The sequence below is a fragment of the Magnolia sinica genome, chromosome 1, assembly GCF_029962835.1.
Source record: "Magnolia sinica isolate HGM2019 chromosome 1, MsV1, whole genome shotgun sequence".
Classification (NCBI taxonomy): domain Eukaryota; kingdom Viridiplantae; phylum Streptophyta; class Magnoliopsida; order Magnoliales; family Magnoliaceae; genus Magnolia; species Magnolia sinica.
In genome coordinates, this window is record NC_080573.1 from 11,871,374 (window position 1) to 12,010,900 (window position 139,527).

Here is a 139,527-nt window from a genome sequence, read left to right on the forward strand (position 1 = left end):
GCTCCCCACTTGCCACACCCCGGTTAGAAGGCAGAGGCAATGTGACTGATGAGATGAAGAAAGGAGTAGAGGAGACTCACCTTTCAGTTGCCCGTCGTCTGGACAGACACTGGAAAATGGAGAGAGACGAGAGGAAGGAGAGTAGTTGTCGGTCGAGTGCTGGAGAACGGTGAGAAAGAGAGGAGATGAGAGATGTAACACCCTGGTTCTCATAACCCGAGGATGGCCGCTCCTCATGGAGAACGCGAGTATTACGTTATAAAATGGACCATCATACAACTAATAAATGGTAATTCTCATGACACAGAGTGAGGTAACTGCTATGTAGGCTAAGGATATTATGAGAAACAACAAGGGAGTTCAATACAAGTAAAGGAAAATGGAATTATTATTACAATTTAAGCAAAATATAAAATTTGAAGTGCAAAAGCAAGTAAATCCTAGAGCTCCAGCGGCTCAACTACATTTATATAGAGTTCTTCCTCATCAAACTTCACCTTAATCGTCCCTGGGATCCCGTCACAGGGGTCTCCACTTGTCATCAAACCTGCGTCTATTTGGTGCAATCGTACGATTGGATGAGTGAAAACTCAGTGGGAACTTCCCTCAAAGATTCAAGTATATCAAATCATTCAAATGTAGATTAAACCAACATTTTCATTTTATAAGACAGTAATATCATAACGAAGGCAGAGTCATATGAATATATGCATGAATGTATGTTCAAGTCACAGATCTGGGGATGCACATCCAGCTGTCAAAAGAAAAGACTGCCTGCGGTAGATTAACTACTTGGAAAAGGTCATGTCAAAAGAAAAGACCGCCCGCGGTAGATTAACTACCTGGAAAAGGCCGCCTAAGTGAGTGCGCCCAAGGATGTCTGATCTCTTGCAAAAATATTCAGGATACGCCCGAAGAGGTTCTAAAATCCTGAAAAAGCCTCATATAAAGAAGAGCCCCCAAAGTGACACAAATGCATATGTGTTGTGGGTTTAACTAAAGTGATAAAACTTTCCGTAAAACGAATAGAGTGTGGCTTACATTGAGCACTCGAAAAAGCTCATATGTCATGCGTGGATGTCATGCACCATGATATTCAGGTACTTTCTTTAAATTTAGCAAAGTAGTTCTTTAAATCACATACATAATCAAATCATGTGGTTCTTGGTAAACTATTAAACATCATACAGGAGTTTAATATGAATCTTTATAATTACTTTAAGCTCAAATGGAGGCCCATAAATATGGCATATCCATCTCAAGTACAGTTAAACAATTTGGAATATTTAAGGTTTACTCTACATCTCTTACAACAAAAGACATTCAACATGTATTCCACATTATATGGTTTATAAGACAAAATAAAATGTAATTTAAAGGCTCCTGTCATAACCACTAAAAATATACTTATATTTAAGCAATCGCATATGTGTCATAGAGGGTGCAAGGCTAAATTCTATACGCATGGATAATGTATATAGAATAGGAATTAAAACACTCATATACATCAATACTAAATAGGAATGACAGGAACAAATTCATATTCACCACATTTAAAAATTTTATAGACATTAAGTTTTAACTAAGGTAGAAACTACTGGTTGTAAGAGTCAATAAGGGTAATTCTTCACTATATGATTTATAATCAGATTAATATGAAAATATCTATTTCTCGTCATGATTAGTAGAAGCATATTCAACCAATTGTAAATGGAAATCTCAGGACAACATTCTATAACCATGATTAACAAATATGAAATTAGAGTAATAGAGATTAAGAGTTCATAACTATCAACCCAAACTAAGAGTAAGAAGGATGAAATTAACATTTATGATTCTACACTAGAGGATTAAGCTAACATGGAAATGAATGAATGAATGAAGCTATGGGGGATATTCCTCGCCTAATAAATTTGAACCCGCATGGATTCAAGCCTTGCTTGACCAAGGAACTAAATGTGGAACATCTGGGAAAGGTCCAACCGAGTCAACTCGATTTAACTAGGCAACCCACAACTCTCTCATCCTCTCTTTCTTCTTCTTTCCTTCCCTTTTTTCTACTTCCTTCCCTCCCTTTCTTGAGTTCTCTGTCTCTCCCTGTCGAAACGTCCAACAGTCAGTCGGACTCAGCCAAACTCAACCTGACTCACCTGACAACTCGGTGAGTCGACTCAGTCCAACTGCCCCTCCCCCTGCCATTTCCTTTCTCTCCCTTCTCCTTCTTCTTCTCCTCTCCCTTTCTTCTCTCTTTCCCTTTCTTCCTCTCCACCTCTTGCTTCCCTACTGTGAATGTTCAACAACTGGACTCGACTCGATTCTCCCTAAACTTGGCAGATTCGAGTCGAGTCTTGGTGCGACATGGCAACAACAAATCATATCCCATGCCCCTACTCCTTTTTCTCTTTCCTTTCTTCTTCTCTTGCTTCTCCTCTCCTTCCTTTATTCTTCTGCTCATCCTCTTGCATCCAGTCGGAGCCTAGCTCTGCTACGACTCGGCCAAGACTCGAACGGGTGGGTGCGGCACAACTCAGAGCCGCTCCATGCTCTCTCTCTCTCTCTCTCTCTCTCTCTCTCATTCTTAGGGCCGGCTACCCAAAATATAAAGAGGGCTTTTATAACTCTCAAAAGCTTTTCTAAAACTTTCAGATGTAACTAATCCGGGATTAGCTATTGAGTTAGGACGTTGGTTTGACTTGATTTAATCGAATCCTGTTTGTCTGCTAGTAACGTAATACAATGAATATGTTTTTGATGGCCTGGCCTACCAATTGAAGGTCTCGGATCGTGAAATAAGGCCCATTGTACAATGGTGGGTCTTTACGGTCAGGCGGAGGAGATGAGGTGGCCGACCATGGCAGATTCTCCTCCACGGCCTTATCCTATGATCCAATGCTTCTGAACGGACTGGATGTGTCCGCTGATCGTTATGGGGTCCACATTTTGGGTGGTCATTAACTTCCTTAATGGTTCAAGTGCAATTAGCGGCGGCGGTGAAGTCTCTTGCAAAAAGAACGAGATGAGCACCCTAAAATGAAGGGTTTGGATTTTCTTGTTATGCAGTTAGGATGAGAGGATTTCCTACACATGGATCGCCAACTCATTGGTAGCGAAATGAGATTTATGTTTTCAGAAATCTCGTGCATACAAAGCCCTGTTTGCGGTTGGAGTTGTTCACAAGTGTGCTCAAAACTCGTGTGGAAACGCTTATAGTCCTGGTAGGATTGGTCCGTTGATCATGATGGACGGTCCTGATCATTGATTGGGACTCAATCAGTGGGCCCATTTTCAAACTCTCTGTTGGCGGGAAGACGAAGGAGAGAAATTCCTCCTATTTCTTGTTTCTAACGGGTCAACATGGTCAAACCATGCTGACAGTTATGGTGTGCAGCGTGAGCACACCACTGGTGTGTGCACTCGGCTTAGACGTGGGGTCCACGTGATGACCGGAGTTGATTTGCATCGTCCATTCGTTTGTGGGAGGTCCACTAATCACTTTTGATTAGTATTTTCCATGTTCAAAAGGTTAGGTGGGCCAAACTTTGTGAAATTCGTTATTAGTGTCAATTCTAGGAAATTCGGCAGTCGAATGGCTTCTAATCCTGATCTTAGTGGTTCTATAGGTTTCCAAAGTCAGTGAAATTACACTTCAACAATTGGTTTGATAGCCAGCTCATCCCGATCTCCAAATGGCTATAAATCCAGATTCTTGATTATTTAGTTGTGTTCTTGCCATTCTGATGGCCAAATTGTATTCAAGTTAATCATTAGCAGTTAATAGAGTTTTAAAGTCTGCCTAGACGGGATTTAACGGTCGACTTTGGAGTTTGGTGGTCTATGTGTGATGATTAAGTGACGGGCCTTTAAGTTGGACTCAGATGCAAGGTGGGTTTGATTCCGACTTGAAAGATGAATGGTTTAATCTGCTCTGCATAGGATGATCTATGATGTTTGTTGTCGGTTCTAGGCAATCTTTCGGTTAGATCAATTTATGTTTGACTCATGTGGGTTCTTAAGTTTTTAAGGATTGCTAAATTTGCACCTTAACTATTAATTTTAATGATCTAGTGATGGATTGGAAAATCGGTCATTAAGGACTCGATCCAGAAATGTAGGTTAATCTTAACAGTTAGATTCGGGCTAAAATGTGGGTTTTGTGATGGTGTAGTGGTTTATCTTTAAAGTCAAGGGTTGAATAGCTTGATCTTTAGACGAAGATCATTCCTACGATTAGATTTTGACTAGAGTGTATGTGAATGATTTAATAAACTACGATGTCATGATAATATCCGAGTACGCGAAAGTACGGGGTGTTACAGGAGGAGAGTGGTCTTTGGTCGTTGTTCGGGCGTTGAGGACAAGAGTGGGCATTGGGGTTAAGTTTTTTTTTTTTTGGTTAATTTGTTTTGTTTTAACCTATTTTGGGCGACCGGGTAGATATTATACATACTCAGTCAAAAAATCGATCCGAGCCGAAACAAATCGAGATCGAGCTCAAGATCGAGTCTAGTCGAGTTGAGCTAAGTCTAGCTCGGACTCGACTCGAAATGTTTCGGGTTAAATAAAATTGGCTCGAATGCAGTTTTGATCCGAGTTGAGTCGAGCTTTTTCGAGTCGATTCGAACAAGGTAAGGAGCTAACTCAACTCGTGTACACCTCTACGTAGAGAGCTTTAAACATATAACTTGAAAGATCCTTTTGTTGGTTTATAGTTGTCCAATTAAAATAAATGAATTAAATCAACTAAATGTTAAGCTGACTTTCAGTTTTGGGTGTGACCTACATCCCTTTGAAAATGAAATTTCACATTTGAAACTCGAGAGCACATTGTACCAGGTGCAACTGTGACATACGTGACATAGGGGCAGTTTTATCATCCAAAGAGAATAAAAAATAAATTAACGGCTAGAATTATTTATTATTGGCACATACTGGCTGCTGTAACAACCACTTCACCTAAGGGGAGGGGGGGGGGGGGGGGGGCGGGCGCCTGAACAAATAACCCCTTCAGAATAACGCCTATTCGGCGTGCGTGGGGTTTGTGAAGTTCCTGCCTCATTTTATTTATCCACACGTAGAGTACGTGTGCAAGTTATCAAAACCGTTCATTTAATACATCAAACAGTGAATGGATGGATGGTCCAAAAATTAGACTGTTGGGACAATCTTAGCCGTTCGAACTGTAGTGTACAAACAAACAATACAAAACACAAAAGTCAGCTATGGTTCGCATTTATTGTAAACTGTCCATTTAGTGGATGGTTATGATTTTGAAATTAAAGTAAATATCGATTAAAGATCATTGAATGGTGGATACCATAGGATGAATGGTAGGGATCGTCAAACCACATGCCACGCGTACGCTGCAGCAGCTGAGGGCTGGACACTCCATGCCTCCGTTGGCAGTGGACCAGCTTCCATAGTTATCCATTGGTACGAGAAAATGCTGATACTCTCGTAGAGTGCGTTGGATGATGCGCAGGCACATGGAAATTACTTAGAATTTGCATACGTATCATAACACCAATTCAAATTAAATTATACTAATTATGGGTTCCAGTTTAGATGCATCGTGAAACACTAATTAGGTCCATCTGATCATTTCACCGTCAGATTGGTGGACATCTATTGGACGGTTAAAAATGAAAATATATCCAGTGGTCCTACTTGGACAAACCAGCGTGTACGAATCAGAGGTTATGATTACTCCACCGAGCTCATTTTGGAACTGTAACGTAATATATGCCGGGTCTAGAAAATTTTTAAGTGCCTGTGTATCAAGCATGGTACACTTCCAGAGCATCAAATAATTCCCTCGATCAAACTGGGAGCGGATTCGGTGAGACCCAACTCACCCAAGACGGTGCGGCCCTTACATTTGGGCCCAATTTTATGTATGTATTCTGTATCCACTCCGTCCATCCGTTTTTTCAGATCATTCTATGGTATTATCCAAAATATAAAGCAGATCCAATTATCAGGTGGACCATACTGAAGGAAACAGTGGTGATTGAGAATTAATGAGCCACGTAAGTTTTGGACCAATCTGATATTTGTTTTTTCCCTTAATATAGTCTTACTTGACATTATCGACATATTGGATGACAAATAAAACTATAGAAACATTAGAATTCTCCCTACGAAGTTTTTAATGGTACAAAATTCAATCACTACTGTTTCCTATAGTATGGTCCAGCCGACAATTGGATCTGATTATTTTTTATTATAATTCCCTTAAATGATCTGAAAAATACTATGGACGGCGTGGATATAGAATACATACATCAATGTGGGCCCCGCAGTAAGGGCCACACCGTCATTGGTGAGGCCGGGGTCTCACCCAATCCGCTTCCGATTAAACTAGGCAGAGCTTCATCGATGGTAAGTTATACCGCAGCACCCACAGAACCCGCACATAGTACAACTCTCTCTCTCCAAAGTAAACATAGAAGGTATAAAATAAATCAGGACTATCCATTCAGTTGGTCCTACCATATAAATCCTATGGTTCAAATTACAGACTAATCTAACAATCCTAACGCCTCATTTGGATCATGGCCATTGATCAAGGGTAGAAAATACCAACGCTTACTGATTGACATTCTGTGTACGAAAGAAGAAAATCAATGGCTAAGATAGTTCAATAGGAAATATATTTTAAAAATAGACCATACATGACAGGTCCCACTAAACGTACGGCCCCATTTGATACTATAAAGAGAGAGTGTCTACCATATTCCAATACTACCGAATCTACCATACTATTCCTCTCCAAACTAATTTACGCCAGGTGTAGCAGAACACCATTATTCTCATTCACCCACTGTCCTCGCTATTAACGAAGCTCCTTTTATTTTTATTTTTTAAAAAGAGAAAAAAATCCGAAAAAAGGGAAAAATAGACATTCTCACATCCCACATTCAAATCCGCTGCGAGAGAGAGAGGAATAGATCGACAGAGTTACTGATAAAAGACCAAAATACCCTTAACTTACGTGGAAATGGCTTCTCTCATACCCTTCTAAGCCAAAACCCTTCTGGAAGAATACAGCCAAAGGTCAGTCAACACCGTATTCCAAAACCCTAACCAAATCTCCCTTCTTTTCTTCGTTCCTGCTTTTTTGGTTTTTCACTTTATGATGAAAATGGTGTGTGTATGTAAAAAAGGAGGTGTGTAAATATCAGCAATCCCCTTTGGAAGGAAAAGGGTATTATCGTAATTTTTTTTATTGTGTGTTTATTGTAAAATAGGGATTTTGATGAGAAAAGCTTTTTGATCCTCGACCAGAGAATATGGTTATTATGGAGGCTTGATCTGATTGATCTTGTCGTGGAGATTTACGGAGAATACGGGGAAGATGAAGAAGAAGATAGGAAAAGGGAGTCGATCTCTTCGCGGGGATCAGTCATTCAAGTCTGTTAGTAGATTTTTGTCGGGATCGATAATTTAGTATGGGAAAAGCAGACAAGAATAGGAAAAATCGATAGAAATAGTAATGAATCTGTGACGGGCTCTGGCTTGCGCGCTTTCGGATCGAGCTGAGCTGTAGTCCCCATTTATTATGAAAATAATAAAAAGGAAAAATAGAGAAAGATCTTAACATTCACTTCCTCTTAATTTCACCCTTGTTGTTAAGGTTGACTATTAATGGACTCTGGAAATTTCTCTTGAAGAGACGAAAAAGATTCCCAAGTAGCACATCCTTAACGGGCATTTCTCCAACTAGACGAGGACCTCAGTTACTGCCCGATTATGTTGCTTGACAAATCGTCGATCCAGGATGGCATGCGGCTAATTTTAATTTCACCATTTGAAGAAGTGTCGGGCAATGGTTTCGAGTGATAACATGATCACCCAGTTTCTTTTTGTGGCGCGAAAAATGGAAGAGTGGGTGTATCTTGGATCTAGTTGGAAGATCAAGCTGATAAGCGACAGGTCCTATTCGCTCAATCACCCCATAAAATGTGGAAAGAGTTTCATTGAAGCGCAGGCATTAATGGGCACTTGCCTATGGGGCTGTATGTGCAAGAATACCCAATCACCCACCTGATATCTACGCTCAATCCAGCGTTTATCTGCTTGTTGCTTCATCTTCGCCCGAGCACTGTGTAGATGATTCTTAGGAAGTGCAAAACATGAGCACCCAGTTTCCTTTTAAGGCATGAAACATGGAAGAGTGGGTGTATCTTTGATCCAGTTGGAAGATCAAGCCGATAAGCAACAGGTCTTATTCGCTCAATCACTTTATAAGGCCCATAAAAACGTGGAGAGAGTATCATTGAAGCGCAGACATTAATGAATACTTGCCTACAGTGCTGTAGGTGCAAGAATACCCAGTCACCCACTTGATATTTCCACTCAATCTGGCGTTTATCTGCTTGTTGTTTCATCTTGGCCTGAGCGCCTTGTAGATGATTCTTAAGAAGTGCAAAACATGGTCTTTGTTGAGTAAATCTCAATCAACTTGATGCACCTTTGAAGATCCATGAAAGTAGGAGGCGATGAGAGGAGGTGGGTCCACAAACTCAAATGGTGTTTGTTTAGCAGCTGAATGATAAGTGGTGTTGTATTACCAATCTGCCCATGGAAGCCAACGGACCCACTCTTCTGGCTGATCACTTGTGAAGCAAGTACGCAAATAATTTTCTAAGCATTGATTAACCACCTCTGTTTGACGGTCAGTCCGAGGGTGGTATGCTATGATCATGTTCAGTTGGGTCCCCTGCAGCCAAAAAAGGTCCTTCCAAAATGGCTAGTGAATAAGGGTTCTCTATCATGGACATTGGTATTCCATGCAACTTGAAAATGTTATCAATGAAGAGTTGAGCAATGGTAGATGCTGTATATGCATGGAATAGGGAGCGTACTTTGTGAGGCGATCCACTGGCTGAAGGAGACCTGGGCTTGCCATTGCCTCGCCCTTGTTTCTCTGACAAGCTTCACATTGTACTACAAACTGCTTGATTTCCTTCCTCATTCCCTTCCAATATAAGGCATGCACGATATGCTTATATGTGCAAAGGAATCTTGAATGACCTGCTGAGGGAGATGCATGAAGCTTGTGAAGTGTCCGTAGCCTTTGAATAGAGTTAGCCACCAGGACAACTCTTCTTTTATACCTGAGGTCTAATTTGTCCCAGGTATAATGCAAAACAACATTTGGATCTTGCTGCAACCTGTGAATAAGGCCTTGTGTCACTGGATCATTGGCCTGTTTGTTGCGGATGTCATCGAGTCTGTTGTACAAAGGCTTAGATATGGCTATAGGCGCTGTATTTATGACATTTATGATAGTGCATGAGCCACCACATTCTCGGTCCCCTTCTTATAAGCGATATCGCAATCATATCCCAGAAGCTTAGAGACCCATTTATTATTATTATTATTTTTCTAAAGGTATTAACACTTTTTATTAGAAGACCCGCCAATGAGAACAATGGTGGCAAATAATATAGCATGACAGAAAAACAACTATACCCTAAGAAGATAAGACAATTTTCAAACTCCAATGGCCTTTAAACAAGTGGGCCCAATCCACCATATCCTACTTGATCTTCCTAACTGCCTTTTGTACTGAACCACACGAATTTCAGAAGCATCGATTGTTCCTTTCTCCCCAGATAGCCCATAGGGTTGCCATTAAGACTAGTTCCCATATTGCTATCCTTTCTTTCCTGACCCATCTTCTGTTCCAAGCCAAGAGGAGGTCTTCTATGGAGCCCAACATCACCCATGGAGATTGGAGAATATCAAGCATGTTGGCCCATACCTTTTGAGCAAAAGGGCAATGAAGGAAAAGGTGGTTAATTGAGGACCCGCATCCTACCTGCTAGTCACACAAAAGTCTCGAGTTGCAACCTTGGGCACCGTAAAACCAAGTAAAGGAGGTCTTGTACCTAACTTATTCTGATAGGGATCCCCAAACGATATTGATGGGGACATCGGAGGACCTTCTTGGATGTACTACAGACGGAGACGACTATCCACATCAGCGCAACTTTCTTTGTGGATGGGAGACGAGTTCCAGATGGGGCCCATCAGGCCATTTTGAAGACCCCACATGCATTGGACGTGCATCAGGAAGACCCCACCTTGGGATGATGCATGTGGGTTGCCTAGGAGATCATTTTAGTCATAGGATATTTATTTCGTGTCGATCTGACCGTTGGATCTTGTCGATCAGGCCATCGGGCCACCAGATCTCTTAGTTCATGGCCTCTTGGACTCTGATCTTGCTTTCTTTATGTTCTTTGTTATTTTTAGGAATTATTTGATGGTTGATATTGATAATATATGTTTTAGTTTTCTTATTTTGGATGATGGATCACTTTACTTAAGTGAGTGGCATAGTTGTAATTATGCTGAATTTTAATTTCGAATTTTTAATTATAAAAGCACAGGGTGGGTGGAGTTCCAACCCTAGTGGTGTTATCGAGAAGACAAAAAGAAGAAGAGTGAAGCTCTCTTGCGTGAATGAATTTTCTTCTTTATTTTCTAGGGTTTTTTATTAAAAAAATCCTCCCTTCCAATTAAATTGTGGAAGGGTAGAAGCTTGTTTGGTGGTGGATTCCAAGGCTTCTTCTAAAGGTATTCTCTTCATCTAATATCTTCCTTGTTTCCCTTCCATTACAACCTTCTAAAGATCTTCAATTTCTTATTTTTTCAAATTAAAAAAACCCTATTCCAAAATCCCCAATTCCCATGAACCCTAATTTTCCTAATTTCATATTTTTCCCTTTCCTAACCCTAATTATAAAACCTACAAATCTTTCCATTGGGTGTGGAACGTGCCTATGCTATATTTGGAAGTTCTATCCTATGTGATTTCTTAGCATGCAGACATATGATTTAGGTTAAATCAGATTTTATTTTCTATTGTTTACTCTTAATTACATTGGTAGGTTAGCACTTCTTGTTATTTGAATCACTTTATGGAATCTTTCATAATCTCCACATTACATGTTAGCATTAAATCATGTGTCTTGCATCACATATTATAAAAAGAGTGAACCGAGAAATGACTGGTCTTGGCTTTATTCCACCTGAGCACATCCTTTTCACCAAAGGAAGGGTGACAACCGTTCAGATGCATCAAAAGCCTGATGAAATCGTCTGCTTCTTCATCCAAAAGATTCCTTCGACAGGGAGGTGAGCAAACAACTGCGTCTCCATAATATATTTCAGGCTATTGTGGTTAGTATTTATTTGAAAATGCCGACCAATAAGATAAGGCCTCCATTTTGTAACTGCATGGACACTTGCCAACATCTCTTTGTCATATATTGACATATCTTGGTGTTTTTGTGAGTGTCTTGCTTGTAAAGGCCAACGGTCAGCCTTCTTGCATTCAATGTTCGAAATATCGGTATCATGCGATGTATCGCAACCTTAGGATAAATATACGTATTGGTTATCGCACGGGATATATTGTTTGTATCGCGTAATTTATAACACTTTTCGGAAAACATGGGGAAACATTGGAAAAATGGTTGATTTTTTCTGTGAAACTTCATGGATTATTAAAAAAGACCTTAATACACACTTTTAAATCATAAAATCTCAAAAAAGAAGTGTAAATAATAAATTTCCTTTTTATAGGGTCTTAAGTTATGTGCTATTTGATTGAACTAAGGTAACTATATTCAAATATGATGCATAAAATTTATAAATGTATAAAGATATGTATGAAAACATAACCAATGCATTCAAAAGCAAAAGATATAGTAGAAATTAGAAAAACATACCTATCAATGATGTGTGTATTCAGTATCCACCCTGTCCATCTGTTTTTCCATATCATTTTAGGACATTATCTAAAAAATTAAGTAGATCCAATAATTAAGGGGACCATACCATAGGAAACAATGGTGATTGACTATTAGTGGGGCCACAAAAGTTTTGGATCAAACTGATAATTATTTTTTCCTTTCATTCAAACTTATGTGGACCACACAAGTGAAAACAGTTGGAATTGATGCTATCGTCGAAAACTTCTTGGAGCCGTAAAAGGCTCTGATCAATCGATGCTACCATCGAAAACAATAGTGCTGACCTCGATGCATGCACGGTATATCCGCATCATCCATCTGTTTTGCAACCTAATTTTAGGGGTTGGCCTAAAAAATGAGGCAAATACAAATTTCAGGTAGATGTGGACCACTCCATATGAAATAGTGGTTATTGACCATAAAAAATTGTGGGCCACAAAATTTTTTTGGATCAAGCTGATATTTGTTTTTTTCCTTTCATCCAAGTCTGTGTGAACTTATCAACAGGTTGGATGGTCACAGTGGACCCTAGGAAGTTTTCAATGGTGGGGGATCAATGACCACTATTTCTTGTAGTGTGGTCCGCTTGAAACTTGTATCTGTTTCATTTATGGGACCATGTCGTAAAATAAGTAGTCCAAACCGATGGACGGTGTGGATATGAAGTACATACATCGAGGTGGGCCCTAAAAGTTTACTCACGCACGCAATTTGTTTGGTCAAATCCAAGCAACCAACGACTTGGATGGGACCCTGACCATGGGGCTACCTCGACATAAGATGGTGTATCAACACCGTCAATTCATTTTAATAGGTCATTTCAAGGCATGGGCTGAAAAATAAGGCGGATCCAAATTTGAGCTGGACCACATCACACAAAATAGTGGTCATTGAACGACCACCATTAAACTTTTTTGGGTGCTACAAGATTTTTGTATCAAGCTAATATTTATGTGTTCCCATCCATGTTTGTCAAACCTAATGAACGGATTGAATGGCAAATAAACATCACAGTGGGCCCTAAGAAGCTTCAACGGTGGATCGTGGACATCATTGCCACCACGGTTTCTATGGTGTGGTACACTCGAGCCTTACATCTGCCTCCTTTTTGGGCTCATGCCCTAAAATTACCTATCAAAATGGATGGGCGGTGTGGATTGGCTGGTGTAACACACCAATGACTTAGATGGTGTGGGTGCGTGTCGTGTGAAGCTGAGCGACGATGCTCCTCGAGCTCGAGTTGTACAAACAATTCAAAGGAGATCAAAGTTACATGGGCCCTACAATAATGTATTTATTATATCCACACCGTTCATCCATTTGCAGAGATCATTTTAGATCATGAGCCCAAAAATGAGTCAGATCCAAAGCTCCAGTGGACCACACCACAAATAGCATTGGGGACAGTGAATCTCACTGTTAAAACATTTGTAGGGCCCACCATAACGTTTATTTTCCATCCAATCTATTCATGAGGTCACATAGACCTAGATGAAGAGGAAAAACAAATATCGTATTGATCCAAAACTTTTGTGACCCCTAGAGGGTTTCAATGGTAGACGTTCAATCTCCCACTGCTTTTTGCAATGTGGTCCGCTTGATCTTTGGATCTAACTTATTTTTCAGCTCACGCCTTATGACGAGCTCACCAAATGGATGAACAGTTGGATATAGCACATACCTCATGATGGGACCCACAGAACTTGGTGACGTCAACACACCATCCAGGTCGGTGGTGTGCGGTACACTAGCCCATCCGCTTCCCATAAAAAGGGCCTGGGGACCTTTTTTTTTTTTTTCCCCGAAGCAGAGAGGGTTTCGGAACCTTAAAATCTCGCCCAAGTCTATCATTTGGCTGATGATTTCTTTGATTTCGCTGAGGATTTCTCTGGATTTTGCCCAAATATTTGGATTCTCTGAATTTCGATGGATTTCACTCAAATCTCTCCCAAATTGGAGATTTTGTTTGCACTAACCTATGAACGACGCTTCAATTTGAATGGCCTACCAAATGCAGCTTTTGATCATGGTGATCTCCTCTACAGGTACCGAAATCCACCTGTTGAAAGTTTCTCTCTTTTCTTTTATTTTATTTTTTCCAAACAATGATGCTATCCCAACATCCCGGCCGACGAATTTGGTTGTTGGCTATAGTAGCCCCGTGAATGGGTAGGTGTCGTACAACCAAATTTCTTGAAAAAACAAATAAAATCCCAATAGAAGTGATAATATTGTTGATATCGCACGATATTTAGCGACACCGAACGATATTTAGCGGTTTTGAATGATATTTGGCGATATTATGCGATATTTATCGATATATCGATCGATATAAAGTATACTGTAAAATTTTCTAATTTTTTAGCCTCTTTCGAAGGGTTTCGTATTGCTGGACCATGATACCAATTTCGAACACTGCTTGCATTAACACTCCAATACTAACATCGGATGCATCACATTCTCTCATGAATAACTTACGGAAGTTCGGCAAGGCAAGAATTGGCATGGGACATTGCTGTCTTGAGATTCGTGAACATTATGTCGACATCTGGGATCCATTTGATGGCGTCCTTTTGCAGTAGCGTCGTCAAGGGGGCGCTAATTTTGCTATAGTCCTAGTAGTAGATTGTTAGCCGAAGAAAACCTTGGAGTGCCTTAATTATTTTCAATGTAGGCAATTCAACCAGAGTCTTAATTTTTTATGAATCGGCCACAACTCCATCCTTAGAAATGATATGGCCAAGGTACCTCTACTTTATTTCGCCCAAAATTGCATTCGAATTTTTTTGACAAACAAGCAATGCTCCCAAAGTTGCATATGTAGTCGCACAATCCTCCCAAATAGTTTTCTTGAAAAATAAAAAATACTAGAACTAGGGAAAAAATGGAAAAAATATAAAAAAAAAACTACAAAAAAACATGTAGTAAGTTAAAAGTACTACAAGTGTAGGAATGAATTTTTTAAAACCTATTTTATTAATGGGCTATTTGATTTTTGATTTACCTTGGTAAATACATGTAAGTAGTTAATAATGACTTCCTCCATCTATTTGCAAGAGATGGAAATTAGTGAGGATTTTCACCTTGAAAACTGATTCGGAAAGGATGTTGTTAGCAATGTTGTCAAAATAGTTATTGTATCACAAATCATAGAAGGGGTTGAATTGTATCAAATCGTAAATCATAAGATTTTTTCTGATTTTAAAATTATACATATAAAAAACAAATGAAAAAAATATAAGTAAACAAGAAAAGATTAAAAACTCATTAATCACCCATTTCCCATTAACATGTACCAAAAAAGTAATACATAACATGATATTATCAATTGAAAAAATGTATATAGCACACATATCATGATATTAAAGGATTCTTGTCTTTTTCCTTTGTTTTCTTTTCATGTCTTTCGAAAAATTTACGTTAAAAAACATACAAGAGTCCTTTAATATTTTTGTTTTTTGTTCTTTTGTACCTTTCTTAAGTGTAGAATCATGTTAGAAAAAATGCAATTTGAATCCATTGTTAATAGTATCTTGATTTCTTTGTTTTGGGATTTTGAATATCAAAATCCTAAATCTCCCCTTCGGGTCTCTACTCTTGGCTCAGTGGTGGACAGTGTGTGTCTCAACTCTGAGGTCATGGGTTTGAGAATCCGTGCGTGCATGGGGTGTAAGTATGTGTTTCTCACCTTTTAGAAAAACAAAAAAAAATCCTAAATCTCCTCTTGCCTCTCTCTCTCTCTCTCTCTTAAAAGAAAAAAAGAGAGGATATATTTAATAGGGGAGGCCTTTTTCATGATTTATGAGCAAGAGGGTACAAAGAAAGAAGAAAAAACTGAATAATTTTTATTTTTTTTGATTTTTAAGTAAAATTTTGGCCCATTTATGTAATCCATGATTATCGTACAATTCACACGATTCGATACGATTTGTACGATTATTTGAGATTTACGATTTGGGTGTACGATTCAAATTGTACATCCATATGATACGATATGAATCGTACGATTCTGATAACATTGGTTGTTAGTACTAACTTAAATTTGTAGAACACACCACATGATCCACAAATGATTTGCCTACTTAGGTGTGGTCCACTTGAGCTTTGGATTTGCCTCATTTTCTGATTCATGCCCTAAAATGAGCTGGCGGAAGGGATGGGCTGTGTGGATAAGACATACATCATGGTGAGCCCTACAGTTTTTTACGTTTTCCTCCTCGGGTTATGTGACTAAATGCTATCAAAGAGGGTTCTTGTCAACGTCACTTTGGGAAGGCAACCAAATTACTAAAGTAAATGATTATTACTGATGTAGGACAATTAACCACTTGCTTTAAAAGCTCTGTTAGAGTATGGCGAATTAATCCCCTTTTCTCATAACCCGGGTCCCACATCTCATGGGTTAAGACCTTGGCCGAACCCCCCTCGTGGGCCCCAAATCACATAGGTACCGCCTCACACGGGCCGCCCACCCCGAGTGTGTCCTCGCGTCCCACAGGTTACCTCACTTGAGCTCGGTGTGAAATGTGCTTTAATCACCCCCGGTGAAGAGTCTCAAACGCGAGACCTCCCCTGTGGGCCTAGTCCACCCCGAGTGTGCCCCTGTATCCCAGGGCGACCCCACTCGAGCCCGGTGTGAAAATGCCCCTGCATTAATCACCCCTAGTGAGGAGTCTCGAACACGAGACCTCCCGCTCTAATACCAATTTGATGCATGACAATTAACCACTTGCTCTAAAAGCTTGAATTGTTAGAGCGTAGCGAATTAATCCCTTTATCTCATAGCCCAGGCCCCACATCTCATGAGTTATGACCTAGGCCGGACCCCCCTCATGGGCCCCAAATCACATGGGTACTGCTTCACACGGGCCGTCCACCCCGAGTGTGTCCCTGCATCCCACAGGCTACCCCACTTGAGCCCGGTGTGAAATGTGCATTAATCACCCCCGGTGAGGAGTCTCGAACACGAGACCTCCCCCATGGGCCCCGCCCACCTCGAGTGTGCCCTTGCATACCATAGGCGACCCCAGTCGAGCCCGGTGTGAAAATGCCCCTGCATTAATTACTTAATTATGGTGAATTATAGTTGGAATTAGAAAATCAAATAGCCGCTAATATTTTTGTTATATTTATTAATCTATTAGACTATTAGGGACTATAAGAAGTGAACGAAAAAGTACTCAAATGAATACATGTACTAAAAAAATGTGAAAAAACAACATTGGAATTTTATTATCGACACCCAGAAAGTGAAGGAAAGAAGACAGTGAATTAATTAACTCATGGTAAAAAAGATAATTCTCTGAAGTCCTCAAGATCCAACAATAACGTAAAAGAATCTGTCAAAAAACAGGTCTATAAAGAGTATTTAAAGCACGGAGACTAACCTAAACCCCTATTAGATCATAGCCTTTTGTTGACTTTACTATCAGCTTTATACTTTCTGACTAAAAAAAAAAACCTTTCATAGCATGACTCCTTTTGTGAAAATAGGTGATTGGGTGGAGGCCAACCATGAGCTGCATCAAATGCCCATTTTCCAGTAAATGATATTTATTCTCTGCTCCTCCCCCTTTCTTATGCACTCTCTTTCATTGCCTAAGTTGATTTCAATGTGATAGAGTTGCTAGCCACCTTAACATGTATTGGGTTAATGTAAGTTCTTATGTCTACTATATATACCATGAGTAGCATTTGGCCAATTTTACCACTGCAGTTAGTCCCAGGGAGGGATGTAAACTTCTGATTTTAAAAAGGAAAATGGATGTGGTTGGCCCTTCAACGGAGGGCATTTTTGTCATTTAATTTCTTTCATGCAAGTAGCCTGCTCTTAGTCTCCTCCCCTTTGTGTGTGGGCTGTGGCCTGTATTGACGACATAGATTAGCAAGCCTGTACACTAAAGGCTCTGTGGGGCCCACCATGATGACTGTCACATCTGTTGCATTGGTTCATGTTATAACGTTATCCCAAAAACAAGGCAGATCTAAATCTCAAGTGGGCCACAAGACTGGAAAAAGTGGGGAGGAGTTGCCCTCTGTTGATTGCTCCTCTCTCTCTCTCTCTCTCTCTCTCTCTCTCTCTCCCATGTAGCCGCACCTCTCTCTCTCTCTCTCTCTCTCTCTACCTCTCTCTCTACTTGTGTGATTTCTCTGAATTTATCTTGTGGAGAACTTAAAAGCTAATCATGAAATTGTCGTCTAGGTGTCCGGGTTAATGATTTTCAAGTTTAGCTTGGGAATGTTTGCTTGATAATTCCAACGCCTTCAAAGCTGTGGTGAGGTCAGTGCTACTTGAGAAATCTTGGTCTAGATGAAGTTTAAACTAGTGAATATTATGGTTGCTTAATATTTTACTACATTGTATTGATTTTCTACACTTGCCATTTCACGATAATATTGGTAAAGAGCTCACAGAGCGAATTGCTGGACTTGTAACTTCATAGAGGAAACACTTCTGCTTCACAAAGACAGTGTATCCACAGCTTAATTTGAAAAGTAAAACTAGAAATACATTTGGCTTAGATTTTTCTGATGCAGTTTCGGCTTCCGAAAATCATAGCACCAGATTCTCACTAGCTTTTATATTAGGTTTCAATGCAGCAGCTGGCACAGAAAACAGTTCAAGGTTAATTTAGTGTCGTACCTACACAAATTCCCAAATTGTAGCATTTTTTTTACACAACACGGTGCAGTCAATTTATGACAAATAAGATTGTTCCCCGTGTTGCTGCAATGTACCGTATAAAAAGATCAGGCTTAGGTTTCCTAATTTTGTTTAGTTTCCATCTCTTTCAGTCTCCTCATTGCAATCTAATTGTAATTAGGGTGAAATTAAGTTTATATATAAAAGGTTAAGGAAAGGGGACACCGGTAACACCCTTCTCTCTTCTTCCTCTCTTTCTTTTCTCCCTTAATTGATCTAAAGCTTTCATGGTATGTAGAGCTTCTTTGATCCTTTTTTTTTTAACTTCCAAAATCATTTTTCTTCTTTCTTCTTCCTATTCTCTGCAACTAGTCTCTGTATTTGGTTTCAAATATTTCTTATCATTTATTCATGACTTCTTACGATATACATGGATTATCTCCTAAAAAGTCGTGACGAAGTCCCATTTATCACGATATTTCATCAAATGATTTGTACCCAATACGATATTGAAATTAAAACCTTTCGATTTGACAATGCTTGCGAATATTTACATCATGATTTACAAAAGTATTTTGTAGATCATGGCATAGAATTTTAAACCTCGTGCCCTTATACAGTGCGAGCGCTCGTTTTGCCCAATATATGCCTCATGTGTATGGTTGATGAGGAGTCCATTGACCATATTTTTATCCATTGTCCTTTTGCCTCTACAATTTGGAATTTCTTCCTCTCTTTCTTCAACACGGATTGGCTTATGCCTAAGACAGCAGAAGAGCTTATTTGGGCTTGGCAAGGTGGGGCTGGAGGGAAGGGGCGGAAGCACATATGGCGGCTACTTGTCATGTCATTTCTTCGGGTTATTTGGGGGTCCAAGAATGGGCAATGTTTTTGCAATGTAATTGAAGGGGAGAATGAGGTTATTCTTAGGGTTAAACGGCTAGTGGCCGAATGGGTGGTGTTTGTGAAGGTGACTTCGGCTGCCATCCCTTTTTTATTGTCTTTGAGGTTAGGAATATATTCTTTTTTGCTTTTGCGTTTATTAATAAATTATATTTACTTCTCAAACAAGAAAAAAAAAGAGGAATGGCTGAACTTAAAAACTGATACTTACTAGAGGCCATTATTGATGGGCATTTCAGCATCAAACTCGTAATGGGATGAAGCCATTCTTCTTGCATCATACATAATCATTCATACTCCGACTAATGTGCTCAAGGTTCATTGCCCATTACAGGTTCTGCAACGTCGTGCATTTCTATTCACCTTGCCACCAAAAGTGTCTGGGTGCAGTTGCTTTATCCTTATTCTTGGACTCTCTCGCACAAAGCTAGGCCCACAATCAATAAAATGTGTGTTCTTAGGATATTTAAACTCTTAAAAAGGATACAAATGTTATTGACTTGTTATGTCAATGAAAAAGGTACGTTTCTAAGGATGTTACATTATTTGAAAATGTGCCTTATTTCAATTCATGTGATGGTGCACATCTGGCACCCTTTCCTCGTCCTATCATAGACTAGTTTCAAATTGAAGAAGAACGAATTGAACGAAGCCCCACCCAAACGAAAGAACTCTAGTATACATTTCATGTGAGAAGACCCCTACTTTTCCCGAGCATGACCACTCTTGAACAAATGAACTAGAACTGGTGGATCTTCCAATTGCTCTTTGCAAAGGAACCCGGTTATGCATACATCATCCAATTGGTAACTATGCATCTTACAAAAATATCTCCCCCTCTTATTAACATACCTTTCCTCCATACCATTTGTTTTTATACCAATCAAAGTTGTAGATGCCCTAACCGACCGTAAACGGAGAGCATCCATGGAAGGAGAGATGGTTGTCCTTGGGAAAATACTTGTGAATTAGTCCCTCTTCAACTAGACAAACATACCGTTGGATGCAAACGGGTGTTCAGTGTTAAATACAAGGCCAATGGTTCAATAGACAGATACAAAGCATGACTAGTGGCTTCACTCAAAAGTATGGTGAAGATTATGATGAAACCTTTTGATGCGGACACAGGTGCATTCAAGGTGTACCAACGAAGAAAGCGCCAACCACAAGTGCCGTCCTTGTGGATAGGCGAATACTGAGGAGCTGAAGACCTTTCACATGTAATTGGACATATAGAAGACCCCACTTAGGGAAGACACATGTGAAGGAAGATTGGAGAAAGAAGACCGAGCGCACAAAATTTCTCATACTTATGTTATTTGTGCATTTTTTGACTTAGTTACGGTCATTTTAGTAATCTTGATCTTTATATGAAACTTTAGGTATTTTAGTAATTTTATAACCTTTATTTGCATATTTAAGTGGGGTAAAGCCATATACACGAATTTCAACTATTGATGAATGAAAAGCAAACCCTTTGGATGCCTCCTTCCTCTCTTCTCTCTAATGCTTCTCTCCCCTTGATCTTCTTCTTGTAATTTCTTCTTGTGCCCCTCAACTTCCAGAAGGGAATAATTTTCATTCATGTAAATTATTGTTTTGGCTAATCATCGGGATTTAAATCTTGAGAACCGATCTAAACCCTAAATCCCCAAATTCTCAAATCCCTAATACGAGAAACTTGGTTCTTCGGACTAATGATCTTCGTTGATCGATTGGGTGTGACCATGTAAGATCGGGAGGTCTCATCCTCGCCGGATCCAACCTAAGTAGGAATTGAATTCCATTATCCATGGTTGTAGTGATGGCCCATCCATTGAATGTTTCCTTTATGATTTTCTTAATTATGATGATTATTGTTAGAATTTTAGATCACTTATTCATTTTTATTTCAGCTGTTTAATTATTTCCATGAGCATGCATCATAATTGGGGGCCTCAAATTTGGTATCAAAGCCTAGGCTTGCATGGGTTTTGTCTAGATCGTGTTATCAAATTAGGGTTTTGATTTTTAGGTTTAACTTAGGAAAGTTCCAGGTTTGAAAGTTTTCAATTTTAGAAACTTTCAATTTTAGAAAGTTACTAATTCAAGGAAAATTATGGGGTTGAGTTGTTCCTTTAACTTAATTGCGTATAATTCACAGTAGTATTTGCATCCAACGCATTCATTTTGAAAGTCATAACACCTAGTAGTCTAGTTAAGTAGAATTTGGTTCAAGTCTTCATTGTATGCCCACGAGAAGAGGTAGAGGTTTCAGACTTCAACCTACCATGAATAACGGGCAGTTATCTGAGCAACTTGCTCAATTGATACAAAAGATAACCGCCCTAGAAGCGGGTCAAAGGCGTGAGTTTACCCGCCTTGAGAACCAAATTACCACTACCATGACTAAGGTGGAGCAACTAGAGGCGTCCCAAAAGGAAAACTCCGCTGTAGGGGAAGATACACACTCCCAAGTGGAAGGAATCATTGAAGAACGTGCTGCCACACGTGGTGGTAGTGAGGATAGAGATCGTGGTAACGTCGTGGTGTGGTGCGAGAGGCACGAGCCACATGTGGTCATCAAGACCGTTATGATCCAGATGAGCGTGCGATGAAGAGTGTGAGAGTTGAGGCCCCGAGTTTTGATCGACGCTTGGATCCCAAGGCGTTCCTTGACTGGGTTGCTAACATGGACCACTACTTTGAGTGGTATGGCATGTCAGAAAACCGTCAAATGCGGTTTGCTAAGATGAAGCTTGTGGGTCAAGCCAAGCTCTTCTGGACTAACACCGAGCGTAGGATAGAGAGAGTTGGTAGAGCCCCTATCACACATTGGTATGAGATGAAAGAGAAGTTAAAGGAGAAGTACTTTCCTCTCTCATACCGTCAGAAGCTCCTTGACCAATGGCAATCCTTACGCCAAGGGTCAATGCTTGCCGCTGACTACATCGCTAAATTTGAAGAGTATGTGATGCGATGTAATATCCGAGAAGACCCTCTAGTAACGCTCTCACGTTTTAAGACGGGCCTTTGTGTGAATCTTCAGCGCGAGCTTATTACTCGGCCCTTAACGGACTTAGATGAAGCATATCAAGTCGTGCAGGAGTTAGAGCAATATCTGAAGGCTCCTGTCGTTCGTCGTTTTGAGTCCCGAGACTCCAATGCTAGATCTAGTTCTCAAGGAACTAGACCTAATATTGGTAATCAACGTAGGGCACAGGCGACCATTCCACCTAAGCCTAGGGAGGACAAGGGCAAAGGGGTTCTTGATGCCGGTCCTAGTAACATGAGCCAAGTGAGGTGCTATGAGTGTGGCAACCTTGGCCACATGTCTAATCAGTGTCCTACGAAGAGCCGTGGGAGAGCCTTAGTTATAGGCGAGTCCCACGAGGGTGGAGATGACCAGGGTGATTATGAAGTTGAAGAGTATCACCCTGAAGGAGGACTTACTGATGAAGAAGAAGTGGATGGAGAAGCAACGCTTGCAGTAGTCAGGCGTGTGTTAGCTCAGTCCAAAAGTGGTGCTGACTGGCATCGAAGCACTATCTTCTACACTATTGCCAAGTGTGGTGAAAAGAATTGTAAGGTAATAGTGGACAGTGGAAGTTGTCAGAATGTGATTTCCACTAGCACCTTAGATCGCTTAAAACTGAAATCCACACCTCATCCAGACCCATATAAAGTTTCTTGGGTTGACAAGACATCCCTACCTGTCACCCAGCAATGTCTAGTCCCCATCGAGTTTGGGTCATACAAAGAGTCCCTGTGGTGTGATGTTTTACCTATGGATGTGGGACATGTTATCCTAGGTAGACCGTGGCTATTCGATAATGATGTCACGATCTTTGGCCGTTCGAATGCGTGTACTTTTATGTATAATGGTAAAAAGATCAAACTTAATCCCATGCCACCTGAGAATACACTAGGGAAGAAGAAGGATGAGAAGGCAAGTGAGCCTAGAGAAATGGGGAAATCCAAACCTAAGTCTTTACATATAATCAGCGCAAGAGAGTTTGAAAAAGAGGCTAAGGAGGATTCTATGGTGTATGCCCTTGTGGCTAGAGAAATTACACCTGAGGTTCCATCAGAGTTGCCCCGTGAGGTGACCTCGGTCTTGAAGGAATACAGTGATGTATTTCCTGAAGACTTACCGAATGAGTTGCCACCTATGAGGGACATACAACATGCCATTGATCTTGTCCCAGGGTCTACTCTACCGAACCTTCCTCACTACAGGATGAACCCTGCAGCGCATGCAGAGTTGAAGAAGCAAGTTGATGAGCTTCTGCAAAAGGGTTTCATCCAAGAGAGTATGAGCCCGTGTGCCGTGCCTGCATTGTTGACGCCAAAGAAAGACGGCACGTGGCGCATGTGTGTGGATAGCCGTGCCATAAACAAAATTACTGTCAAGTATAGGTTCCCTATACCTAGACTTGATGATATGCTTGACATGATGGCCAGGTCCACTATATTCTCTAAGATAGACCTCAAGAGTGGATATCACCAAATTCGTATACGCCCAGGAGATGAGTGGAAGACGGCGTTTAAGACGAAAGATGGGTTGTATGAGTGGTTGGTCATGCCCTTCGGCTTGACTAACGCACCTAGTACTTTCATGCGGGTGATGACCCAAGCTTTGAGGCCGTTCATGGAAAAATTCCTAGTGGTGTACTTTGACGATATTCTTATTTATAGTACCACTAAGGAATCACACCTTGAACATTTAAAGAAGGTCTGTAGTGTCCTTAGGAAGGAAAAGTTGTACGCTAATCTTAAGAAATGTGCATTCATGTCTAACCAAGTTATGTTCTTAGGATTTATAGTGTCATCTGAAGGGATGCGGGCAGACCCTGAAAAAGTCAGGGCCATAGTTGAGTGGCCAGAACCAAGGAACATTCATGAGGTGCAAAGTTTTCACGGCCTAACAACTTTTTATCGTCGGTTCATTAGGGGTTTTAGCACGATCATGGCTCCCATTACCGAGTGCATGAAAAAGGGAGAGTTCGTGTGGTCTAAAGCCACCGTCAAGGCTTTTAAAGAAATTAAGGGCAAGATGGTGGAAGCTCTGTCATGCGTCTACCTGACTTTTCTACAGTCTTTGTAGTAGCATGCGATGCGTCTGGTGTCGGTATAGGTGGATTGTTGAGTCAAGAAGGACACCCAGTGGCCTATTTCAATGAGAAACTGAATGAGGCAAAACAAAAATACTCCACTTACGATAAAGAATTTTATGCGGCAGTGCAATCCCTGAGACATTGGCGACACTACCTCCTACCGCAAGAATTCGTTTTGTTTTCTAACCATGAGGCTTTGAGATATTTGCATTCTCAGAAGAAACTCAACCCAAGGCATGCCAAGTGGGTAGCGTTTCTTCAGGAATATTCGTTTGTTTTGAAAAATAAGGCTGGGGTTGAAAACAAACCAGCGGATGCCCTTAGTAGGAGAGTGGCGTTGCTCAACTCCTTGAGTATAGAGGTAGTCGGATTTGAGCAACTGAAAGATGAATACCCCATATGTCCTGATTTTTGGAGTACTAACGCATCGCTCTCTAGTGACCAACATATTATGGGTGAATATGTTCTTAAAGATGGCTTTCTTTTCAAGGGAGACAGACTTTGTATTCTCCGTATGTCCCTTCGTGAATTTCTCATCTGGGAGCTTCATTCAGGAGGGATAGCTAGCCATTTTGGTCGTGATAAGACTATTGCCCTTGTGGAAGATCGTTTCTATTGGCCAAGCCTCAAGCGAGACGTAGCCAAAGTTTTAGGGCAGTGTCGAACATGTCAGTTGGCAAAGCAAAGAAAGCAAAATACCGGGCTATACACGCCATTGCCAGTGCCATATGCTCCGTGGCAAGATATTAGTATGGACTTCGTGCTCGGGCTTCCCAAGACTATAAAAAAGCACAATTCCGTTTTTGTCGTTGTGGACCGTTTTTCTAAAATGGCGCATTTCCTCCCATGTTCGAAGACGTCAGATGCGTCTCATGTTGCTCGTCTCTTTTTTGATGGTGTGGTGCGTCTCCATGGGTTACCTAAAACCATAGTGTCTGATCGTGATGTTCGATTTACTAGCTATTTTTGGAAGACACTGTGGCACATTATGGGAACTTGTTTGTAATTTTCTACTGCTTACCACCCACAAATAGACGGTCAAACTGAAATGGTAAACCGTAGCCTTGGAAATCTTCTACATTGTCTAGTGGGTGAACATGTTAAGACTTGGGACCTAATTTTACCAACTGCTGAACTTGCTTATAATGGGTCAGTTAATAGATCTACAGGGTTGAGTCCTTTTGAAATTGTAAGTGGTTATAAACCTAGAATGCCCATAGATCTCTTACCTATGTCTATTACCCAAAGGTCTTTTGAGTCAGCCGATGCATTCGCACGTCATATTCATGATTTGCATACACATATTAGACAGCGGTTAAATAAGAGCAATGATGATTATAAAGTTTCAGCTGATTCTCATCGTAAAGTGCAAGAATTTCAAGAAGGAGACTATGTAATGGTGCGAATAAGGCCAGAGCGATTCTCTCAAGGATCTGCAAAGAAATTACAAGCGCGTAGTGCTGGACCATTCAAGATATTACAAAAGGTTGGGTCCAACGCGTATCGGGTTGACCTTCCACCTGAAATGAGCATTAATCCAACTTTTAATGTGGAAGATCTAGTCCGTGCCCATACTCCCATTATTGATACATCGTCCCTTTCATGGCCTTTTTCTGAGTTTGCTACTCAACCCCTTCCACTCCCTCCTCCACCCATTACCCATAAAGAAGCAATTGAGGAAATCTTGGATGACGAGATAGTATCCACGAGAGATGGGGGTTTCCAAAGGTATCTTGTTAAGTGGAAGAACAAACCGTCGTCTGAATCTACGTGGCTGTCGGGCGACGCATTGCAGGGTATTGATCCAGATCTACTCGAGCGCTACAAAAGTTTCAACTCGTCGAAGTCGAGTTTTTCTCACCCGAGGGGAATTGATGCGGACACAAGCGCATTCAAGGTGTACCAACGAAGAAAGCGCCAACCACAAGTGCCGTCCTTGTGGATAGGCGAATATTGAGGAGCTGAAGACCTTTCACATGTAATTGGACATATAGAAGACCCCACTTAGGGAAGACACATGTGAAGGAAGATTGGAGAAAGAAGACCGAGCGCACAAAATTTCCCATACTTATGTTATTTGTGCATTTTTTGACTTAGTTAGGGGTCTTTTAGTAATCTTATATCTTTATTTGCTTATTTTAGGGGTATTTTAGTAATTTTATGTCTTTATTTGCTTATTTAAGTGGGGTAAAGCCCTAAACACGAATTTCAACTATTGATGAATGAAAAGCAAACCCTTTGGTTGCCTCCTTCCTCTCTTCTCTCTAATGGTGCTTCTTCTCTCCCTTGATCTTCTTCTTCTAATTTCTTCTTGTGCCCCTCCAACTTCCTCAAGGTAATAACTTTCTTTCTTCTATTTTTTTGTTTTGGCTAAGTCCTCTTCGATCAAAATCTTGAGAACCGATCTAAACCCTAAATCCCCAAATTCTCAAATCCCTAATCCGAGAAACTTCTTGGTTCTTCGGACTAGTGATCTTCATTGATCGATTGGGTGTGACCATGCAAGATCGGGAGGTCTCATCCCTCGCCGGATCCAACCTAAGTAGTAATTGAATTCCATACTCCATGGTTGTAGTGATGGCCCGCTCCATTGCATGTTTCCTTTATGATTTTCTCAGTTATGATGATTATTGTTAGAATTTTAGATCATTTATTCCTTTTATTTCCGCTGTTTAATTATTTCCATGAGCATGCATCATAATTAGGGCTGTCCTACGTCACCTTTGCTTCGGTAGCAAAATTAAACCCTACCTGTATCCTATTGTCTATCGCTATAAACCATAATTGGCCTCTGCATCAACTGGATGTGAAAAACATGTTTCTACATGGTTATCTTCGTGAAGAAATATATATGGCCCTTCCTCTAGGTTTTCAGCTTAAGGGAGAGACTAGCAATGTTTGTCGTCTTCGAAAAGCTTTGTGTGGCTCAAATAGTCTCCTCGGGCTTGGTTTGAGAAGCTCGACAATACAATTTCCAACATCGGCTTTAAAAGAAGCACCTTTGATCACTTTGTGTTTGTAAAACACAATGATGACAACATGACAATTCTTATTGTACATGTTGACGATATTATTCTAACTGGCTTGAGCATAATTGAGATAGACAATGTTAAGAAATTCCTGGGCTTGTTATTCGAGATGAAAGATTTAAGAATGTTGAAGTATTTCCTTGGAGTTGAAGTGGCTCAATTAGAACGTGGAATCTTCTTATCCGAATGTAAATATGTGCTTGATCTTTTAACTGAGGTAGGTTTAATTGTTGCTTGCTCTATTAACATATCTATTGAGGTAAAACATAAGTTGCATAAGAGACAATCAAACAAAATTGATAATCGAGGCCCGTATCGTCGACTAATGGGTCATCTGATTTATCTTAGCTTTACTCGACTAGACATCTCGCACGTTGTTGGAATTGTAATCTAGTTTATGCAACAACCTTGTTGGCACCATCTTGAAGTAGTTTATCAAATCCTTCATTACTTAAAGCTACACCTAGTTGTGGTCTTCTGTACTTAAATCATGGTCATTTGAATATTAGCAGGTTCTGCGATGCTGATTGGGCTAGCTCCTTTGATTGACGCTCCACCATAGGGTGTTGCACATTCATAGGAGGAAACTTAGTTACTTGGAAAAGTATGTAATAATTTGTTGTTTGCCCACTCCTTTGCTGAGGCCGAATGCCGTGTAATGGCTCATGCAACTTGTGAACTACTATGGGTGAAAGTTACTATTCAAGATATGGGGTTCACGACATTTTCCCCAATTCTAATACATTGCGATAATCAATTGACCATCTATATTGCATCCAACCCGGTCTTGCACAAACGCACAAAGCACATTGAAGTTGACTATCACTTCATTCAAAATAAATTAGCCGTCAAACTTTTAATGTCTTTTGTTCATTTAGAAGATCAATTAGTAGATGTCTTCACTAAGGCCATGTCAATAGTGCACCTAAAGACCATCAATATCAAGCTCGAATGATATCCATGTGCCAACTTGAGGGGGAGTGTTAATGTGCACACAGATTTGTGTACACCTGAGGTGTATGCATATTCCTATACACTTGTAATCTACTGCATAAGAAGATTAGATTTAGATTTCCTAATTATGTTTAGTTTCTATCTCCTTCAGTCTCCTAATTGTAATCTAATTGTAATTAGGGTGAAATTAAGTTTATAAATAAAGTTTTAAGGAAAGGGGATGCAAGTAAACACCCTTCTCTCTTCCTCTTCTCTTGCTTCTCTCTCTTACTCCATCTAAACTTTGACTATCTTCAAATAATATATAGTATAGGCCTGCTTCAATTCACACTTCAAGAATACAAGTATTTGTTGCATTTTAGCAGATTCTAGCAAATAACCCTCCCACCCACCAACCCAACTAGGTACAACTTCTAGCAAGTCTTGGGGGCTGTTTGACATCTCTACTAATAAGAGCTTATTTGCTTATTTAAAAAAAAACAAGTAAGTTCATATTTTCCAAATACTGTTTGGTAAAGCTCTAATTTTAGAGCTTGTTCTTTTCGAAACTAGCCAAAAAGCTCTTAAAAAACAAGGGGGCATTTGACATCTCTACAAATAAGAGCTTATTGGCTTATTTTTTAAAAAAATAAGCTTTTAGACTGTTTGATAAAAGTCTAATTAGGGGGCTTATTTATTTAGAAAGTAACAAATAAGTTCCGATTTTATGAGGACAAACTTGTCCAAAAATTAACAAAAAATGCCTACCCACTAAAGCCAAATAGACTCTAAAAGAAAAAAAGTAACCTACCTATCAGGAAAGATGGGAATTACTTAAAAAGTTCCAAGGACAAGCTTGTCAAAAAATTAATAAAAAATGTCTACCCGCTTAAGCCAAATAAACTCTAAAAGAAGAAGTGACCTCCCTATCAAGGCTTGTTTGGCATCTCTACTCTAACTCAACATGAGTTTTTTTAATAAGAGCTATTCTAATAAGCTCCTTTTGTTTTGACCCTTGTTTTAAATAAGCTTGTTTGGTAAAATCACTTTTTCAAAACTGAAAAAGCAATTATTTGAAATAAATACATTTGGTAAAACATTTAAATAAGAGCTTTTTTTAGGGGTAGTTGATGTCATTTGTAAAGATTACAAAAGCTCCATTATAAAAGCAATCCAATGGTTGCTTTGATGGATCTCACCAGAGATGGATTGTTCCCCAAATGCCAAAAGACTGGATGGTTACATACAATCTTCATGTGGGCCTATTTGATATCCACCATTCATTGCGTGGGGCGGGCCTTCTATGTGGATCATCTATCATGTGGCCCACTTTGGATATGGGTCATCCATCATGCGAGACTTTGGATCTGCACCATCCATTAGCTAGGGCTCACTTGATGTGGACCGTCTATTATGGGGGGCCACACTTTGATGTGGGCCATCCATCATGTGAAGCCCACTCTGTCCATTATGTGGGCTCACCTTGATGTGGACCATTCTTTGTGGGGCCCCACCTTCAATGTAGGTTGTTCATCATGTGGGCCTACCTTTGATGTCAATTGACCATCATGTGGGCCCACTTTCATTGACCATCATCCTTCGCGTGGGTCCCACCTTTGATGTGGACCACCCATCAAATGGGGCCCACTTGATGTGGATGTTCCGTCATGCTGGGCCATACTTTGATGCAAGCCATCCATCATGTGTGGCCCACCTTTGATGTGAACTTTCATTACATGGGTGCACCTTGATGTGGACTATACATCATGTGGGGCCCCACGTTTAATATGGGTCATTCATCATGAGGGGCCCACCTTTGATGTTCACCATCCATCATGTGTGTCCCGCCTTTGTTGTGGAACATCTATCATGTGGGGGCCAACCTTCAATATGGGTCATTCATCATGTGAGCCCACCTTTAATATCAACCTTCCATCATGTTGTCCCACATTCAATGTCCACCTTCCATCATGTGGTTCCTACCTTTGATGTGGACCGTCCATCAAGTAGGGCATACTTGATGTGGATTGTCCATCATGTGCGCCCACACTTTGATGTGGGCATCATTATGTTGGGCTCATCTTTGATGCGACCGTGCATTATGTGAGCCCACCTTTGATGTGGACCATTTATTATGTGGTGCCCCACCTTCAATATGGGTTGTTCATCTTGCAGGCTTACTTCAGAGAGATTGTAAAGAGAAGTAGGGCTCTCAATGGAGCTGGTTAGATCCGAGATTCGATTTGCTCCGAACCCGTATAATGCGGAGTCGGATCTTCAAATAGATTGGATCAATTAAATGGACCAAATTCGGGTTCATAAAAATAAATTCTAATCATATTGGGGTTGGATTTGGATCGAGTAGTGAGATCCGATTGGATCCCCACTATTGCATGCTTCAAGCCTTCAACCGTTTCGACTTCCATAGTAGTGAGTTCTATGTGGCTGTTCGACTTTTTCTCTTTAGACTTCAATACTCCTGCATGATTCAAATTGAAAATATTCAAATTGCACCATTTTGTTGCTAAATTAAATATATTATCTTATATATTTTTTAGATTTGTGATGTGGTGGATTCGGGCCTAGATTCGACCCGAATTTGATGGCTATATGGATTTTTGAATCGGAAATGGATCTGGCTATTTATAAGTGGATCGGATATGGATATCACCTTTTGGATCCAAGTCCGATTCAAATCTGGCTACAGATTTTTAGACTTGGAACTGGATCGAACCGGATCCAATCCAGATCCGACTCATCGAGGGCCCTAAAGAGGAGGAGGGCAAGACGGGACTTACCTGAAAAGTTCGAAGACAAACTTGTCCAAAAATTAGTCAAAAAAGTCTACCTGCTTAAGCCAAATAAGCTCCTTTTCAAAAAGTAAATCCTCCCCAACTTATAAAATAAGAGCTTATTTGCTACTTTCTAAATAAATAAGCTTTCTAATTAGGCTTTTACTAAACAGTTTAAAAGCTTTTTTTTTTTTCAAAGAAAATAAGCCAATAAGCTCTTATTTGTAGGGATGCCAAATGCTCCCTTACATTATAAGAGCTTTTTGGCTAGTTTTTAAAAGAATAAGCTAAAAAATTAGAGCTTTACCAAACAGTCTATTTGGAAAATAAGAGCTTATTATTATTATTATTTTTTAAATAAGCAAATAAGCTCTTATTAGTAGAGATGCCAAACGACGCCCTCTTATTACTAATAAGCACTTATTAGTAAAGATGCCAAACCTTCGTAATGGGGAGGTCACCTTTTCTTTTAGAGCTTATTTGGCTTAAGCGGGTAGACATTTTTTTGTTAATTTTTGGACAAGTTTGTACATCAACTTTTTAAGTAATTCCTATCTTACCTCCTCCCTTCTCTTTACAATCTCTCTAAGGTGGGTCCACATGGTGAGCAACCCATATTGAAGGCGTGGCTCCACATGATGAATGGTCCGCATCAAGGTGGGCTCACATAATACACAGTCACATCAAAGGTGGGCCTCACATGATGGACTTCCCACATCAAAGTGTGGCCCCACATGATTGACGACCCACATCAAAGGTGGGACCCACATGATGGATGATGGACATTGAAGGTGGGACCACATGATGGAAAGTTGACAACAAAGGTACACATGATGAACGGCTCATATTGAAGGTTGGGGCCCACATGATGGACGGTCCATAACAAAGGTGGGGCCCACATGATGGATGGTGAACATCAAAGGTGGGTTCCACATGATGGATTACCCACATCAAAATGTGGCCCCACCAGGGTGTGCCGAATCGGTTACGTATCGGCCGTATCGGCCGATACGTAACGGTAACGGTGCGAACCGTTACCCGTTTCGGGGCCGTATCGGCCGATACGATTTTTTGTACCCATATCGGCCGATATGGGCGTAACGGCCGTTACTGCCCGTAACGGGCCGTTACGGGCCCGTAACGGGCCCGAAACGGTAACTTTTTTTTTTTCTTCATTTTTAGCTCGTTTTTTGCTGTTTTTTTGAAACCTTTTGCTTCCAAACTGTTTTTCACTCCTTCTACTACTAATTTCGACCAACCTTAGCTAGGTATTTGAGATAAAAACACATTATATCACAAATTTTTTTGAATCAAAGCTCGGTGGGCCATTTTTCAGAAATTCGTCAAAAATAGGTATTTATACTTTTTTTAATATGTTTTGCTGTTTTAATCATGTCATATGATGTGTTAATCATAGTAGAACATGTTAATGTACATTTTACAGATTTGGGGTGCCATTTAATAATTTTTTAATATTTTTTTCTATTTACGCATGAATTTTGGCCCATTTTTTTAAAATTCGAAAAATCAAATTTTAATGGTTGTTTTGCTGTTTTAATCATGCCATTTGATGTGTTAATCATAGTAGAACATGTTAATGTGCATTTTACAGATTTGGGGTGCCATTTTATATTTTTTTAATATTTTTTTCTATTTACGCATTTATTTTGGCCCTTTTTTTTAAAATTCGAAAAATCATTTTTTAATGATTCTTTTGCTGTTTTAATGACATCATATGATGTGTTAATCATAGTAGAACATGTTAATGTGCATTTTACAGATTTGGGGTGCCATTTTATATTTTTTTAATATTTTTTTCTATTTACGCATTTATTTTGGCCCTTTTTTTGAAAATTCGAAAAATCGTTTTTTAATGATTCTTTTGCTGTTTTAATGACATCATATGATGTGTTAATCATAGTAGAACATGTTAATGTGCATTTTACAGATTTGGGGTGCCATTTTATATATTTTATATTTTTTTTCTATTTACGCATTTATTTTGGCCCTTTTTTTGAAAATTCGAAAAATCATTTTTTAATGATTCTTTTGCTGTTTTAATGACATCATATGATGTGTTAATCATAGTAGAACATGTTAATGTGCATTTTACAGATTTGGGGTGCCATTTTATATTTTTTTATATTTTTTTCTATTTACGCATTTATTTCGGCCCGTTTTTTGAAAATTCAAAAAATCATTTTTAATGATTCTTTTGCTGTTTTAATGATGTCATATGATGTGTTAATCATAGTAGAACATGTTAATGTGCAATTTACATATTTGGTGTGCCATTTTATATTTTTTAAATATTTTTTTATATTTACGCATTTATTTTGGCCCGTTTTTTGAAAATTCAAAAAATCATTTTTAATGATTCTTTTGCTGTTTTAATGATGTCATATGATGTGTTAATCATAGTAGAACATGTTAATGTGCATTTTACATATTTGGGGTGCCATTTTATATTTTTTTTATATATTTTTTCTATTTACGCATGAATTTTGGCCCTCAAAAATAATTGCAAACACCTAAATGTAAGATATTTTCATATTACATTCATTCTAATATATCTATCATTGATAGTAGATAGTTAGAAAATTAAATATATGAATTTTGTAGTCAAATTCAGGTTATCTGGTTCATAAATTCATCAGATAGTCCGATACAACTTCTCACCAAAGAGTGGACCGTTACACCACCATAAACATGTTCCAATTTATAAATGAATGCATATTTGGAATGCTTAGAATATTCCGGATTTAATCCATATTTTTTCATATTTTTTTGACAAAAAAAAATTTTTGCACCGTTACGGGCCGTTACGCCCCCGTATCACCGTTACGCCCCCGTATCCGTATCGGTTTTGGAGGTCACCGTTACGCCAACCGATACCGATACGGGATACCTTGGGCCCCACATGATGGACTATCTACAACAAGTGGGCCCCACATGATGGACGGTCCATAGCAAAGGTTGGATCCACATGATGGATGGTGGATATCAAAGGTGGGCCCCACATGATGAACGATTCATATTGAAGGTGCCCCCACATGATGAATGGTCCACATCAAGGTGGGCCCACATAATGCACGGTTCACATCAAAGGTGGGCCCCACATGATGGACGATCCACATCAAAGGTGGTATTCACATAATGGATGGTGGACATCAAAGGTGGGCCCATATGATGAAGGGGGGCTCACATAATGAATGGTCCACATCAAGGTGGCTCACATAATGGATGGAGTGGGCCACACATGATGGATGGCCCACATCAAAGTGTGGCCCCTCATGATGGACAATCAACATCAAGTGGGCCCCACCTAATGGACGGTCCACATCCAATGTCGTGCATGATGGACGACCCATATTCAAAGTGGCCCAACATGATGGATGATCCACACAGAAGGTGTGCCCCACACGATGGATGGTGGACATCAAAAGTGGGCCCCACATGATGGACAACCCATTTCAAAGGTGGTGCCCACACAATGGACACATCAAATGTGGATTCCATGTTGGTGGGTAGTGGACATTGAGGGGCCCCGCATAAAGGACAATTAGCATTAATGGTGGGCCCCACTTGATGAATGACCTACATCAAGGTGGTCCTCACATAATGGATGGTCCATGTCAAAGGTCAACCCTTAGTGATGAATGGTCCATGTCAAAGGTAAACCCTTAGTGATGAATGGTCCACATCCAAGACAAGCCTCACATAATGGATGGCTCACTTGGAAGGCTTGGCTCACATGATGGACGATCCACATCAAAGGTGGTCTCCATATGATGGAGGATCCACATCCTGCATCCAATGTTCAACATAATGGATGACATAAATGTCTTAAAACATTAAGGTTGTAGCCATCCATTCTTTTGCCATTTGGGGCTCAATCAATGTATGATGAGATCAACCAAAGCAACCGTTTGGATTGCTCTTATAATGGAGTTGTTGGAATCTTTAAAAATAACATCAATTACCCCTAGAAAAAGCTCTTATTTGAATGTTTTACCAAATGAACTTATTTCGTAAAAGAGCTTTTTTTTTAAAAAAAACCTGATTTTACCAAACAAACTTATTTAAAACAAGAGCTAGAATAAAAAGAGCTTATTAGAGTAGCTCTTATTAAATTAGAGTAGATATGCCAAATGAGCCCTTGAGGAAATTCAAATTTTTAAGTAGTTATAAAATGTAAAATTGCAATAATAGAACTATTTTCTAGCAATCACACCCATGTAGGAGATAATGAGGAATGTCTTCAACTTGATTAAGAACTAACAACTAGGGCTCTAAATTCAAATTCAACAAAAAAGAACAAGAAAAAAAAAGTAGGAGAGAGAGAGAGAGAGAGAGAGAGAGAGAGAGAGAGAGAGAGAGAGAGATGTTTCACACGTTTACTTCCAAAGTGAAACCACATATTCCACAATTCGGTCAATTTCAAATCAACTATAACACCCAAAAGGAAAAATGGACATTGAACGAATTGATATCTCAGTGCGTTTAAGAGGAAGAGAGACTCGGAAGGTTGAGCAAAACACAGAGTGCACACCTAGTGACATTTGGTCAAGGATGAAAAAGAAATAAGAAAAGGAAGTGTAATTCAGGAAAACATTCTTCGGGTCCTGTAGGTGGTAATCAGTGTAACTTTGAGGGAAAAACAAAGAAGAAAAACTGAGGTCCTAAAGACGACTGCTTTTTCTACATGAAGCCTGGTTATTAAAAGAAGGATTGCACACAATTTAAAGAATGACTTGTTTCTAAGGGTAAGAATCTAGTTTTAGTCTATTTTGAATCTAATTTAGCTGATATCTCAATAGACTTCTGGTGGATAGACTTTGGTGCAACTATTTATACATGTAATTCCATGCAGTATATGCTCCAAAGCCGGACACCAACTAATGCAAAAAGATTGCTCTATATGGGGAACGACATTAGAGTAGACGTGGAAGCCATTGGAGTTTGTAGGCATGGATTATCATCATGAAACTTTCTTGATCATGTAGATACTGTTTGCGTGCTTTTTATAAAGTGCAATTTGGTTTCCATTTCTTGTTTAAAGAAGTATGGTTATGAGTTTAACTTTGGAAATGGAAAATTGAGTATTTTATATGATTCAGTTGTGATTGGATCTGACACTTTAGTTAATAACCTTTATCAGCTAGATTTGGATGTTTCACATGTGCACAACATTAACTCCTTATATAGAAACACTAAAGGCATCAAGCGAAGTTTGGACTGTGAAAATTCCTCCATGCTGTGGCACAGGCGATTAGGCCACATCTCTCATGAGGGATTGGAAAGACTTGTGCGTGAAAGAATTCTCTACTGTGTAGACTTCTCAGACTTTGGGGTCTATATAGATTGCATTAAAGGTAAATAGACTAGAATTAGGAGCGTAGGACTCTGGAAGTGATTTATATAGACATCTGCAGACCGTTCCCTACAACATCTTAGAATAAGCAGAAGTATTTTATTACTTTCATAGACGACTACTCTCGTTATGGATACTTATACCTTGTTAACGACATATTAGATGCCCTAGATACATTTAAGATCTATAAGGCTGAAGTCGAAAATCAATTCGATAGAAAGATCAAAGTCGTTAGATCCAACCGTGGTGATGAGTACTGCGGAAGGTACGACGAATCTGGGCGTAATCCATGGCCATTCACTAGATACCTACAAGATTGTGGCATCGTTGCCCAGTATACCATGCCTGTTACTCCAGAGCAGAATGGTGAGGTGGAAAGGTGTAATCGCACCTTAAAGGACATGGTGCGGTCTATGATTAATAATTCAACGTTGCCAGAATCTTTGTGGGGTGATGCGTTGAAAACAACTATGCATATCCTAAATAGAGTCCCTAGTAAGGCTGTAATGAAAACCCCATATGAATTGTGGACAGGGCGAAAGCCTAGCTTACGATACTTTCATGTATGGGGTTGTCCTGCAAAAGCCAAATTGTATAACTTGCATGAAAGAAAGCTTGACTTTAGAACAATTAGTTGCTTCTTTATTGGATACCTAGAAAGATCCAAAAGATTTAGATTTTATTGTCCATCCTATTCCATGAGAGTCATTGAGACTGCGAATGCTAGGTTTATTGCGAATATTGGAGATAGTGGGAGCTCGAACTTAAGAAACATCGTGTTTGAGGAAGAGCGGATTGTGATTCCCATCGTAATCGTTTAGAGTAGTGTGATCATTTGTCCAGCAATGGACCCTGAGATCCCCATGGACGACCATGTAGAGCTTGAAATACAACCCACTGATGAGGAAATAGAAAACCCAATTCAGAATAGTGAGCCGTTAAGACGATCACATAGAGAGAAGATTTGCGATTCCAGATGATTATATCGTCTATCTGCAGGAGCATGAGTTTGACATTGGGGTTGAAAAATGGTCATATATCTTTTTCACAAGTTGAACAAAGTGCAATTCTTCTCATTGGTTCGATGCCATGAAGGATGAATTGAAATCCATGAAGACAACAAAGTTCGGGGCCTTGTTCAATTGCTTGAAGGGATTAGGTCGATTGGTTACAAGTGGGTATTCAAAACCAAACGTGACTCTAAGGGAATATCGAAAGGTATAAAGCTAGGCTAGTTGCCAAAGGTTTCAGTCAACGTGAGGGCATTGACTTTAAGGAGACTTTCTCACCTGTGTCTAAGAAAGACTACTTTAGGATCACTATGGCTCTTGTGGCTCATATAGATTTAGAGCTACATCAAATGGATGTGAACTTAGAAAGTATATATGTTGTAGCCAGAAGGTTTCAAAGCCAAATGCTCGGAACATTTGGTCTGTAAGCTCAAGAAGTCCATTTATGGGTTGAAACAGACATCACGATAGTTGTACCTAAAGTTTCATGAGGTCATTTCCTCATATGGTTTCATTAAAAACACTGCGGATGAGTGTATATATGTGAAAGCCAGTGGGAGTAAGTTTATTATTTTAGTATTGTATGTTAATGACATTTTGTTGGCCAGTAGTGATATTGGATTGTTGAGTAAGACTAAGAATTTTCTATCTCAAAACTCTGAGATGAAGGATCATGGTGATGCATCATTTGTCATCGGCATTTAGATTAGCCGGGACAAATCACGTGGACTGCTTGACTTGTCGCAGAGGGCCTATGCTGATAGGGTTTTCAAAAGGTTTAATATGCAATGTTGTGCTCTTGGCCAAGCACCTATTGTAAAAGGTGACAGGTTTGGCCAATTTCGTGTTCTAAGAATGACCTAGAAAAGGACAATGAAAGATAATTCGTATGCGTTAGCAGTTGGGAGCATCATGTATGCTCAGGTCTGTACCCGTATGGATATTGCTTTTGTGGTTGGAATGTTGGGCAGGTACCTTAGCAATCTAGGGATGAATTATTGGATAGTTATTAAGAAAGTGTTGCGTTACCTACAACGGACAAAGGATTTCGCACTCATGTATAGGAGATTTGACCGTTTGGAGTTGGTTAGATATACAGATGAAAATTTTGCGGGCCGTCTTGACAGCAAGAAGTCCACCTCGGGCTATGTATTCATGATGGGTGGTGGAGCCAAATTATGGAATAACGTGAAACAGTTGATTACGACGTCTTCTACCATAGAAGCGAAGTATGTAGATTGTCATGAAGCCATGAGTCAGGCGATCTGGCTTTAGAGTTTTTTCTCTTGTTTGCAGGTCGTGCAAATGATCCTGAAACCATTGAAAATCTATTGTGAAAGTTCAACTGCAGTTAACTTCAACAACAAGAAGCATACATCAAGGTGTACCTTGTTGTGAAGGAGAGAGATCATAATCGTCAAGTGTCCGTATAACTCATCGGCACGAGGCAGATGATAGTGGATCCTCTCACTAAAGGCCTTCCTATCACGCTCTTTAAGGAACATGTGACGTGTATGGGAGTCGTATCCTAATGATATATTTGAGTAGTGGGAGTTTTCAGTTTTGATATGATTATGTACAAATCTTTTTGAGATCTCTTTTATATGCATTGATGATTCTGTTATTTAGTTTATATCTTGCTTTTCCTTCAGTGTGCACATTCAATTTTGAGTAAGCAAGACTTTGGTTTGTGTCTTGGAGACATGTTTAGTAGGACCACTTGAGGATAGGCATGTATGATCTGTTGGGAATTATGCCGCGGAATCACACAGAGATGAATCTAGGATAACAATCTAAGAGCACCAATCAAACACAAGAGAACACAAAAATTTAACATGGAAAACCCTTTTAGGAAAAAACCATGGCATAAAGCGACAGAAATCTACTATGAAAGCATAAATTACAAAGAGAAAGGACTTAACCGATTCGAACAACCTCGAATCTCACCCTTTGAACCCCTAGAACTATTTAGAAATCCTCTGGAATAATTTAGGAAACCTTGGAATATCTTAGAATAACTCTAGGAGCACCCTAGAAACTCCTATTTATAGTTGGGGAACTCCATCTTTCGCACTGACTTGGAATAATTCGAAAACTGCCTCAAATTTACGTAGTCCACGCACAATTTGCGTAACCTCTGACTAGTCGAACCAGAGCTCGGGCTAGTTGAAGGGCACTTCGACTAGTTAAGACATCTGTTAACAACATGATCGCATTAGACGTGTAATCTTCATACCACACCTCATATCCTTGATCCATGTCATTAAAGCTATTGGTATTCGTGACCGTGGTTTGTCACACTTCGAAAAGTATAAATGTTGACTACCAAGATCCAATATAAGTATTCTTGATGGACCGGATCTGACAAGTGTTGTTCATAATTATCTAGCGGTATTGTTTTGAAATTCAGTAGGGCGTTGATTAGGAACTTGCAAAAGCAAATGCGTTTTATAAAATTATTTTTCACAAATAAAATAAAATGTTTTTTTTTTTTTCTTTTAGAGATCAGTGTAGCCCAAGTGGGAGAATGTAAGACTCTTATCAAGTGGGCTGCACATGATCATTGGTTTAGATATGGCCGTTGAATTATTTAGATCGAGCGATTCAGTGGGCCCCACTACAATTGTGGTAATTGCAAGTAGGTTTGGGGTGCGACGCTTGAACCGTGGTCCCTATACACGGTTATTAAGTCAGATATGGAAACCTACAGTGTGGAGACTTTAGAGGAGAGAAGTGTGATGGGTAAACTTCTCTAGCCCTCTTTCTTCTAAATAGATGTTTTGGTCCCCTCACCCATGCATGAGAGAAAACCCTAGTCCCATTGAAGGTTTTCCTAGAGGTGTGAGGTGCGGAAGACCTAGCATTCCTCGGCTATGCCACGGCATCGGGAATGTCTTCCCAATCAGGTATGCCTTTGTGAGTGTTATGTTGAATCTCCATTATTGATGCATACATGATCCATCAATTCCACAATAAAGATACAACAAGAGAGGTTTCACACATTTGCTTCCAAAGTGAAACCACATATTCCGTGACAGCTCATGTGGTCCAGATGCGGTTGCCAATGAGTGTCGAGTCTTGTCTTTGAGTTGGCTTTGGCTTATGGGGTTTCAGGAATCTCATCGGGGTCTCGTTTGTAAGGCTTTTGGGGGCATCTCCCCTGTTTGTATTTGGATGATGCCTCATTCTCCCCTGTTTGTGTTTGGATGATGCTTGATCATCCCTTCTGTTTTGAATAAAATTAATTCTTAAAAAAAATAAAAATAAATAAAAGAAAAAAGAAGCGTGGAATGTTCCGCATGTTGAGGTTGAAGCTTTGTTCATGTAGGCTATAGTGGACCCCCCTTCAGCAGTAGTTCCTAAGAATAAAAATTTTCTTAAACTCTATTGCGCAAATGGGTTCTGCTATAGCCTCCATCATTTGCACTGGGGACTCATTCCCATCATTGATTTATTTTTTGCTCAGTTCTTTTTATAAAATCTTGGTGTTATACAGAAAAAAGAAAGAAAGAAACAAGAAAGAAGAAGAAGAAAGCCTATGTGACTTTCATTATTTTTGCATGCAGTGTCGTTATAAAGGATAAGTAGGAAGTTGCCAACAATTGGGATTTCACTTGCAGGTTATAATCCAAACACCGGGCTGCAGGCAGACTTTTCTTTCATTAGAGTTGATAAAAGATGAGCCAAGAGAACCAAGGCAATAATTCTGCTGCTACACCAAGTGTCCTCCCTGTGAAGCGTGGACGTGGTCGGCCTAGGAAGTATGACAATCCATCTGAAAGGGAGGAGGCAAGGAGAAGGCGACGGCGGAGAACAGATTCAGCTGCTCGTGCGGACAGTGTTTTGGTGGGCCAGATAGTCTCTGGCGTTCTTGACGGGTCTTTTGATGCTGGGTATTTGCTCACCGTCAGAGTAGGTGAAACCGATACCGTCTTGAGGGGCATTGTGTTCAAGCCAGGGCTGTCTGTTCCTGTTTCTGCTGCGAATGATGTTGCGCCCCATGCGAAGATGTTCACGAGAAGTGGAGTCCCTCTTCCAGCTGCCCAACAGCAGAATCCGGTGCCCGTTTTAATTCCCCCATCTGAAATAAACAATGGGGGGCCCATGAGGATCCTTCCGAGAAATGTGCCTGCATTTCCATCCGAGCTTCACATGGTGCACGTGGTGGGGACACAGCGGATGGATGATAGCTCTCATTCAATGAAAGGACCATTCAAAGATGCCAATCATGTTAATCAAGTTCCAGCACAGGTTTTGCAGCCTGAGATTAAAACTGAAATCTTGAGTCCCCGTCATGCAGGACGGCAGGATGATGCCGATCGGGCCAGGCTAGTTTCCCACCGTACTGATCAGCCTCAGGTTGAGAAAGGAAAATCAACTAATATGTCACCCAAAAAGGAGACTACTGAAGGAGCAGCTGGCAAGACCAATCAGTTGCTTCTGATTGCACCCCAGAAAGGAATGTTGGATTTAATGGTGAGTACTGATGGACCATCAGATGATGTCAGCTGGGCACCTTCTGTTGCTGCCCAAGCCTTACCTTTGGAACCCAAAACTGAAAAACCTGTTGAGGTCTTGCAGGGAACTGAAGCTTCATATCAAACGAAAGGGCCATTGAATGGTGCAGCTGTACCCAAGCGTCTAAAGGTAAACCCCAATGCTGAACAACCCATTGAGAAATCAAACTGGGGAAGGAATGTTAAATGCTAGCAATTGGTGCCTCAAGTTCAACCGCAAGATTTTGGCTCTTATCTTAAAGCCTGGTAATGTGATGGATGCATTGAATGGCCTGCCAATTCAACTCAACCATACCCCTCTGGCTGCAATGGTTGAGGGCCTGTTTGGAATGCCCGTGAATAAGAGTGGAATTGAATGCAGCCCAATTGATGGACTTTCTGCACAGTCGGCAAAACACAGGTGAAGGATGTCCTAAATGCTCCCATCTGCAAATTGCACCCTGAAATGAGAAAGGGATGAAGATGGGCAGGACCCATTATCCATCTCAGTCTCATTGTTGGTGTTCTCTCCTCTTCGAATTGGTAGAGAGCAGCCGTTGGCTTTCTTTGGATGTACACCGTAATGCAGATCAGTGGCCTCTTGCATCTGCAATCTGCATTTAGGGATGAAGCCATCCTTGTCGATTGTAATCAATCCATGTAATAGACTATTAGACAATGATTAATTGTAATCAACCTATATAATGGTCTATTACATTGTGTCTGTGGGAGTTTTGTGCTCTCATTGCCAGTCTCTGGCCCTGATAAAGGAGGGTTGTGTTAGGTTGAAGACTCATGAAGCCATCTGGACATACATACATAAAAATAGGGGCCGCCCATTGCTACCCCTATTTTTTATGGATTAATGTCCATATGCCCCTAAACTTGGCCAAGGGGTTGTGAAATCTAGGCCCTCTGTCCGGGCTGGGCTGGGCCAGTTGGCCTAGTCCAACATCAAATGGGCCATTGTTATACAACAAGAAAGAATGGTTTTAATGCACTTGTGAACAGTTCTGATTTAACATGTGTAGTTTATAGGCACTATCGGTCATGTTGCAATGATCAAAACCATTTATGAGACTGTCGTGGATGGAGGGGATACACCTAAAAGTTTCTTAGATTGGACTAATTTCAAACCTTTGATCATTTCACTTTTTTCCTTACTGGGTCAGCCAGGGCCAGGACTTATGAGACTAGGGCTTGAGCTTGGGCAACCCCACCCTAGGCCTAGCCTGGTCCATTGCCACTGCTAATAAAAACTGGCTTGGAAATGCAGATTGGTGTGCTTAAATAATCTGTTTTTTTTTTTTTTTTTGGTCCTGAAAAGAAAGATTGAAAAGAAAGATTTTTTTTTTTCCTCCAAGTATTTTAGGTATAGAACAAACGATGCTGTTACAGCTGTTAAAATGTTAGTGGCTGATACAACTACTGTTTCAACCTTTTTGTTCCTCTAGTTACATCCCCCATGTGTGGACCACTACGGTTACACAACGGTAATGCTGGTTTCTATGATATTTACATCATGCTAAATTTGAAACATTGGGTTTTAACTTCTCATGTGCTCGAGATTTTGCAGGAAAAGAAAAGGAAGGCCTTTTCAATGGATGGACCAGCTGATGGGAGCCACCAGGCACCTTTGGTTGCTGTGCAAGATAAGCACACCCAGCTTCCAGGGCAGACTCCCAAGAAAGACAGGATTTCTCATTCAACTAAAGTAACTAGAGAAGATCTACAGTCTGGATCAAAGACTGATCGACAGCTAGAGACATTGGTGGGAGAAGCCATTCCATTTGAACTGCGTGATCTGCAATCAGGACTTCGTCAGGAAGCGCTGGGGACCCAGGCATCTACCAATCCAACTGGGCTTGCCCAGAAAGAGAATCCTGCCTCAAAATGATTCTGCTGCTCTTCCTCCGCCTTCCAGCATAAGTGTGCGTGATCAGTTGTTGATGCAGGTTTTGTAGGGCCCAAGAGAACTGCAGTAGGTAATATACATTGAGGTTGAGGCTGCACTGGCTGGACCCATCTGGGTTCAGATAATTATATAATCTTTGACCCAACGATGTTGGTAACAGTATCAATCCAGCCTTAAAAAAAAAAAAAAAAAAAAAACAAACATGCGGTGCCCATGGTTTAGTGATCCAGGCTGTTGATTTGATGGTCCTCACCATGGAAAGTCCATGCCCTGAAAACGACCCTGATTGGAAAATCCTAGACATCTAGTATTTGGCCTCTGTTCTTGTAGAATGTGGAACATACTTATCGACCATCTAATCTGCAGGTTGTGGGTTGAAGGACTAGGATTGTTCCATTGGGGATTTTTGAGGTATGACATTTCCATTTGAAGTCCCATATGATCAATGCCATGGTTTGGTGAACAATGGAGCCCATGTGCACAAAATCAAGGCCTGTCGAGGATCATATAATTCCACAGGAATCAAAGTGATGTGCCGACTAAGGCCATGACGGTTGTGACTGATGCTGACATTTGGATCTTATACATTCTTAGCTAGGATTTTCAATAGATAAAACTAACCTCTGTAATCTTGTATCCTAAACAATGTATTGCTCTATTCATGACTTTCATCAATCTGCTATTGCCAGTTTGCTACCATCAGGGAAAACATGGTTTTTTTTTTTTGACCCGGCAAATTGGGCCAGCTCTTTTGGTCCTGAATCGAGTCGATAGTTGGTCGAGTCACCCTCCATACTTGATTTTGACTCATGGATGGTCGGTCCATAAATGGACTCAACCAAGTGGAGTTGACTAGGATGAGTTGCATCTGACTCAGGTGAGTCATCAATCTCTAGGGGAAAGGGATCATATGCTCCTCTATCCTAGTGTATTGCAATGAATCATGAGGTTTAGAGGTGGGTCCATGGTTCAGTAACATAAGGCTATGGTTCTATGCCATGGATGGTCCATGCCAAAAAAGAAAGAAACTAGATTCATGGATTCCAGCCATCAAAATTTGGGTCCTTTGTCACTTTCAACTCGCTTTGCTACGACTTTTCTCATGCTCATCTTTTTTGAGGATTAGGATGAGTGGGCTCTTGGCTGGCCCCTTGGGATGCATCATCTCAACGGTCTAGATCAGCAAACTGTCCATCCACTGGAGATCAAATTCAACAGAAAAAGTGCCATAGGGCCACAATTTCCGCCACGGAGACATGGGAGAAACGATGATCATACGCTGGATTGCGATGTAGACGCAAGAGCCAATGAGTCCCACTTCTGTAAAAGCTGAGCCTTGAAGCAGCCTGACCCACTTGTTAAAAATTGCATTGGGAAAGATAAAACCCAAAACATTACGGCAAGGCAAAGCTCCAACCGGCTTTCTTGTAAAAATTTGGTTGAGTTCAGCCCTATTTTTTGGGCTCATGAGAGTAGATGGCATGCATCCATCACAGTGGGCCCCATGACTCTTATATATATATATATATATATATATATATATATATATATATATATATATATATATATTGTTGGACAGGATCCCTGGAGCAGTTATTTACATCGATTGCAGATGTGGTCAGTACCGGTGCAGGTGTTCTGACTACTTCCAAACCCTATCTATAACTTTGTAGACATATTTAGAAGCTCCAACCCAAGCTGACGTGGTCCATGTTCTGAGCAGATCTCTCACAATGCTCTCAGGGTCAAACATGATGGTGATGATCGTTTTATCTGGTTGGCGATGTCGCTAGGCCATGTGTCAGATAGCCTGATAATGGAACGGACATTCAACCAGAGCTAACGACTTAGTAATCAAGAGTCATCAATTCTCCAACTACAATGGCCCACATTCAATGCCGACGTCATCCATCAGGCAAGCAATACTTCATTCAATGCCGATGACAATTACCTTTTAAAAAAAAAAAAAAAAAAAAACACGCACGCACCCCCACACACATGCTGTAGTTTCACCACTTATGGATACTGGAACCCTTGACCGGGGTGTTGAAACTCCTGAGAGTCTACCACCGAAGGAAGAGTAAGGATGCGATGGCAATTACCCTTAACCGTTCATCCATCCACATTAAGAATGGCTACCTACTGAGCGGACCAACCTGATTTCAGTGTGACCCACCATTTTCTAAATGGTGACAAGTAGGAGTGCAAAGGGATCGAATCGGGTCCTGACCCATTTGAGAATCAGGAGAGAATTTTGGAGTCAGACCAAACCAGTTAAAATTCGCATCAGTCAATGGGGAAAAAAACTACGTTCTTAAGAACTATGTTTTCTGGGTGGTCTGGGTCGAGTCCATGTCTGGTCAGGTTGATTTTGAGAAGACCCAAACAAGACCCATTTAGCAATTCAGGTCAAACTTTTGGACCCAGACCCACTCCATGAGTCTTAAAAGTTCAAACTCCAAACCCACTAATTATCAAGTCAGGTCCAACAACCCCTCAGGTCAACCTGGCCCATTTGCAACCCTAGCGGAGTGGGTCTACCCCTATTCCCTGGCACCGGATCCTCTCTCAGGAAATAAGAAATAGCAAAGTGTATAAAAACTAAGGATGCGGAAAGGGGGGGGGTTCTTCCTGTTAAAAATAGGGGGTAAAATTTTCATTTCCTTGTGGTAAAGTGTAATATTCTACTGCCCAGGTATGAGCTGGAGTGAAATAGAACAAATGGGCATGTGATCAGTCAAACGAGGAGGGTGTAAATATCACTACCCTTTTACTAATGGTTGTAGCATATTCCACTAAACGAGCTGAGTTGGAAGCAACCGGACGCAGCATAAAAGTACTCTTTATAATAGTAAAGAAAATCCACTTATTTTCTTGGATGCGGATTGCCTGCAACCGGGTGCTGCAGGGATCATCCTGTGGTGCTGACGTGGTCCAATGAAAGAGTGCTAGGTGCGTCTGTTAGAAGCTAAGATTCTCCTGGGTGAAATGAAGTGTTTTCCCTCTTCATTGTGAGGCCCACATTGGGCCAGCCACATCAGGGCTGCATGAGATCCCTGTAGCCCTCAGTTGCAGCCAATCCACGCCCAAATTTCTTAAAATAAAAGAGCTTTGAAATACACTTTGGAGCTGTAATGCTTAAACCCTCAAATGCAAGCACTCGTATACAGTTGAAATTTCCTCTCTCAATGAAACAATTTGACAAATTGAAGAATCCCAAATTCGATTAAAACTCAGAATAATCCCAAAAAGATACAATTTCACTGGAACTTACTGCCGGGGCCCGAAGTGGGCCGCATCGTGGGGAAGGGTTGCGGGAATGGGATGTGGCTTGGAACAGAAAATGGTTGCTGCACACTGGCTACAACGGGAGGTGTCATACATAGCTGCAATGTCTGAGCTGCAGTTCCTGAATTGAATGAAAAATGGATTCAGTGAGACAGCCAGCACTGATGAAAGCCACAAGCACAAGAAAGAAACACAACCCATAACATTTTAAAGTCATTTGGGATGAGTTTGTATTTGCCAAATTGCAGCTGGTGGGGCTATATATATATATATATATATATATATATATATATATATATATATATATATATGATCACCCGCACACCTTAGGTGAGAACTCTCACCTTTGCACACGTGTCATGGGAACAAAATTTGAATGGTCCATGTGATGTGGCACCCCATGAAACCACCAGGGCCCAACTTTTAGCCTGATCCAAGACTCTGGTGGGCCATAACAAAAGGAAACAGATTCTTGCCTTGATTTGCCTCTCCCTTTGCTATGGCCCACTAGAGTCTTGGATCAGGCTAAAAGTTGGGCCTTGAGGGTTTCATGGGGTGCCGCATCACATGGACCGTTCGAATTTTGTGCCCATGACATGCGTGCAAAGGTGATCATTTCTCTCTCTCTCTCTCTCTATATATATATATAGAGAGAGAGAGAGAGAGGGGGGCGGGGGGGCATGCTCACCAATGCACCTTTGCACACGTATCTGGGGCCTCTAATTCGAACGGTCCATGTGATGCGGCATCCCATGAAACCCCCAGGGACTAATTTTCACCATGATCTAAAAGTCTAGTGGGCCATAGCAAAGAGATGCAAATCAAGGGAGGAAAATGTTTTCTTTTTCCATGGCCCACCAAAGTTTTGGATCAAAGTAAAGTTGGGCCCCGGGGGTTTCATGTGGTGCTGCATCACGTGGACCATTCAGATTTTGGACTCACATCACGTATGATGAGTTCTCAAAAAGTTCTCACGAGAGCTTGTGCGAACTGGTGCGCAGCTCAGCATTATATATAGCATGAAGTGGAAAATCTGCAGTAGGTGGGGTTCTGTTTCCTGGATTTTCCCACTACGGTGACCAAATAAGCATAAGCACATCATATATGCAACATGGGCATGGATTTTACAAATAACATCAAGTGTTGGATATGATATGATAGTGATACATTACCTAGTTTGAAGTATCTAGGACATTCAGTGTTTAACGTATTAGTATTGTTACATGTATCGATGACTGAGGATATCGAAACATGTATTTGGTATCACCACCATTATCGCTGATACTCAGAAAATAAAAATCAGTGCAAGGGAAACATTAGGGAAATGTTGGGAAAAAAGGTGGAATTTCAGGAGAAGTTGAAAGGTACATGTTTACTTGAGGAATTAAAATATTGCAAAAAAAAAGAAGAAAGAAGAAGCATTATAAGCTTCCATTTTATAGGGGCCTCAACCATTTTAAAAGATCAGTATAGAACAAAAAAAAATAAAATAAAATTTGTAGCCAATCAAACAGATCGGCTGATAGTTGACGATATACAAATTTTCTACATTAATTAGCTGGAGAAGTTAGGATTTCCATAATTTCCTTCATTTCCATAAGCGAGAATATTCTATTCAGAAATACCCCCACCCTGCAAAGAAAAAAGAATGAAAACAAGTAGAATTAGGATTCTTCAATTTTTATTTTTTATTTCTATTTATAAATTGAGCAAGTCTAGCTTGATGGATTTTTTTTAACAAAGTTTTAGTCATTTTCCACCTACACACCAAATACTAAAGACAGATGCAGACACACACACACACACACACACGCAAGCGCGCGCACACACAAACGTAACATTTCCTCTATGTTTGCATGTGGGGCTGAACAGCTCTTATCTTCGAACGTAAAAAAACCCTGAAGGAGAATACTTCATTTTGAAATTAGATTGTATTTCCAAAACATAGAACTCAGGGTGCAAAGAGCCAAAGACCCTTTTCCTGGTTTTGAGAGGAAACTAACAAGTTAAATAATTAAAAAAATATAATCTGATAGCAAGTCTGGATTACCATGGAGATCAATATATGGATTTTCTCAATGCAGAGAAAGAATCTTGAAAGAATCTATCAATCTTCTAAAAAAGTTCAATCTTCATAATTGAATTACTTAACTCATACCTTGGTGCTTTGGTAGATGAGATTGATGTGGAGTCAACATAGGGCGTGCAGGTACTTGCGAGAGAGCTGCTGCTCCTTGAATTGCATCCTGTGATCAAAAGGCCACATGAGCAAACACCAGTGCCATGAACATATGTAATTAAAATGTCCTAGATTAAGTTCAAACAAGAAACAAAATCGCAGGAGAAAAAAATATAAGTTAGAGAAAAATGATATATCTATAGAAATCATAAGCTGAAACGAGCCTAGATAGTCAATGACAGTAGCGGTTATTGTTGAAACAAGGTATAATACAAAGATTGGTGAAGTTTGTACAGTACAGTTCAGGCTTTGTAAGTGTTCGGTGATCCAAAACTATTGATGCGATGGATCCTGTATGGGTGATTGGGTGGCCCATGCACCAAAAGCTCCCCAGATCGGAAGATTCTGGCCACACAATACTTTCTTTTGATTGACTGCAGACCGTGTTCATTGCTTTGCAGACTCTGTTCTTGGATCCCTTTCGAAATTTAGAAAACAAAATATTGATATGCCCATATATGAATTTACAAGTAGTGCACAGATGCAACCATGGCGACGACCACACCTAATCCAAAGTAATCACTGAACAAGTTCGGTTTGGCACAATAAGTTGAGATGCAAATAGTTCTTGTCAGCGGAAACATGGTAAAGCTTTAAAAATGCAAAATGGCTAAAATGCTAAAATGCAACAAATTGTAGAATGAATACTATAATATGGGAGTGAAAGAAAGAAAAAATCTCCATAAAGGTATATACTATATTGGAATTTTATAGGCCACATCATAAAATTAGTAGTACTTCTAAAATGTTGTCCGGCAGGTTTCTTTTGGGACTAAGTTCAGCGAATAGGAAAATACATCAGGACTCGAGCAACAGATGTGAACCAAATCAATGCGAAAACCATAGCAAGAAATTACAAATGAAGTAGAAACAAGACAATGGTGAGAAACATTATTGTTTTGAAAAAATCAGCAGAGAGCCACTAATGTTAAAAATAATTGATAACAACAATTCAGTTAATAAGGAACCAATCACAATTTCACATGTATTTTCATCACCTCAAGGAGTATTCTGCTCTTTTAAAACTTTCTGGCAGAAGAAATAATGCAGGGGCATTTTCACACTGGGCTTGAGTGGGGTCGCCTGTTGGAGCAGGGGCACACTCGGGGTGGGTGACCCATGCGATTTGGGGTCCACGGGGGAGGTCTCGTGTTCGAGACTCCTTACCAGGGGTGACTAATGCACATTTCACACCGGGCTCGAGTGGGGTAGCCCATGGGATGCGGGAACACACTCGGGGTGGGCAGCCCATGTGATTTGGGGCCCACGAAAGGGGTTCGGCCGAGGTCCTAACCCATGAGATGTGGGGCCTAGGCTATAAGATAAAGAGATTAATTCGCCATGCTCTAACAGTTCAAGCTTTTAGAGCAAGTGGTTAATTGTCCTGCATCAAATTGGTATCAGAGCGGGAGGTCTCGTGTTCGACACTCCTCACTGGGGGTGATTAATGCAGGGGCATTTTCACACTGGGCTCGAGTGAGGTCGCTTGTTGGATGCAGGGGCACACTCGGGGTGGGTGACCTATGCGATTTGGGGCCCACAGGGGAGGTCTCGTGTTCAAGACTCTTTACCAGGGGTGACTAATGCGCATTTCACATCGGGCTCGAGTGGGGTAGCCCGTGGGATGCGGGAACACACTTGGGGTGGGCGGCCCATGTGATTTTGGGCCCACGAAGGGGGTTCGGCCAAGGGCCTAACCCATGAGATGTGGGGCCTGGGCTATGAGATAAAGGGATTTATTCGCCATACTCTAACAGTTCGAGCTTTTAGAGCAAGTGGTTAATTGTCCTGCATCAAGAAATCATCCGCCAAAAGGGAAGATGCTTTAATTTCATCATCATCTATGCTCTATCCCAAACATGAATCCATTTTCCTCCATTCCACCCCATCAAGGGCCATAACTTACACCATGGCATGAGTTTGGAATGTCATATTGTTTGGATTAATGTTGGAAGTTATGACATAAGTTTGACGCTGGCTGCCAACCTGATGCAAGCCTCCTTTATCCAGGCTGGGGGCCATCAATGAGAGCATAAAAGTCCCACTGGCGCGATGTAACAGACTATTACATAGGTTGATTGTAATCAAGTGCTATCTAATAATCCATCACATAGGTTGATTACAATCAGCTACACCTAGTTATTTCACATATTCCTGTTTCAGGCAGCAATATGCTGGCAAAAACCCTAATCCATTTACCTAAAATTTTTACAGAAGTTAAGGAATAAACCTTTTGACCTCACATGTATAATTCATCTTCACACATATCACATTAGCATATTGCTTAGAGACCACACACAGGTCAAATGTGCAGTTGCACATATATGGTACCCTAGCTGTGCATCAGGTGGCTCCACTATGCAGATCACCCGGCCCAAAAATTAGGCCAGCCCAGACATCGAGTAGGCAACATGCATACATTACATGTGGACCATTGGGAATTTATAAACCACCCATCATCTCCAGACGTGTGCAGTCCACTTGACAAATCGATGGGCCAACCTGATGCACAGCTCAGATGTTCCATGCATGTGACCATCTTTTCATACGTGGCCACACGTGGGCTCAGCAAACCACCATAGATCATTATCCAAGGATGCAATTGTAATGCATGAGAGTATTTCTTACATGAGGGATTGGATGCACATAAACCACCGGTCCCATTCGTCCAACCATAACCTGAAACAAACAGCAGTTCATTAATGAATGAATTGATGAAATTTGGGTGGGATTTATAAGCAAATGCAGTCAAATGGCTGTCACTACCCAAAAAGAAAAATAGAAAAAAGAACAGAAGGTGCCAAAGCTGGGATACAATCTTTATGAGCTTCCCTACAACTTACAGTTTGAGGATTTGGATGCACATAAGCAGGTCCAGTTTGAAATGGGCTGCCATATCTCACCGGCTGTTGCCTGCCACCAATGTGTCCAACAATCTATAGCCAGACAAGAAAATCCATTAAGAATTTGTCAGAGAAAATATCAATCGACTACAGTAGATGTCACATCCTTTGACTTGTGGAAAGTGCTAGAGAGAAGCATGCACTGGACCGATTAGATAGAGCTTCCAATTTGTAAAGTTGAAATTTACGATTCAATGCAAAACATAGTTCTTTCCAAGTTGCTTACTGAGATGACCAACTAAGATGCATGCAGAGCATATAAAAAACTCTTGGCCATCAGTTTTTGAACGCCAAGATAACTTTAAGTTTTAACGGATAGAAAAGTCAGGGATTGCATGGTCACAGCAAAATTTTCCATGCGGTTCTTTTCTACCCTTTACTTAAGTAACAATAACTTAACAAACAAGCTACAGGATGGTGGCTTTTGGTGGATAAGATGGAAAATCCTGAGCCGCAAAAACACTATACCGAGGTGCCATTCCCGCTTCAAACACACACTCATGCTCCGATTCTCCCCCTTGGGTCACTTGTGATCTTTGTGGCACACATTTTCCGTCCTATGCCCAAATCCCCTCCCGCTTCCCCAAATGCTTTGGCAGATCGTAGAATCACTTCGTATTTCTTACAACCTCGGTCTTTTCATGAACTAATTTGGCATAATGCCAAGGGGATCAATAAATGAAGTTGTTTTTCTAACTGGGCAATTGATGAGAAATTATAGATGTAAGAGGAAGAGTCTACACATGGTTGTTATAGAAATGGAGAAAGCATATGAGTGATATGATGATTGATGAGTACCTAAAGAGGTTTTGTGCTAGGTGCAGGTGATGAGGAGCAAAGGGGTTCCAGGAGGATAGATCCACAACATCAAGAACATGTACTCCTAGGCTCACTTGTTACTGTTTTGACATGGACAATTCCCTCCATGCCAAAATCCCCTCACACCTCCCCGAACATTTTCCACCAAGGGAAAATCATAACATCACGTGTATATTCCCATCACCTTGGCCTTCTGTGGATATATTGAAATTTATGACCTTTTCTTGTCCGAGTTCATGCATAATGCATTGTTTCTTACTGAATACCACATGCCCAAGGAAAGTTCTATTTTGTAGTGTTCAATCACATATCATTGTTCAGAGAACAATATTGAACTAAATACAGCATGGAAATTTTCCATTCATGTATTGCTATAAGATGAGATGATCCTTACCCTAAACCAGCATAGAAAAAAGGACCAAGTGGATGTCAATAAAGATAAGAACTGGCGATACAGATAGCAGTAACACAATGACATGTCTAGAAAGTCATTATACATGGCTTACGAGGTGTATACGTTCAATCGAAAGAAAATATTATTTTAATTTGATGCAACAGTTGCAAAAGTGCGTAATCCGCTGATCTGATAGATCCATAATGGATAGGACCATGCCTTCATATCTCCCAATCAGATGATCCTAGGAACCCAATGAAAATGAACAATTAAACCAGTGGTAGGGCCAGGCCTTCCCCCCCTATCAGATGATCCTAGGAACCCAATGAAAATGAACAATTAAACTAGTGGTTCACATTTATGTCTGGCTAGCATATAGTCAGGATCATCTGAAGGGAGGGAACTTTGGGCTATCTCCCAATCAAAAGGGCCCATCATATGAATGACTAGGATCCCCAGAAGGTGGGTGAAGAGCAAATGCTCACTTGACATTGTACATTTCTTCATAGATGATACGAGGAAAAACATTACACACTTTTCTGTCTCTATAACATGCAAAATAATACGTACAGGTAGAGAATATTGAGAACCGCTGCCATTGTTTCCAGAAAACAGGTTATTGTATGAGACAAGCTTCAAGGGCACAGATGGATGGGGTACAAGAGGGCTGATTTCAACTCCAGGATGCACACCAGCAACAGGCAGCACAGCAGAGCTGTTCGGAACATAACCTACGGTCGACACTGGAGGAGGCACTGACCTAGGACTTGCAAATGATGGTGAGAAGGTTTTTGCTCCCGGATTGAGCTTAAATTCCTGCACAAATTTCTCAAGTAACTTCTACCATCCAAAATCTGATTGATAAGCATGCTTACACCCTAGATCCTCTCCACTCAGCCACATGTGCCAAAGTAGTACATACATGGAGCATCTAAGCTGTCCATCTGGTGCACCCGTCTGAGATGCCCTGATCCAAGAATTAGGCCAGTCCCACTCGTGAGGTCAGCCAGCGTGCATGTTCAGCAAACAACTAAAGAAAAATTACCAAGTTTTTTTTTTAGCTATCTATTCATTTCAGAAACTGTGGCCTGCTTCATGAATGGATCTGCCCAATTCTTTGTCTAGGGAAAGTGCATGGTGGGGTCCACCTGATCGACAGCTAAGCTATCGCAAATGCATGCCATGTGCACGTGAGGAAGCATGAAGAGGGTCTAGACTCTACATGGGTGTGGAATTAACACATCTCTAAGAAAATGTGTAATGAAAGAATGAAAAACAATTTATTTTACCTTTGCACTCGTGTTGGAAACTGAGTTATTTGAAGGAACCACCACTGTAGGTGCCGCCAAACGATTAGAACTTGAAGCTGATGTAACATCTAAAGTTGAATTGGAAGCATTTGGAGCAGGAAAATCAGATGATTGGACACTTGTAGAAAAGGGCATGGCACCATCTGAGGCTTCTGATGAGATGAGTGGAGAGACAGGATGAACACATTCTGCTCCATCTGCTGATATCTCAACAACCCTTCCCTCAACAGATTTTGGATGGGGAAGGCAACTCGCTGCATAATAAACATTCGCTAAAATGATGTAAGAAGTAAAGATAACTGATTTTATTGAAAGATAAAGTAAATAGGCCATGGCCATCAGGCTGGTTGGATGACCATAAATGCTTGATCCAAGGGGGGAAAAAAACTCTGCCCCATTTTGGGACCTTTTGTGATCAAGCAATTATGATCAGCCTGATGTATGGGTCATGACTCATGATCCATGCATGGTGTGGCCCACTGGGTTCTGATCTTTTACATGTCAGATAGGAACTCATGTTCAAATCAGTGTGCAAGCATTACTGTGCAATTACCGTTCTTCTTAGAAATTAGATGTGTGAAGATTTTCAATCTAACAAAGAGGAAAGAAATAGATGGACTCACTACTTGAACTAAAAGAGGGAACCTTGCGTACTATCTGCACAATATAAATTTCGATTATGAACATAAAGTCCAAATGAAATAAACAGGAACATGAAACCACTTATTTTCAATCAATCTCAGATTTTATGTACATTGCTCAAGTAATATTTGATTCAACGTACATTGCTGTCCTTACGAGCCCCATAAAGATCCTCTACGAACTGAGGTTTCTCTTTCCCAGCCTGTCTGTCAGCAGATTAAAAAATTTATAACTGCTGAGAAGGTCACTAAGAAAACACAGAACACGAGATAAATTTTCATCCCTTATGATAGCATCAAGAGAGAAATAAATATTAACAGGACATGCCATGCTCTGATGATAAATTTAATGAACTTTTACCTCTCAGAACTGGAAACAACCTGAACAGCAGAATCTTCGTCGGACTGTACACATGAAAGAAAAACCAAAAGGCAACTCACTATATTTTGCCCAGAAATTTATTACACAAGAAAGAGTTGCATCCATAAAGAGATCAGGAAAAAAGCTAAGATGCATAACTTATTCCATATACTTAACAAGGAAGCAGAATGAATCCTTAGGTTGTTTTAAGTATTCAAAAAGAGATCGGGCCCAGTCTCTTTGCCCCAGTTTCCCCTACAATATTTACCCTTTCTGATTACCAGTCTATGAAGCAGAATGACATGCAGGACTTAAATGGCACCAATCTATTGATGGTATTGAGATTCCACAATTTTTTTAGCCTTTTTTTTTTTTTTTTTAACACATGCACACACACCGCCACACACTCACGCCGAAGTGGGATTTCACCACCTATGGGTACTCGAACCCTTGACCAGGTGTTGAAACTCCGTAGAGTCTACCACCGGAGCAAGAGCAAGGACCCTCAATTTTTTTAGCCTTGCCACTTGCAGAAATGATTCCACGTCAAGCAAGATGCAACACTGAAAACTTAATAAAGAAATAAACATTAATTACAAGTGCTTCCTTCCTTCTTAATAATTTGAAGTCTGACTGCCTTATAGATGCCATGAGGCACACCCATATGGTGTTACACTCCATACAGTTGCACTTCTCTCAAAGGCAATGCTAAAATGCCTTAACAGCATGCTCACACTACACAAGAATGCTCCACCCCGTTTGTCTACCCTAAGAAAGGTAGCCTTGTCCAACAAAGAATGAGTATCTAATGAATCAGGCGCTCCCACAGTTTCTCCACAACTTTTATAGCATGCTCAAAGTTCCTCAAACTCCCACTTCCAAGAGTAGTAACCTTTTCTACTGGATTGGCTGCCTATTGACCAAGTCTCTGTTGGCACCTTTTTCCCATTTGCATTGAATCCTCAACATTTTCAGACAAGCCAACATGAACTAAAAAAGGGCAATGTGTGTGTATTGAAAAGTGACAATTTTATTAAAAAAACAAAAAGCAAAATGAGATTACAAGAAGGGGCCAGTGATGAGTGATCCTTTTGTCACTCCATTTTTAGCGAGGAACTGGCCTTTGACAGGAAGTCAAAAGAAACAGGGATCGCAATCTACCTTTTTCCCATTATATAATTTTATTTTATTTTTTCCTGAAAAGTAAAACCACTATGTGCAAAACCATTGACAGGGTCAAGAAAAGGTTCACCTTTGCCCTACAAACGCCTTCCATTTTTCCATATTCAGCTTCTGGCACACTTTCCGATGGCTTTCGGCGTACATTTGTGAGGAGACCATCCCTGATATTTGTATTTGTCAAACCATGAGAAGAATTAGTTTCTGCATTATGGTCCGAGCTCCTAGGATGAGGCTTGAAAGTGAGAACAATATCTGATGAAGTCCAAACTAATGCAAACGACAGGATAATCAGTACAATAAGACACTAACAGCTACTGAAGCGATAAATATAGAACAAGAACATTGAATTTATTAACCAACAGTTAAGATGTCCTTATTCTTAAGCATAAGATATTAGAATGAAAATTCCAACCACATGGGCACATAAGCTTACATAATAAAAGGGCTAGTTTATAAGAAGACAGAAAATAACGGTACAAGATTGTCTTAACCCTTATATTGTGGTAGGTAAGCTGGGCTTGAACCAAAGACCTCAATGTTGAAGCCATGACCTCCACCATCGAGTGACATGCATGAACCCCTTATTAGGGCTGGCTATGGACATCCATTTCCCTAGTTAGCCAACATATCCAACCTGAGAAAATCAAATTCAGATATGGGAATTTTCACCCAACTATCTGACTTCTAAGCGAGCTGCATACAGATATAACCATACCCATATGTTCTTACCTGATTATCCAAGCATAATTTTGTAATTTTCATAACTAATAATATTTTTTACTAAAATATTCATTAATAATAGTGATATACTGGATGGATAGAGTTAGCAATCCTGGAAAGTGTTGCCCATACTACATCTAAGGGTGGCAGTTGATATCCATTTGCCCAATTATCCGACATATCCAACCTGAGAAAATTGGGTTTGAAAATGGGATCTTTTACCCGATTACCCGACTTTTAAGCAGGTCAGATAAGACAATGCAGTATTCGACCTGTTTAAATGTGGAAAAGAAAACAATTGTCAACTTCATGATTTTGTTGATGCCTTTGTACCCAGAACATGAGAAATCATAACCAGTGGAAGCAGTCACTTCCTATATTAGCAGCCAATAACAGATCATTAGCAAATCAATCTTACAAAAAAATTTACAATTGATAGAGTTCTAGCTACATAAATATATGAGAAAATACACATCCAGGACTGTCAGAACTGTGATTGAAAATGAAAACATGTTAAAAATTATCACTTTTCAGTCGACCTTATAAATTTTTTTTTTCCTTCCCTTCTCCTTTCATTTCTTTTTTTTTGAACCGGGGGGGGGGGGGGTGGGGGGGTGGGTTCCAATGGAGTTCCATTCTATTGAATTAGTAGATGCATTTTTCTCCAACATGGAAAAAAATAAAAAGAGGAGGAGGAGGAGAAGTGATGAGACCAATGTATGAAACCAAATAGTATGTGAGATCAATCAACAAAATTAAATTAAATAATAAAAATCACAAATCATGCTAATATCACCACAAATCTCAAGATTCTAAGAGGAATTCATGCATAGTTTAAGCCTAAGTTGTCAAAATTCGTCCTACATGATTATTAAATACGAAAAAACTAGGATCTAATGGATGTAAAGACATCCAAATAGCATAGGGTTAGGTCTATTGTAAAGAAGGTCTAATACTACCTAGGGATTGCTAAATTGGGGTGTAGGTGACGCGAGGGTTAGCGAAATTTGGGGAAAATTGTGAAATTGGAGTTAAAGTGGGGAATTGGATAAAGGGATTAGAGGATTTAGGTATTGTGAGAGGGGAATTAGGGTTTTGGATGTGGGAAAATTGGGGATTTTAGGTTAATTGAAGGAAATGGAGATCTAGGGTTTGGGAATTTGGGGTTTTAGGGTTAGTGTTAGGGTTTTGGACAAGGGATGGTGGGGTTTTGAAGAAAGGATCAAAAAATGCAAGGGGGAAGAAAAGGTGGGCCGTACGGACCGGCCGTGGGGCTCACACGTGTGGGGCCCGAACAGGTAGGGTTTGGCCCACGGTAAAAGGGTTTGATGGGAAAGGGTAATGGGGAAGAAGGGAAGATGTTTGGAAGAGAGAGCTCACACGCCCCCCCACCCCATATAGTCTCAAGAACTTTTAAAATTTACAATATAGTCCTTGTTTCATGTGTTTTAACCAAAATAACCCTAGTTGAAGGCAAAAAAAAAAAAAAACATATAAAACCTCTCATAAAAGTCCAAAAAGACAATTCAAGCTGAAAATAATTCCTGAAACAATCCTATATATATGTCCTCTGATGAAAGATGGTCCACGATAAATGGCCCAATCATGTACTCCATGCGATCCACCAGTCCAATTGTCGGTTCCATCGAATCTAACGGTCCAAATCACTCCCTTAAGCAACTCATATGCATCTTCCCAGTGTGGGGTCTTCCAGATGCTCTTACATGCACTACGGGTTCTTCAACATGGATACTCACCTAGCCACAGAGAGGCTGCAGCCGCCTCCTCCTCTGATATGTGCGTAAAGGCGTGCGTGATGTGATGTCCACATCAAGAAGTCCTTATTGCTGCTTGTCTTTCTTCTTTTATTAGTTCTTTATAGATTCCCCTTGTTTTCATTTATTACCAATTGAGTTTGGTAGCTCATGACTACTTGTGCCATTGAGTCATGGTATCCTGTTTTAGTTTCATTTATTGCGGCCTATTGTTACCAATGAAAAGGTAAATATGTTGATTATATTTTTTTTGTTTTTTAATTTTTATCTATCAGTAGGATGAAATGATTGTTCAGAGAAGTTATAGAAAGTAAAACATACAAAATTCACCAAACAAGATCTGTATGAATAAACTGAAGCCAATTAAATAGTTTGATCAATTTGTGGCGTGCCCTCAGTTGCAAACCTTTCTGAGGCAACTTTGCCAGATTTCAACGATTCAGGCTCCCTTTCCAGTTCTCTATGGCCAGCTTGAGGTTGAGTGAGTCCCATGACTGTTTCTACATCATTGCTAGCAACATTTCCACTGATTCCATCTGCCGAAAGTAAAAGTCCCTGAAGGAAAAGCCAGAATATATCACCAGATCATCCAACCCTACATGTATCAGAGAAGGATCCAATGGACAATGTGTGATGTGGGATACCTTTGCAACTACTTGAACGAGGTCCTTTGTAAATATGACCAACGTATCTACAAGAGCCCCTCCTATGTTTGCATTGTATTTTCCTTTCTTTTCCATCTTTGCTTTTTTCAAAATGATACCTAAATCATAAGCACCAAACTAATTAATCTCCACATAAAAAAAGCGCCCAGCTCGTATGTGACGAACTGTGTCATAACCGTGAAAAACTCGAGCCATGATATAGTCAAGCATTTTTTAAAAAAAAAATCTAAATTCAGATCAACTTCAACAATACTTGCTTCCAACAGGCACATAAATTGAGAAGCATTAAGTGGTAAAGAATAAGATGGATTAGAATGTTGTAATGGAGAGAAGCGAATTGTAAAAGGAAAAAGGTTAAATGATAGTAGCAGTGAATATAAAAGTAGAAAGTCTTAGCCAATACAACAATCCTGTGTTGTTGACACTGAAGAAAGATGGCAGTTGGAGAATGCATCAAGTAAGGCCATTCATACGAAATATGGGGAATCTAATGGGGGTTGGTTCCCAACCATACCTTCAAGAGATTTGGGTTCAGAAAGTGTGGAAAGATATAGGTATGGTTAGCAAAGTTAAATTAGTAGACATCCGCTGGATGCATTTTTCTCCAAGATGAAAAAAAAGGAGAAGAAGTGATGCAAGACTAATTTATGAAACCAATTAATATGTGAGATCAATCAGCAAAATTAAATTAATTAATAAAAATCACAAATCATGCTAATATCACCACAAATCTCAAGATTCTAAGAGGAATTCATGCATAGTTTCAGCCCAAGTCATCAAACATCGTCCTACATGATCATTAAATACAAAAAAACTAGGATTGGGGTGAAATTCAGGCTTGAAGTGTGGGAATGACCAAGTAATTTTCATTTCCTCGCTTAGATAATATGTTGGACATGATGATGAATGGCACAATATTTTCAAAGATCAACATACTCTTCAAAAAAATAATAATTGAAGATCGACTTGAGGAGCAATTGTCATTAGATCGGTATTAGCCCAGTGGATGAGTAGAAAACCGTGTTCAAGACAGGATAGACTGTATGAATGGCTGCTTATGCTTTTGAGCTAATTAATGCCCAAATACTTCTATGCGCATTATGACACAAATCCTCCAGCCTTTTATAGGCAGGTTTGTCGTTGCTTACACAAGGATCATATGAGCCATCTTCAGCAGGTTATGAAAGTTTTAGAACAAGAAAAGCTCTTCATTAACCTAAAGATGTGTGCATTTAAGAGTCCTAGTGTGATTTTCTTAGCATGTGTTATTTTAGCAAGTGTCCTGGTGGTCCTAAAAGAACATGAAGGTGATACTCTACTAGCAGATACCATCAAACGTACACGAGATCAGCAGTTTTCATGGACTGGTCATGTTCTACAGGAGTGCCGATGACAGAGTGCATGAAGGTTGGTCCAGTTGAGTTGGATCAAAGCAATAACAAAAGCTTTCCAAGAAATCAATGGAAAGATAATGAAAGCCCTGGTTCTTAGGCTTCCTGATTTCGAAAAGGTATTTGTGGTTTGCATGTGGTGCATCCCTTATAGGGATTGAAGGTATACTCAATCAAAAAGGATGTCATCTGGCCTTTTAGTGTGAAACTCAATGACACAATATAAGTTTTCTACTTAAGGCGTTTGGTTCCTCCTTGTTGGGTAGGCCTTGAAACATTGGCACCATTACCTCATTCATTGAGAATTCCTACTTGAATTGAACTCCGATCATGGGGCATTACACTATTTGAACTCCCAAAATAAATTTGAACTTGTGATACACTAGGTTTTACATTTAATCTAAAGCATTGGACGGGCATGACAAATAAAGTAGTAGATGCCCTCAATAGAAAAACATATCTCGTCCACCCTATTAGTCTCCGTTGTTGGGCTTAAGGAACTTAGAAATACTATGCAATATACCATAATTTCAGGGAAGTATTATTAGCACTCTCCATGGGCCTGAGTGCCAAGTACCCATGAATAAAATAAACATGTTGGGTCCTATTCTATAACATGAGGCTATGTTCCTTGTAATATGAAAGCTTCATTCAGTTGTCTTTTTGGTAGTAACTTTCCACAGAGAAAGTGAGAACCTTGATCGAGGACTACTTCTATTGGCCAGGTTTGAAGAGAAATGTTGGAATGATGTCTGTAGTTTTAGTGAAGAAGAGAGCTCCATGTTAGATGGGTGGATTAAATATAAAGAGAGGAAAGGGAAGGAAATCTTAGAGGTCGAGGGGAGGGAGGAGTGGATGGAGTTGCCAAGGAAAAAAAGGGTTTTCGATCTCAAGCAAAGACAATCCTTGAAGGAATTTTCGATCTCAAGTGAAGACAATCCTTAAAGGAATATCTGACCATTTTATGAAGGGGTTTTCGAATGGATGGACAAAACATTTTTCAAGGGTTTTTGGGCGCTTCGAAACGATAATGGAGGTCATCATTCCGACAGTCTGCGGATCTTCAGTGAGGAGGGACTTTGTGTTTGTTTGGATGAAGAGTGTGGCAGTGGCCAACCTGAATGAGCATCAATACGAAGGAAAAAGGCATCTTTGTTCAGAGGGCTAGGTTGGGTCCGGAGGTCACCAACAGGGAGCCTAGAGAGAAAATGGTAGGGAGAGAGAAAAGGCGTAAGGGAAGAAACAGTGTTTGGGATGAAGACTAGGGTGGAAGGGGTGTCTTTTAGAGAAGCTTCAATGAGGAACATGTCGAGGGAGGGGGACAAATCGGGAGTGGGACCTGGCGGGGAGTAGGGCACGATTGCAAGGCTGAGAAGGTCAAGGAAGGGGATAGTACAATGGTGCATGTCAACCATAAAATGGTAGAGGGAGCTTCTTGGGCTCTTCAATGTAATTTGGTGGCTATCACTAGGGAGGGGGACTCAAAGGTAGAGCTGGAGAAGTGGCTCAAGCAGTGTGGAGGTTTGACTAGGGGAGACTGGATCTTGAGACTTCTCAGTGAATCCATGTTTCGGATTTCTCTCCTTCCAAGGGAGACTCTAGACTGAATTCTAATCACAGGGGCTTTATTCAAAGATGGTCCGGTGTTAGTGCTTGAGAGATGGGAGGCTTGGTTAGCGTTTGGCGGTGAGGTGTGGTTTGGATTTAGAGGACTGTCGTTGGAGCTCTAGAGCTCATGGGTCCTCTAAGTGATAGGATGTTGTTTGGGCGAAGTTCTGCTCATCAACGCTACGACGACATCTTGGGAAGATTTGAGCTCAACCAAGATGTTACTGAGAAAGAAGAAGGCGGTCGACAATTTAGCCTCCATCTCTGTAGTTATTAGTGATGTTAGAGTAGAGATTCAGGTGATTCAAGGAGTGGGGGTGTTTAGAGGTAAAAGTGGGGCAAAGTGGCGGCAACAAAGCTACGAAGGACAACGGGGAGAGAGAAGAGGGGGAACGGAAGCCATTGATGGAGCACCAATTCGGTGCTTTGGCCGAGCTCAAGAAATTAGAAGAGATACATGTCTGAAGGAGAGGCCACATCAAGTAGTAGGATTACGTGTCTCTCGTCAAGCCGACTCCTAAGACAGTGTCAGTGGAGAGAACCGCAACTAGCCCGACACATGACAGTGCTTCTGACAAAACAGAGGAGGAGAGGACACAGAGGGCCAGGCGGCTGCCACAATGATTTATCTCATTTCGAGTGGGACGCATTTTGAGCATTGTCAATTTGAGGGGGCTCTCATGCTAGTGAGAAATCCCAAGCAAGTGACATGTGTCTCCACACATTGATGGTGGATGTTGGAGTCTTAACTGCGTCGTATGAGTGTATTAATGAGTTTATCAGAGCAACAGATGAGGTCAAGGGGTGGGTCGATACGCGTCTCCTAATTAATGTAGGTGTTATTGAGGTGGAAAGTACCCCATGGGAAGGTTGACATGTGGCGCATCTCTTTTCTCGAGTTCCTTTCGAACTTGTTTTCACACATAGGGATGGTGACTTATCCCCTCTCACGTGTGGCCCTACTCCGCCTTATATATCTATGCTACAAGGTATTTTTTCTCCTCCTTGAGGAAGTGGTCAAGTGGGATGCTAATTATCTAGGACCGTAACCCGTGATTGAGTGGGGGGCAACTGGAGGGGTCGATTTTCTTTGTTGGTGTTGTTGGAAGAGGTGGGCTCTAATTTTTCTTAGGTGTTCAGAGTGGTCTACGGTCCAAATCTATATTCTTAGCGTGAAGCTATTTGGGTGGAATTGGAAATTTTTCAAAGAGATGGGATGGAATTGTGGTGTGTATGGGGGGATTTCAATGTGGTTAGATTTTTGTTTGAAAAAATGGTGGTGGAACGTTACTAAAAGCATGAGGGACTTCTCCAAGTGGATTAGCATAAACAAAATGGTAGATATTCCTAGAAATGTCGAATTTGTGTGCTCAAATGCTCAAGAGAGAGCAGTGCAATCTAAGCTTGGCAGATTTTTGGTGTCTCCCTCACAAATAGAACGCTTCACAACGTATCATTGCGGGGCCTTCCAAAACCGATTTCAGATCACTACCCTGTTTTGCTCGAAGTGCACAAGGATAGTTGGGGGTCGAGGCCGTTTTGGTTCGAATTAATGTGGTTGGAGATGGAGGGATTTAGAGGCCTTGTTAAAGATTGGTGGTAATCTTTCAAGGTGGAAGGCTACATGGGGTTTAAATTGTTCCAAAGGATGAGAATGCTAAAGAAGAAATTAGTTGATTGGAGAAGCAGGTGCGGGGTAAACAAGAGGAATCTGATGAGATTTTGCGAGAGATTCATTTGCTCGACATTAGGGGGGAGTTGACGGTCGAAGAAAGGGTGGCTAAGTAGGCACTCTTGTGTGAGTATAGCGAGCAGTTTAGGGAGAACAAGAGTAAATAAAAGAAAAGGCCTAGAGCGGCTTAGTTAAAAGAATGGGCAAAAATACCAAAATTTTTCATGGGATTGCTAGTGCACGGGCTAAAGCAAATCGTATTCAAAATGTGGGGGTGAATGATATTTGTCTTGAAGACAAGGAGCAAATTAGCGAAGCAATAGTTAATTTCTATAAAGATCTCGTTTAGTGGGAGTGGTCAAGATCCCAGTTAGACAATCTACATTTCAGTCAATTATCCTCTAGTGAAGCCAATCAATTGGAAAGGACGATCCTTGAGAGTAAAATCAAAGTAGCAGTTTTCAGCCTTAGGCAAGATAAAGCATCGGGGTCGAATGGCTTCCCCTTGTTTTTCTTTCAGGATTTTTTTTCGAGGGGGGAGGAGATTTTAGGCCTATTAGTTTTATTGAAAGCCCTTACAAAATTCTTGCGAAGATTCTTACTACTTGACTTAGAATAAGGAACTCGGGGATCGACGAGCAAGTTGGACTAAATCTTGCGTTCAGTCGGCCAAATTTTTAGTTCTGGTTCATGGATAACTAAAAGGCTTTTTTTTGAGATTCGAGAGGGTTAAGACAAGGGAACCCATTATCCCCTCACCTTTTTGTGGTGACCATGAAAGCTTTGAGTTGAATCTTAGACAAGGGGCAACATGTAGATCTTTTCAAAGGTTTCGAGGGGGTGGTCACCTTAATTAAAGCAGCAATGTCAAACATGTTGATATTATGTCCAAGTGGTTGAAGGCGACGGTGGAACAGTTGGACAAATTAAGGTGTGACTTCTTATGGCAAGGATCGTCTGATTCTCATAAATTCCACATGTTAAAGTGGGATGAGGTTTGCAGGCCAATTCAGGAAGGGGGTGATGGGATTAGGAGGCCGTATGAGTTCAATAGGGCCTTATTGGGCAAGTGGTTATGGAGATTTGTGGCGAAGGAAGACAGTCTTTGAAGAAGGGTGGTTGCTTCTAAGTATGGGGTTGGCAGGTTATGGGGTCCTCTTTATATAGAGCTTTTGATCTTTGGAAGGCCATTGAAGGAGTGAGGGAGAGTTTCGAGAAGGGGGTTTGCTTTGTAGTTGGAAACAGGGAAATGGTGTTCTTTTAGGAAATGTTTACTGAAGCGAGAGGTCTCTTTGAGCCTTGTTCCCCAGACTGGTACAGATAGCTTTGGATGCCAGATTGATGCAGGGACATGTGATGACTTAATACTAGATGCATGTATAATCAGGTTGAAGAATGTTCAAGTAAATACACGAATCAACTAACTGTTTCTAATCAAAAGGATTAGGTAAATTTCAACACAAAGATGAGGTCATTCCATCAGGATCATGCACCTTAGTATAAAATTGCATAAATAGTAAAAAGGGAAGACCTAGGGATACGAGGATATCCCAGATATAGCATAAGTCAGTCCACAGTCAAGTTTGGATCTGATTCTACTGACTAACCATCCCTCTTTTCCATTCAAACTAGAAAGGGGGTATCCAAATAGGAACGAAAGGGGTGAAGAATGAAGGGTTTGAGATTAAGAAAGTATGGATCCTTTTGTCGTCGAAGAAAAGGAGGATGATTCTCACCTTTTCCTGCACCTCGAAGATCTAGAAAGAAAGATACCTGAAATCGGGGTGGAATCCTCAACACCCAAGGGTCAATCCTGAAACCTTAATATCTTGAATAAAGATGAAGAAAAATACGAATTTCTATTCATTCCATAATCATGAAAATAGGGTTTCTCACAACGAATATATAAGCTATGGAAAAAGTAAAAATGCACTAAAGCGCCTGAAAATAAGAAAAATAACAAAAAGATAAAAAAAAATAAAGAAAGTACAATAAAGCCTCTGAAACAACGAAAAAGAACGAAAACACTTAAAACTAAAACACCCGTGTAATAGGGTGTGAAATCCGACCCATGGATTTATGATTAGGGTGCGGTCATGCCGCTCCTACACTCGTAGCGCCTCGAAAAATGGGTCTGATGGACCCGGCGTCCATCCTCATCAACTCTTCCGGTCTGGTACTCTGTCGGCGACGCCTCCTCCTCTGGTACACTCTAAAGGTTGCACCACTGATGTCCGCATCACAGATCGTATATGGCCGCTTGCTTTGTTTCCATCAAAAAGAATATGATGTGGTCTCCCACTTGTAGAAGAAATCTTTCGGATGAGGAAGTGGAGGAATCCATAAGGGCTTCAGAGAAGCTTCAAGGTGTTTGCTTGGTGGTAGGGATGAATGAGTCGTTAGTGTGGAGTCTATAGAAGTTGGGCAAGTTCTTTATTTGTTCTTTCTATAGATTTTTCACCTCAGAGGGCGTACTTGTGGGCTCATGCCCCTCAGACTTCATTTAGAGCTATGGCGCTCCTCCAAAGCTTGTCACTTTTTTTAAAGAACGCTGAATTATTATTGAAAAGCTATAGGCTAAACGCGAAACATCAAAAGAAGAAAAACAAAAAAACAAACCAAAGCTCGTCACTTTTTTTTAAAGAATGCTGAATTATTATTGAAAAGCTATAGGCTAAACGTGAAACGTCAAAAGAAGAAAAACAAAAAGACAAAAGTAGGCAAACAAAAACTAAAACAAAAGAACACCTAAAGAAGCTATGCAATTCGAGACGAAGCCCATAACAGGGAAACACAGCGAAGAGAACCAGCAAGACAGAGAGCAAAGCCCCAAAAACCAGTCGAGTTGATGAGAGGCCAACGATAAGTCATCTGGAGAAAGTGCAATCAGCCATTCCATATCTTGTCACTTTTACGTGGTTAGTGAGTAGGAAACGAGTGCTCATTATCAATAATCTTCAAAAGAGAGCTATGTGCACCTTATGCCTTGTCAATGCGAAGTCAATAAATTATTTGCTTATCCATTGCCCTTTCACTAGGACCATTTGGGAGGGTATCTTAGAGGTGTTCAATATCTCATGGGTGATGACAAGGACTATTGAGGATTTGTTTCTTGCCTAGCATGGTGGTGGAATTAGAAGAGATTGAAAGAAGTTTTGGAGGCTTTCCTTGTTAGTTGTTATGTGGTTTATTTGGGGCGAAAGAAATAACTGTCATTTCATAAACAAAAGTGTCTTGGCTTCTTCATTGTTAGTGAGGGCTATATTTTGTGTTAAAGAGTGGGCTTTTAGTATGGAAACTCCAGCTAACTAATTCTCTTTCTTAATGGGGTTGGGTTGTTTTTGTAATAGTATGGGCTCTATTTGGTTTCGCGCTTGTTGTGCTTCTTCTTACTAAAACTTTCATTATTTGTCAAATAACAAAAAGTAAGAAAGACAAGAAAAAAAGAAAGCTCCATGTTGTTGCCTCATGGAGTCAGCGAATTCCCAAACCACGTAAATTATTGTGCCACTTTATCTCTTGTTTTTATCCCTAGCTTTTAGATTTTAATTTACTCTTTTCTTTTATGTTTTTACTTTTCTTGCACCGACTATGTAGGTGTTTTTCCACAACAATTGGTATCAAGGCCAAAAGTTGAGAAGACTTTGAGCACAAGATCGGTATCGGTGCTCATGTTGCAGTCGTGTCAGCTTGACAAAACACTAGTCTTTATAGTTTGTTACAAGTGCCGGATGTCATAGGGAAGACATTAGCATGGATTTCATCCTAGGTTTACCCAAGACGCAGCACCGTTACGACTCTTATGTTTTGGTTGACAGGTTTCCTAGGATGGTCCAATTCATCCTTTATAAGAATTAAGAACACATTGAATAATCTACACATAGCCAATGTCTTCTTCAAAGAGGTGGTTCGTCTACATGGGTTGCAAAAACAATTGTATGAAATTGAGATGTTAAGTTTACAAATTACTACTGGCAAACCATGTAGTCTAACATGAAAATGTTCAAAGTTCCCAAGTGTTTATCATTGGTGGATAAATGTATAGACCAAGGCTCTCAACAACAATCATGGGAATCTCTTCAATTACTAGTGGGACCCACCCAGGTGATGCTGGGACAAATAAGACTGCAGTTTGAGGAGATTGAATATACAATGTGGAACGAACAACACGATCTCAATTTGAGATCAGCTTAAGGTGATGAGAAACTGTGGACAATAAAAATGACGTGTTAACTAAAACAACAAAAGATGAAAACTTACAAGTCACCTGGTACCTACAACTTGATCACTTGTTTATCCCATTGATCGTACACAAAGATTTCATAATGGAACCATGTGATTCAAGAGATCCAATTTTGTTTTTGGTAGGGAACACTCAATGCTCGACGTAGAAAACTGGCACAAGCAAAATTTGTGGCCCAACTCACATTTCACTACTTGATATGCTAAATCTAATCAACTCAATACAATATAACAAATGTTTGTCTTGATGTACCTAATGAAGCATTAGAAGCTCCAAACAGCCCATCATCATCATCTTGCTAAATTACCAAAATTATTTAGTTAACCAAGAGAGAGGGTGGTTAAGGATTCATTTACCATGGGATTCTTGAGAGGAGCATATGGCAAGAGAGAGGGGGCTGATGGGATGTGATGGGAGTTACCAACAGTTATGGCAATGGTATGGGTGCAGGTGCATTCGAGAGAGAGGTGATGTAGGTAATGGGACTTGAGAGAGAGAGAGAGAGAGAGAGAGAGAGAGAGAGAGAGAGATTATGATAAATACACGCGTGTATAGTGTGTGAGAGTGGAAGAGAGCTGGTACATTGGAATATGGTATATCCACCCCTCCACAATACATGTGGTAGGTTGATTTATCAATGGGTTGAGAGTGGAAGAGAGCTGGTACATTGGAATATGGTATATCCACCCCTCCACAATACATGTGGTAGGTTGATTTATCAATGGGGTGAGAGTGGAAGAGAGTTGGTAGATTGGAATATGGTATATCCATCCATTCAGTGTGAGAAAGTGAACGGAATTGATTGATAGAGTTCTCTTACCAGTCTAGTCAATCCTTTGTCATTCAATAGGGTCTGCCGTGACTCCGGGGCAAGACTGGACGATTCTACTCGAGACGTGATCGGTCTGAATGACTTTTTTTTTTCTTTTTTATGAAAAAAAAAAGGTGAGTGTGCGCCCAGGAGAGTTGTGTTATGTGTGAATCATGATCATCCATGATAGGGCTCCCCAAATGGACAATTCATAGTGATAAATCATCGTACCATCCACTCTACCCTATCATCTCCCGCTAATAAAAAGCAAAATAGGCAACGAAGAGATTTACCCGTCAAAGGAATCAAAATGAAGAGATTTGCTACAATACGGAGATTATGGGGAGAGAAGGCTTGCTAATTACATGCGCATGTAGAGCCATACACATACACACGGGCGATTTAAAACACGTTTGTGACATCTGGATTTTCCATTATAAACCATGATCTTTTCACTTAAAAATCAATCAATTTCACTCTTCCAATAGACGATGACTTACAGACTAAAGATTTTAGTTGTGTTTTTACATTGTTCTCATTGTGTGGCACATGGACACCACAGACGTGATGGGAGTTTTTCACAAGCTGATGTTTCGTCTTTATGATGAATAGGAGAAGGCTCACCTGATGAACGGAATGGATGTCACACAGACAATATAGCGTGCCTCACAGATCTTTGGTATTTTACCTTTCCTCATATACTCCATAGGGCTGCACATAGATACCACGCAACAACCAAATGCCCGCAAAAAATGAAAAGAGAATTTAGGGAGAGAAAAAAAAAAAAAATGAGAGGAGGAGAGAGCTGCCATGCAAGCAAGCATGTCTGAAAAGCCTATTTCCCTTCTTAGTATTAGAGTCGTTGGTGATCCCATCAGTACATGGAACCTCATATCTCATGCCGAGTTTGCTTTAAATAATATTGTGAACCACAGTATGGGTAGTGTCATATTGTAGTTAAAGAGGCTAACTGCACCCTAGGCGCAACTACCCTGGGATGCCTGAAATGCCTGGGTGCTCCTAGGCGCGTGTTTGGAGATTCCAAATGCAATTTTTTTTAAGAATTTTATTTTAATGTCTTATATGTTAGATGTCGATGCATATTGATTTTTTTAATATTTTTAGCTCTAATGTTATCTTTAATACAATGAAATAAAAATAATAGTAAAGTTATTGCGTATCTTAAATAAAGTGATAATTAGACAACACTTCCAAAAACTTACATCAACTCAAACATTCCAATAAATCCGAAGAACCCTAAAATTCAAATTTCCCCCATCTTCCAAACCCTGAAACCAGACTTTCATTAAATTCCCAATTTCTCTCAGCTCAAAATCCCATATCCCCAATTTTTTTTCTAAATGCATCCAATTCTAAACCATAATGTTCCAATTTTCCTAAATCTCACCTCGAATTCCCTACTTCCCCAACCCAAAATCATAAGTTTGCTAAAATCCCTAAAATTTTCAAACCCTAAAAATTCAGATTTTCAACATCCCCAAATCTTGTAAGCTAAATTTTCCAATTGCCCTAAATTCCTCAATTCATTTATCTCTTGTATGGCACAAATGAAAAGTCAAATTGTGTTTAAGAAGCCCAATGTAGTGGTTAAAACACCAATAGAAGAAGAAATCAAGAAGAATATTTCATGACTTTATAAAAAAATCTAATTTAGGAATGGATATTTTTCATAAATCAAAACTTTTTAAAAAAAGACACGGGGAAAATGTTCTCCAAGGGGTTTATAAGATGTCTTTCCACTGTGGATGTAAACTTAACAAAATCTTCGACGTACCCAAAAGGATACAACACAACTTTATGCAGGTGACAGTCGGGCACACTTAGGAGTCAAGTGTTAGGCCCATGCCTAGGGATAGCATAGCATCTCGAGGTGAATATGGCCCAAAACAACAAGGCATGCTCCTAGGCACACACCAGGAACGCCTAAACTGACTATGGGATTGTTGCTGACATTAGACCTCAACAGCCTACAGATTTAGTTTTGCTTCTTATTGCGACTAGACAGAGCCAAGATGCTGAGGCTTTTGCATGACATATTAATGAGATAGATGAGGGACGGAAGTGACAAGAAGCATGTCAAGAATCCATGACACTTAGGTGTATTTCAAAGGATGTGATTTTGTCATGGTAGGCCTCTATGAGGTTTCCAGAAGACACCTACACCAAGTTGCATTCCATAAATGCAAGTCCTCTCGTGTCCTGAAGAAGCTAGGCGACAATATGCACTTGATACTATAGAGCTTCTACCAGAGATGAAAATTAGCGTTATTTTCAATGTGGAAGTTATTACAGCTAACAGCTTCAAAAAGAAAAAGTTATTACAACTTAATTTGAACATTACAAAGATGAGTGCATATAAGAATAAGCCACCCAATGCTCAAGATGTCACACCAACTCAAGGAAGTTATAGAAGATGTGTTAGAAGATTAGATACTTTCAACACGTCAAGTAGGGTATAAAAAATTGCTCGTCAAGTGGAAGAAGTAGACCGAGCTCAGACATCACATGGACTTTAGCTAAGGATTTCAAGTGCATCAGTCTAGAGCTCTATGAGGATTATACTATCATCAACTTAATGGAGACAAGTTCTTTCGAACCAGGGGAAATTAAGGCTATATATATATATATATATATATATATATATATATATATATGATTGCGTTAACTTATTTTTACATTATGATTTTTTGCAACTTTTGGTGATAGTAGTGCAGTGATACCTTGTCCATGCATCTCCAATCCTTTGCAGTTAGTTTCATTTGATTCTAGACTGCATTATCACGTCTGTATAGCAGGTTCAATGATGCTGGGATATTTGTTTCTCCTCCTTCAGTTCCATGTTCTTTATGTCCATTCAAAGCCCCTAATACATATATAGGAGGTTGATACCCTCCCGTTCACCACCACCTGGCCAATGGATCTCAAGGAAGATGTGGGAACGTATCCCAGGCCAGCCTCCTGGCCGTGATGAATCTCCACGAATCCCATCCAAAATGGGAAACCGAAAATGATCAGCAAAAGGATGATTAAAATGGCAATTCATTTCAATCCCATGAATAATAGATTTTAACAGCGAACCACAACACCTGTATGGATGCCAGCTTCAATGGAAATACCATTAATTCAGGCAGAGCGCCCTATAATGCCTTTTTCGTTGGGTCGAAACAAAATGATCACGGTTCCACAAGAATATCAAAACCCACTATCGATTTTATGTTACAATCAAAACCCAGAAAGGAATTCAACGAACAGATCCAATCCAACCAAAAGAAAAAAAAAACACCACAGTACAGCAGCAATCTGATCTTAATCTGCAAATAGATCTTGCTGGATCGAAAATTAAAGATTCCTAAAGAAAACCAAGCCCCATGAAAGAATTCAAGAACCCAATTCACAAAGCGATGCTAACGTGCGCACCGTAATCGTTTTGGAAACAGGCAGTGTGGAAAATGCCGGAACAGATGGAACCGTCCTTGACCTGAACTTCGACGGGCAGCCCTATCATGCACATGGTGGTGAAGAGTAACGCATCGCTTACACCATCGGAAAAAGAAGATGAATCGAAGACCGTCGCCTCTTTCGCTTCCACCTCTGCTTTCTGGCAACCCATCTCTCTCTCTCTCTCTTCGACAGACCGTCTGCTTTTTTAATGCTTTGAAGGCGTTCTCAGTATTCGCCTTGGGCCTCTTGGCTACGTCCCGACTCAGGATCCAGATTCTGTCGCCGCCCACGGACGCGGATTGCGTCCTACACCGGCCCGTCTGCAGCTGGGAACGGGCAGTAGCTTTGAGTGGCCACTGTGATGTGTGGGTCTTATCCACACCGTCCATTCATTTTTTTCGTATCATTTTAGGGTATAAGACAAAAAATGAGTCAGATGCAAGACTCAAGTGGACTACACAATGGGGATTAAACTCTTACCGTTGAAAACTTTTTGTGGTCCACAGAATTTTTGGATCGAGCTGATATTTGTGTTTTCTCTTCATCTATGTAACTTTATGAATAGGTTGGATGACAAATAAACATCACGGTGGGCCCTATGAAAGTTTCAATGGTGAGATCATTATCACCGCTGCTTCCTGTGATGTGGTTCACTTGAACCTTTGATCTGCCTCATTTTTGGACCCATAACCTAAAATGGTACGAAAAAATGGATGGACAGCGTGGATAAGACCCATAAATCATGGTGGCCACTTAAAGCTCCTGCCCGCTCGCGGTTTGGCTAGTGATGCTGCCAAAAGTCAGGTGGCTAAACTTTTGTGGCTTAAATAAGTTTTTAACACTCGCCAATCAATCAACATGGTATCTTGTGATGTGGTCCACTTGGTATTTGGATTTACCTCATTTTTTGGCTCATGCCATATAATGATATGGAAAAATGGACTAGCGATGCGGATGAAACACATACATCATAGTGGGCCCTCAGGGCAATGACCACTAGCCATTGGCCAATGGCAGGTCACTAGCCAACCCGTGATCCCAGATTGTGTCGCCGCCCACTAGTGCGCCCACACGATGTGTGGTCCAATGATCGGAACCTTCTCTTTTGTGGACGTAAGTGTCTACTGGTTGGTGTTACGTGGAACTAACTATCACGTATGTATTTCATCCACACCGTTCATCTATTTTTCTAAATCATTTTAGCATTGATCCAAAAAAAAATAAGTGATTGAATGTCTGCTATTAAAAGCCTCCTAGTGCCCTGTAATGTTATTTGACATTCAATGCGTATTGATAAGGTCACATAGGTCGTGCAGACCTGAATGAAAGGGAGAAGGAAAAAAAAAAACACATCAGCTTGATTCTAAACTTTTACGGCTCTTAAGAAATTTTTAGCCGTTTCAATCGACATTGTGTTCTTGTGATGGGGTCCTTTTGAGATTAGGATCTATCTAGAAAAAATGGATGGAAGATGTGGATGAAACACATACATCATGGTGGGACCCATAAAGTACTGAGCAGTAGCCACTAGCTACTAGTAGTGTCACTGGCCAAACCAGAGGGGCATTGCTATTGCCTATGAGGGGGCACGGCTTCATGGATCCCCATGGCCACCGAGTTTTGTGGTTCCTTTACCATGTTACCTGCCATGATATATGTGCCTTATATTCATGTTGTTCATCTATTTTGGTAAATCATTTTAAGCAGTGGTCCAAAAAAGTAGTAGAACTTAATTTTAAGTGGACTCCATCATAGGAAATTGTGGTGATTGAATAACCATTAAAAACTTTTTATGCCATCTGATTGTTTATCATCAAACATGTGAGGTTGCAAAGAACAAGATGAAGGGACCACACAAATATCAGCTTGATCCAAAACTTTTATAGCTCACAAGAAGTTTTTTAATGGTCAATCACATTATTTCTTGTGGTGCAATTTATCAAAAAATTTGATTTACGTCATTTTTTTTGAATAATGCTTTAAAATATCTATCAAAATGGGTGGAAAGATTGGATGTAAGGCATATGTATATTTTGCGGCAGTGGGATTGGCGGGCTCTCTTTCTCTCTACTTTCTCTCACTCTACTTCTTGTGAAGCCTTTTTCGTATTTACATCGTGTTACTTGGTATGTGTGAGGAGGGTTGCAGAGGAAATTTATTGTATATATCAGAAAAGAGACAAGCATTATATTTTTGTTTCTTTTGGTTTCAGCGAAGGAAAAAAAAAATTGTTTCTTTCCTATGGAAAAGGCATATAGTCAGATTACATAAATCTTTGTACCAGTCTCTTATTTTGATTTGATTGTTTTAAACTTATGTTTGACACTTTTTCCACAACAACATAATGGTAAGCCCTATAGTCCGGATTCACCCACCTTGGTGGATCCAGGGATCTACCAAAGCCACGCCGCTATAAGGACTATCATAAGAAAATTACGCTTGAACGGACTATTGTGAAATTTAGGATCTGCAGATGCATTTTAGAACGATGAAAAGATATATTTTCAATAGCCAGCAAGAAAGTAGAAATCAAAGGTTCGGATCGTTTTCCAACTGAGGATAAGGGCAGATGGTTTGTTCATGGTAAGAGATCTGGATATGGCAGCTTGGCATACGTGTAAGAGATCCTGATAGTTCGCCAGGTGTTAACTCCATTGTCGTAAATTAGATCGGTGCACTCATCAGATGGACCGTTGTCAGATGTTAGCTCCACTTTTTCTCGCACAAGCGTGGCAGTCCTGACGAACGGTGGTCCCCAACTGATGAATGGAACGGATCTGACACACGTGGTCCATGCTGGCATGTGAATTTCAGCCTGTGTAACCAAATGCTCTGTGGGGTCCACAGTGATGTCTGTGTTATATCCACTCCGTCCATCCGTTGCACCAGCCCATGTTAATACGTAAGCTCTTAAACAGGCAGATTCAAAACCCAAGTGGGCCACACCACAAGACATTGGATTTGATTCATTTTTGGGCGTGAAATGATAAAACAGATGGACGGCATAGATATACAATATAAACATCAAGGTGGGCTCGCACGTACGCAAAAGTATGCTCTTTAGCTAACTAGTGCACATGAGTTTCCGGGTGATGAGTGGGACCCCTCATTTCTAGGAAAAGAGTATTGAGTACGATCCGGGAAAATGAGGTGTCCCACGTGTCAACCACACCTACAAATGGTGGTATTTGGTTTTGGAGCTTGAGGATAGCCTACCTACAAATAGCTTTTCCAAACATTACTAAGCCATTCACATCAGTCATTCATGAGGCTTTAGGCCCACTGATGTAGATGCCATGGCCTAGGGACAGTCAGGAAGGCTGTGACCTGTATTCCAACGACAGTGGTTAGAAGCAAAAGAGCAGCAGTGTATATTCAACGGAAGTGTCGAGTGGACTAGCTTGATTTTGGAAAGGCGCATTCACGTCAGTGCTTCTGCTTGACGCATCAACCCAGTATCGCATATCCCGTATCATTGGGGACCCGACCATGGCATGCTGGGGCCTAAAAATCGAGCTGGACCAGTCGATCAAATCGCCCACGATCATAGACAGATCTCTTGCTGATTTTCCTGTCCACCATTCCGGTACACATGTAACCCAAAAAATTAGTGGACCATCATGTATTTTGGCCTGGGCATATGGACTTTTCACCCGATGAATACCGCTCACACATTTCCGTGGTGATCGTAGACTTGAACCAAAGTCTGTAGTGTGCGTGTGGATCCAAATAGTTCTCCTTTGTACTTGAATTTAAAATATAAAAATAAAAATAAAAATAAAAGCCGCTTCACCAGGCTTGCGTTGTGTCAGGTCCGCCTAGTGAGTTTTACAGATTTGGAACAGAGGCACGCTCAAGTATTAAAGCGACTCAATTTCAATGAGTTTGTTCTAGCCCCGATCGAGTCCAGAGTTGTAGAACCATGAAATACATTATCAAAACTCAAACACCTTTAGTAAATTAAATAATAATAATAATAATAAAAGCATGTAAATTGCGTCTTGAACAAGGAACAAGCATACGATTTGTAATTCTCTGAACCCTGCCTATGTTTTGAATTGTTGTAAACGATGGATGGACCACACCCCGAAAATGTTATCAATAAACCAATCTTAGCAATTCAATTTTTTGCCCACAAATATAAGGTTAAGAAGAGATGAATCGCAATTGCCAACATTCAATTGGGAGAAGGACCCAGTATTGGTGGCTAGCCCAAGCACATACTGTCTCTCAGACTCCAGTGCAAGATTCTATAGTTTCCTGATCATAAACAATAACAAGTTCACACCCAACCAGGCAAAGTATCTTCATATCGTTAGATTGGTCTTAAAATACGCCAAATGTGAGACAGTTCCATGGGAGACCCGACTCAATTCAGCAGCAGCTCTTTTCTCAGCTAAACAAAAGCTTCATAGAGAAAAAGAACTGATAGAAAGAGAAAAACTAACCTCCAAAAGAAGAGCTACACAGACTGCAAATAAATACGTTACATGAACAGATTAAAATACTCTCCCCCAAAACAAACATAAGCAAACCAATGCTCTGCTCCTCTCTCCCACATCTCTCTGATCACCGGCGAAGATCACTGCACCCATGAAACAATATATACATTACAACTTCCTTAAATGCAACAGGTGCACATGCTATCGTGTGCTGGAACTTCATAAAGGAGAAGCTGCAGAGAACCATCCTATCTATGTAATCATCATCATTAACATTTAAATTTCCAATGGCAAACAAATCATGATCAAGATCCAAATGACATGGAAGAAAAGTACTTTTTTTCCTTGTAACAGACAAATGTGAAAAAAAAGGGGGTAAAAACAATAATTGAACATCAACATTTTCATTTTGCTCTCAAAGAATTTGGAATATCTGGAATTGGGTAACAGGATTTGTGTATCTGACCCCAAGTACATTGATGACGTATCTCTGGTGGAGCTAGAATTGAGGGTTGGGAGAACTCAACTCGTAGCACAATACAAGAAATGTCACATCGGACAATGCACATTTTACAAGCCTGCAATACAGTTTGCTCAGAGTACTGAACAGGCACATCACATGGTGGATCAAAGTTATACAAACAATGGCAATAGGCTGTTTGGGCGGATTTCAAGGGCCTGAAGAAGTTCAAGTACATGAATATGATGAAAAATCATCCTCAAGAGCCATAACTATTAACTACAGAAAAAGATGGCAAGGTGTCGCATGAGAGGTAGAAAGAATGAGGTGAAGGGGGGGAAGTTTGTCAATGAAGAAAGTAAAGGCAGCACCAATAGTGAAAGGAACATATGGCATCACCTCCTGCACAAGAAACAAGAGCACAGAGAACCTCCTCCCCACAAAACCAAAGATTAAATTCACAGTACTTGATGCCAGACCCCATCTGACCACTAAAGCAGGCACCAAGGGGACCCCACAGCCCGCACAATGGAGAGATCAGACCATAAAATCTGTCCAAAGGCATGTTCAACAATTCCGATAACATTGTGGACCCTGCTTTCGGAATTGAAGGCCCAAACAGCATTTAGAATAAACCCATGGGCCCCTCGTGATCTAACACTGGAATTAGTTTTAGGCCAAAAGCAAGCTTCTAAAGCCCATAATGTTGAGGCAAGAGACCTACTTATTTTTGTTTCTTTATTTACATAGGACAGCAAGTGGTTGGATTGGGTAAGCTTTGGGTTTCCTTTTTGTTAATAAAATTCCTCAAGGGACTTAACTTCTTTATGCAGTTTTAAGGGCCTATTTAGAGGTTTTCTGAGTTTTAATCCTGAGATAAGGTTATCTACAGGAAGTGATTCTCCTATAGTGGTGTAACTACACTAGAACTGTGTAAGGGTTGCAAAGATCTCAGTCATGTTTCATGTATGTGACCTATTGGCAGTGTTCGAAATATCAGTATCGCTTACATATCACATCCTTGGGATACAAATACATATCGGTTATTGCACAGGATATATCATTTGTATCGCGTAATTTATCGCACTTTTTGGGAAACATTGGGAAAATTGTTGAAATTTTCAATGAAACTTCAAGGATTATCAAAAAAGACCTTAGTACACACTTTTAAATAATATCTCAAAAAAGAAGCTCACATAATAGGGTTCCTTTGTATAGGGTCCGAAGCTTTGCGTTGTCTGACTAAACAAATACAACTATATTCAAATTGATCTAAAGCATATTTCCAGCTTCTGGCCCACTTCCCTCATCTTCCACGGCCATCCCATCTTCAGATTTCTCCTTTTTTGGCAATCAAGTTCTCTTCCACAGCGAATTTCCAAATTCTGGCCCACCAGGGGGCTGAAACTTCAGCGGAGCACCACGCACTCACCATACATCGGATCGGCTTGAAATTTGGCGTGAGAGAGGACCTCCCCTAGCCGACCAGACCCAAGCTGGACGTTTCCAGTTTCGTGGGCCCCACACACATACGAACAGAGGTCCACGCACGTGCGTCTGGGTCGGGCCACTGCCCGCGCACGCGGATTGTCTCAACTTCTGGATTTTTCTATCTTCTCTCCTTTCTCGCCTTAAATCTCAAACCCTAATCCCAGATAATTCCCAAATCCCAAGTTTTTTCCACTTTTGCAAACCCTAGACTTTCCCCGAGTTGAAACATGGTGAATCTCTTGAATTGGGGAACAATCCTTTGCAAGAGTGGATGAATCTTACACTCCTTTGGGCATTGTTTGGTTTATAATTTTATTTAATCCAACCTTAAACGTGTGTAGGCTTGGACTCCCGTAGATTCTCATTGTTGAATGTTTGATAGTACGTGGGACGTGGAATTTTGTGAGTGTTTAAAATTGGTATGATCTAAAGCTTGAAATCTTGCATGTCATATTTAATTTCATGTCCTGCATCATATACTCAAATTTCAAAATTAGAGAGTGTATGTGATGATCATTTATCAAATACTTCAAAATTAGTCACAACTGACAATTGGTTGAAGGAAAATTTCGAAACAAAACATGGAAAACATGAAGAACCAATGGATATCGAAATCAAAGCTCCAATTCCATGATTCATGCTAAGCATGAAGAACCAATCGATTTGTAACCATTTAACACCGATTTAACATAATTTCAATATTTTAAAAAAAAAAAAGGGACCAGAATTTGAAAGTACCCACTGATCGAACATGTGGGATATATCGGCACTACTTGTGCGTTTCGTATCGCACAAGTGGGATACAAGATATATCGTGGGATATATCGGCCGATATTGTCGATATTTAAAACATTGCCTATTGGAACCCAGAGTGCCTAAGAAGCCATAACCTGCCGATTGCTCTCATTTTTTACCATTGCATTCAACATAAACATCAAAACTTAATCTCAGACTGAAAACTGAACCAGGAATTCAGTATCCAGGTTTCTGTTTCTGTTTTGTTTGAATATTGGGTTCAATTTTTTCTCCTTTTTCATTTGAACATTAGGTTTAGTTCCCTTTCAGTAGTCTTTTGACATCTAGCAACACAAAATCGAGTATTGACAGTGCATGGGAGCAACTGCTGCTCAGCTAAATGAATTTAGTTTATATCAACAGACAGTTCCCAATAACTAGAATGAAGTCCTAGATGTATTGACAGAGGCTTATCTACGAACCACATTTATGAGAGAGTAGGCTAATTCTTTAGTTTTATGTAAAACACGATCAGCATAGCATGCGATTAAAGGACTCTGCATAGCACAAAACCATACCCAAATATGGTACATGGTGTATCGAGAAACATATGGAAGCACAAGCAGAAGCATAACATGAACCATAAAACAACGGATTACTAAAACCATTCTCACCTGTTGTTGCTGATAGTTCCCATACCCAGGATAAGCTCCATAAGCATACATATTAGGATCTTGCGCAGGTGGCGCATATCCATACGCTTCATAGCCCTGCCCATACCCATAATAACCACCAGTAGCAGCACCACCACCACCATTCCACTGGTTTGGATCTGGCTGCGGCTGAAGAGATCCAAGAGTTGGGTTAGTCAGTTTCAAGGAAATACACGCACTTTCAAGTACTTTACGTCCTAAAAATGCATTAACGAAGTACAGAGTAGAACTTAAACAACCTGTTTGTTTGGACTACGGCCCCAAGAAAGACGAATATTTTGCCCTCCTAGCTGAGTTCCATTCAACATCAGTAAAGCCTCCTCTGCACAAGCTCTGAAGCAACACAAACAGAAAAAAAAAAAAAGAAAAAGGTATATTATGGCTGCTGCTTCTTCTTTTGAAAGATTGGTATTATGGCATTGCAGGTTCAGGCATTCAAGAATGCGAACAACATTTAAGTTGGAAAATTCACGCACCTGTTAGCAAATTGAACAAACCCACAACGTTTTCCCAAAGGAATTTTAACATGTATCAATTCCCCAAACTGGCTAAAAACTTGTCTCAAATGATCATCAGTAACATTTGGATCCAGAGCGCCAACAAATATCTGCATTCAAAGATGTTATAATCACAACCATGTGGCATAAAATTATGCTTCCACTGATAGAATAGAACAAGGCACGCACAGTTGTATTATTTGGGTCGTTCTCGGACTGTGTTGCTTGAGCAGTCTGGTAAGAAGCTGCAAATAACAATATAGGTGAAAAACATCATAAAAAGAAAAGAAAGAAGGAAAATCGTGAAACCATCAAGAATATGTTCGTTGAATTGACAAGTATGCCAAAAAAAATTTAAGTCAAAAGGAACTGTTGCTGGCTCAATTCTGATCACTGATCTAAAATGTGCCAAGAACATTGTTTATACCAAAAATCAGGCACCAGGCACATGATATGATATGATAGTGTTGATAGAGGCACTAGATACAACCAGACTCTTCAATAGCCACACTTTATTTACTTTAATAGCAATGGCCAAAACTATCCCTTGTTTGAGATGAAAGTCAACTACCGGTGACTTTGGTACTATATAATTTCCATCGGAAACTAATAGTGCCACTTCATGGTTGAGGGACCCAAGAGAGGTAGGGATGCAAATGCTAATTCCCAACTGTTCGCAAAGGACCGAGATTGATACATCTCTCATCATCATCATCATCATCCAAGGCTTATCCCAATTAGCCGGGGTCGGTTACATAAACCTTGTTCTGCCACTCCACTCTATCAAGGGACAGACCTTCAGCTAAACCATAGGTCATCAAGTCTTTTCTTTCTACCCCGTCTACATCCTTTTGCACCTCGCCTTGCCTTGTAAGAGCCTTCAACTTGCACCAACTCACTTCTTCCAGCAGGTGCAGTTCTTGGTCTGCATTGCACTTGACCCAACCATTTAATAAGACTACATTCCCTCATCTTATTACCTATTGGTGTGATTCCTAGATTCCTGAGTTCCCTTGAATGCATTAATTTCTAATTCTATCCTTCCTCATCTTGCCACTCATATCTCAACATCCTCATTTCAGCTACGTTCATTCTATGAACAGGTTGTTCCTTAACCGCCCAACATTCTGTCCCATAAAGCATGGCACTGGTCTAACTAAATTCTAATTCTACCTTTCCTCATCTTGTCAATCATATCTCAACATCCTCATTTCAGCTATGTTGATCCTGTGAACATGTTGTTCCTTAACCGCCCAACATTCTGTCCCATAAAGCATGGCTCCAGTCTTTACCTGCAATATTTTCCTTTCAGTTTCGAGTGGTACACGACAATCACATCTATCAACTTACAGTAAGGGACTTCACTGCAAATACAAAGATTCACCAAATCCGGCACCATGAGCCACTATATAGCCCTTCAGTTGCAGCCCCCATGAGCGATTGGGGCTCATGGCATATGTTGTGGCCCACCAAATCACATGAGTGATGGGAACCCATGACTATCTTTTATGGAAGAAAGATTGTGCCATAGTAACACTACCAACGTTTAAAAATCAGTTTCAGCAGGGTGTCTCGCCCACTGGTAATACCGAGTCATACAGCCGTATAGACCATTTGGACTTTGTTGCTTTGACATCAAATGGTTCAGATTTTTGTTATGACCGTGATCTTAGATATATGATCCATCCACAACATATCCTACAATTTAGACAATTCGGATGACTGTATGAGTGTCCCATGTGAGAAGGATGAGTCACTACCACACTCCAATGGTCATATTTCAACAAAAAGTATGCATGAATCAAAGGTTAGGATTGTTTGACCGTTTGATTTTGGAATCGTGACTCATAAATAGTGGGGTCCACAATTTAGTGGTTTAATTTGAGTTAATGGATGCCACGAGTACAATTTATGAGTGCATGTGCACCACCCATCATATTCTGCTACAGTATTGAATAATGTAGCAGCAAAATGGCAGCTGTACTAGGGAGAGGATGAATGATCTCCACATGGCCTTTATTGACTTATAGAACACATATGGTAGGATCCCTGAAGAGATAATGTAGTGGTTTGAGAAAGAAATGAGTCCCAAGAGGATATATTAAAATGATTAAGGATGTATGAGGGAGAAAGAACAAATGTTACTATGTGAAGGCAACTAATGGAGAGAAAAGTTTCCAATAGATCAAGGCTTGAACTAGGGCCAGCAATGAGCACATATCTTTTTCCATTGGTCATGGACGAGTTAACTAGCATTTACAAGAAGAGGCATCAAATATAAGTTCTTTGCAGATAACATAGTTCTGATTTAATGAGACAAGGGAAACCAAGGTAGTTAATAACGGTAACGGTGGCCATAACAGCAAGCCTTATATGCCTGTCATGATACAGAGGGTAATGGTCCCATAACGTACAGCCTTCTAACGGTTTCTTTTCTGTCTTTCTTTTTTTTACAGGAAGAAACACATATTGCCTTTGTATCAGATTTTTAATGGCCCAAATTGATCCGTTACAGCCCCATATTGGATTGTCATGGCTTTTACAGGCCCGTTAAGGGCCCTTTCTTTAGACTGGGTGTTATAGCCCCATATTGCATAACGGTTCCCACACTTACTATTATGTAAGGGCCGTTACACAAACTGTTCTACCATGGGGTAGACACAAAGCTACAACTATGGAGGGATGCTTTTTTTTTTTTTTGAAAGATGACGAAATTGTATTAAGAAAACCAAAAAGATTACAGCAAGAAGAATAGAGAGAACATTAGGCTAAAATATTCTAAAATCATTCAGACTAAATATAATAACAATCATGGTGGAAACGAGGAATTGGGTTTTTTCTTTATGGATAAAACAAGGAATTAGTAATGATTGTTGACCAAGAAATACCCCAAAAATGACCATTCTCAATATCTTGGCTTGACACTTCATGGAAGCTCAAATATAGAGTGGCTCATAGAATTAGAGTTGCTGGGTGGATGACTAAAGTATAATAATATTAAATCCGATCTTAGTATTGTAGTGGAAATAAGGAAATAGTTTGTTTTAAAGAATGAAACAAAGAATTGGTTAAGATTGGGGACCAAGAGACACCCCAAAAATGACCATTCTCAATATCTTGAGTTGATAATTCATCATGCACAAAGATTGAGAAGGATGTTCCTCATGGAATTAGAGTTGGGTGGAGGAAGTGGACACCCCAAAATGACCATTCTCAATATCTTGAGTTAATAATTCATCAGGCACAAAGATTGAGAAGGACGTTGCTCATAGAATTAGAGTTGAGTGGGGGAAGTGGATACATGCCTCGGGAAATTTTATAGGATGGATATAGCACTAGCCATGCTATAAGGAACAAAAAGCTGGGCAATCAAGAAACAACATGTTCATAAGAAACTTGTAGCCAAAATAAGGACGTTGAGATGTATTAGAAAGGTTACTTAAAATCAGCACCAATACGTAATAAGATGAGAGAAAGTGGACATAGAAGGCTTGGCCATGTGTATTGGAGAGACCAAGAACTGCACCGATTAGAAGTTGGTTCCAATTGACGGCTCTAAAAGGACAAGGGGAAGGTGATTTAATGACCTATGGTCTAACAGCGACATACATGATCACACACATGCACACATACATAGAGAGGGAGAAGAGTTTAGGGCAGCAAAATTCTACCTAGTTGACCATATTAGTCAATTAATCTGTTCATTAACTAGAGCAAAGGCATATTACATAAATACTCCTAAGACACCAGTAATTAAATAGACCAAAAACAAAGAAATGAGATCATGTCGCCATACATTGCTTCTAAATAATTGACCATATAGAATTTTCTCATCAACATTTAATTCTTACATTCTTCTTAAACAAAAACAACAGGGGAAAGACAAACACCAAAGCATTAGCTATGTGAAAAAAAGTTTTTAAGACAAAATAATAATAATAATAAAGTTAGTAACACTCCTAGAGCTTTATTGTATCATTTCAAAAATCAAATACTATCTATAATTAACCAGGATTGTGATATAAATTCCCCCTCCAGATCAGACATTCAAAGGAAAACCAACTCTAGAAAGTGAACAAAGAAAATGATGTGCAGAAGGAAGACGAACAGGATAGAAATTCCACAGGAAATAACCTAATCAAGAAGATGCAATGAAAAAGAAATATTAAAAAAAAAGAAGGAGAAGAAGAAGAAGAAAGAAAGAAAGAAAAAGGTGCTACATGCATTAAACTGAAAGCAGGACGCCTGTAAGCAAATATTGGGCATTTTGGGGGTATCAAGCAATAAAAACTGCAACCCAAAATTCCAAAGAGAACCTTTCTTTCCTAGAATGAAAAATCGGTATCAAGAACCAGAAACAAACATTGGACGAGAAAGGGGAAAAACTAATATTCAATTATACTATAAATTGGTGGAAAGAAACTGATTTACAAAGAACTAAACCAGCGATTCTTCAGACTTGCGGGGAAAAAAAAAAGATAATTAAAACTGAACAGAACGTAACTTGACTGACAGTTCTTAATATACAAGGAACTGTAAACATTAATTTGATAATGTAGCATAGAAATGCCACAGAAATGCAAATTTAATGACAAATTATGACATAAACAGGAAACTGACCTAAACGAGGCCACGCACTAAAGGGGATATGCATTTCAGCTGAAATCAGTTCCAGGCCCCTAAGGGAAGAGAGCCTCTTGGCACCCTGCTTCGAGACAACATGAGTTTTTATAAGAGTTTGTAATTTTGAAGAGCATTAAATGTGCCCAACTTCACAAAGGAAATTACTAGGAAGGAAATGACTGTGTGCATCCATCGAAGAAACAAATGGCGTTTATCTTCAAGCATAACTGGAAGAAAAACAAGCAAAGACCTCATAGTGGATCCCACATTTATCAATTTCAAGTCAAACATTCAATGCATAGAAAACGAACAACAGGAACATCAATTTGAATCAACAATTGAATGAAAATTTCCATGCAACCCTAAACAAAGATAATAACAAAAACCCATAAGAACTAGGAATACTCATGATTAAGAAACATACTTTTTGCAGGATACTGCTGCTGTCCACCAGTATTCTTCTTAGTAGCTGCTGGGCCGATCCGCATTGGCCTTGTAGAACAGAACACTCCGTTCATTTCTGTCATGGCACGCACTTGCTCACTTTCATCCCCAAATCTCACAAACCCATAGCCCTTTGAGCGTCCGGTAGCTCTATCAGTGACAACTTTTGCACCCTTAACTGTGGAGTAGTGACTCCTGAATGTCTCTTGCAACATGTAATCCGTAACATCAGAAGCCAAATCGCCAACAAATATTGGAAAGTCAGCACCATCATCAGTGCGCCTCTCTCCAGCACTGAAGGATGCCCAATTAAGCCTGAAAGCTTGCTCGGTACCAGGTATCAGGGTGCCATTGTACGTCTGTAAAATTCTATCTGCAGCAGCACGGTTTACAAACTCAATAAAACCATAACCCTCCGACTGCCCAGTCTGCTTATTCCGGATGACCTTCACAGAAGCAACCTGCAAATCATCACGGCACCACAATCAGAAAACCATTACATGACGAGAAATTTGGCAATAGGCATGTGGAACTCTAGAAAGGACTGAACTTTATAATCAATCATGTTGGTCTAATTTGACACTTACATGGGGCAGTTTGTTAATCCCACACTGGCCCCTAACCGCCACATGAGATGGCATGAGATCCACTCAGTTTGTTGAATGGACCCCATCATTTATGTACCTTAATCAGGCAGGTCTGGAACATGCATGTATAAAATAAATGGGAGAGAGATGAATGCAGATGGCAAGTGGAATTTTCAAGAGCAATACAACAGAAAAATGAAGAAAGAAAGAGGGAAAAAAAACGCTAGTTCCATATTTCAAATGATTCATAGTTGAATAATTCAATATGATCTAATGCAAATGTGGGATTAACAAACTGCTCCATGTGTTTGCACTAACAAGAAATTTGCAGCTTGTTAATACCACACTAGCTCCTTGCACACAGCCCTAACGCTATAGATCTTAGTTGAATAACTCAATATGACTCATGCTTGGAAGTTGATGAGGACATCACATCATGTACGCCTTTGCGTCCGTGTTAGATGAGGAGGCGGGCCCTGATTTCTCTATGGCTATGCAAGTATCCATGTTGAAGACCCCATAGTGCATGTGCGAGCATTTGGAAGAGCTCACATTGGGAAGACACATATTGGTTGCTTTAGAGAGCGATTGGGACAGTTGGATTTGAAGGACGTGACAATCGGACCATTGGATTGCATGGATTACATGATCGAGCCGTAGATCGTGGAGCATTCCTTTTATCATAAGACATATCTATATGTTTTAGGATCTTGTTTATGTTGGACTTATGTTTTGGACACTTTATGAGTGGTTTCATGTGCTTTTTCATTAGACTAGGGTTATTTTTTGTTAAAAGTCATTAAATAGGATCTATTTTAAAATTTTCAAATTTTCTTGAGATTATATAAAGAGAGGAGGGGAAGGGAGGGGAGGGGAGGGGAGGCGAAGCTCCTTAATGGTTATTGCTCATTAAAAAAATAATAATAATAATCTCTTTTCTATTCTTCATGAGATATGAAGTCTTCCATGTGATTTGAAAGAGAGATTGGTGCCAGACCGATCTTCCATCAATGGGAGCGTGAGGTTCTCATCTATCTCCTTGAGTTCTTCTTTGCAAGGTATTTCATTGAAATCTCTTTAGTTCTTCATCCCAAACCATCCAAAACCTATCCCAACACCGTACTTTCTTCTTCCTTATCATTTCCCTCAAAATACCAAGGTTACGGACCAAACCCTAGCCAACAAGACCCCAATCGGGTGACCGTAAGGCCACATGTGCGAGCCCACGGGCTGCTCCGTACAGCCACATCTCTATTCCCCCTACCTCTTTGAACCTTCCCTCCAAAACCCCATCTTCCCCTGTCCAAAACCCTAACCCTAAAACTCCAAATTTCTCCCAAACTCCCAAACACTTGATCTTCAAATCCTTCAATTAACCTAAAATCCCTAATTTTCCTACATCCAAAACCCTAATTCCCGCCTCCTAATACCTAAATCCTTTAATCCATTTATTCAATTTCCCACTTTAACCTTAATCTCACATTTTTCCCCAAACTTTCCTAACCCTAGCTTCACCCACACCCAAATCTAGTAAACCCTTAGTAGTATTAGCCCCTTTTACAATAATGTGGACCATCAATGATCATGTGATGCATCTAATATCTACTTTTGATGTAAACGATAAAAGAAAATGATATTTGAGGTGGAACAATTGAAGGGTTTGAATCTAGGCTTGAGTTGTTGAGCTTATGATCTAGAGTTCAGGTGCATAAACCGTTATTTGAGTTTCATTCAATGCATGTTTCTAATGACTGATGTATGGATGATCATTTAGATGGATGAATCATCTTTGAAGGGTTTGTTTTCCATAATTTTTCCTCCATCGAAAATCATTTTCCATAACCGATTTCGGGGCCAGGTGAGTGAGCTGATTTCCATGGAGAATTGTGCAATTTTGGAAACTTGTTGGAAACATTTTTCAGGGTGCAACTGATCAATTTGGGATTCCTTTCTCCTTCCAAAATTTTGATTGATAATGGAGAAATTGGAGAAAAGAAGGTTTCTAAGGGCCGGCCATTTCATGCATCAAATCCTCGTCATATTGGAAATCCTACTTTCAGAAGAATACTTGGAGACCCAATTTAATATCTGATTGTAGAAGGTTCCATAATTAACGTTTTCTATTTATAGCATTACCTTACTAAGAAGTTTTATTAGGGTTGGACTCCCATTGGTTATTAGTTCCCTTACTTTGAAAAACTATTTTAGGAAAATATGGTGTCATCTGTTCTTTGGGTTTTTGGGGGGTTCTTTCTTTTTTGATTCCATGATGTCTACTAAAAATAGTGTAGTCATATGTGATCGCATAATCGCATACCATGGCTCAAATCACTTATGCCATGGCATACTAAAGAATGCCATGATTATGCAATGGCATAATCGCATAATCATGGCATACTTGCAGAATGGCCAATGGTCAGGTTTCTTGTATATTGTAATAAGTTGTAACTTGTAACTCGTATTGTATGCATCAACTCATCAAGATTCAAATTATCAATACAATTTCTATATTTTAAGTTTTCAATAACTAATTCTTTCTTAGTGTAACTAGTTGATTATTTAAATTTGTTTTGTTATATATAATATAATATAACTCAACATATAGATGGTCGAATACTCAAACTACAAGGAAATAGGTAAATAAACCCAATCCAATCACTTGTAGTAATTATAAATAGTTTTTCTTAGTTTTTTAGAATTTTTTCCTTTAAAAAAAAAAAAAAAAACCATCATCATGAGCGATGCGATGGCATAAGCAATCAGCCCAAGCTGATGGCTTATGCGATTTTAGGCAATTTGACAACATTGACTGAGAAGCTTGAGATTATCAAACCCATGGTTTTTTCTTTTTTCTTTTTTTTTCTTTTCCTTTTTCTTTTTTGACAGATAAAACCAATGGTTGAATGCAAAACTATTCAAAAAGAGTGTTTTTAGAAGGTTTACATGTTTTGCACATATTTCCAGAAATAACCCTCTGCCTGAAAGATACAAAAGCCTGACTTAAAAGCCTGGTTTGTGCACGCTATAGCTTTTGATTGAGACTTGAGAGCTGGAATTGGACTTCACTATGTTTTTCTATCAAGTAATTCTTTTTTCTAATGGCTAGATCAGTCCAGATCTGCTTTACAGGAGTGATTAAATCAATCAGAGGCCACAGATATCAGATTTTTGGTTGTCTCACCCTATTTTCAAGATATCATAAATCTATGATGGGGCTAACAGAACAATGGTCTGAATCAACAAACCACGGGTTCGACCAAAAAAAAAAAATGGGTTTATGTTTATTGATTTGTGCAAACCAAAATTCCTACTATAATGGCATGTTCTCAGTTCGAGGATCGCCACAACCGCAAGAACGAAAGCGATACCGCCAAGCAAAGCCCATTAAAAGAGAATCATGTTTCAATCATGTAAATCAACAAACAGTGGAGAGAGATAGCAAAGGGCTCACCTCTCCAGTGTGAGCAAAACAGCCGTGGATATAGGTCTCTTCCATCCAGTACTGCAAGTCACCAATCCAAAGCGTCCGGATCTCATCTGCACTCGCCGGCTGGGCCGGCGCCGCAGCCGGCGCCGCAGCTGGATACTGAGACTGCTGCGGTTGCTGCTGCAACGGCGGTTGCTGCTGCTGCTGTGGAGCCGGTTGCGGCACCTGTGGCTGGTTCCAGACAGGCGGGGGCTGCTGCGGCTGAGGCTGCGGCGGCATCATCATCCATGGCTGCTGCTGCTGCTGTGGTTGTTGTTGCTGCTGATGCGGATGGTGTTGATACTGTTGGTGGTGGTGTTGCTGCTGATCCATGGCGGAAGGAGCCATTGGCGGTGGAACGACGCCTGCAGCAGGTTGCATCATATCTATGGAAACCCTAACCCTATAAGAAGAAGAATCAGATGGGGAGAAATCCAATAGATCTGAATGAAAGGACGAGAAAACCCTAGCTCTAAGCAAAAGAAGATAAAAACCCTAACCCTAGTAGGAGGATAGAGAGAGACGGCCAGAAAGAGAGAGAGGAGATTTTTATAGGGACGTGCGTGAGAAAGATAAGTCGAAAGAGAAGCCAAGAGAATTCGCGCGATGGTGGAAGAGGCGCTTCACGTAAACACGTGGCAACGTTGCGTACGTGTGAGGGCTTCGAGCCGCTTATTAGGATGGAGTGCTGGGCGCAGATTGCGTCCTACCCCCGCCCGTCTCGAGCTGGGAACGGGCAGGAGCTTTGAGTGGCCACCGTGATGTATGGGTCATATCCACACCGTCCATCAATTATTTTCGTATCATTTTAATTGCAAGCCCAAAAATGAGACAGATCCAAGGCTCGAGTGGACCACACCACAGGAAGCAGAGGTGATAATGATTCTCACCGTTGATTTTTTCCTGGGGCCCACCTTAATGTTTAATTGACATCCAACCTATTCATAAAGTTACATAGACCCGGGTAAAGAGAAAACACAGATATCAGGTCCATCCATAACTTCTGTGGCCCCTACAAAATTTTTAATGGTAAGAGTTTAATCCCCATTGTGTAGTCTACTTAAGCTTGGATCTACCTTGTTTTTTGGAATTATAACCTAAAGAATTTTAAAAAAAAAAATTGATGGACGGTGTGGATAAGACCCATACATCACGGTGGCCATCAAAGATCCTGCCCGCTCACCGCGGGGCAGGACGCAATCCGCGTGCGTTGGGGACGCGGATTTCCTCCGAAAGCGTTTTGCAGGAAATTCGTGCGCTGGGAACCCAGGTGGGGCCCACTGCGATGTTTATGAGAAATTCACTCCGTTCATCCGTTTTTTATGTTAATTTTAGGATGTTAGGGAAAAAATGGACAGGATCTATTGCTTAAGTGGGATGATGACGTGAGAATTGAATGTCCACGGCTGCAATAAAAGTTTTGAATCATGTTAACATTTTTGTTTTCAGTTAATCCCAGTAAGAGTGAGGTTATGAGCGGTATAGATGGCATGTAAACATCACCGTCGACCCTAGGAAGGTTTCAACGATAGGAATTTTCCTAACCACCTTCTCTTTTAGTACGGCCCACTTGAGTCTTTAATCCTATAGATTTTGTTTTCATATCCGAAACGAGCTCAGAAAAAAGATGGACGGAGTGGATTCCTTACGAACATCACGGTGGGCTCCACCTTAGTTTTCAGGAACTTCGGTGGACTACAGCTTTTGTGAATGCCTTTCGCAGGAAATCCCCGTCCCGCGTTGGCGAAACGGATTGGCTACTCCCCCCGCCACCGGCCAATGGCTGGTGGTCAGTGCTCTGCGGGCCCCACCATGATGTATGTGTTTAATCTACGCCGTCCATCTATTTTTTTAGATCATTTTATGGTATGAGACCAAAAATGAGGTATATCCTAGTCTCAAGTGGGACACATTATAGGAAACAGTGTTGAATTAACTTCGACCATTAAAAACTTTTTGGGGGCTGTAAAAGTTTTGTATCAAGCTGATATTCGTTTTTTTACTTTCATATGGGTCCGTATGAATTAATCAACGGATTAGATTTCAAAAAAACAGTAAAGTGGGCCTTGGGAGGATTTTAATGGTGGATATCTAATCACTAATTTTTTCCTGTGGTGTGGTCCAATTGAGATTTATATTCCTCTCATTTTTTGGATCAAGCCCTAAATTGATCTGTAAAAATGGATGAACGGAATGGATGAAACACGTACATCATGGTGGAGCCCACAGAGCACCGACCACTAAGCAGATGGCAGGGGGAGTAGCCAATCCGTTCTCCCGCGTTGGGGCTCAGCTTCGGTAGATGCCCTATCCACCAAAGTGGGTGGGACCCTGACTGGGGGGCTCAGACTTAGAGGTGGGCATGTTGGACCCGATCTGGCGATCCGACCCGTTTCAGTACCATTTCGAACTGAACCGATGGCATAGATCGGCCTAATCGAGTCTGTCCATCCAGATCCAATCATTTTTCAAATTAGGTTCAGATAGTGCTGTATCCGGACAGAACCGATCTGAAAATCCGGACAGAAAGGGTTCGAACCGACCCGACCTGACCCGACTCGAGAATGTAAATATCCCTCTATTTTACAAAATATCCTTGTATCTTTAGCTTTTCATTTGGCGAAAAAAAAAAAAAAACACGCCCAACATACACTTAGCCCCCAACTCTCTCTCTATCTCTCTTTATATCAGTCTCCCCCTTTCTATTGAAAATGAAGGCGAGTAAAAGACTAATTAGATATGCGGTAGATCAAATATCTCTCTTTCTGCTGTTAGATTTTGGAGATTTCTCTATTAGAGAGATATACGCTGAGATATGATAGATAGTTGTGGACAGAAGAGATAAAAAGAAAGAGACTGGTAGCAGACATTGATTGAAGAAGGTCGGCGTACCACTGTTTACAGGCGTTGTCTTGATAGCCAGACTCAAAGACGGAAGCAGATTCGCTGGTGTAATGTTAGCAAGTTCTGTGGCTCTAATCACGAGGTATATGTTATATCCAAACTGTCCATCCATTTGGAAATATCATATTAAGGGTTGGAACAAAAATAAAACAGATCTAACCATTAAGTGGACCACACTACGGAAAGCAGTGGGGTATTGAACGTCTACCGTTGAAACCCTTTTTTGGGTTCACAAAAGTTTTGGATCAACATGAAATTTGTTTTTCCACTTCATTTAGGTTTTTGTGGCCTTAAGAACATATTGCATGGAAAAGAAACATTATGGTGGCCCTACAAATTATTTAACGATGAAAATTATCATCTCCACTGCAAATTATGGTGCGGTCCGGATGATCTTTGGATCTGATTCATTTTTTTTGGATAATGCTCTAAAATGATCTCCAAAACTAGATGGACCGCATAAATATGATAAATACATCACTATGGGGCCATGTAACTTTGATCTCCTTTGGACCGTTCGTACAACTCAGAGCTTAAGGAGCGTCAGTGCTTGTCTTCGCACGACACGTACCTAGAGCAGGTACGTATAGCTGGCATTAGCTATATGGCCTATATTAGGCAGTACTTCTTGGAACCCATTGAGTTACTACGCTCTTATCGTACTGAGTAAACTAAGTTGGGCCCACTGCGAATGCATATAGTTCATCCACGCTGTCCATTCGTTTTTCCAGATCATTTTATGGGTTCAACCCAAAATTGATGCATACACAAAGCTCAAGTGGACCATACTACTGGAAAAGGTGGAAGTATTGATTTCAACTGTTGAAATTTTTATAAGGCCCTCAATGATGTTTATTTGTCATCCAAGTTGTTCATGAGATCAGAAAGACATGGATGAAGGGAAAACACAAATATCAGCTTGATCTAAACCCTCTATTGTCACTAAGAATTTTTCAACTGTACATGTTCAATTCACATTGTTTCCGGTTGGTGTGGTCCATTTGAGGTTTGGATATACTCCATTTTTGGGATAATGTCCTAAAACTATGTTTCAAAAGAGATGGACGAAGTGGATTCAATGCATGAATGCTACTAGGGCCCACGGAGTTTACTCAGTATACTTACCATATTGAGTTACTCATTACGCAATCCGCTACCCTTCATACAAAGCTTCTTCAAGAAGCTGATTTCACGAGAGATATTTTATCCATTGAGTAAACTATGTGGGGCTGTCTTAATTTTTTTTTGGTTTATCCACATCGTCCATTATTTTTTTTCAGATCATTTGAGGGATTGATGCTAAATTTTAAATATATCTAATAATCAAATAGATCTCACCACAAGAAACAATGAGAATAATGATTTCCACACCATTGACAAAAATGGACATCCGAACCTTGCCTAACCCAATCCAACTCGGTTTTTCTGACCGAGTCGGACTCGGATTAGTCCAGGTCAGCAGGGTTTAGGATCAAATTGGGTCAAAGTACCTGTACTTGATCCCAAATCTGACTGAGTTCGGGTCAGGCCATGCAGAACTCGGACCTGGTCGAGTTGGGCCCAATCCGATTCAACTCGGTCCGATGCCTAGCTCTACTCAGACTGATGTATGTACCTTAAATCCAACCGTCCAACTATTTTTACAATTCATTTTAGGGCATGATCCCAAAAATTAAGCTGACCCAATTCTTAGGTGGACTACACCCCAGGAACGATCTCAATTGGATCCCCACCATTAAAAAATTCATGGATTACATGAGATTATTTTCGATCCAACCTGTTGATAAGGTCAGAAAAGATTTCATTAAGTGACCGCACAAATATCAGCTTGATCCAAAGCTTTTGAGGCCCACAAGAAGTTTTTAACGTCAGCTAGCATTGTTTTCTGTAAAATGATCCATCCGAGATTTTGATCTGCTTCAATTTTTGGATCATGACCTAAAGAGGTTTCAATACGAATCTATGCCATAGGTGTAGTCAGATACATCACAGTGGGGCCCACGGTCAACGGTCCCACCCACCTCGGTAGATCCAGTGATCCGCCGAAGCCGCGCCCAAGAACTTGAGATCATCGACTGGGCAACACGTGTACATTGAATCCAGACCGTTGGATGTGGACAACACTTGTATGTTGAATACAAACCGTTGATTGTAATTTATTTCCAAAAAAGCTGGCCTTGGTCGTGATTGGGCCCGCGTTGTTTTCTCGGCCAGTGCACCTTCATGGTTCTTCCACCTGATGAGCGGCTCGGATCTACACTCGTGGGACTCTTCAGCAAGTGTTGTATCTATTCAAGTGTTTGCACTCACCGCTTCTAGAGGGACGCGTGTTGGGGTCCAGGACTAGCTAGAGATGGACGGTCCTGCCAGGGCTGTTAGCCCATCCCGATATATGTATTTTATCCAAGCCATTCATCTATTTTGAAAGATCATTTCAGGGCATTATATATATATGATTTTTGGGCGCACTGATTGGATACCTGCCGTCAGCTGATATGGCTCACTGTGCAATCTCTTTTTCCAGATTTTTTTTGCTGTTTTTGTGTTGTTTTTCTCTTTTTTTTCTTTTTTGGTTTTATAAAAAGTAAACCTACAAAATGTAAATATCATGGAAATTCAGGAGGACTAGTGCGCATAGAAATACACAAATGTAACCTAGATTGCATGAAAGTATACTTGCTAGTGGCAACTACAATGCAAGATGTTTACTATGAACGTTGGAATGTAGGATATAAGCAGTAAAGTAAATTAGACCAATGAAAACTAAAAAGTTGGCTGGTTAGTAGATTAGTAGGTTAGCATGGGATCACTAAAGACCGAAATGATGAAAGTTAATGAATCCCCTAAAAAATCATAAAGTCTCGTATTTTGAGTTGGGTCTTGGCTAGTGGCTTGCAATTCCCGGCGGAGTCGTTATTATATGAAGGCCTTCCCATGCACGAAGTCATATAGTGGAATGATGCTCATGCTTTTCTTCGCTCTTTGCATCTGTTGGCTTTGGCTTTGATTTGATTAAAATGTGAGGTTGACTCAAAGGTAAAAATATATTTAACTTGGAGTCATCACTAGCTAAAATAAAACTTGGTATTTACGGCTGGCTAGAAACTATACAGTCGCTTAACGGTCTAAAAATTATAAGGACATTAGGCACTGTGGATTTGAGATGAATTGAAGGGATTAAATCAGGCACTGTGGATTTGAGATGAATTGAAGGGATTAAATCCCCTGATTATTTGGCACCATAAAGTAAATGGGAGTTTCAAATCCATATTGAAAGCTTAGATTACATCTAAAGTTCTTCCAAGAGTTGCACGTGTAACGTGTGTCACTAGACTATTAATCTATTGGACACACGGCCCACTAATGTTATCCCAAAATAATTAGATTATTAATTGCATCACTATAATTACTTTGATATGATGCTCAACATTGTCCAAACATTATTCATATAAATCAACGGTTAAAAATCACTAGTTAGTCACTCTGATGTGATCTTGTGCTTGTGGCCCATTTGAGACTTAGAATTTCATCGTTTTTGGACAAAGTATATATTTCAGCACGCTTATTACAACTACTATGTCAGACATTACATACATTCACCAAATAAGGATATTAAGGTTGATTTAGTAATTAAATTCAAACACCCATAGAAATACTATGCATAGCTACTTTTGGATTAAAGTTGATTCTGAATCCAATGTGCCAAACACAATAAGAGGATTTCAAATCCATGGGTTTTGCAAATCCACACTCCCAAACGGGCCCTAAGATTCCCCAACTTAGGTGACACATGAAGTTGGTCTGCAACCGTTGATTCTGGATAAGGGCCTTGGTCTCCTTTGTCTCTGTCTCCTCTCTTGAACTCTGCTGGTGGCTCTCTCATTTTTTTAAAAAAAATATTCATAGTGAGTTGCCTTAAATAGGCAAGCGGGTGCCATGCAAGCGTTGCAAATCAAACCAAATCTTACTGAACCAAGTTCGCTCAGGGCAATCTCAAGGCTGAATCAACATACAAGCCCTAGAGTTATTTGGTAAAATGGATGGACATAGTAGATAAAATACATAAATCACGATGGGCCCCACAGAGTTTTCTCGATACAGTTAACTTATTGAGATTCACTTCTTTTATTAAAGTTTTGTTCCCAGCGGATGACATCTCTTTTATAGCTCTAAGGATTGAAGCGGATTCCCCCCCTGAGCGTTACAAGGACAGGCTAAATTTATGTGGGGGCTACCGTGATGTACTTGTTAATCTATACTGTCCATCGCTTTTTTCAGATCATGAAAACTCTTTAGGAGCCATTGTGTATGCATGTGGCTTATCAACAAGCCATACCCGCTATTCTAGCTCATTTTAGGGCTTGAGCCCATAATTGAAGCCCATTGAAAGCTGAGGTGGGACAAGATAGTCCACCTTTGAACTTCCCTTGGGTCATGATAATATTATTTTCTTGTTATCGGCCCCTTTATAAGGACATATGGACATGGATGAAGGGAAAACACAAATATCAGCTTGATCCAAAACTTCCAAGAAGTTTTTATCAATTCACATTGTTTCCAATGGTGTAGTCTGCTTAAGCTTTGGATATGCTTCAGTTTTGGGCTCATGCCCCAAAATGAGCTGATAAAATGAATGGATGGCATGGATTAGATCTATACATCACACTAGCCCCAGTAAAGTTTAGTCAATTACTCGTTGCACAATATGCTTCTACTTTATTATGTTCTTTCACTTTTACACTATGGTCCCTTTAGCCTTTGCAAATTCAACATACTTAGAAATTTTCCAATGGAATACTGTAGTCTATGTAAAGCCTTGCTCCACTTCTATAGCTCCAAGTACAAAACTTTCTATTAGGTCCAATGGCCTACTTAGGGATCCATTGATAATCAATGCCTTGTTGGTGCTTTACTTTGCTTTTAACTATCATCAACACCTTGTTGGTGCTCTGTAATGCTCTTAACCATCACTTGATCAGACATTACATTCAAGGTTGGCATATTGGCAAGTTCATGCACGCATCCATGATTACTAAAGCACAAGGAAATGTATCTTTTTGGTCTATCAAGGGTACTATCATCTTATTCTACTTTGCCCTGCTTTAATGTCATGGTCTATTTAATGGTCAAGGGTACCATCCTCTTTTTCTACTTTGCCCTACTTTAATGTCGTGGTCTATTTAATAGTGACCATTGATTACCATTTCGTGAGAGAGAGAGAGAGTCGTCGTTATTGGAGATTTTAAGTTGTTGTTATTAGAGATTCTATTGGGTGGTGCATTGCAACTTGCTGATGTTTACACTAAGGGGGGTTTGGATAGTAAGTTACTTAAGATAAGTTACTTATTCCTCAAGTAATTTATCTTGATTTTTATTTATTAAACTGAAATAATTAACTTTAAATAAAAAAGTAACTTATGATTGATCATAAACCAAACTTATTTCAAATAAGTTACTTATTTAATGATGTAATTAGAAAAAAAGCAACTTATTTGGTGGGCCCTAAAAGTCTATATGGCCCTACTTTCATGCCATTAGTTCCAAGCTAGGTGGTGCGTGCACCATTCATTTGTTGAGGATATCAGTGAGGTTTCCACTTCTAATGGGACCATACATACTCAAAAGGAAATCCAACCATTCTCTGAGACATGGTTTGTATACTTCCCTGGGTCATGGACAGTTTCATTGCCAAGGTGGATCATAGAAGGCCTGATTGGAAGCGGAAGTGATCCGGACCGTCAGAGCTCAAAACAGACGTATCTTGCAGATTGGAATGATCTATCGGATGTACCATATATGATTTTGGGGTAGGACGAGTTACTTTAGCCATTCAACCCGGATATGTTAGATTGCCTATGCCGAGTTTGTGAAATACTATTAGATTGACAGTCAAAATCCCATTTTATTTTCATTTTTATTATTTATAGTAAGTTTTAGTTTGAGTATAACTCTTCATCCATTTGGGCTTTGGGAGTTGCACCCAACATGAAAAGTGCTTAGAATAATTAGGAGAACATCATGGTTCGCCAAATAGGACACTTACTAGTTTTAGTTGTAGTTTGATTTCGAAACTTCTCCCATAGCTTAATATCCATATTTAAAGGGTTGTGAACTCATTTATTTCATCTATTAATCAAATTACAAATTTTATAAAATTTATTTTCTATTTTTCTTGCTTTTTTACTCATGCAATCGAGAAGCCTTTGTAACGAGTCTAGAGAAGCTTTGTGGATTCAGAGTAGTTATCCTTGAAGAATATGTGATCACGTTCATCCCCATATCATTCCCCCACGAAGACCTAGCTAGGGATGGACCAACTTGTCAAGGGCTCCTAATGCTTATGGTGATGTATATGTTTTATTCATGCGATCCATCCATTGTGAATGATCGTTTTAGGGCATGAGCCCAAAACAGAGGCACCTTGAAGGCTCAAGTGGACCACACCACATGAAGAAGTGGGGACTGAGAGCCTAACCATTAAAAGAGGGAGGTGGATGGCAAATAAACATCACAGTGGGCCCCAGTAAGTTTTACATCACAGTTTTCAACCATAGGAGTTCAATCCCCACTGCTCCTCTCTGTGGTGTGGTTCACTTGATCCTTCTATCTGCTTCCAATAAAACTTAAATATCACAATGGCCCCAGAGAGCATATGAATGGCCAGGATCATTGACATGCGCACTATCCAACGGTGCCTGATCAACTCACCCGAAGACCATGATACACTTGTCCAATGAACCCAATCACCTAATACTCTTCTCCAACAACACTCTGCCCAAGGCCTGATTTAAGAAGAGAGTATGAGCACGAAGATATATCTGTGCCCGGGCATGCGTGGGGCCCACAGAGATGTCTGTGACAAATCTACTCTGTCCACCTGTTTTTAAAAACCATAATAGTATATGATTCTAAAAGCCTGGAAGATCCAAAACTCAGGTGGGCCACCACAAATGAAACAGCGGGAACGAAAACATCGACAGTTGAAACCTTCCCGAAGCTGACCATGATGTTTATATTTCATCCAAACCGTTCATATGGTTATTACCACCCAGAAAAACTGTAAGAACAAATATAATCCTGATACGAAACTTCTGTCACCCCCAGGCGTTCAATCTCAATTGTTTCAAGTACTGTAGCCCACATGAGTTTTGGATATACTTGATTTTTAGATTCCTATCCAACCGTGGCATTTAAAAAAAGATGCACGGAGTGGATTTATCACGTACATCTGTGGGTCCCACACAGCCCCTGGAACAGGTATATCTATACGCAGGGGGCACATGCAATCCGTTCCCATAATGTTTGTGCCACACGTGCCACAGCTATCCTCTTCAATTTATGCTAAAGCAGTGCACTTATGAGAAGAAAGTTGTCCAACAGGTGCCATCCACCCAACATTGTGAGACAAGGTGCTGTGTTGGAGGCCTAACCATCCATAGACCATGCCTCGAATGCGGTTGGGGCTCACAGAGGTGTATGTGCCTTAAATCCACACCGTCCAACCATTTTGAAAGCTCATTTTAGGGCCTGATCCCAAAAATGAAGCTGACTCAAATCTTAGGTGGAACACACCACTTGAAAAAGTCTTGATTGAATCCCTACCATTAAAAACGAATGTTTATTTGCATCCAACCTGTTGATAATGTTAAAAAACACCTAAATGAAGAGACCGCACAAATATCATCTTGATCCAAATCTTTTATGGCCCACAAGAAGCTTTTAATGGTTAATCACCACGGTTTCCTATACTATGGTACATTGGGATTTGGAACTTCTTCATTTTTTGGATCATGCCTTAGAATGAGCTTTCAATACGGATGGACGGCGTGAATGAAGTGAGATACGTCACAGTGAGCCCCACAGTCAGAGATTATGGTCCACCTGAGATTTGGATCCCTAACTGCGATTATGGTCTCACCACTGTTTCCTATATTATGGTCCACCTGAGATTTGGATCTGCTTCATTTATGGGATCATGAACTAAAATGAGTTTTTGAAACGGATGAACGGAATGGATATGAGGAACATACATCACAGTAGGCCCCACTGTCAGAGATCCCACCCACCTCGGTGGATCCGGGGTCACACCTAATCCGCTCCCCTCGGATGCTTCTGGCCTGGGCCACTAATCTTGGGCTTTTTTCTTTTGTTTTTTTAAGTCGAATGTGGACCGTTGCCCACTGCTCTTCTTACCTCCGACTTGCAGAGACACAAATTGAAAGGTTGAGAAGTTACTATGGTTATATCAGGTAGTTTTTTTTTTAAAAAAAATTATTTTAATTATTTTAATAGTCATGGCCCATCCATCAGAGACCACTCTCATTGGACAAACGGTTTGGATTACTGAAGGGTGGGCTCATGGCCCCAGTTGGGAGGGGACCCACAACGAACAAAGGTTTCCAGACTGTTTGTGGGGCCCACCGTGCTGTGTGCATCGCATCCAATCCATTCATCAAGCAAACCCCATGTGAACTTGGAGGTTTTGAGGATTATTTTATATTGTTCCTCAGGTGTGACTCAGATGAGTATTTGATCAGCCTCAATGGACGGAGTGGATGTCATGTAGACATCATGGTGGGCCCCACAGTGGTCAACACTACAGTCAAACACGGTAGTATCGACACTATGCAACCATTCTCCTATCTACAATTTCGTCCCTTCGTTTGAAACACTGATCTATAACCGTTGAGGTGTACTCGGGTCCACTTGAATACAAATGATCAAACGGTCCATATCCAATGACTCCATGGGAACAACTGATTGTGTTATTCCCAACAGAATTTTCTGCTTATGAATAGGACAGAATTCTACCATTATTCATCACCAAATGAGAAATAATACATCTGATCATACCTGAAACTATGATTTCAAACTCTTCGTATGGCCCACCTGTCCCGACGCCGACGGTCTCTGGGGCTCTGGAAGATGCTTGACATACAACGCCTGGATCATTTCGACGTAATCTTCGATCTTGTCTGTGGTCCACTCATCGGTTTTTATCGGTGGAAGATATTTTACAGCAAGAGGTGTTGGCCTTACATGTAAGCTGCCTTTCCTCCATGCTCGGTGCGTCCCGGTCAGCACGATCGGGACGATCGGCAGCCGTGATTGCAGTGCTATGTGAACAAAGCCCTGCCATGTAACAGAAAGAACATGAAACAAGAAAGAACAGAAATGAATGAAATGTAACAAAGGAGAAATGTTAAGTAGACTCAATGTGGAAGGAGATTTGAAGATGAGAATTGCGAAATGCGTGCAGGATATCTGGGCCATTCAGGAGGTGGGGCCACTGAGAACATGCCTTGGCATAAAAGCTGGGCTGGTCCACTCATCCAGTGGATATGATGTAGATTGAACATTAGAGGTAGATTGAAAATAAGACTGCTATCATTTTTTTTCTCAGTCTGATTTTCATCTTCTTCTAGCCAGCCTAAGTTTGAGGCTAAGGCATGTGGGGCCCACCTGGGGCAATGGATGAAGTGGGTGTGATGCTTGCCTTCTTGAAGGGGAGTAATCGTCCTGTTTGGGATCGGGTACCCTCGGGAAAAATAACCAAAGATAAGTTCTTCTTGACGATCGCACGAGCCGCCTGCGGTTGGCATGGATCATGAGTTAGATATGCAGCTAAGGCTTCGTTTGGATGAACAATCAAACTGAATTGCGATAATTAGCTCAATAAAGGAGGAAATGGTCCACTATCTGTGTGGGGCCATACTCCAAATTGCAATTGTGTTACTTTCCAGTTTGACATGAAAGGAACACACCCACAATTCAAGGCGACTTCCTCATATTGAGCGATTCGTCTTTGATTGAACTGAATGTTTGCAATTTGATCCTGTCGTGCATCCAAACAGCAGCCCAAAGTGCTGGGTAAGAATCTGGGGAGAAGAATAGCATAGCACCTCTTTCATCGACTCAATTGCTGAGGTTGGATTGGAGCGGTCTATCCGGAGATGGTTTGCCAACACATAAAGCTGTCCGAACAGTGGATAGAAAATGATCTGAATAAAAACATCTCTGTTATTTCAGCAGTCTGTATTTAGAGAATGCATTGACGCTTCTCCGGAAGATAAAAATCTTATAAAATCTGAAATTTCCTTGATTAACAGTCAGTTTGAAAAGCACCCAATTGGAGTTCTGCCCAATATGTGGAAAGCGGATTCCACATTGGGTGGAATGCACTTTCTTCATCAATCGGGCTTGAGATGACAAGCGAACTCTTTTCCTGTAGTAAAGAAATGAGCGCAATAGCAATTCTACTCAAATGGGAGTTCAGTAACATCCAAACACTCCCTAAATCAAATGGGAAATGTTAATTGAATACTCCTGATGCTTCCAAACGCATTGGTAAATATTCATATTTATACAAATTTGAACATTTTGAAGGCTGATTATGATAGTTTTTAGTCCTGACCGAAATGCGTCACTTACCTCCTTCTTGGCAATTCCAACAGAACCCGTTGGAGTCAGCCACATGATGAGGAAAATGTCGATGGGAGATGCATGGTTACAGATGTAAATAGCCCTTGTGTTAGAGAACTCGGCGCCTTCTATCGTTATTGGATTCCCTAAAATCCACATCTGTAATCACAATTCACACCAAACATCATGAAAGGATGTCAAATTGCCTTATTAGAAATCAAGGAGAAATATGCCAATCGATGCAAATGAATAGGACAGAATCACGCTCCTTTCACACCAAACAGGATCGCTCCACCTGAATCTCAATTGAGAAAAAAGGGTCCAAAATGTAATTAATTTTATTAAGATTTGGAGCATAAAAACAGGAAAATGTTAACCGCCAAACATGGCAACAGTTTGCTGAGACACCCAAAACACATAGCATAATGGTTGCCTCACAATTTGGGGGTATATCCAAACAGAATCTTAAACAAGTAGCTAAAGTCAGCAGATACAATAGCAAGGTATGTGCTCATAATAAATTATTCTAAGTTTTCCAGGATAACCGAGTTCTTGGTAGATTGATATATCGATCGGTGCTTTAAACTACACAGCGTAACTTAGCCCTATGCTACACGCTGTGTAGATTACCTTACAAATTAGTTTTCATGAAAACAAAAATTAATTAATATTTTCATGATTTGTTACATTTTTCTATTTGTCAATAAAAAGTAAATCTTTTTCCACAATTTAAGTAAAATAATAAGAGTAATAGTATTAAACTAGTTCTATTGTTCTTCTTTATCTTTATAATTAATCTTTGCCCTAATTCTTTTATTATTTTAGGCTGTGTTTGGTTGCACCAGATATCATGAGATATCATGATATGTTGTGCAACTTTCATGATATCTGGTGCAACCAAGCCCAACCTTCAGAATGAATGCTATGCCATACGCTATTCGCTATTTAAAACATTGATACTGATTACTGAGCCATACAATAACTTCGAAGACATATTAAATGAATTGAAACGATATAATTACTAGGGATTTTCAATAACCCATTTGGATATGGAGAATCTGAAACATGGACATGGAAAATCCCTATGGAAGCCCAGGGAAAAGGAGAAATGCAGAGTGAAACAGTATTTCCCCTGTTTGTATTTGGCCAAAGTCACTAAGGGCCCGTTTGGATACCACCAAATAAGTAACTTTTTCTACTTACAGAAGTAGATAAGCAACTTATTTGAGATAAGTAAGTTTGGTTTATGATAAATTATAAGTAGCTTTTTTAATTTAAAGTTAGTAACTCACTTCAGTTTAATAAATAGAAATCAAGATTAGCTACTTAAGGCATAAGTAGCTTATCTTAAGTAACTTAAGATCCAAACGCCCCCTAAACTTCCTCCCCAGCCTTGGATATTTTTCATGGGTCCATGGACTTTTGCAGTGTCCAGCCACTTCTTCTCCATAGCATTCATACTTCAGTCTCTGAACATTGATATGGAAAGATTTGGATTCTGATCCCTTCCCTTCATGCCAAGAGATTCAAAAGCAAAGAGACTGAAGGAATCCCTCTATGCAATCCTCAAAGAGTCCTCAGTGGATGGGATTCGGGCTGTTTGATTTTTCGTTTCCCCCTGTAATTGGTTATAATTTGTGGTAAATAAGCATTTATTATTTACATAAGGAATTCTCTCCAGCCACTCCTACGATACCCCTACTAGTTGACAGCTAATAGCAGTATCAAGGATTGAGAACAAAAATATGTGGGACCGACCATGATGTGTGTCTGATCCATGCTGTCCAGACAGACAGTTGTGTGCTTGGTAATTCAGCCAACTAAATGAGTCTGGATGCCTTCTAATTCTCATCCTAAAGGATTACTGATGTCATGTAAATGGTGATAGTCTCTTTCCTGAATAGAGAAGCTTTTCAATTATTTTCAAAGCATTCGTCTTCATTACCTTCTATGATCTACATGAAGAAGGCCGAGTTGTGGCACTCACAAACCATCTAGTATTCGAGAGTTTAAGATACAACTCCGATCTGTCATTTGAGAAGCCTGAGAAAGCTCATGTTTATTTCCTGTGAAATCAAACTTCATCGAGACTCTTATTTCGTTAACACAGAATGCAACACTAGAACGATGGAAGACCAGGCATTTCCCTAAAATGCAAAGCTACTTAACTGAAACTTGTTAAGTTCTTCTATAAACATTTTGTAGGTTCTCTCCTAGAATTTATAAGCAAGCAAATATGCTTAACCATGAAGATAACCCAGCGCAAAAATCAGGACGGTCCACTATTCAGGTGGGCCACACATGCTAAAACATTGGATGGTTTTAACAAACTCGCCAACAGTGCAAAATGGACGTACTCATATTCATGTGAGGCCCACCTACATGGGGTGGCAAACCTCATCAAACTTGCTATCCATTAATCACAGCTTTTAAATCTGTTTCTATTGTGAGACGCTGATCAAACAATAAGTTTTTATGATTTTGTCGCTTGTATGATGGCAAATCAGGAATCCATTCTATATCCAAACATAGAATTCAATGATTTCACAGTACCAAATGAGTTCCATTAATCTTTCTAGTATTGAGAAGGACGTAGATTCAACGAAAAGATCTTTCTACTTCCCACATATGTTCTCCTTTAAGTTTGCCTATATGAGAAGAATCGCTAAACCAGTATCTATAAGAACATAAGCAGAAAAAATTCTAATCTAATTTGTAGTTATGAAAGGCAGTGTTTGTATAAAAAAATCAATTCAAATTGCAATAAAAATTTCTAATCTAGATTTGAAGTTATGAAAGGTGGTGTTTGGATATAAAATCAATTCAAATCGCAATAATTAAGGTCAACAAACTGGAAATGATTTATCTATATTATGCAATTTTTATTATTTTGTTTTAGTCCAATTTATGCTGAATGTAACAACAATTTGCGGTTGATTATTTTCTTCAAATGAAGTAGGACTAATCCAACTTTGCGCATTTCCCGGGCCACACCGATCAAGGATCCTGATCATCCAATTTGTGGCATTGGAACCATGCCATCAACGGTCCAAATTCAATAAAAAAAAATCTACAAAACTAAGATCTTGGGTCATAATTATTTTCGAAACCATGGCCCATCACGATGATGCCTATCAGATAGACGATTGAGATCAACCAAACATGAACCCATGTGGGGCCCTTCCATAATTCAAATGCAAGCAGTAGACTACAGTGCTCAAGTAATCCTGTGGACATGAACATCACAAAATGCAAGTTCTAGTTACAGCCAAAAGTTGTAAAAGCCAAACATCATGCCCCCACTTTTTGATGCATACATCCCTTTTTTTCTCCTTATCTACAGCCAGAAGTAGAAAGAAAAGAGAGCATCCATGAAAAACAGAGGAATTTCATAATCCCAGAGGATAGAACAAGCACACTACAATGGATTTTCAGCTGGATTTTCAGTTGTACAGGTGGGTTCCATGGTTCAGTGATCCGGACCGTTGTTGTGTTGGACCCCACCATGGATGTGCCATGCTCCCAAAATCTCCCCCAATTGGATAATCCTAACCACAAATGCTGGACCTTTTTCCCATTGTTGTATTTCTCTTCCCAACCATCCGTGCGATGTCCGCAGATTAGACAGGTACTATCTTCAAATCGAGGAGATTTTCAAGGAATGGACCATCCGTGATGAGTTCGAACAGACCAACGGTACGGATCACTAAACCATGGGCCCCACTTACACCATCTCAAAACCCGAGTATGATATACATGTCCTTGGGCGGACCATCATATAAACCCAAAGGCAGAAATCAGAGAATTCAACCTACAGAGAGGCACTGGATTTCTTTCAATTAATCAACATGGACCGTTGCTGTATTTCTGTTCCTGACCGTCCATTTGAATTCCACAGAATGGAACGATCCAATTTTCCAATCTATGAGATTTTCAAGGAATGGACCATCCATGGTGAGGTCAAACAGATCAACGGTCCAGATCACTAAACCACAGACCCCACCTGTACCATCTGAAAACCCGAGTACGATATATATTTCCTCGAGTGATAAATCATAAAATCCAATATCGGGAATCAGAAAATTCAAGCAAATTCCAAAAAACAGAGGAACCAAACACTCCCATCCAATCCAAGAAACCAAAAATCAAAATCCCAATCAGACAAAAACCACAAAAATTCAGAACTCTTAGGATACCAGCATCCGCCCCGTCACGTGTCCGTACACATTCCCTTGCTTGATCCTGGCAGTGGGCCACGGCACCAGGACCATCATAATCACCGTCCACACGAACGTCGTGACCATCATCGCCGTGAAACAGATCACGATCCTCACACAAGACAACACCACAGCAATCCAGCTATCATCGTCGACGTCAGCAGCGGCGTTCGGCGAACGTCCGGCGACCGATGGCGCAGCTTCCTTGGGGTGGATTCTCGGCGGGTCGTCGAGGGTGGACCGGAAGCCCGTACCGAAGCACGTGTCGAGGCTCCGATTCGTACCGGAACTCGCCATCGGAGATCGAATTCTGAGAGAATCTCAGACGAGTGTAGTCGGATTTTTCTTGAAATGGAATCGTTTTGGTTTCTGTTTTTTTTTTTCTATTTTTCGAAGAAGCTGCAACTCTACTGAAGATGTTGGGGTTTGGGCAGATATGGAATTAATTAAAAAATGAATTTCTGCTTCTTTTTTTAGAGTGAGAGGCAGACGTTGTCTGGACGATAAACGACTTTCAGTAGGGAGCGGTTCGTCTTCCAACCGCTGTTTTATCTTGTACTGGAAAATCATGCTTGATAGGTTGACCCTGTTGATTGGTAAAATATCGTTGTTGCCCTTACTTTTGCGATTACCGAAACTACCCTTGGTAGGGCGCGGATTGGGTGCTACTCCGCCTGCTCCAAGTTCGGAACGTGCAGGGACGTGAGGGCCCACTGTGATTTATGGGTTTTATCCAAACCGTCCATTCGTTTTTATACATCGTTTTAGTATATGGGACAAACAATGAATTATATTCAAGAATCAAGTGGACCACACGGTGGGGATTGAACGAACACCATTAAAAACTTCTTTAGAGCTTCAGAACTTTTGATCAATGGCGATATTTCAACTTTACCTTCATCCAGGTTTATGTGATCTTGTGAACAGGTTGGATGGAAAATAAGAATTGCCGTAGGCCTTAGGAAGGTTTGAACATGGTGGGGCCTACATAGCTTATGATCGGAGGGTCCGTGTTGAGGCAATCTGCATGGTTGCCGAAATGCACATCCATTTGTTTGATAGGCGAGAAAGGTTTTAGGATTGAATATTTAAATCCTCTAGTTATAGAAAGTTCATCTACAAAGCATTAAAAAAAGGCCAACATGCATGGCTTTGAATGAGAGAGATGCGAGGAATCCTCTTTAGATACTTATTCTTCTACTCCAATCATTCCTTTTCTTACTGTTACTTCAAAATTAAGTAGCTTCTTTAGCCTTCATTTATGAGAACTTTTGAAGTTCCTTTTTATTTTTCTTCAAACTAATGGCATCTTAGATCCGTTACCTTTTCAGTTAGATTTAATTCATGTTTACCTATATCTATATTAGTTGATTGGTCATATGCTCTAATTTTATTTGGAAAGATTTGATAAATTATTAATTAAAAAATTATTTATCTCAAAAAAATTATTTCTTCATTCATTTCAATTCAGATTGAAATAAGACCGGATTTGTATATGTGCGTGCGAGGGGTTAAAAATCTTATTTCTTCATCCATTTACTTAGAAAGTCAATTCATGACTTGGATGGGACACACTATAAACAATGGTTGAGAGTAGATACCCACCCATGAGCTATTGTTTATAGTGTGTCTGAACCACGCAGTGTATTTATTGCCTTTGGTTCACTCGAATTTACTCTTCTGTGGTCCTAAATGCTAATGGACCTAGGTTTGAGATTGGTTTTTAGTTGATTAAGTTGAATGGATTGATTGGGATTTGACTAGGATGAATGGGTTGACTAAGTTAGCTAGGTTAAATAGGTTGAGTTAAGTTGGTTGGGTTTGACCTAATCAGCTTATCAACACTGGGCGGGGTGTTTAAGATTTATTAAATGGGTAGGGTGGGCCCTACCATGTCGCCAACATTTCTTACCCAATGAGTAGGTGGGCCTAAATATTTTCACCTAGCTATCTTCATCATGTGGTCTTTTTTTTTTTTTTTTTTTTTGCATATATCAGATGTCCTACACAATAATAGGTTCCATGAGAAAATTGGGGAAGCAAGCTAAGTTAGCATGCAAACAAGTGCAGGTAATTACTTTGCTTTCTAGTAAGCGGCCTAATGAGGGAAAGTAGATTGTGTCCTACCCCCACGTGGACATACTTGGTCTAGGCAGGGAGGACTATATGGGACCCACCGTATTGTGGACATGGGATCATGGGGCGGACCACGCATACAAGTGCGATTTTCCGATGTATATGAGATGGTGTTATGTATGACTGGAGTCGTCACTGGCCAGGTACTTTGTTGGCACGGTTGAATAGACCCTATAAAAATGTCAGGAGGGTCTTAAAAATCTCAATCTTGAAATGGCTCCTTAGTATGCGACTAAGGATTCTAAGGAATCATGTTATAGAGAGAGAAGATGCTAAACACCACATCTGTCTGTACTATATACGGTCTCTACTTCACAAGATCTAACGAACTATTAAGGATTAAGATTGGTTCTTGCGTATTAAAGATGCAAAAAGTGTATGAAATGGTGTGTTAATACGCCCTCGCTATTACATAGTAGCCCGGTTCAAACAAATCCACCTTAGCTCACTGGTTGAAGCGGAATAATGACCTGTCAACCTAACCTTTTAATGGGCATGATCTAATAACTTGACAAGCCATAGAGCATACACTCAAGCATATTATGTGTAGAAACTATGAAATGGTAAATGATATGATAAGCATGGGGTTAAGAGGGGAGTGGATGTTTCCTAATGCCTATTTAAGGAATCGATGAAGTTGATAAAAGTTCGATGGTAGGATGGATGGCGGTATTGTAAGGATTAGATCGAGTGGCCTGAATTGAGGCTTTGACAACTCCGGTGGCTAAGGCTTTGGGTTAAACTAGGCTGACCTGGGTTGAACTCACTCTTATTGCTCTTTACTTTCATTGGCAAAGGGACAAGATAATTGGTGTGGTTAAGGGGCTAGGGTATGGGGTTTTTTTTTCGATATGATTTTTGATGGTTAAGGATTTATTGGATGTTTTGAAATGGGAAGGGAAGGAGACTTTTTATAGCCTCCAAGCTTAGTTTTTTTTTTTTTTTTCTAATTCCTTCAAAGTCTAAGGTTTGATGGATGAGATTCAATATTGCCACATGTCAAGATCTTTTTGGCTAGATGAGTTGGTAAAATAATAATTTTGGCCCAAAAGAGGGGTATCATAGTCTTTTTATAGTTATATGCACTTGTACCCCAAACCAAGAACAGCTCCACAAGCGTTGGACCTCTCTTGCCAAGGTAGGGCGCACGCCACGTGCAAGGCGGTAAGTAGGGTGCTGCCCAAGGCTCCCTACATCCCCTGCTTTGGCAGGTAGGAAACTGTACACGTGTGGTGGCCTTGCCTCTCTTAGTGTTATATTGTTGTTGCTTTTGGCTTATTTCGGGTATGAGCTTTTAGTTTGATTTGACTTAATAGGTTAACTAGGTGAATAAACCAGATAAGCTAATCAGGTGAATTGACTCGACGAATTAACTTGAGGTAGGACAAGGTTTTGGCCGGACTTTGACTCGATTTAACTAGGCTGAATTGAGTTGGATTGGGTTGAGGATTGGACTAAGTTTGACTATGTTGGATTAGGTTGAGGGCTCAGCTTTAGGTTTTTAGTGTTTAGGGTTAAATTAGAGTAAGGTCAAGTTCGAGCTTAGCCACTAAGTTTGGTTGTATTGAGTCAATCCAATTCAATCAGCTTAGCCACTAATTAAGTTTGGTTGTATTGAGTCAATCTAATTCAATCAGCTTCTTGACCTGAGGTAGGGTGTTTACATGTGCTTCATGGATTTTATTCACTCCATTTATCTATTCATCCATTTTTCTATATAATTTAAATGCCCACCATTGAAACCTCCTAAGAGCTCCCTGTAGGTTTTTAACGGTGGCACCATCCTCACCTTGCGGTCTGCGTAAGCTTTGGATTTGCCTCATTTTTAAAGTCATATCCTGAAATAATTTTAAAAAATGAATTAACAAAATGGATAAAAACCCATCAATTACGGTGGGCCCCACAGAGCCCAGACACAATCTGCTTCCCTAATTAGGGACTTAGCTTATTTGATACTCTGGGAGTGTGGTACATGTTATGAGGAAATATGGTCAACTTGGGCCAACGAGCATACACTCCTGTGCCACCTCACCTAGAGAAGCTAAAGTTCGCGTCTCCAAACTCAATCTTTGGCAGCGCACGTCCCCAAGCTTCCACCAATGTATCTCACAAGGACTGTCATGAAGTACCCTGGTTAGAACAGCCCCAAGGGATTAATTGCCTCGGTGAAGTTGAGGAAGTACTCATTAAGAATAGATGAGATCGACGAGAAGAGAGGCCCAACCCTCAGCTCGGAAAAACCAATAGCCTAGATGACCAATGAAGAACTTTTGAGCCCCCCATAACAATTCTTGGTCGATTAACCGATTGGTCCAGCTCCGCTTAGTGCAGCTAGGTGTTCAATTGACCGGTTCAGCTTGGCTCAGTTCAGGTCAGCATCATCCGGTTAACCAATTGGTTCATCTCAGCTCCGACACGAATAAATGAAGATTCAGTTCGGATCTTTATAATGTCCAACTTTTGTAGCCTTTAACTTCTTTATGAGTCTTGATAGCCTCCTTGGATCACTCATATATGAGTACACCTCGGACGAAATAAGAGGTCCATACCGTGTTGACATATGAAACTTCGTGCCGACCTATGACGCTTCGATCAGAGTAGTGCCAACTCACCTCAGGTATGCATGACCCCGAGGTAACCGTCAACACCATCACCTCCGCGTAACCGTTCACCGCGTGATTCCAGGGTAATTGTCCACATTCACCAATTGTGCACATCTCGCCTAATGGCTAAGGTTATGGTTGAAATTGTGGAATACTCTGTCCTACATACACTATAAATAAAAGATCTACCCACACTGAAAATGTAATGTCTCGGAAAAATCCGTACAAAGACCCGAGTACCACCACAGGCAGAAATACCTAAAGATCGTATCCCGTAGAAATTTGGACGAAAATAGTTTAAGTGCAAAACTAAATAATCGGCGGATTTAACTCGAACCACCGTTTCCACAAATGGCAAGGCCTAAAACCATTAATACCACTGACTCAACACTATATAAAAACCTAGGAGATATCCTAAGGGCCTATCGTTCTCAGGAGTACATTGAAACTCCGTATCGGACCTATAACGCACGTTGAAAGTCCGATAACGAGCCTAAATAGTATCTAGAAATGCACAACTTGAGCCCTACGTGAAGTGTGTGAGAAGAGCGAATATTTTTAGAAAACATATAGAAACTTAAGTGAATTGGGTCATTCGCTCACGCACAAAATTGAGAATTTTAGATCGTCAGTTTCTGACCAAACTTCACCCATGGGAAAAGAAAATTTTCTTGCCCATATCTATATAACTCTGGCCCCAATCAAGTAAGTGTGACCGTTGATCTGACATAAGTCTTATACGGTCAATCAGCTTATCCAATCGCACCGAAATCACATCCTGGCATAGATCCATTGTCAAGAAACTTACCCTATGGCGTAGGTGAGTAGTTGGCCTTCCTGTGAGCTCCGTTTGTCAGAAACAGTCGCCCTTTAGATATAACCTAAGTATACCAGGGCCCTGGGGCCATTTGCATCACTCTTGGGCCTATATATAGCCCTTATACCACCCCATCTCTCTCTCATACGAATTTTTCCAAACCCTAGGAGAGAGAAGAGAGAAAAGAAGAGAAAAGAGGAAGGAGATAAGAGAAATCTTTGGGAATTGCTGCAGTGGTTCTCTCCTACTACTACACATACTGATTCACCTCCCCACTTCGCTACACAATTGTTTTCGGCTACAATTTGGGTAAGAAAACCTAACCCTAGTATCGTTGTAAAAATCCAGATTAAGTAATCGACAAACTAGCTAACCTATTTCATATTTAGGTACTTGTCGTTCCATTTTCGGAACATAGAATTCGAACCGTGTCTGAATCGAGTATTCCGACGAAAGGTGCGGACTATAAACATTTATGTTATGGTTTTCAATGCTTTCAATGTTAGCTAATGATTTATGTCTGATTTGATTGCTGCCATATTATCTTAGATATGCCGCTTTCGATACAATATACATGTGTGAACTATGTTGAACAAAATATGCATCTCATGTGTTTGTTGAAATGTTTGAATGAACATGAAAATATGATTTTATATTTTCCATGTCTACTAATCTAGGATTCATCGTTATTATATGCATGCTGACCTCTCTGTATAAGCATTTACTAAAATATATGTTGTAACTAACCTAGTCTACATATTTGGTAAAGTGTAGCTTAAGTGTTTGATAAATTGTCTGAATGAGAAAAAAATGTTGATGATTTGTATTTATTAAGAGTATTAAGATAGGATTCTCAATTACCTTAATCATATATATAGTTTCTTTCATTTAATTATATTTGCCGCTATGCAATTTATGGATAAAATGCAAGTGTTTGGTGACATGTTTAGTGTGTTTGATGAAATGCCCAAATGAGGGATTTGTTTAGATTGTTTGTTAAATACTGATATGATGGTAGCTAAATTAGTCTCGCCACATTAAGTAACTCGACGAATCCGTGTCGCACGACGAGTGTCGACAGTGGTTAGGCCACAAGGGGTGCTTATGTGCTCCATATCGATTAAGTCAACGTGTGCTCGTACCAATCGAACTTACCAAACAAACCGATTAGCCTATTGTGTGTTTACCATGTATGAAATCACTGCTTGAATCTAAAGTACCACTTACTAATGTAAAAGCCCGTTTCAACCATGGTACCATAATCCGCTAAGACTCATGAGCCGGGCATGGTGGTATGGGATACCGTGGTCGAGCTGTCGGCCTACGCTGGGGTGACGAGTCTCCCCGTAGTGACCAGTGAGCAACCCAGACTCGTGAGCTGGACATGGTGGTACGGGACACTGTGTTCGAGCTGTCGGCTTACGCTGATGTGATGAGCCTCCCTATAGTGATCGTGAGTATAAACTTCAAATTTGCTTATCGACTGCTTTTCATCATGGATGATGCCCTACAACTTGCTATCGTATGTGATTAACTAGGATTGACGACCTTAGATGGATCCTTCGGTTTGGGTTAATGATATAAATGGAGGTACCATAGCTTCTCGAACCTGCTGTGTGAATAAACTTAATTAAGTACTTGGCTAACACAGTCATGCATCGCATTGCATTAGTTATGATGTGTTTTTTGCGAGGAAGGTGTACTTTAGAGAGTGTTGTCATATGCAAAATTGGTTGTCGGAGTTGTTTGTGAGGGAGCTTTATGCGAGGGCATACATCATTACCTGCATTAACAAGAGTAGCTAGGAAGTAATTGTTGTATTGTTTTATCATTACTGCTTAATTAACTTGATAACATGTTAACCTTTGCCTTATAGTACCACTGAGTTGATCACTCACTCCCACCCTGGGATGGTGTTTTAAAACACTAACTAGACTCTGTTGTAGATGCAGGTGATGGGGAAGTCTATGCAGCGGAGTTGGACTTCATAGATGAGGAGGAAGAATTCTCCTACGTTCAGCTCTCAGGCTGGTGTATGTAGACCTCGTGCTGATTTGATGGGATTATAGGGACATATGGATTAGTTGGACACTTTACATTTTGATATTTTGTCTAATTTGAAATAATACATGTATATATTCGGTCCGGTTACATAATCATACTTTGGAAGTTGTGAAACACTTACCTGTTCAAATATATATGTTTTAGTCTTCCGCTTGCTTGATTTAATTATATTTGGAGTATGATATGCTATTTTGGTATAATCTCACTCATGTTTAACTCATTAATATGAACGAAATCTGAACATCATTATCCATGTTGCATAAGTGATGTGTTGGATCTCGGGAGTAGAGCTTTGCTCGACCCTCAAAATTCGGGGCGTTATAGAAAAAGTACGCAGAATCTCTCGCCCTAAACCGTTTAACAAGACCAGACCCAGATTTCTATCTTGACTTTGGTATTGAAGGGTCCCCTGTTCTAGCCAAGGTCTTCTTTGTTCTTCTCATATGCAGGTGCTCAAAGGTTTGAAGATGGCAGTCTAAATTCTTGCATCAACATTACATATGATATGTCGTCACTTAAAGTATACTATTAGAAAGTACGAATGTATATAAATATAAATATAAACTTACATAATGAATAAAAGAACCCCCATGTTTAAAAGTTACAGTCCCAATATCATTTTAATGGAATAATCCTAGCCTTACACTCGTGGACGGTTACTTATTGAAACAGGGCCATTGGATGCTTTTGATTTAAACATCCCATATCAACAGATCCATTGGTTTGACGATTAACTAAATGTAACCTTGGTTGATGATGCATGCGAATAGACACACCTAATTTTGACAGTTTATCTTGATTCACTTGTACGCCATGTATGCATTTTCTAATCAAATTCTATCTGCTTGCGTATCATCTATCACACCATGCAAGAGTATCCAAGTTTTATCTTCTAATTAATATTTGCTAAGAACCATGGTTATCAAATTTAACAAATGTAATCTAGTGAGCCAATTCTATAAAAAATGGTGCATGTGTTTTCCATACTCATTCAGTGGATGGCCCACCTCTTACAGAATCACTTTAATTGGATGGTCCTGATCACTTCTCTTGTGGGATTGTTTGGGTGGTCTAGATTGGGTAGGGAAGGTGTTATATGTATGCACCCAACGTGCCCCACGCACATATGAGGCCAACGACCCACATGGGGAGCAGCGGTCAAGCAGGGTCTGTTGAAATTTAGTAGTTTTTTGAAAAAATTCAAAATTTCAAAACTTCGGGATTTTGCCACCAAAATGCTTTTCCAAAAATTTTAAATTCAAAAAGTGCGTTGTGTGCTTTGTCTCACATCAGAAATGGTTGAAATTCTTTTGTGGTTTATATGTGGACTTGTGAAGAGTATTCTTACTTGGTGTTTTGGATGTGGAGATGCTCGGGTTGGGTTACACACTGGAACACACGCACGCGCGTGCTTGGACGTGAACGAGGGCGTGGGCAGTGTGGCTGTAGTGGCGCTAGTTGGCGCACTTTGCACTTCGCACGTATCGTAAAGTAGTCGCTCCCTCATGAGACGGTGCGATCGTAGTGCGAAAGGTCTGGTCAGTGCCTGTGTGCGGTGAGGTCTGAAATGGTCTAGGTTTTATAGGAGACTGAGAATGGTTAGATCATAAATCCAAAGCGTTCATCAATTTCTGAAAATGGCTCTCTACCTTGAAAGCCACAAAGGTCCGAAAACGGATAGACCATGATGATCCAATGGTCAGATCCTTTGATCCGACGACTAGAAACGGCTGGAGTTAATGATCAACGATCAGAAACGTTTTCCAAACGTTCTGAACCATTGATAGCTTCCTAGCAACGGTCCACTACCTGATGCCTATATAAATTGGACCATTCCAGTCCAAAAACCAATCAATTCTAACAGATCTCTCCTCATCCATTAGATCTTTCAGATAAAGATATAATATCGTTATCACCGATAATATCGCTGATAACTAGAAATGCAGGGAAAAAGAGGGAAACATGGGGAAAACGATGAAATTTTTTAGTAAAACTTCAAGACATGCCTAAATACACATATTAACATATTTAGGAATAAAAAATTACAAAAAGAATACATTACATAATAAGTTTTCATTTAATGGGACCCAAAAAGCATGCGATGCCATAAAAAATCACTTTAATAGCAACCAAAATGTGTTTATATATTTATAAATGTAACTGGCATACAATAATTAAGACATGTAAAAGTAAATGAACTCGAAGACGCCAAATCAAGGATGGATTGGATTATCCTATCAATGTGGTTTTTGCATGATAGAGATGTACATGTGTCAAAATCTAATGCAATCTAAAATGTGTTTTCTCTTCATTAAGATCTGTGTGACCTGATCACGAGGTTGGATGGCAAAAAAAAAAAAGCAACAACATTACAATGGCCGAATGAAGTTTTTAATGGTGGGCATTTAATCACCACTGTTTCCCTTAGTGTGGTTCACTTGAGATGCAGATCTGTCTCATTTTGGACTCATGCCTTAAAAATTATCTATCAAAATAAATTGACAACATTGATAAAATATTTATCATTATGATGGCCCCACAGAACATGGACCCATCAATCCACGGATCCAAACAAGTCACACGTGCGCACCATATAAATTAGTACGCTTATCGTACTGAGTCAACTATGTGGGGCCAATAAGTTTTGGAGCAAGCTAATATTTATGTTTTCCCTTCATCTAGGTCTATTAGACCTTATGAACAAATTGGATGGAAAATAAACATCATGATGGGCCCCAGGAAAGCTTCAACGGTGGATATCATTCCCACCACAACTTCCTGTGGTGTGGACCACTTGAGCCTTATATCTGGCTACATTTTGGGCTCATTCCCTAGAATAACATATCAAAATGGATGGACGGTGTAGATAAAACAAATATATCATGGTGGGCCTTATAAAGCCCTGATAAGACCATCCATCTCTAGGTTCCAGATCTGTGCCATGGTCCATTTTTCCAGAAGCAAAGTTATTGTGAGAACTTTTTGAGAACTCATCATATGTGATGTGAGTTCAAAATCTAAATGGTCTAAGTGATGCAACACTCTATGAAGCCTCTATAGTTCAACTTTTGCTTTCATCTAAGACTTCAGTAGGCCATTATAAAAGAAAACATTTTTCTCCCTTGATTTGTATCTTTCTTTGATATGGCCCACTAGAGTTTTAGATCATGGTAAAATTTGGTCCCTGCGAGTTGTATGGGACGTTGCATCACATGAACCATTCAAATTAGAGGCCCATTACACGTGTGAAAAGATGCCTACATGCCTTGTGTAGCTGTGCCCGATAAGAAAAGGACGTGGATTAGTTATGACAGGTTGAGTAGCGAGACATGCTGTTGAAGTGACGTCACCGAGTTACGTGGGTCCTATCATGATGTATGTGTTGTATCCACACCGTCCATCCATTTGGAGAGAACATTTTAGGGCATGATCCAAAGAATTAGGTGGATCTAAAATGATAATGGACCCCACCACCGAAAACAGTGGAGTGAGTTACACCCACCGTTGAAACCTTCCTAAGGTCCACTGTGATGTTTATTTGAGATCCAATCTGTTCATAAGTTAACACAAACATTAAATAAGGTAAAACACAAATATCATCTTCATTGAAAACTTTTGTGGCCATTAGAAATTTTTAATAGTGGGCGTCACTCTCTCCACTTTTTTCCGTGGTGGGGTCCACTCGAGCTTTGGATCTGAATCATTTATTGGCTCATGACCTAAAATGGTCTCTCAAAATGGATGGACGGTGTGGATACAAAACATACATCATGGTGGGACCCACAAAACTTGGTGACGTCACTTCAGTAGCGAGTTAGTAGCGTATCCGCGCCCGATAAAAAAGGGCTCCGAACCCTTTTTTATTCAAGAGACCCTAAAACCCTTGAAATCTTCCCCAAATCTCCGGATTTCTCTGGATTTTTTTTTTCTGCATTTCCTTCGTAAATCAATTCCGTTTTCAAGTAACAATCTAATAGAATTTTTTTTTTTTTTTAAAAGGGAATTGAGATTTTCTTTACAGTAGTAACCTACGAATGGCGAGCTTCGATTCAAATGACCCATCAAATGCAGCTTCCAGTCAGGGCAATCTATTCTACAGGTGCGGAAATCCACCCTATTGAAAGTTTCCCTCTCTCTCCCTCTCCTTTTTTTTTTTTTTTTTCCTGATTTTTTCGAAATATTTCTTCCGACGTGTTTCGTATCATTGGACTGCGACGATATTGCGAACACTGCTAACAACTGGACTTTTCAAAAAAATCAATAAAATTGTCGAAAAATTGGCGATATTAGGAAGAGAAATGAAAATAGGGAGTTTCAGTGCCACAACTCTAGCGATATCGAAATTATCGGCGATAATTCGATAATATCGCCGATAATTTAAACACTGATCTCAACACACCATCTCTCCCATCAGATCAGATACAATCTGAATCTCCATTTTAGAATACTATGAACAACTCTACTGTCTGAGTCTGCCAATATAGATCTGTTGCGTTCAAACTGTTCCATAGTAGACCCATCGTGATTGCCGCATGCTGGATCCAGATAAGGCTTGTCTTATCTTGGAAGTAATTCGCCTATAAACCATCAGTAGTTGATAAGGGGGTGAATCACGCTTTAAGAACAACGTAATTTTTTACGTGATTTAGCCTAGTGAAGAAAATTTTCACATTTTATTTTTGGTTCTGGTGTATCCACAAAACAATTTTCTAACAGGGTCTCTGTGGTCGCTTGGGTATAGGATTTAACATCACCAAAGACTTCTAATCGGGTCATTAAGGTATGAACATTTACTTTAATAATAATATTTTTAATAAATGTATTAAATAATAAGAATGATAGATAGGATGAACAGAATTAGCTGACATGAAAAGTGTTTCGAGGCATTACATCTGCAGTGAGGCCCATCATATCAACAGTCCAGATCACCCATGCATCAGAACATGGTGCATCAATGGCTGGCAATGAATATCGGATTACCTGACATCCGACCCAAGAAATCGGATTCAGATACGGACCATTTAGTCATTACCCGAATTCTACTCAGGTCGGACGCGGTTATTACGGTATTTGACCGTGTAGGGTACTACCCGTGACGCTTTCTTTCAAGCATTTTGAATTTGACCGCTATTTAGGAAGTGGATTGCGTACTGAGTAATCTGTGGGGCCACTATGGATCTATTTGTATTATCCAATCCGTTCATACGTTTTTAAATATCATTTCAGGACATTACCATAAAATTGAAGCATATCCAACATTGAAGTGGACCACACCAAAGGAAATAATAGGAATAATGATGTCCACCATTGAACTTTCCTACGGCTTAATATGATGTTTATTTGCCATCCAACCTGTTCATAAGTTCACAAATATATGGAAGAAGTGAAAACACAAATATAAGCTTGATCCAAAACTTCTATGACCCCCAAGAAATTTTCAATGGTAAGTGTAAAATTCATACTTTTTTCCTATAGTGTGGTCCAACTGAGCCTTGGATATTGTATAATTTTAGGTTCATGGACTAAATTGATCTCGTAAAATGGATGGAAGGCTTGGATAAAAGACATAAATTAGGGTGGGCCCTACAGAGTTTACTCATTACCCTTACTCAGTACGCAAATCTCTTCGAGCTATTTAAAGTATCATACGACTGGTTAGGTGATCTATTTCTCTCAATTTAGTCACAATCGAAATTATAAATTTGAGCCGGCGTAACTGGCTTATGCATGCGGGGAGCGGCCCGACTGCTAATTTGGGTTAATGACACAATTTTTATGAAATCCACACTGTCCATCATGTGTACCACCCCATATGAGGTCTTCATCCAAAAATTCAGACCGTTACAAGACTAAGGGAGGCCTCACCATGGAAAAAAAGTGTAAAATAATGTCTTAAAACATATAAATTCACATTTTGTGATCCGCCTGAGTTTTTAAACAGTGTAAATTTTATGTCTCCCCTTAATCCTGGCGATAGGATTCAGATGAATGTATTGGATGAAACATAACAACTACAGTGGGTCCCACATCAACTAATGTTTGGCTTCCCATTTTCCTTATGGTGTGCCCGACCTGAGGTTCAGATGGCTATGATTTTTGTTTCAAGCAATGAAAATGAGGCAGCGAACCTTATGGACGGGGTGGATCTAATGATTTTGTCCTTCCACGTGGCGCTCGGCTAGCGGTAGGTCGACTCGCCCTTGAACGCCTACGCGAGCTACCGCGGCGCAGTTCTTATAAAATACCGGGCGATATACGATACTAGGGCAGCGTATGATACTTGATAAGCAGACATCCAGAAATTGTACACGTGGCATATATTTTCTCAAAATGAATCGATTACATTGTGGAAATCACTGTATTTAAGATACATTCTTGAAATTAGATTGTTTAACCTATGCTACAATCTGATTTATGAATACTTATTTGTTGAAATTAAGACCGTTGGATTTCTTTTGATTCAACGGTCCAGTAAATCTTCACCAATATCATAGTCAAATTATCAAATAAGCGCCGATGAGACATAATATGTACAGTTTAATCTGAGTAATTATACGTTTTTTTTTTGTTTTTTTTTTTTGTCAAAATTTAAGCAATTTCTAAGTGCCTGCGTATCGTCCATCGTTCTCCGCCAGAGTATTCAAAGTTTTCCCGTCATTCATAGGGTTTTAGAAGCACGTGACATTACGTGACCTAGCTTTGCACACCATACACGTGTTTTCAGCATTGGTAAGTGGAGCGTTGGCTCCTTTGACTTTTGAGTTTTGAGAAAAAAGATCATCCATGACCGACATAAGTAGATGAACGACTCTGATTGCTGCATTACTCTGCCACGTGTGCTGGGTAGAGAGATAGCTGTACCACGCTTCCGTTCCACCGTATCCAACTTATCGCCTACGGAAAATTAAAGGGAGCGGAATACGTGCGGCCCTTACCGTGGGGCCCACATTGATGTATGTATTCTATATCCACGCCGTCCATCATTTGTTACAGATTATTTTAACGGATGATATAAAAAATGAAATAAATTTAACTCTCAAGTGGACCATACCAAAGAAAAAGTGGTGATTTACCATTAAAAATTTATTGTAGGCCACAAAACTTTTGGATCAATCATATATTTGTTTTTTTTTCTTTTATCTGATTTTAGTGATATTATCAACAGTTTGGATGGAAAATAAACATTAAGAAAACGTTACGGTAGACTCTAAGAATTTTTTAATGGTGAAACGTGTTCAATCACAATTTTTTCTTATACTATGGTACACCTGATATTTGGAACTGCTTTATTTTTTATATAATGAACTAAAAGTATCTGGAAAAACATATGGATGGAGTGGATATAGAATACATACATCAAGGTGGGCCCCACATCAAGGGCTGCACCGTCTTGGGTGAGGCCGGGGACGTACGTAAACTACTCGCAACAAGGTCGAAAATATTCGAATCCTGCTCAGACAGGTTGTCTTCTTGTTAGATTGCGTAGATAGCCTCTTATCCGATAGTCCGACGGATTAGGAAAAGAAATGTATATGCATAGATCCAATGGCTATGTACCTGTGGCATTTACGTCTATAAATCGAGACTTTCCGTAGCATGGACACTACTACAATGAGACATATGATAAATAAGAGTAATCTGACCATCCAAATCTCTCCTTTGTTTGTTTAATACGAAATTCTTTTCTGTTTTCATTTCAAACATCTATAAAGGCTATTGATCTGAATTTTATGATATTTTATACTTTTTATTGAGAATATACGGTTTGGATTGAGAGATAGTAAGCTATTTGCACAAATATTGCGTGTATACGTACGGATTTTTATAGTCCCCCAGAGTATCAATTTATTCATTATTATTGACTTTCGCGTTGATTTGTTAGAGCTTTGCCAAGCCCACACGCGTGTATAGGGTAGCCAACGTACACTCTATTATATGTGCCAGCATCGTAAAAAAGTACAAAATCTAAGCCGTCAATCAGGTGGCTCGATTGTTTAGATTTTTTCTCCAAACAAAGAAATCTGAGCCGTTCATCATTTAAGCCACAATATTGGAAAAATTTGTACGGGCTAAAAACTTCTGACAAGGTTTTTTCTCAGCCTTGTAAATATAGAAACGATGGCCCATGCGACGAGTATATCACCCCGATTAATGGACATAATAGACCTTACATATGAGTCCAAGTCTTTTTTATATATAAAAAAATTTGTCTAAGTACATGACAATATTTGATAAGACGACATGCTGCCATTTGAGATAGGCACGCAAAGCATGCTTGTACATCACTTTCAACGCACAATCGAATTAAATTCTATCATTCTAATAGGTATAATAAAAAATCTTGCCGTATCATCTTAACACTAAAGCAGCTGGTGGTGGGGAATCCGTGTTCGTCAAAACATGTATGGCACTGGTGGGACTTAGCTTTCAATACCTGTGCCGTTGATGCGATGTAATGTTGTCACTGGCTGCTGATGAGATGGTTGTGATCTTCCACTCAATGCAAGTTTTGAGCTGTGAGCTCTCTACGTACAAAGATCACAGTTGGGATCACTTGATAAGTGGTCTAATCAAGTGGTAGACTGAGTGGAAATACGGCTAACAGTAGGGGGTGCACTAACAAGCTTCAAAAAAAAAAGTGGCCTGATGTCATTGAAATTGGCAGAATTAATGTTCTGCTATAGAAATAAAAATCAGGATAACTCACCACCTACTCTAAAAGTTCAAATTGATAAAGTGTAGTTACTTATAGGGGTGTACAAGAACTAACCTAGCTCAGTTAGCTCGCTCAACTCGACTCGAAAAAGCTCGATTCGAAGCTGAGTTCGAGCTGATTTTTTGAGCTCAAAACTGAGTTCGAACAGGCCCAAGCTCAACTCGACTCGGATTGAATCCAGCTCGAATTGAACTCGGATCGAACCAGTTCGGTGACTTGTTTACTTTGCCATTGATGTTGCTCACCAAGTGTTTGATAAAATGACTCAATGAAGTGTGGCCGGTGGCAAGGAAGGTATATACATGAAACAAATATCCTTTTTTTCTTGATTTTTCTTAGTTTTTATGTTGCTTAGAAGGTGTTTGATAAATACATGTAAAACCATTGCTTCTGTTTAACAAACAGTGGAATTTTGAAGGTATAGTCTAGGTATTTGTGGAAATGCCTCAATGGTGAACTTGGCCTGAGCTGGCCCAAGCTGCTGGTCGAACCGAGCCGAGCTGACCAATCAAGCTCAAGGACCGAGCCAAGCTGAGTTCAAGCTGAGGTCAGCCAGTGGTTGAGCTGAGTAAAGTTGAGTCCAGTTCGACTTAGTTCGACTTCATGTACACCCCTAGGGCCCATTTGGCCGGGCGGATTGGAAGGCATTGGAAGGGATTGGAAGTTAAATCCTGGGATTGACTGAGCGTGCCAAACAGACTGGGTGATCTAATCCCAATCCCATGCATCTTAAGACAATCCACTGACAACATTATCATTACCTTTAAATCCCATCCAATCCACCCTAATCTGTTCAAATTTGCTTAGGACGTGTTTGGTTCGAGGGATTGAAAGGAATGGGAAGGTTTAATCTCGGGATTGGCTGGGCTTGACAAACAGACACAATATAGCAATCCCAGGATATAGCAATCCCATGGATCTTAAGACAATCCACGGACAACACCATCACTACCTAGAAACGCATGCCATCCACCCTAATACCATTCAATCCCTTCCAATCCACCCGCCCAAACGGGCCCCTAGTCACTTATTTTATACTGAACTCTCACTGGAGTTCATAGTAACAAATAGCAAAGTCACTCTCTTCTATATATGAATGTTTCGGTGCATCTAAGGGAAGGTTATGTAACGTGTGCCAACTTTGTCAACTGAGGCAACCCAATGGCCGACTGTTTTTTCTACAGTTAACTCGGGTGTGGGCCACCTGATGGATGTATGATCCTGACTTTTCTCACCCAATTATGCTAAACGTGGGCCCAACCTTTTCGGTGGCTGAGATGTCGTACGTGCATGAAACGTTACACCAGTGAGACTGGACGGACGGACGGTCACGATGTGATCATTTCTCTACTTTTTGTAAGGGATGTCAAATCAATCAAATCATGGAAACCAAAGCGCAAAGTTGTTGCCGCCAACGAGGAAAATAGATGTGTATCACGTGCATGCTTTTGTAATGACTAGAGGTTGTTTGTTAATCTGATGTATTACACGTGTACGGTATCAAATCGGTTAAAGTGTTATGCCCAAAATATTAGGTGGGCCAGATATGTATGGCTTGGATCTTCCATCTATTGGATTCGATTACTTGGGTGAAAATGCTTGCATGCGTGACTTTCCTGCATAGGCTTATTTGGAATACGGATTAATTAAATAGTATTGAATTGCAAGAGAAAATTAACACTTTATTATATAATGATTATATATATAAAAATACCAAGGATTATTATTATTATTATTATTATCATCCAATCAAACATTCCCGATCCCTACTTCTGGTTGATATCCGGTGAGTACTGCCATATTGAACGTCAGTTCGGAAATTGACGGTTTTAATTTATGGGCCCACATCATGAGAAACAGAGGTCGTAAAAGTTCCGCCAAAATTTTTTTTCTTCCCTAAGCTTATAAAATTGTTTATTTCTTATTTAACCTTCTTCTTCTCTTTTTTTTAATCTACACAGACTTACATACTCTAAACATACTTGTGCACTCACACTACAACGGGTGCTCGAACCCATGACCTTATTTTGAAACTCTTATTAGTCTACCATTGAGCTATAGGGTCATAGGGTATTTGTTATCTAACTTGCTCTTAAAGTTATTGAAACGTGGATAAGAAGAAAATGCAAATATTAGTTTGATTTAAAACATAAAGCTTTTGGGCTCTAATATGTTTTTAATGATAGGTGTTTAATTTCTATTATTTCCTGTAATGTGCTCCACTCAAGCTTTGGATTTGCCTCTTTCTAGTTCAGCTAGTAGAATGAGAATGGACAGTATGGATAAGCCATATACATCACAGAGAGCCCCACATGAAAGAGCCCTGCTTCGGACATTTCAAAACAAATAAAGATTGTTTGACATCTATCTCATTAATGGCCTTCAATGATATAATGTAACAAATGAGGATTATGCAGGATAAAGTGAAAAAGCATAAGATATGATTGCCAGTATTCGTGGTATCTAAAATATGGACCATCCATAATTGAACTACTGAGATTGATGGTTCCTTTTAAAATAGTTATCATGCCACTTGTATAGTTGATCAACGAACTTTCATGAATTAATTGTATGTATATCATTATCACCATCACCATCATCATTTAAGCTTTATCCTAGTTAATTTTAGTGGGCTCCATGAATTCTTTATGCCAATTCACTTTATCAATTGCTAGAGCTTTAATTAAACTATGAGTTATTGAGTCTTTTCTTACTAACCCCATCTACCTCTTTATGGATGTTTCCATTGCCATTTCAGAGCCTCAACTTACATAATCATAAAAGGTATAGATTTTAATCTTTATTGTACATGATCAAACCATCTCAATCTACTTTTCCTTTATTATTGTATATTAGTGTTACTTCTAAGTTCCCTCGAATGAATTTATTTCTAATTATATCATTTCTTACCTTGCGACTCATTTATTTCAACATTCTTTTTTTAGCTACACTCATTTTTATGAACATGTTGTCTTTTAACTGCCTAACAATTTATCCCATTAAGTATGGTAATATATATTACTATGTTATAAAATTTTCTTTTCAATTTGAGTGTCACACAACAGTCACATGAAACTTCGGGGGTACATCTCTATTTCTTGCACCCAACTTGAATTCAATGGGTAACATTATTTTCAATAACGCCACTCTCAAGAATTGTTGACCCAAGGTATTAAAATTGATTATTTTGAAAACTTCTTTGTCAATATAATTAATTAATTGCTTATTTCCATTTATATTATTACTAAACTATCATTCTACATGCTCTATTTTATTTTCACTAATTTTAAATCATTTAAATTCTAAAACATCCCTCTAAAAATCTAATTTCATGTTTACTCCCTTAATCCTTCTGCCAATCAAAACTACATCATTTACAAACAACTTATGAAATGCCGCATTAGCTCGTTCATAACCAATGTAAGAAGGTACAAGCACGATGCCGACTGTTGGTGTAAGATTATAGTAATTGAGAACTCATTTGTATCTCCACATGTACTCACATTTCTTACTATTCTCTCATACATATTTTTAATCATATTAATGTATCCTCTCAAGACTCCCTTTTTAAAAATCCCAACACTCACTAGTTTAACTCTACCCGGATGCTATAGTATATAAGGACTATATGGAGATCCTTTCCCATGTCCCTATATTTCTACCACTTACCCAATTGATAAAATATCTTCAATGGTAGACTCTTCAGGCATGAAACTAAATTAATTTTCAAATATAATTTTATGCCTTACCTCTTTCCTTAATTACTCTCTCAAAATTTTATGGGATGGCTCATAAGTTTAACTCCACAATTATTAGTGCAACATTATATGTCTTTTTCTTTTTTCTTTTTCCTTATAAATAGGTGCTACATCACTTTTCTTCCATTTATCTACTAATTTTTTCAATCTTATAAGATTGTTGAATAACTTAATCAACTAAAATAACCTATTATCTCTCATACACTTCCAAACTTTTTTGGCATACCATTTGCTCTAAGGGCCTTTTTCATTTTCATTTTTTTTCAAAACTTCATTCATATCATATATCCCATCTTATAAAAGTATTTATGGTATCCAACATCATTCAAGCTTATGATTCCTTCCGTTTATATGCTCTTACAGTGGTAGCCATTTGCCAAGTTCTAAAACAAATTCATTACCTTTTATTAATCTTATGGTTTTTAACTAGTATTTTATGCTTATTGTTCTTAATATATCCAACATGATTTAGGTACGTACCCTTCCTCTCTTTCAATCTTTATAGGTTTGAAGGCATCTTTCTTATAGTATGGTATTCTCAAATTATTATAAAAATTCATTATAAGTTCTATGATTAGCCTATCAAACTACTTTCTTCAGACTTCTTAACAATTTTATATTATTTAAAATTTTCATAATTTATAGCTTTTTACCCCACTTTGAAACACAAAAGTTTCTTATAAATAGCTTTTGATAAACCATCATTCCACTACCAAATTTCCTTATCTAATGATTGTATATTGTCATTTTCTTAACGTAGTTAACTATCTCATTTCATATAATATTTACCTTTTTTTTAATATTGACTACTTTTTTATTTTTTATTTTTTATTTTTTTGAACATTCCACTTTCTTTATTCCATAAACAAAATATGCAAAACATACTCACGTTTTTTTAGCTTGCACGAGTGGGGCCCAAGGTTTACTTATCAAGCCCGTTGATTTCACCCAACATACAGCTGTTGCTTATTTCACAACTGCCAATTCACAGGCTACAAATTCAAAAGTTAAAGGATTGTCTTATCACTCTGTGGAAGCCCAACAGACCAACGGTCTGGATCATTGAACCATGAGCCCTTGTACAAACAAACTACATATGATACGTCATGTGCACCTGTACCCAAGCAAGAGGACCATATAATTCCTACACGTGGACGGAGTCCCTTTTTATCTCTTTCTGGGACTATTGCAGGTGGCCCCTCCCTCCAGCAATCATGTGGTTATCTTCGTAAGATTGTTGGTCTTCTATTTGTAGTTTTTCATGGGTTTTGTTTTCTTGTGTCTGAGGGTGCTGGCCCACCTCTTGGAATATGCTAGTAATGTTTCTCCACAGAACACGTGGCACAAACTGAACCATCCATGTAGTGGTACCGATGATATTTGTTTTCACTCTTCATCCAGGTTCACGTGACCATATGAACAGGTTGGATGGAAAAAAAAAACATTACGGAAAGTTACGTTGGGCCCTAAAATGTTTTAACGTTAGGCCTTTCAATCACAGCTTTTTTTTTTCTTATATTATGGTCCACCTGAGAGTTGTATCTTCTTCATTTTTGGGTTCATAAACTAAAATGATCTGTTAAAATGAATGGACGGCATGGATATAGAATACACATATCATGGTGGGCCCCACGTTAAGGGCCGCACCTAACCTGCTTCTTATGGAGAAAGCTATATTGAAATCAGATTTTCCCTCGCTCCACCGCACCATGCATATAGGGAAATGGTAATATACGGTCGAGCGCATAGAACTATAACATACGGTCAAGTCGTGACTTAGTGTGAGCCGTTGGATGATAAACATTCAAAATGCGCGGGAAGATGCGGCAACCTCTCGGAAAAGCTTAATGTGATAGGAAGTTAGTTAGGGCCCACCATCATGTTGTGAGAAATCCACACTGTCCATCTGTTTTTTTAATTTCATGTTAGGGCATGAGACAAAAAGTGGGGCAGATCCGAAAATCACATAGGCTTCACGACAGGAAATAGTGAGGAATGAATGTCTGCTGGTGAACATTAACATTAGTGGGTTACAGAAGTTTTGGATTGAGCTAATATTTTTGTATTTTCAGTTCATCCAAATAAGAATGACCCTGTGAACAATATAAATGGCGTATAAGAATAACGGTAGACCTTAGGAAGGTTTCAACATTAGGCATTTAATTACTCACATTTTCTTGTTGTGTGGTCCGGTTGAATTATAGATATACCTCATTATTTTTCCCACGTCCTAACATGACCAGAAAAAAATGAATGAACGTGGTGGATTTCTTATAAACATTATAATGGGCCCACCTATCTGTGTAGATAAAAATTCATTCCCACACAATTCAGAGGACAGGCTGTCTGCGAGGTGATTATTCAATCACCACTGTTTCTGATAGTATGGTTCACCTTAGAATTGGATTTTCTTTATTTTTGGAATGAGGACCTAAAATTGTCTTCCAGAATAGATGGGTCATGTGGGTACACAATATATAGATCAAGTTGGGTCCCATGATGAGGGATGCACTGTCCTAGGTTAGGCGGAGGCCGCACCTAATCTGCTCCCTTCCGTCGGGCGCGGATTAGCTACTTACAAGTTGAGTAGTGAGACTAGCTACCGAAGTGACGTCACCAAGCTCCATGGGCACCACCATGATGTATGTTTTGTATCCACACCTTCCATCCATTTAGAGAGATCATTTTAGGGTAATATCCAAAGAACGAGTTAAAACCAAAGCTCCAGTGGATCCCAGCGTAGAAAACAGTGGGACAGTGACGCTCACCACTAAAAACTTCTAAAGGCCACAAAAGTTTTAGATCAAGCTGATATTTGTGTTTTCTCTTATTTCATATCTTTTCTTTAAACTTTTGAATAGGTTGAATTTTAAATAAACAATATGGTGGGCCTTAGGATAGTTTTAACAGTGGGAATCACTCTCCTGGTGGGGTCCACTACAACTTTTTAATTGTCTCATTCTTTAGCCTATGCCCTGAAATGATATCTAAAAATGGATGGACGGTATGGATATAACACATACATCATAGTAAAATCCACTTAACTTCGTGACATCACTTAAGTAGCCGACTCGCTACTTAACCTGTCGGTATCTAATCCGCCCCCTTCCGTGTGGGAAGCGAAAAGGCTGGTGTGCGACTGTGTCGCTGTCACTAAGTTCCGTGGCCCCACCATGATATAAGTATTATATATACACCGTCCATCCATTTGGAAAAGTCATTTTAAGACATTAGCACAAAAATTAAGCAGATCCATAGCTCAAGTAGACCATAACATAGAAAGTAGTAGGGATTGAACGCCTACCATTGAAAACTTCTTGGGGCCACAAAAGTTTTGGATCAAGATGATATTTGTTTGGTCCCTTCATCTAGTTCATTGTGATGTTATGGACAGAATGGATGTAAAATAAACATTATGATGGGCCGTAGAAAGGTTTTAACAGTGGGCATCATTGCCCCCACTTTATGTGCCGTGGTCCACTTGAGGTTTGCATCTACCTGAGTTTTACAATAAAGCCTTAAAATGATATCTCAAAATGGATAGACGGTATGGATATAACACATATATCATGGAGGACCCCACACAATTGGTGACAGCAGCGCACCCCAAGATTGTATAATTCCGATTTATCCGGGCCCTTTTTTTCCGGGATGGCATCTCCACTGTATATTTTAAAACTTTATCATCCAACAGCTCACACTAAGACACGACTCGACCGTATGTTATGGTTCTATGCGCTCGACTTTATAGTACCATTTCCTCTCTCTCTCTCTCTCTCTCTCTCTCTCTCTCTCTCTCTCTCTCTCTCTCTCTCTCTCTATATATATATATATATATATATATATATATATATATATATATATAACTATTAAGGCTTATTGTTTATTTGAAAGGTGGCTAAAATTATTAAACACAAAAGGCAGCCCCACGGAGCAACAGTGGGGCCCAACAGGGAGTGGCCATCACGACACTCCAACACAAATCCACAAAGAGACAGGAGAAAAACAAAACCCAAAAGGCACGAAAATAGACTCGGAGAGGAAACGGCTTCACCGTAGAAACTGACATTTCCGTGAAGGAACGTCTCACCCCAACGACTTTCGCAACTATCTGCATGTAGGGCCCACCGTGGAACTTTTTATGGCATCCGACCCATCGAGAAGAGTCTCCTACACCATAAAAATGCAAAGGTCAGAAATCAGGACCAGAATCCTCCACAACATGACAACTCCGTCCATCATCAAAGACTTTCTATTTTCCCCATAAATCCCAAAAATCAGCCCTACCACTCTCACTGTTCCTGTGGTGTGTTCCATATGAGTTGGGGATTGGGCTGATTTTAGCCATAGGTTCTAACATCGAGGGGGCCACCCAGATTAAAGGAGTGGATGTCACGCACTTAGCACAGTAGGCCCAAGGGATTTTATAGTTGTGGCAGCTATGTACAACAGTTGTATAGGATTTCCATCCAATGAGTCTGATACTCATGTGTCTGACATCATAAAAACTAATGGACAATCACAGAAAACGGATGCATTTCCTACCAAAGCTTTTGGAGGAAGTTCGTCCCAAGGAAAGCTTGGTGGCCCACCATGATGTTTGTGAGAAATCTATCTCTGTTCATCCATTTTGCCATATCATTTTAGGTCATATGGCTAAAATTAAAGCATATCAAAAAACACAATAGAAAACAGTGAGAATTAAACATCCACCATTGAGACGTTTGCAAGGCCATAGAAGTTTTGGATCAAGCTAATATTTGTATGTTTTTAGTTCGTCGTATAGGAACGCCCTTATGAATGATATGAATGGCATATAAACATCATTATAGACCTGAGAAGGTTTCAATGGTAGGCATTTCCCAACTCACCGTTTATTGTCATGCAGCTAGCCCACTTGAATATTGGAGAAGCCTGTGTTTTGTTTCATGTTTTAAAATGATCTAGCAAAATGAATGGACATGGACGATTTCTCACAATTATCATGGTGGCACCTCGTAACTTTCCTTGCTAGGAACTTCCTCCCAGGGCCTTCATAGGAGATCCACGTCCTGAATAAAACCTACAATTTCAGGAGGGAGCTTACTAATTATGGCTGGTTCTGTCTCATACCTGGACCTGATGGTAGGTGACCATCGTAATTTGATGAAGAAAAAAGTGATGAGAACGGTAATTTGAATGTAAATGGTGGTAAAATAAGTAGTGCAAAAATTAATTTAAACCTTAATTTAATATAAATAACTAAAAGGTATGATAAAATTTTCATAAAGTAAGTTTAAATTTAGATGGAAGTCATTTAGATGGAAGTCACTAAAATAGTGGACACTTTATGTGGGACCCACGATAGTGGCTACTCTTCACACATTTTTTATCATGATCTTTTATGATAAAAATGATGATTCATACATTAATCTTTAAAAATTATATCATTTGAGCAGTTTGATCGTGGGTTGGATTATTTGGCAAAAATGCTTCACCCATCAGGTGGTCAAACCTTTTAGATGTTTTCCTAAAAATAAATATGATTCACTTAGCATGTTGGCCCTAATATTGGAAAAGAATGGATGGATCGGAAAACTTCTGCCAAAATTTTCAGTCATGCATTTATTTTTATAGATTATGATGTACCTGGCTAGTGGATTGACCTGATTCATTGTAATAGAGTTCATTTGCCATATATACCATTATATATATATATGGAAAAGGTACCATGCGCTCGACCTCACAATAAGCTCCCGTGAGGCCCCACCGTGATGCGTGTCAACCATCAACACCGTGCATTTGATGGGTCCCCTCTAAATTATGGGATATCCCAAAAATCAGCTGTATATGGAACTCAGGTGGGCCATAACATCTAAAATCATGTGAAGACACCGTTAAAACATATAAAAGCACTTGGTGGGGCCCACCTAAGTTTTGAATGCTGCTGAAACTTGGTCTGAACCCTCATCCAAGTGGGACACACATAATGGATGGGCTGGATTTACAAACCACATCTCGGTGGGCCTAAAAAATGGTTATGAATGTTTTAATGGTGCACGGCCCCTCCCCACTTCTATATGTGGTGTACCCACACAAGTCACGGATTGACTTGATTTTTGAGACCTAGGCCCACGATGGAATGGTGCATCTGACTGATGGGGTAGATGTTCAAAATGCATCACGGTAGGGCCCACACAACTCGACCTCATGGGACGGACACGTGAGGTCAGGCACATAGTAACTTTTCCCACACACATAGGGGTGCACATTTAACCGGTAGAACCGTGGAACCGGACCGGAACCGACCAAACGGTCCGGTTTGGTCCGGTTCTAGAGTGCACTGGTTCCGGTTCCAGTTCTAAAAATAAAAAAACCGGTGACATCGGTTCGGTTCTCGGTTTGGGGGTATGTAGAACCGAACCGAACCGTGAACCGATTCTTAGAAACAAACCGTGGATCCGATCCGTAGAACCAAACCGTGGAACCGAATCGATGTATTTTTGCACACCTTATAATTATTTTCTCTAGAACAATTATTTTCATAAATGTATTTTTGCACACCTTATACAACATCTAAACCATTCATCAAATGGACCACAACATGGATGGACATGGGCTTGCAATTGGGTTGGATTATAAAAAGCCCAGAACCGTGGAACCGATCCGGAACCGAACCGGTTTTAACGGTTCGGTTCTAGGGTGCCAACGGTCCGGTTCCGGTTCCAAATTTCCTAGAACCGTTAGGAACGGTTCGGTTCCGATTTCACCCCAGAACCGGACCAAACCGAACCGTGTGCACCCCTACACACACACACATATAGGAAAAGGTTTTGTGCGGTCGAGCTCATGAGAGTCATGCTCACCTGTGCACCTACACACGTGCACACCTTGCACACGTGTCATGGGCATCTAATCCGAACGGTCCATGTGATGCGGAATCCCATGAAATCCCAAGAGACAAATTTTCGCCTTGAACTAAAATTCTGGTAGGCCATAAAAAAGAGAAATGCAAATCAAGGGAGGAAAATGTTTTCATTTTTCATGGTCCACCAAAGTTTTAATCTAAGTAAAAAGTTGGGCCTGAGGGATTTAATGAGGTGCTGCTTCACGTGGACTGTTCAGATTTTAGAGTCATATAATGTACTATGAGTTCTCAAAAAAGTTCACACAAGTTAAATGTGAACAGGTGGCAACTAGGTATTCAGTGCGTGTGTGAAGAACTTTAGCTGATGAATAACCTTGTTTGAAATAAGTGTGCCATAGATACAAAAACTCTAGAAGAGTGATAATTCATAAACACATTTTGGCCAAAAGTAAATCAATTTTGCATCTAGTATATATGGACTAGTCATGTCACAACTGAACTTAGGACCGAGCAAGTTAGGTGGAGTCACAGCTGAACTCAGAATCAAGCCTGTTAGTCCAAGTCAACGAGCCTTAAAACCATAAACGTTGTAAACGTTGTAATTTTTTGTTTGGGCACTTTGTGTAAGTTTTATTTATATATTTATTTATTGTTTATTTATATTGAAAAAGCCTTGTTTTCGTGTTTGGGTTGCACTTTGCCTTAGTTTTTTTAATTGAAAAACTTTATTATTATGTTTGGCTGCATTTTGTGGAAGTTTTTTTTTTTTTTTTTTAAATTCTTTTATTAAAAGGCCTGCGGAAAATAGGTATTGGAGAGATGAGCTATGACACATGTGCCAACTGTTGGGAGAAAGATTTTTTATTGACCACTGCATGCGTACAACAATATTGAAATCAAAAGAAAGCAAATATATATATAAAAACCACAACATAGAAATTTACATGGCTCTCCTTCGATACGTCAACGGATTTACATCAATTCACTTTGCTCAAAGGCAAAATAAAGAAGAAAAATAAGAAGCAACTCTCATTAAAATAACATTTCTTTCTCTCTCAAGATTAAATATTTATTACTCTAAATGAGCAGAGTTAGAGTTGTACATGGATCGAGTTGGCTTGGTTAACTCGCTCGATTCAACTCCGCTTGAAATTGGGTTCAAGTTGAGTAGAGTTAAATTTTTTTAGCTTGAAAAAATTTCAAGCCATGCTCGAGCTACACCAAGCTCAACTTAACTCAGCTTGGAACTTGACTCGGCTCAAATCGATCCGACTCGAATCAGGTTCACTTAATATAAATATTATATATATATATATATATATATATATATAAAACATATATTATAATATATAATATATATGATATATATTAAAAACCTTAAAATCTAAACTCAAACTCAGCTCATAGGCTTGAAGTCGAATTTGACTCGAAATTTTAAGTTCAAGCTTGGCTTGAATTGGCCCGAGTTGTTGGTCGAGTTGAGCCAAGCTAGCTAATCAAGCTCGAGAATCGAGTTAAGCCTAGTTCGAGTTGGGGTAGCCTCCTCGCCGAGTCAAGTCAAGTCAAGTTAGGCCAAACTCCACTCGGTTCACCTAGTGTATAGCTCTAACTAGAGTTTACATAAAACTCCATACATAATTACGAAATTATACTCTTATGAAAGTGCTAGTTGGATGAACCACATGAGATCTAAGCGTAGTGGCTTTCAAACCTGTGAACATACTCTACAAAATCTACGACATGAAGGGCCCATTTGGATACCACCAAATAAGTTACTTGTTCTACTTACACTAGTAGATAAATAACTTTAGATAAATTTAATTTATGATTATTTATAAGTAACTTTTTTACTTAAAAGTACTTAATCACTTCAATTAATTTTTCTTTCAAGTTTTTAACTTTTCATAAGTTAATGAATCGAACCAGAGAAAAAACCGATAAGTAGGTTGTTTACCAAACATACTTATCTTCTTAATAAATATAAATTAAGATAAGTCACTTGTGTTATGAGTAACTTGTCTTAAAGCAACTTACTATCCCAACGGCCTGAAATGTGGAAACCGTCGTATGTGGACAACCATATTCCCCTTCCACCCGGACAACAAAACATAAAATAAAAAAGGCCTAGTATTTGGCATTGGCCAATTCAAAAATTTGAATTTGAGTGACTAGGCCCAGCCCATCTACAGCCCAAGGCTCAGATGGTAATCCAAAAAGGCTCAGGCCCGATTTTGAAATGTAGATATGTGGGTGTTGGCTTATTAGGCTTCGTTAAGCTAACACTCTTCCTCACATCCTCACATGCCCGTACACATGATCACACGTGCCAACCTATCAAGCATGCTGGCCCTTCTAATCTGCTGCCGTGTGTGGGGCCTGCATTGTAGATGGATAGATGGACTTGCACCTAATTGCACCAGACTTCTAGTCATCCACCTTTTCTATCCGGACCGTCCATTAGGTACATACAACGGGAGCGGATTAGGTGCTCCCCGGCGTCCCCAAGACGGTGCTACCCTTACTGTGGGGCCCACCTTGATGTATTTATTCTACATCTACACCGTCCATCCATCTTAACAAATCGTTTTAGGGCATGGGCCAAAATATTTAAGCATATCAAATTCTCAGGTGGACTATACAATAGGAAAAAACGGTGATTAGTCATTAATGGGCCACAAAAGCATTGGATCAACCTGATATTTATTTATTTTTCCTTTCATCCAGCTCGTGTGACCTTATCAACAGGTTGGATGGCAAAAAAACATTACCAAAACATGATAATGGGCCTTAGGAAGTTTTTGATGGTGTGGAGTTCAATCAACACGTTTTCTTCTAATATGGTCCACATGAGATTTGGATCTGCTTCCTTTTTGGACTAATACCTTAAAATAATATGGAAAAACAGATGGACAGCTTAGATATACAATACATCCATCAAAGTGGGCCCCACGGTAAGGACTGCACCGTGTCAGGTGAGGCCGTGCGCACCTAATCCGCTCGCCCAGACAATCTACAGTGCGAAAATAACACATCATCTTGTCTATCTTTATGCTACTGACTGGACGTTTTGGATTATCTGATCACTATTATTTTATTTATTTATATATTATTTTAATTTTAAGAAAGCATACGAAAAGTGCGCTCGACCGAATGGATGGTCCAGATAGAGGCTGTTGACGCGAACGGGTCCAATTGCAAGTAGGTGCATGGAAGCTTTCCATGCACTTGAACTGGTCAATTTTTCGAATATTGGTTTTGCACCATTTAAAATGTGGTGGAGATTCTTGATACGTAAACATGGAATAGTTTTAAGGTAATCCAGACCGTCCAAATCACTGACCCAATTTCTGGATGGTGGATAGTGAAAAGTTGCACTAATATTAACCATTTGATTTTACCTTTGAATTTCGACTACTCACAGTTCTACTCCGAACCATCCATTTTCTAGTCATTAACTAGATAGTTAGGATTTCTTGATCAGTATGATTTCAGAGATATGCTCCATCCATGATGGGAGCGGCTATGGACGGTCTAGATGGCTATACATCATTGCCACGGCGTGATGAGGATGAGTCACCACCATTTTTTAAATGGTGCAAACTAACACAGAAGAATAGGGCGAACACCTTTTGCACGCGTGACTTTCCTCTGTTGGTCGTCCCATTGCCACTTTTTCCTCTGTTGCCCACTTGAGTTTTGGATCTGCCTGATTGTTTGATTCTTGTTCCAAAATAAGATGCTGTGACTGATGGACGGAGTGGATGTAAAAAAAAAACGAAAAGAAAAATAAACCCACAGTGGGCCGCACAGAGCTTTTTGATGCACGGCCTCCGCACGACAAGAGTTGAAGCCTTGTAGGTAGTTCAGGCGTGGATCCCTGATTGTGGGCCGACCTTGATGTATGTGCCTTACATCCAGACCATTCATCCATTTTAAAAGATCATTTTAGGGCGTTGTCAAAAAAATTAAGCAAATCTAGATCTTAGGTGGACCACACCACAGGAAACATTGGTGATTGAATACTCAAAATTAAAAACTTTTTGGTGGCCACAAGAATGTTTATTTTCCATCCAACCTGTTGATAAGGTAAAAACTAGTTGGATGAAGGGCCCACACAAATATCAACTTGATCCAAAACTTTTATG

General features: G+C 39.9%; 5 protein-coding genes across 22 annotated transcripts; 2 read left to right on the forward strand and 3 right to left on the reverse strand.

The window, feature by feature from the left end:
• Positions 1-6,823: 6,823 nt before the first annotated feature.
• LOC131240017 (protein METABOLIC NETWORK MODULATOR 1-like) lies at positions 6,824-44,644 on the forward strand. 9 transcript variants are annotated; one of them, XM_058238062.1, is made up of 5 exons: positions 6,833-7,053; positions 17,968-18,045; positions 41,112-42,021; positions 42,127-42,192; positions 43,618-44,644. In XM_058238062.1, exons 3-5 carry the CDS (start codon positions 41,224-41,226, stop codon positions 43,936-43,938), a joined length of 1,185 nt encoding a protein of 394 aa, XP_058094045.1. In that variant the 5' UTR covers positions 6,833-7,053; positions 17,968-18,045; positions 41,112-41,223; the 3' UTR covers positions 43,939-44,644. The 9 variants fall into 9 exon arrangements, 8 of the variants coding, with proteins under 8 accessions (XP_058094021.1, XP_058093998.1, XP_058094006.1 ...); XR_009168590.1 differs by lacking the exon at positions 43,618-44,644 and adding an exon at positions 42,348-42,765 and having other exon boundaries at positions 6,824-7,053; positions 41,112-42,305; XM_058238038.1 differs by having other exon boundaries at positions 6,831-7,053; positions 41,042-42,192.
• Positions 38,419-38,820, forward strand: LOC131243947 (secreted RxLR effector protein 161-like). The gene has a single exon (XM_058243597.1). It carries the CDS (start codon positions 38,419-38,421, stop codon positions 38,818-38,820), a length of 402 nt encoding a protein of 133 aa, XP_058099580.1.
• A 2,429-nt stretch (positions 44,645-47,073) lies between the features above and the next one.
• Positions 47,074-73,790, reverse strand: LOC131240059 (polyadenylate-binding protein-interacting protein 3-like). Of its 10 annotated transcripts, none has more exons than XM_058238080.1 (13): positions 73,417-73,787; positions 60,233-60,351; positions 59,995-60,143; positions 57,164-57,314; positions 55,912-55,955; positions 55,694-55,757; positions 55,533-55,566; positions 54,889-55,181; positions 54,172-54,415; positions 52,327-52,409; positions 52,112-52,162; positions 49,403-49,490; positions 47,074-47,365 (listed from the first exon to the last, which is right to left on the reverse strand). In XM_058238080.1, exons 1-13 carry the CDS (start codon positions 73,607-73,609, stop codon positions 47,217-47,219), a joined length of 1,662 nt encoding a protein of 553 aa, XP_058094063.1. In that variant the 5' UTR covers positions 73,610-73,787; the 3' UTR covers positions 47,074-47,216. The 10 variants fall into 10 exon arrangements, with proteins under 10 accessions (XP_058094063.1, XP_058094057.1, XP_058094070.1 ...); XM_058238074.1 differs by having other exon boundaries at positions 52,327-52,419; positions 54,170-54,415; positions 73,417-73,784; XM_058238087.1 differs by having other exon boundaries at positions 52,327-52,419; positions 54,170-54,415; positions 54,889-55,163; positions 73,417-73,783.
• Positions 73,791-77,676: 3,886 nt separating this feature from the next.
• LOC131240101 (polyadenylate-binding protein RBP45-like) lies at positions 77,677-91,445 on the reverse strand. Its single transcript, XM_058238154.1, has 7 exons — positions 90,884-91,445; positions 86,826-87,306; positions 81,968-82,023; positions 81,758-81,888; positions 81,521-81,614; positions 81,243-81,410; positions 77,677-78,025 (listed from the first exon to the last, which is right to left on the reverse strand). The coding sequence occupies exons 1-7, from the start codon at positions 91,280-91,282 to the stop codon at positions 78,023-78,025; spliced, it is 1,332 nt and encodes a 443-aa protein (XP_058094137.1). The 5' UTR covers positions 91,283-91,445; the 3' UTR covers positions 77,677-78,022.
• A 10,974-nt stretch (positions 91,446-102,419) lies between these two features.
• On the reverse strand, positions 102,420-108,963 carry LOC131240109 (1-acyl-sn-glycerol-3-phosphate acyltransferase-like). Its single transcript, XM_058238166.1, has 5 exons — positions 108,421-108,963; positions 104,234-104,383; positions 103,705-103,803; positions 103,299-103,391; positions 102,420-102,934 (listed from the first exon to the last, which is right to left on the reverse strand). Exons 1-5 carry the CDS (start codon positions 108,736-108,738, stop codon positions 102,662-102,664), a joined length of 933 nt encoding a protein of 310 aa, XP_058094149.1. The 5' UTR covers positions 108,739-108,963; the 3' UTR covers positions 102,420-102,661.
• Between the last annotated feature and the right edge of the window lie 30,564 nt (positions 108,964-139,527).

Excerpts from the sequence above, each read along its gene's own strand:
- LOC131243947 (XM_058243597.1), top strand. The coding sequence starts at position 38,419 with ATGAAAGATAATTCGTATGCGTTAGCAGTTGGGAGCATCATGTATGCT.
- LOC131240017 (XM_058238038.1), top strand. The coding sequence starts at position 41,224 with ATGAGCCAAGAGAACCAAGGCAATAATTCTGCTGCTACACCAAGTGTC. Across the intron at positions 42,193-43,617 it reads CTGTACCCAAGCGTCTAAAG|GAAAAGAAAAGGAAGGCCTT; the intron begins GTAAACCCCAAT and ends GAGATTTTGCAG.
- LOC131240059 (XM_058238074.1), bottom strand. The coding sequence starts at position 73,609 with ATGGGTTGCCAGAAAGCAGAGGTGGAAGCGAAAGAGGCGACGGTCTTC. Across the intron at positions 55,182-55,532 it reads TCCCTCTTTTAGTTCAAGTA|CGAATGTTTATTATGCAGCG; the intron begins GTGAGTCCATCT and ends ACATCATTTTAG. Across the intron at positions 49,491-52,111 it reads ATGTGCATCCAATCCCTCAT|GATGCAATTCAAGGAGCAGC; the intron begins GTAAGAAATACT and ends TTTTGATCACAG.
- LOC131240101 (XM_058238154.1), bottom strand. The coding sequence starts at position 91,282 with ATGATGCAACCTGCTGCAGGCGTCGTTCCACCGCCAATGGCTCCTTCC. Across the intron at positions 82,024-86,825 it reads GCAGCAGTATCCTGCAAAAA|CTTCTTACCAGACTGCTCAA; the intron begins GTATGTTTCTTA and ends TGTTATTTGCAG. Across the intron at positions 81,411-81,520 it reads GCCGTAGTCCAAACAAACAG|CCGCAGCCAGATCCAAACCA; the intron begins GTTGTTTAAGTT and ends GGATCTCTTCAG.
- LOC131240109 (XM_058238166.1), bottom strand. The coding sequence starts at position 108,738 with ATGGCGAGTTCCGGTACGAATCGGAGCCTCGACACGTGCTTCGGTACG. Across the intron at positions 103,804-104,233 it reads TTGGAATTGCCAAGAAGGAG|ATCATTTTCTATCCACTGTT; the intron begins GTAAGTGACGCA and ends GTTTTTATTCAG. Across the intron at positions 103,392-103,704 it reads CAATTGAGTCGATGAAAGAG|GCGGCTCGTGCGATCGTCAA; the intron begins GTGCTATGCTAT and ends TGCCAACCGCAG.